At 37.6% G+C, this 144,179-nt stretch overlaps 2 protein-coding genes across 2 annotated transcripts; one reads left to right on the top strand and one right to left on the bottom strand.

Annotated features, from left to right (window-relative positions):
* Positions 1-3,263: 3,263 nt before the first annotated feature.
* Positions 3,264-43,245, bottom strand: CUNH1orf141 (chromosome unknown C1orf141 homolog). Its single transcript, XM_029231087.1, has 7 exons — positions 43,154-43,245; positions 39,555-39,712; positions 24,812-24,924; positions 18,064-18,131; positions 10,681-10,823; positions 5,974-6,127; positions 3,264-4,253 (listed from the first exon to the last, which is right to left on the bottom strand). The coding sequence occupies exons 1-7, from the start codon at positions 43,226-43,228 to the stop codon at positions 3,666-3,668; spliced, it is 1,299 nt and encodes a 432-aa protein (XP_029086920.1). The 5' UTR covers positions 43,229-43,245; the 3' UTR covers positions 3,264-3,665.
* A 40,411-nt stretch (positions 43,246-83,656) lies between these two features.
* Positions 83,657-137,936, top strand: IL23R (interleukin 23 receptor). The gene is made up of 11 exons (XM_029229068.1): positions 83,657-83,721; positions 84,807-84,909; positions 87,822-88,118; positions 94,485-94,608; positions 105,776-105,936; positions 110,017-110,162; positions 115,757-115,913; positions 128,431-128,520; positions 130,838-130,943; positions 133,452-133,542; positions 137,113-137,936. Exons 2-11 carry the CDS (start codon positions 84,840-84,842, stop codon positions 137,761-137,763), a joined length of 1,893 nt encoding a protein of 630 aa, XP_029084901.1. The 5' UTR covers positions 83,657-83,721; positions 84,807-84,839; the 3' UTR covers positions 137,764-137,936.
* The last annotated feature ends 6,243 nt before the right edge of the window (positions 137,937-144,179 follow it).

The following is a 144,179-nucleotide window of genomic DNA, read 5'->3' as shown; positions in this document are numbered from 1 at the left end:
CATAAGGTCCTTCTTTGTCTTATTTATTGTTTCTAATCCTAAATTTTAACATCTGATATTAATAATGCCACTCCAATCTCTTTATGTTTCATTAGTCTGATATCTCCATCTTCACTCCTTTATTTTCAAGCTTTCTTTATTGTTTTAACGATATTTCTTATAAACAGTATACAGTCATCCGTTTGTATCAACAGGGGATTGGCTCCAAGGCCCCCCGACAGATACCAAAATCCATCATGCTCAAGTTCCTTATATAAAATGGAGTAGTATTTGTATAAAACCTATACACATCCTCCCATATACTTTAAATAATCTCTAGATCACTTATAATCCCTAATACAATGTAAATGCTGTGTAAATATTTATAAATACAGTGTAAACGTAACTAGTTGCTGGTGCTAGGCAAATTCAAGTATTGGTTTTTGGTATTTTCCAGGATTTTTTTTTTTTTGGACTACTTTCTATCTGTGGTTGGTTGAATCCACAGATGTAGAACTCATGGATACAGAGAGCTGATTGTATAGTTAAGTGTTATTTTTAACTCAGTCTGAGAGTCTCTGTTTCTCAAAGAGAAAATTCAACCAGTTCAAATGTAGTATGACAGATACTTGATATCAATGTTTTTATGATATTATGTTTGTTCTTTCTCATTTTCCATACATTTTTAAATTAATTCCATTTCTCCTTATTTTGGAAGTCTTCTTATATTTTCTATTCAGGTAACAGTTAACTCTTCTATCAATTCAGATTACAATTGAGAGTAATACATACAACCAGTGTTTTATAAAAAATAGTGTAATGAGTGTGTGTGGGGAGGTGTCTGTGCTGCACTTGAATCAACTTAAGTGCTTTTATTATTTTTCTTGTCAAATTATCCCTGTCTCCTCTAGCATCTTTAACTGTTCTATTTATTTAATAGCTGATTGCTGAATGAGCTGGACTTGGCAGGATGAGCAAACAGGAAAAAACTTTATTTTTTCAGATTTTTTTCTGACTGTTAATCCTACAAAATTACTATGTTTGCTTATTCCTCCCCATCCCTAGGTGAAACCTCTGGCAAGCCTCATAATTTTGCCCTTTTCTCTATTACATCCTGCCTGGCTGGCCACCGTCTACTTGCTGTGCCCCTTTAGATAGCTTGTTGTTTTTCTTAGTTGGCTCAGGGAAGCTCAGGTCTGTTTTTTGCAATATCTAGTGACCACAGTTGTGTAAACGGTAGAAGGTAAAATCCTGCCCATTATGGACTGGTACTATAAAAGCAAGCAGAACACGACCTCTGTTGAGGCATCTGAAAGAAAATTCATGGACCTCTGACTTCCCAGTTTTTTCATAGGTTTACAGTTTCCTTGTTGGTCTCCTGGGGACCAATGAGACCAGGAACACTTACTTACACAGGACCAAAGACAACCCTTCCCTGGGTAATCCACAGATCCCAAATGCTAGCTAGTCCCTGGATACAGCACAACTTCCATTATTACCTTCTAACTCAGAGACTGGTTTCTAGGGCCATGTTCAGATCTCAGCATCAGAATAGAAACCATGTCTAATCTTGCACCCCACGTCTTGCAGATGCCAGCATCTATTTGGCTGAGGAGATAATAGATTAAATCTGAGAATGGAAGAGAAAGGTGCTGAGTTCATGTCACCATCTTCCCAGAATCCACTGCTCCCTGCTGTCCAGCTATGTCAATGGCCAATCTCAGCCAAATGGAATTTTTAAGTTGATTTAGTGCCTTTCTAAAGGATAAAACTCACAAGCTCCAGCAGAAACTTCCAAAAATAACATACAAAATCCTCAGTTCTAATTTGAGTCTACTTTGGGCTGAAGTCTGGACACTGACTGTAGCTAGGTTTAGCATTTAATTTAGAAAAGATGGTAGTAAGACACTTTGGGGAACATCTTTTAAGATGTTATGCTTACACTAAGAGCAGGAGAAAGGATGGGAATAAAAAGGGAAATTTAAATGAATGCTTACCATACTCAAGATACTCCACACTGTTGTTTTAATCTTAAAAATGATAATACAGTAAAATAAGGTACTGTTGTCCTCATCTTAAGGCAGGGATACAGAAAAGTGAGACTCAGATAGTTTACATTATTTGCCCAAGTTTACTCATAACTGCCCAAACCCAGGGCCTACACCTGTTTCTCTTGTACTGAATATCAGGAAACCCTACCGTCATTACTCGGGCTATTATTAGGTATATTTTCTCTTTCTTGTCATTTTTATTGTTAGTGGTTAAGAAGAGTCTGTGTTTTCTCTTCTGAGCCAGCAGGGTAGTTAGGGAAACTATTTTGCTTTGCAGTGAGCAGGGGAGGAGTGAATATGGGGGTGGGGTAGAGGTAGGGGGAGAGTGGATAAGAGCAAGCAAAGAGAGCAAGAGGGTCAATCCCTGTTTTCTGGAAAGAAAGAAAGAGGACTTCATGACTTTGAGTTTCTGCAGCTGCTGCTTCTCCTCCCCAACCAGTAACAAAAAGAAAGGTAAAGAGCCAGGGAAAGCCTGTATGTTTCCACCCTACTACTTCCTACATACCTGAACCCACCACCTTATCTTGAACCCTTTTTCTCTTGCTCTTCCCTCATTTACAAAGTCTCCAGTTACACTATCTTTCCTTCATCTCCATTTCCTCTACTTGTCATCCTATTTGAGAGCCAAAATCTGCCTCTACTGTGAAAAGATGTCCAAGAGTAACACTGATGACGCACAATAAAGAAAACCTCCAGTCAGTGGAAACAGAGAAGCCTGAACAAGTTTACCTCCTTACCCTGGAAAGTTTCCAAAAGACCTCCAAAACCTTCCTTTAACTGAAATGCTTCTAATTAACCTACTTCTCCTCAAGGACTAACAGTTAAGATTTTTTTTTTTCAAAGTCCTTAAACTAGCGGATTGCCAATGAACTCTTCAAATGCAACTTGTTTCTAAGGTGAATTCCGTCTTTATAGTGTTTGGGTTCACGAGAAATTAATGAGTAGATAAAATAGCAATATAATAATATATTTAGAACTTTTAATCCTTTAAGGATTTGCTGCCAAAATTATTTATCTTATTAAAGATAAATTATTCTTTTAAATTATTTAGCAATTCAGAAAAAAGTCAAAGTTATACTTGGTAAAGGCATTATGTAGTAAAGAAGTTCCAACGTTTGCTAACAAAAAGGTATTTGAAATTTTACGAAGTCTTTTAATTGCATGAATTGCTAATGTAATACTAGTTTCTAATGATTATCCAAAATGCTGCTACGACGATTAATTCCACATGCATCAAGTTAATGGTATATTTGTCTTGTTTGATATCCAATTATGGAGCAAGGTTATTGATGTTATTTGGCTTCCGTTATTTGGCAAATTTCCAGAGTCAGTCTGTGCCATTCTTGGTCCTGAATCTATTTTACTGTAGGAATGCTGATGATTGAGGGATCTAATTGAGATCAGAGAAATTCCTGAACTAGTTCCTCTTGTTGATCATTATTTCCTAATTTTGTCCTCTTATTTACTAAAAATAGTATACCACTGTTGGTTGGTAATTCCAATTTCTATGCTTTGTTTTCTTCTACCATCCACTAGAACATTACCATTTAGACAAGGATTTCTTCTGTGATCTTGGAACTTTATTTGCTTCCTGTTACCCAAATTTTGCTGTATAAACAATATTTTATGAGGTGCTTAACTTTTACTTGAAAAGTTTAACAAATCATCCAATGCTGTTACATTATTTATTTTATGGACTTTGAGTATATTTTTTGAAGGCTTTGAGCAATATTTGACAGGCGAGGCACTCAATTTGCTCATTGTTTTTACTGTAGAAAACATTTTTTCAAATTTGCCAGTTTTAGCACTCATTTCTTGAATAACAGTTTTATCAAGGAAACCCACAGATTTTTTTGTTAGGCTGGAAAAAGTCTGTGAAAAGTTATAGAGTTTATTCCAAGATACGTTTTCAAATGTCTGCTTGCTAGTTTTCTTCCTTAGTTTATCATCTACAACTCTATGGCTTACTTCAAAAGATACTGCTTGTATAGCTTTCTTCTGTGTTGTAGGCAGAGTTCTTTTGGGTTTGGAAGGAGTAGTAGATTGACCTCTAGCTACAGATTTGAGCATTTCACAATTTCTTTCTAAAACAATATTTGATCTTTTATATGGGTAACCATTCCCACTTTCCATAGAATGGGGAGGAAGCCTGTTTTTTGTCAAAAGTAACATTTGTACATATCCAGTCTCATGGAAAATTATGGGATTTGTATCATTTTCTTCCTGTGGATTAAAGAAGAGCGTATTCGTCATCAGTCTATTGAGGCAAGAAGGCTATAATTTTTAAAACATGAAAATAAAATCGTAAGGTATTCTAGAAATGACTACATAGAGGTTTTTAATATAAACAATAATGGTATTTAAACATATAAAAAAGATGTCCTTGTATGTGACACACTTCTTTCTCTTGACACTCTGTTCAGATGTTAGGAGTAAAATCTGAACTTTTGGCCTCCTAAAACCCTTTTTGAAATAGAGTGAGATATAAAGTCTTTATGTTTGGTGTTGTCACTGGGAAATACGATAGTTGGTGGGATGGAACATTGTTCTGTCATTTCTTAGGTTTCCATGTCCAGAAATAAGCAGCATACCAAAAAATGGATTGAGTCAAAAATCAAAAGAAATATAACTGATTATAAGCCAAAATTACAGTCTGAGTATCCTAATAAGTTCAGACAGTGGAAAATTTTCTTTAAAATAATTATATTCATTACTACACCCCAACATTTAGCACAATACTTAGCCCAATAAAAAGTGCTCAATATATATCTGTGGAATAAAATAGCCGAAGTAATAGATAGACTTAAAAATAGATTACTTTTATCACAGTAGCAGCAAAATCTGTATGTATGAGCTACTCACTGAACTCTTTTCCACATTTCCATTGTAAGGAAAAAAGATTAACTCCACAGAAACTCATCAAATATGAGTAGAACTAGTATTTAGTTTGTAAACTTTAAGTCAATGATTGCTACTTTTCTTTTAGAAATATAATTAATGAAGTAAGAAATTAGGATCATCTCATTGTATATTAGTGTCCTTAGTGTGAAAGGCATATTAATGCATATGATCACTGAAAAAATGACAAAAGATCTAGTTTTGCAATCCACTGGTGGTGCCCATGTTACCTATTTAGTGATAGTAGTAGAGGTCTGTCAAATTTTTGGTCTGTCTAATCAATACCTTAGGGAATTTTCCACCTTCCGAGTCAAAGTACACTTAGGTAGAGGCAAAAACTCGCTTTATCAGCCTCGCTTGAGGTTAGGGCGTAGGTGTGTGACCTAGGCTCTGCCACTCAGACACACCTAAGACACTCTTCAGTTCAGAAAAAGCAAGCATTTTGAAAAGTAGGCATTGTGAAAACTATTCTAGCGAGGATGGTGGAAGATATGTCTAGCAGAAGGGCAGCACCGGCAAAGATCTTAGAAACAGTGCCCCCTGCCCAGAGTCAGAGTTGTAAACTTTTATCTGTGACAACAGCATGGGCCCCAATGGAGCAACCTGGGGCTGTAACAGGGTTAGTCCTGATTGGAGAGCTTTCAAGCCAGATTGTCTCTCCAGCATCCTAGAGACTCTGAGCTACCAGATGGCCTTTAATAAATGTATCTTCTGGTTGAAATAGTTAAAATAGATTGATAGAAAAGTGAAACATAATCCAGTCATTAAAAAAAATACCATCTTTATATTTCTTTTATAATCAAGAAAATTTGATAAATCGTTCTTTATAAAGAAAAACACAAAATTTTCAGCTGGTGCAGAGGAATCCCCAGATTTGGGGTGGAGGTTCTAAAAAGAACACTAAGAATTTGTGTTGTTGTCACTTCAGAATATGAAGCCAAGAGGGAAGGAGAATTTATCAAAGATTCTGGGCACTGGAGTATGACATTCCCACAAGGAGTAATAATACACATTTTTACTGAACAGTAGTAGATGTTTTTGTTACCGTGTAAGAAGTTGCTGTCTTTGCTGGACTAATGTTGATTATCTTGGCATTTGACTTTTTCAGTTCATCCTCAAAGCACAAGGGGAGCAAGCTTTTCTTTCTTACTGAGTACTCATTTAGCTGATCATTTCGGATGGATTTATTGTCTTTTGTACTAAAATCATTCATCTCTGGAGGAGATTTTATTCTGAAAATGAACACAAGTTCAGCATAAATGTTTATAGGGCTGATTTCAGCTTGTCTGTTCTTGTCTGCCTTTCCCATTCCTCAACGTCATTACTGCTATAGAACAAATGTATGGACACCAAGGGGGGAAAGCGGGGGCGTGGGGTGGGTGGGATGAATTGGGATTGACATATATACACTAATATGTATAAAATAGACAACTAATAAGAACCTGCTGTATAGCACAGGGAACTCCACTTCACTGTACAGTAGAAACTAACACAACATTGTAAAACAGCTATACCCCAATTAAAAAATATCACTACTGCTAACATCTCCCTCAAACCCTCTGCCATACTTTCAACCTGACAAGACCATCCTTTCCTGCTTGGTTTGTGGGGGAAAATAGCAAAAGCAGGGGTGGAAGCAAGACCGTAGTATGTGTGCCTCTTTGGTTTTTGAGTGGAGAGGAAGTATATTATGTAGGTTGAGGAGAACAACAAAGGAAGAGAGATATATTTGCCACATCCTTTGTTGAGATTCTGGGATGAAAGTGCTTTGCAGGGCAGCTTCCTGCCAACACAGGGCGACCCTAGCTTTGCTATCAGGATGAAATGGTGTGGTTAGGCAGAGAGAGGATATAGTTTTCATTCCAGATCTCCCTTGGTCCACATGTGACATGGACACTGAGATTAGGCTTGCAACAAGCTTGTCATTGCAGGGGTGCAGTGACCCATAGCAAAGGCTTGACTTGGGTGAGGTATAAATAGACAGTCTAAGAAGAGATGAAGACATGACAAGAACTAAATGAGTTCTACCACACTAGTGATAGTTGAGAGTGGACCCTATCCAGGTTCAGAGAGAATAGACTATGTGCTCATGAAGCACAAATGTCAGTAGCCACAGAACATCTAGGAATGAGGTCAGCAGTACAAGGGCACTGACCAAGATCCCTGGCCAAGTATCTTTTCCTCAATGTCACAAAGTCCAGTGAGCCCCTCACTCATATACTAAGATACCATGGTAGAAAGAAACAGAAAGACTGTGTTAAACCTAAAGAGGCTGTGCATTTTTACTCCAAACAAAAGTTTAAAACACAATGGATTAATATGAATTTTTTTCATTACACAGGGTTTGAGGATCTCATGAGAAGTATCAGAACTATATAAAAATAAAAAGCTACTTTTTTTTCACATCCATGTTGTAGTGTAATTAAATTTGTATCTACTATAAAAATGCAATTGTATTCTCTCCATTCATTTTTCATTGTCTTCCTCTCCATTTGACTGTGAACTTGCAGCAGATAGAGCATGTGCTCAAGGTCTGAATGTGACCTTGTGTCACATGTGTATGACCTTGTCTGAATGTGAATGTGACTAGCTGAGCAGTTTTAGAACGGTCATTGGATTGTAGTATGGGCCTAGATGGCCATGATAAGCCAGAATAAATTCATTCTGGTCTACAAGAAATAAAAGGCAGAACTCTTCTTCTTAGAAACATCTTTGAACAAAATAAAATAAAAAATTTTAAATAAATTACCTTTTATTAACTTAATCTTCTAAGTGACCAACCAAATCAAATGATCCCCTAGGTTTTTTTTTTCAGTTTGAGCTGAAATTATAAAAGATTTTCACAAAAGACACATATATATTATGGTATTTAGAAAATACTTTGTATAAAATATTTTTCAATGTAAAATAACATGGAAAGTACTTGGTATTGTGCTTGATCTGTAGTAGCTATTCAGTAAAAACTTCTCTTTTTTTTTTTGCAGTACGCGGGCCTCTCACTGTTGTGGCCTCTCCCATTGTGGAGCACAGGCTCAGCAGCCATGGCTCACAGGCCTAGTTGCTCCGCGGCATGTGGGATCCTCCCAGACCGGGACACGAACCCATGTCCCCTGCATCGTCAGGCGGACTCTCAGCCACTGCATCACCAGGGAAGCCCAGTAAAAACTTCTTAAGTGAACAAGATAGAACTGGAAAAGACTGAGATCAAGGATCTAATGTTTGGCTAACATAAAACTGGTCTTGGGGGATTTTTGTTGAAGAAAGGCATTCCCAAATTTGCAAATCTCTCTAAAATGTAAAGTCATTATTAGCCAGTAGGAAGCCTCAGATGGTTAAACACTTGGTATGGACAGAGGTCAGTTAGCACATGCCAAACAGACTTTGCCACCTGGCATGAATAAAGTGTCCAGGGCAGAACTCTTCCAAATATGCCTGCTGGCCACTCCAGCATTTCTCTACTTTCTTAAACATGTTCCCAGACACACATGCTGTTGGCAATAAATTCAGTTTTTTTCTTACCCTCAAGTAGTTTGTATCCTAGTGCAATGTTTCCCAACCTTTTCCACATAATGACAGACATATTAGTTTTATAGTCTTTGTTCAGTACACTGAGATAAACACTTGAGAACACTGGTAGCCTGGCTACCATGGGGCCAACTCCACAGTTTTGAAAGCTGAAGGATCAACATTTCAGCACACCTATAACCCTCTCTGAGCACAAAATTACCACAGTTTATTGGTTAGGAAGCTCTGTTCTAGAGAGAGGAAATAGTCAAAAAACCAACCAACCAACCAACAAAACATATATATAAAATAATTTCAACTACTTGTAAGTAGTACAGAAAAATATAAACATAATACTTCATCTAAGGTGGCTATGGGAGACCTCTCTCAGAAGGGGATATTTGAGTTGAAATCTGAGAAAGGGAAGGAGACGGCCAGGTGAAGAGCTGGGGGAATAGCAAGTGTAAAGGTCTGAGTATGAAACCAGCTTGGAATGCTCACTGGAAGGCCAGTGTTGCTGGAGTGCAGTGATGAGGAGAGTGGAGGAAGATGAGATGAGACAGGTGTCAGGGGCCAAAACATGTAAGGGCCCATGTAGAACAGCCCGCCACTGCTATCAAGGAACATTTCAGAGAAGATGTGACATCTGAGTAGAACTTAAAGGATAATGCGGTAAACAGAGGGTTGCCTACTTAAGAGTCTTTTTTCCCCCTTTTTTGCTAACAGAACTCCGATCCTATTCATTTTTCTCCAAGCAACCCTGTCCTCCAAGGGAGGCTGAGCGCCTTCCTAAATCAAGGGAATGAACCTGGAATAATCTAAGCCTGTGCTTTTCAAAATGTGAGCTACAACCCATCAATTTAGACAATAAATCAATTTAGCATCTCCTGACCAACATTTTAAAAAGTAGAATAGAATGGAGTGTATCACATAGATCCTTAGTAACAGTTGTTCAAAACACTAAAATACTGCAATCAATTTCAACTAACAGAAAGACAAATAATTAGGGGTCTATGAATCTGAATCTTCTCCTCCACAGATAGATAGATTGATAGATACATATAGATATTGATATAGATATCAATCATTGTGATATAAAAAGTATTTCATACTGTGGGTTGTGTTAAAAGCTGATAATGATTTACTGGTTTTTACATATGAGTGTATGAAGCTATTCTAGCCAAAGAGACACCAGGGGAGGTCTGCTGCAGGGCTTTGAGGAGCATTTTCCTCATTCTTACAAAAGGGTCAAAGAGGGACTTCCCTGGTGGTCCAGTGATAAAGAATCTGCCTCACAATGTAGGGGACGCAGGTTCCATCCCTCATCAGGGAACTAAGATCCCACATGCCACGGTGCAACTAAGCCCGTGTGCCACAGCTACTGAGCTTGCACACCTTGACTAGAGCCCGTGTGCTGCAAACTACAGAGCCCTTGAGCCCTGGAGCCTGTGCACCACAACTAGAGAGAGAAAACCCGCACGCCACAACTAAAGTCCACGCACCACAAGGAAGAGCCTGCATGCCGCAACGAAAGATCCCACATGCCTCAATGAAGATCCTGCATTCCAACTAAGACCCCACGCAGCCAAAAGTAATAAAATAAATCTTTAAAAGAAAAAAAGGGTCAAAGAGCTTTTCTCCTTTTCAGTGGGTGCTGTTACCAGTTATCTTCAATAGTGGTCACCATCTTGTACAGCAAGGCTAGGAGGACAAGCTAGTTGCTGAGACAGTAGAGGCAAGTTGAGGAAAGATGGAGAAGATGGATATTTGATGGCATCATTAAACCCTTGAATTAACCTAGAGCTGCCTTATTGATGGACTTCTTGTTATTTGAGATTATAAATATCTTTTTTGTCTAAATCATATGTAGTTAGTTTTCTTTTAATTGCAGCTAAAAGTGTCCCAACTATTCAAGATGAATAGGAATCTATCAGGAGAAGTATGTTCTGAGCATAAAGAACAGAGTGGGTCAATCACACAGTAGTTGGAACAGACTGTTTGCTGTGATTAGACTCAGTATAAGCAAAGGACAGAATAGACGACTGGAAAGATGTTATATGCCATACTAAGGAATCTAAGCTTTACCATTTTTGTTATAGAGTCTTCAGATGTTATTAAGTAGTGAAATAATGTGGTAATATGATTAGATACTGATATTCCTTGGCTAAAGATTTTCTTAATGCCTATATCTTAAAGTTAGATGCAGTTAATTTTCAGTTACGTCAATATAAACACACAATGTGTATACCTGTAAATAGAGTCTTTTTCATTCTTATAAGCATTAGACTGAATGCTGGGTACAGGAGAAAAGATTGTAGAACCCAATGTTCTTCTACATTGTTGTTGTCTGTGCTGTGAATACAGTTCATGGAAGGGCTTAGCATGTTCTTCCTAAACATAAAGAAAAGGGGAAACTATCTTAGAAATTATTTTTTCCATGTCTATATTGTAAATAATTTATATTTGATTATTCATATTTGGAATAGCTAATTATGATAACTAACAGCTGACTAGATCTTTAAATAATTTCAAATATAATGATTATTTAATCCTCAAAAAAAAAAGCCCTATGAAATAGATGTTATTACCACTTCTTAGATGAGGGAACAAATCTACAGAAATTTAAAAATTTGCCTATGCTCACACTTTTTACTAACTTTTATTTTCTTTGTCTCTAAAACTTAGCCATTATTTTCATATAAAATGTATTTCTCCAAATGCAGAGAAAGTCTAAAGTTTAAGTACTGAGAAAAAAAAACCCTCTTGGTTTAAACAGAAACTTTACTGTCTCATACACAGAGCAGGTACAGCAGAATAGTTCTGAGTAAAGGGGGAGAAACTGGAAAAAAGTGATCCAGCTTTACCTAGTGTCTCAGATTGTCTCTGTATATTTCTATTTAAATATAATTATTTAGATACCCAAAATAAACATGCATATGTAAGTATAAACTGTGTAACTTGTGACTGTCCATCAACCAACCAAACAAATATTTGTTTAGTACCTACAATTTTTTTTCACACTAGGCACAGAATATATTTCATTCTGGAAAATATGAGATAAAAATTTTAAATATGACAAAAATCCAGGCCATAAAGAATTCACATTCTAAATATATATGATTAGCATACATGAGTCATTGGCAAATAATGTAATAAGATAATATCACTAAGAACCAAACCAATCAACACAATCTTTAAATGGGGAGGAGTTTAGAAGAGAGGGCTGGAATAGACAGGAAACATTTCATCAGTGAGGAAGAACTTAATGCTGGGATTTGGAGATAAGAACATATCAGGAGAGGCCAACAACATACGTCCAGGGTATTCATAAGACAATCAACAGCATATTCAAAGTCAGGTGGGGCAGGGGAGCATTTATCATTTGTAGTGTACAAAGGGTAAGTTTCAATAGTCAAGAAGGATGGTTGTGAGAGGGATAGACTATCGATGTCTTCAGAGTCAAACAGATAAACTTTAACCTAAAGAAAATGGCCAAAATTGACTTGAGAAGTAGAAAATTTGAGCATACCAATAATTCTTAAAAGAAATGTAAAGAAGTTTCAAATAACTACCTTTAAAAAAGTAACCCAGCCCAAATAGATTTATACATAGGTTCTTTCAAATTTTTATGCAACAAACAATTCTTATGCAATATAATGTCAGTTAAATTAAAAAATAAATAACAACAAAGACTTTTCAGTTCTTTTCATAGCTGACATAGTCTTGACACCAAAGTCTGAAAAGATAATGCACCAGAAGAAGCCTACAAGCTAATTTCACATATGACTTCAGGTGATTTCACAAATTCAAAATAAAATACTACTCAACACTGTACTAATGGAACAATTTGTAATGGCCAAACAAAATTATCAAGAAATTAAAAGCTCCTGGGCTTCTCTGGTGGCGCAGTGGTTGAGAGTCTGCCTGCTGATGCAGGGGACATGGGTTCGTGCCCCGGTCCGGGAAGATCCCACATGCCGCAGAGCGGCTGGGCCCGTGAGCCACGGCCGCTGAGCCTGCGAGTCCGGAGCCTGTGCTCCGCAACGGGAGAGGCCACAACAGTGAGAGGCCCGCATACCGCAAAACAAAATAAAAGAAATTAAAAGCTCCTAATAGTTCTAAGTTATTATAATTTATGTCCCAATAGATCAAAGGAGAAAAATAATGTAATTATTTTAATAGCTGTAATATTTAAAATACATTTGATAAATTCAGTAACCATCATTGATAAGAACTGTAATAAAACTAAAGAGAATACTTTCTTAATATGATAAAGAATATCTTAGCAAAATTTAAAAAATTATACCCATATAAAACCAATAACTAATATGGTTAATGACAATACACTAGTCTGTGGCATGACAATAGTGACACCTATCATCACTATTATTTATAGATGTTTAGGAAATATTGAGCAATGCAGTAGGAAAAAATAAAGGAAGTAGTAAAAACTCTGGAAAATTCTTATTCAATATGGCTGAGTAAGCCTCTATCAGAGCCACTCTCTCTCAGATAAAAACTATAAACTCTAGACAAAATACTCTAGAAAACACACACACATACACACACACACAAGTTGCCTGAAGGTCCTGGAGAATGAACAAAAGCAGGTGACAGAGAAAAAGCATTGAAACTTGGAATTACTGACTTCCGTAGAGTGAAGTTTCTATTTTTATGGCTTTTAGTTTGAAGGCAGGCCAAAGTATAGGACATCTAAATCTCTGATAGAAAACTTAAGTTCTTCCTGGCCAGAAGAACCAGAGGAAAAAGTTCAGGCTGACCAAAACTTCTGGGAAATGAGAAAGGAATGATAGAAAGACGAGTGCCAAAGATGATAGCCCCATCTTTTATGTATAAACCCTGTCCAAGTCTCTTGCTGACCCATGAACGATGCATGTTTAGGGAAAACTGCAAGCAGTGCGGCTAAGGATATAACAACTGAACTGAAATTTGAGCTGCTGCTATAGAGACAGAGTATATTTTGAGCCCAACCAAGTTAGCTGACTGCTAAAACAGTAACATTATTACTCTTTGTTGGAATATAACAGACTCTGGAGTCTCCACATTATAACAGTTGTGGTGTCCAGGATAAATCCAACTTAACATACAAAGACCAGGAAAATGAAACCTAGTCTCAACAGAGAAGGCTATCAATCAAAACCAACCTTGAAATGACCCAGATGTTGGAATTATCAGATTTTATGGCTGCTATTATAATTATGCTAAATGAAAAAAGTAAAATATGTTCGCAGTGAATGAAAAAAAAGGAAATCTTAGAGAAATAGAAACTATTTTAAAAAATGGAAATTCTAGAACCGAAAATATATAATATCTGAAGTAAAAAAACTCACTGGTTGACTTTAAAACAGAATGGAGACATCAGAGCAAAGAGTCAGGGAACTTTAATACAGACCAATAGAAGTTACCCAATATGAAAAAAGAGAGGAGAATTTTTTTTTTTAGAGGGATTCAGAGGCATATGTGTCCCTGTGAGAAAACAATAATGAAAAGTCTGGGCCTGCTCACCTACCCTGTGATCTCAGGCCACAAGTCTCTGGACAGGAGGCTGGCTGCTGTAGGAACTCAATAAATACTTGCTGAACTCACAAAAGAAAAGTCTGATATATGTGTAACAAGAATCCCAGAAGGACAGGAAAGGTAGAATGGGGTAGAAAAATATTTAAATAAATAGTGGTGAGATGAAATATGATCTTAGTTTGATGAAAGACATAAATTTATAAATTCCAGAAGCTTAATGAACCCTAAGCAGGATAATTAAGAAGAACATCATGCTTAAGCACATAATCAAACTGCTGAAAACCAAGTATGAGGAAAACATCTTTAAGCACCCAGAGAAAAACAAGTTATACACACAGGGGAACAATTCAAAATACCCCTGACTTCTCATCAGAAACTATGGCGGTCAGAACTGTGAGGGCCAGTAGATATTGGAACATCATCAATATGCTAAGAGAAAAAACAATTATCAGCCAAAATTTTGTGTCAAGTAAAAATTTCCTTCAGAATATCCTTAAGACACTTTCAGGTAAAAGAAAACAGAGAATTTGTTGCCAGCAGACCTTCACTACAAAATATACTTAAGGGAGTTCTTCAGGATAAAGGGAAATGATACCAGATGGAAATATATCTTCAGGAAGTACTAAAGAGCATCAGATCTGGTTGTATTTGGTTGTTTTTTTACTCTGTTAATTTCTTTGAAACATATAGGAGTGTTGAAAGCAAAAATTATAATATTGTCTTATGGGGTTTATAGTAATACATGAAAACTATATTATGAAAGACAGGGTTAGTAAATGGATTTATACAATTTAAAGGCTTCTAAATCTTTATGTGAAATAGTACAATTTTACTCTAAGTAGGCTTTGAAAAGTTGATGATGTATATTTTAATCCCTAAAGATACCACTAAAAAATCCAAACACAAAGAGGTACAGCTAAAAGTCAATAAATTAAAATGAAATATTAAAAAATATTCAAATTATCCAAAAGAAGGCAGGAAAAGAAGAATGCATATATATGCATATATGTGCATTTGAACAGTGCTTGGCACACTCACGTACTACATAGATGTTTGCTATTATTATCATTCACCACAAGAAAAAAGAAAGGCAACTAGGAACTCCAGAAAAAGTACACAAGACAGTCAAGATCTAAATATAAAGGAAATTAATATATGGCATTATTTTTTAGTAACTGATGGAGAATAAGAAAAGAGAGCCTATTGTTTTTACACTGCACCCCTTGAGAAGAAACATACTCCTAGCACACTACTTTGTTCTACAATAAACAATTATTTACAAAAATGTAACAATATAAATGCTGTTTAAAGCGTTTTTAGCTTTAGAATTAATCTACAGACAAAACATAAAGGCTTAATCAGAGTTTCAAAGTGAGTATAATCATTGACCTCAAAAGTGTAAAAATAAAGATATACTTGACCTAGGGAAGAAGATGTGGAGGAAAGGCTAAGACTGCTAAGATCTTTCATCTTATGTAAAGAGGAATCAGGAGTTAGTGATTAAAGTTGATAGGAAAGAAAAAAGTATTTAGATATATTATTTCAAAGTTAAAACAGAAGAAGCAGAAAAGTAACTATCAAAGATACAGAAGAGGGGGCTTCCACTTCCCTGGTGGCACAGCGGTTGAGAGTCGCCTGCCGATGCTAGGGGACACGGGTTCGTGCCTCGGTCCGGGAGGATCCCACATGCCGCGGAGCGGCTGGGCCCGTGAGCCATGGCCGCTGAGCCTGTGGGTTCGGAGCCTGTGCGTCCGGAGCCTGTGCTCCGCAACCGGAGAGGCCACAACAGTGAGAAGCCCGCGTACAGCCAAAATAAAAAAAAAAGATACAGAAGAGGAAAGAGGGAGAGAGGTGAGATGTAGTGTAAATAAACTAATTCAAATCTTTGTTTTTGATTATGCAGTAGATAATGCTTAAAGTTGATAAGTAAAAAATTAGCAGTAGAAGCTCATTCTTTAGAATTATAGAGTTAATCATAAGAGGAATTGAAACCCCAAAAGGTTAAACATGGTTGCTTCTGCAAAGAGGAAATTAGAACCGGAAGAACGGGTGCAAGGGCTTTGTGCTCTTATTAGCCTTTCTGTATTATTTAATTTAAAAAGGCATATGTATATTTTAATTTGTTTTTTAAAAATTAAAATGTTTTATATAAGATACTAGTAAATTTATTATGATGAGTAATCTTATGATGAAGTTACAATATATTTATATTTCTTGGGAGATTTTTATTAAACACAAACCTGTATAAAACATGTAGATGAGGATAAAACTAATAAGCCAGACAGTGTATTTTGTCAATATTTTTAAAAAGTATAAAAGGTATAAATTTGCAATAAAATGATAACATGTTATTAATTATGGTGCAAAGTATGTATTTCTTCATGTTTCATTCTCCAGATTAGCAATAAACAGGGTTAATAATAAGTAAATTAAGTGAGAGAGTGTCATGGACTTACAAGTACTACCAAACGTAAAATAGATAGCTAGTGGGAAGCAGCCGCATAGCACAGGGAGATCAGCTTGGTGCTTTGTGATCACCTAGAGGGGCGGGATAGGGAGGGTGGGAGGGAGCCGCAAGAGGGAGGAGATATGAGGATATATGTATATGTATAGCTGATTCACTTTGTTCTAAACCAGAAACTAACACACCACTGTAAAACAATTATACTCCAATAAAGATGTTAAAAAAGAAAGAAAGAAAGAGCCTGCTGAGAAGAGGGGAACGAGGTCCAGCACTTCAGCTGCCAGCTTGCCACAGAGTGGGAAACCAAGGCAGGAAACCATTGTTGAGAGATGGGGACTGAGCCATGATGGCATCATATCAGCCCCTGGATCCAGGTGTGCCTGAAGCTAGACAGCCCTGGACATTTCATGTACATGAGCCAATAAATTGCCTTTTGTGTTTAAAAAATAAATAAATAAATATAATAAGAAGAAGAAGTAAATTAACACCTAAGAGACTCTCTTAAATGACTTCCCTTTGCTGATTCTCTGTATTAATTTCTCTCTCTAGTCTCCTAGATAAAACCTCCTGAATAATATCCAGGCATGCTCAATGGTCAAGACTGGTTGGTCACTTTTCAGGATGCCCATGTACCTCTGCTCAGGTTGTTAGCAAGAGTCAATAGTTCTGGTGCTACAGACATAGAGAACAGACTTGGGGTTGCCAAGAGAGAGAGGTGTGGGGGAGGGATGGATTAGGAGTTTAGGATTAGCAGATGCAAACTATTATATGTAGAATGGATAAACAACAAGGTCCTACTGCATAGTACTGAGAACTATATTCAATATCCTGTGATAAACCATAATGCAAAAAATATGAAAGAATGTATATATATGTATAACTGAATCATTTTGCTATACAGCAGAAATTAACACAACATTGTAAATCAACTATACTTCGATAAAATAAATTTTAAAAAAATGTTCCCAATAGTATTGGTGCTAAACCTGTTATAATCATTGTTATTGTAATTACGTGAGTTAAATAACTATAACAAAAATGGTCTTGGGGCTTCCCTGGTGGCGCAGTGGTTGAGAGTCCGCCTGCCGATGCAGGGAACACGGGTTCGTGCCCCGGTCCGGGAAGATCCCATGTGCCGCGGAGCGGCTGGGCCCGTGAGCCATGGCCGCTGAGCCTGAGCGTCCGGAGCCTGTGCTCCGCAACGGGAGAAGCCACAACAGTGAGAGGCCCGCGTACCGCAAAAAAAAAAAAAAAGGTCTTGGCTACACATCAAAAGATTAACAAATGGATGTATATTTTTATATTCTAAATTAAAATAAAATATTTAAATTATGCACATATAATTTTCTATGAGGCCCTGTCTTAACTGACTTTATGATAACTGCTAGTACTTCTCACATTCAATAAATAATTTCTACTGTATTGCCTGTCCAACAGATAACATATTATTTTCTCTATTATTGCCATATATAAAGTTTTGCATAATATCAGAGGTGAAATCACTTTAAAATTTTATGCTTGTGAATCCTAAAATTCATTTGAATTTGGGATTTGTAGAAAAATATATAAAACTATTAGGGATAATCTGAATTTCTATTAAATAATTGTAACCATGCAAATTAAACCTACCTCAGTTATATCCTTAAGACAATGAAAAGATCTAATAGATCTTGACTTTAGATATTCTTCTACTGGCTCTAAAGAAACAAATCCAAACATAAATGATATTTCTATACTGTTAGACTACTTCTAATTTAACTCAACAAACCATTTTCTCTACTTATAAACTTTTTAGAAAGGTAGTTTGTTAGAGCTAAATATATTCTAGAATAATTTGCTTTTAAAAAGAATTTCTATTAACAGAATATAACATTCAATTACTATTGTAAAATAAAGCTGTATTTTCTTAGAAAAAAATGATTTCTAAATAAAACAGAATCATACTTGATAGTCAAATAAATCTTCTCATTAATTCCTTGGAAAAGAGAAAGATTCCCCTTAACCTGAATCCCCCATCTCCAATTATGAGTTTTACTAATTTGGATTATGATTTAATGGATTTTTTTTTTAAGTAGGTATAATGTAGGGTCAAGCATGCAGACTTTGGATGTAGGTAGCCTGGGACCAAAATCTACTTTTCTGTTTGTGAGTTATGTAGCTTTAGGAAAATCATTTAACCACTCTGAGCTTTAGTTTCTCCATCTGTTAAGTGGAAATAATAGTACTTATGTAACAGGGATGCTGTGAGGATTAAATGAGATAATAGATGTAACAAACTTACATCTGGTATTCCTTCAATCAACAGTTATTTGTTGATCACCTGCAATGTGCCAGGCCAGTGCCTGGTGTTGGACCCTGGAATTGTGATTTCTGCCCAGTGATGCACACATTTTATTGGATAGTACAGAAAAGAATTAAGTAAAGAAACAAAGGAGTGAACAATTATAAATTGAGATGCCGTGACAGACATAGACAGATTTTGGTGAGGGACAGCATGAGAGGGAGGTATAATTTAGACAGGGTAGTTGCTAGGGATTGAATGTTTGTGTCTCTCACACAATTCATATGTTGAAGCTCTAATTTTCAATGCGGTGGTTTTGGGAGTTGGGCTTTGGGGAGATAATTGGGTTTAGATGAGGTGATAAGGGTAGAATTTCCATGATGAGAATAATGCTCTCTCTGCCATGTGAGAATAAAGTAAGAAGGTGGCTGTCTGCAAACCAAGAAGACTCTCAACAGAACCTGATCCTACTGATCTCAGACTTCCAGCCTCCAGAACTGTGAGAAATAAATATTTGTTGTTTAAGCCACCCAGTTTATAGTACTTTGTTATAGCAGCCTGAATAAAGGAGAAATTGGGACTGAGAGGTGGGGTGCTGCTGTAACAAATAACTAAAAATATAAAAGAACTTTTGGAGCTGGGTAGTGGGTAGAGGCCAAAAGATTTGTGAGGTGCATGCTAGAAAAAGCTAATATGGCCATGAAGAGATTTTAAAGGCAATTCTGGTGAGAACTCAGAAAGAAAGAGGAGAGCCATTGAGGAAGCTTCCATTTTCACTGAGAATACATGAATAACCATATGCAGAAATGTTGGTAGAAATACGGATGGTAAAGGCCATTCTGATGAGGTCTCAGACAGAAATGGGGAACATGCTATTGGACAATGGAGCAAAGGTGATCCTTGTTATAAAGTGGCAAAGAGCTTGGCTGACTTGTGTTTGTGTTCTGGTTTTTTGTGGAAGGTAGAACTTGTGAGTGATGAAATTGGATAGTTAGCTGAGATTTCTAAGCAAAGTGTTAAAGAAGAGGCTTGATTTCTCCTGACTGCTTGTAGTAAAATGTAAGACGAGATAAATGAATTGAAGACAAAATTGTTAAGCAAAATGGAACCAGAACTTAAGAATTTAGAAAATTCTCATATTACAAAAACTGAGAAAGCACGTTCAAAAGAGAACACTAAGGCTGTGGTGCAATGACCATTTGATAAGGAGATAAGGAGATTGGTATGGGTGTGAAACATGGACCTAATCAGCCATCCCAGCAGAGACACTGCCAGTTTGAAGTGAAGGGGATAGAGACAGGATAAAATGAAGGAAGGCTGTCGGACTTCTTGGGTTTTACAGGATAGGACCACAGAGTTATGCATTGCAAATGTGCTATTCCTCAAGAAAAGGGAAGAATGACCATGAAGGTGACTCAAAGATCATCAGGCCTGCCTCAGTTTCAAAATCACAGGCCACTGCCTCAGTTTCTGCCTATGGAGCCCTTGGGGGTGGGCCAACACTCTCACTAGATAGTCCTGGGGATGAAATCCTGGCCTAGCAGAGTCCCAGTGGGGAAGTGGGGGAGATGTGACCCCCCACTCAGCAGAGTTGTGAGAGCAGGACCTCTGTCCCAGTGGGTCAGGAAGGCAGAGCATCAAGCCAAAGAGGATTATCCTTGAGCCTTAAGAGCTCATGAAGTTTGTCTTAGTAGGTTTTAAACTTCCTTGGGACCCATTACTCTATTCTTCTTTCCTATTTCTCTCTTTTGGAATGAGAATGTCTAAACTATTCCTGTCCCAACTGTATTTTGGAAGCACATAATTTGTTTGATTCCACAGGTTCAAGCTGGAGAGGAATTTTGCCTCAGGATCAATCATACCTTGAGTCTCACCATAGCTGATTTAGACGATATTTAGGTGAGACTTTGGACTTTAGTAATAACATAAAACTCAGTACGGCAGGAAAATAATTAACATGTTCTAGGATTCCTTTATTGTCCAGAAGGAGGATAACAATATATTTTGAAAGGATGAATATTGTAATTTCTAGGGTAATCATTTAAAGAATAGAAACAGAATGCATGACTACCAAATTAGTAAAGGGGAAAAGTTTAAATTTTAAAAACTCAGTCCTAAATAAGACATAAGAGGACAGAAGAAGAAACACAGAATCAACAGGAGAGAAAGAACAAAATAAGATGGCAGATTTAAATCCAAAGATATAAGTAGTTACATTAAGTATAAATGGACTAAATGCTCCATTTCAAAGACAAAGATTACAGAGTAGATTTTAAAATCTAACAATTTGATGTTTACAAGAGATAAGACTCTTATGTAAGAGATCATAATGTTACAGAAATGTGGCAACAAGATGATGGAAAAAGATATACCATGTAAATGTTAGCCAAAAGAAAGCTGGGGTAACTACAGTAATATTGGATAATAAAACAATCACTTTGTAATTAAAAAGGGTTCAATTCACTAGAAATATATAATAATTCTAAAATTTTATGCCTAAACTATATTAAAGATCTGTAAAGCAAAATTTGATAACTCTACAAGGAAAAAATAAATGAGTCTGAAATTTCTCAGCAATTGACAGAATAAGCAAGCAGAAAAATCAATAAGGATATAGAAGAGCTGAAAAACAATGAAGAAATTTGACCTAAAAGACATATGTAGAACACTGCACCCAACAGCTGCAGAATATACTTTATTTTCAAGCACATACTGAACATTTACAACAATCGACCATATACTGGGTGAAAATACAGGCGTTAACTAATTACATAGGACTGAAACCCTGTGGAATATATCCTCAAACTACAATGTAATTGTGCTAAAAATTTATAACCAAAAGATAATTAGAAAAGCTTCATATATTTTGAATTAAGACATAAACTTCTAAATAACCAATGGGTCAGAAGAAGAAATCATAACGGAAAACAGAAAATAACCACGATACTCTTGAAGAACAAGGTGGGAAGACTTGCTCTACCAGATATCAAGGGTTATTTTAAGCTACAGAAATTAATGTTGTGTGGTATTGATATTGAAATGGATAAATAATATAATGAAACATAATAAGAACTCCAGAACAAAGAGCCCAGAGCATTAGGGAAAGAATAGCCTTTTTAATACCACACTGGGATAGCTGGGTATTCACATGAACAAAAACTAAACTTGACTCTTACCTCACTCAAAATGTAATTCCAGGTAGACTTTAGACCTAAAGGTAAAAAGAAGAGCTAAAATCTTTTGCAAGATAAATAGAAAAAGATATTCATGACCACAGAGTAGGAAAAGATTTCTTAGATATGGTACAAAAAGTACTTATCAAATGAGAAAAGATTTGGTATATTTGACCTTATTAAAGTGGAAGAATTTTTGTTCATCAAAAAGACACCATAAAGAGAGTGAAAAGAAAACCCATAGAAAAGGGGAAGATATTCACAACACGCAAAACCAACAAAGAACAAGTAAAAAGAATATATTTAAAAATAAACAAGAAAAGGATAAAAAACGAATTTTAAAATAAGGTAAAACTTGGATGATTTCCAAAAGTATAAATCCAATTTGTCAATAGTCTATGAAAAAGTTCTCAAACCTATTAGTAATCACAGAAATGCAAATTAAACCATAATGATATACTATTATATACCCAGTAGATTGCTAAAATGGAAAACTGACAATTCCAAGTGTTAGGAAGCAGAACAAAAAGAACCCTCACAAATCTGATGGGAGCATAAATTGGTAAAAACACTTTGGAAAGTTGACATTACCTATTATAGTTGAAGATAAGCATCCCCGGTAATGTAAATGCTGGATATACACTCTCAAGAAACTTTTACACAGATGCAGCAGGATGCCTAAACAAAAATATTCATTTCAGCATTGCAATGACTGACAAACTAAAAACCCCAAATTTCAAGAGTAGTACGGACAAAGTGTGATATATTCATGCAATGGAATACTTAACAGCAATGAAAATGAAGCAACTACACCTCCACAGCACAATATGAGTGAATCTTACAAACAATGCTAAGAAAAAAAAATACAAATGAATGCATATGGCATGATTACATTCACATACAGTAAAAAGCAAGCAAACTAAACAATATTCTTTAGAGATGCAAATAATAGATGGTAAAAATGTAAAGAAAAGTAAGGAAGTGATTACCATAGAAATCAGGACAGTAGTAACTCCCAGGGACAAGGAAGGGAGAGGTGATTTGGGAAAGGTCAAGTGGTGATGTTGGCAATGCTCTATTTCTTGATGTGCAATATGGTTATATAGGTGTTTTTTTAAATAATTGGTTATTATACTGTACATTTTATGCTATATTCACTTTTCATAATGTATGTTATTTCATAATTTTTAATGGTTTAATAAAAAAGGAAAGTGATTATAAAGAGGGCAAGAATGAAGGAAGAAATACCTGTCGGCAAGCTACTATAGTTGACACACAAAGATGATGATGATTTGGATTAGGGTGATGACAGCAGACATGGTGAAAATAGATTAATTCAAGATGAGTTAGAATGAAAAGAGCTTGTTGACATATTGAACTTTGGGGAGGAAGGAAAGGAGAGATCAAGGATTGCTTCTAGGTTTTAGACTTGAGCCAGTTGGCGTAAATTGGTCCAATGTACTGAGAATGGAATGCTGTTGTGGGGAGGGGATGGGAGAGAAAGTTTGAGAGGATGGCTAGGATAGGGAATCATGAGACCAGTTCTGGATATTAGGTTTAAGATGTAATGAGAAGTTTGAGTGGAGATATCAAATAGGTTGTTCAGTGTAGGCACCTGCCCTTCAGAGGATTAGTCTGGATTGAGATATAAATGAAGGATTTAACGGTACCTCTACGGTATTTTAAACCATAGAGATTTAAAATACAGTTGGGTGATCTAATCTGTAAGACTGGATTAGATCACCCAAGGAGAAAGAATGTAGAAGCAGAGGCAGGCTCAGGATTGAGCTCTGAGCAAATACAGTATTTTAAGGATGGAGAAGAGAAATTAAAAAGAGAGACTGAGAAAGGGTGAGATAGCAGAAAAACAGAGTTTTAAGCAGAAGGGAGTGATCAACTAACTATACTGGGACTGAGAGGTGGCAGAAAAATAGCCTTTGGATTTAGCAATATGGAGATCACTGGTACTCTTAATCAGTGTAACTTCAGTAGAATGGTGGAGGCAAGACCAATTTGGAGTAGGTTGAAGTTTAAACAAAAGTTGACAGAGTGGACTTCCCTGGTGGCGCAGTGGTTGAGAGTCCGCCTGCCGATGCAGGGGACGCGGGTTCGTGCCCCGGTCCGGGAAGATCCCACGTGCCGTGGAGCGGCTGGGCCCGTGAGCCATGGCCACTGAGCCTGTTGCATCCGGAGCCTGTGCTCCGCAACGGGAGAGGCCACAACAGTAAGAGGCCCACGTACCGCAAAAAAAAAAAAAAAAAAAAAATGTTGAGGGAGTAGAGACAGTATATGTAAACAAATCTTTTGAGGAATTAGATTACGAAGAGTCACAGAAATGAGGCAATATGGGGCAAGGTGGATTCAAGGAGCCTCAGTCAGGGTTGTTGATGAGCATGACACAATTAGATGGGTTTTTTGATAATGCCAGGGAAAGAAAAACAAAGACAACATAAAACACTCAAATTTTCTGAGGATCTATAACGCTGTTTCCTAGCTCACAGATTCCTGAAATTTCTAGGAAAGTGAGTTCCTTTACAGTCCCTATAAAGTAAATTTCTACTAAGTAAGATGTACAAGCTTGAGTGATTTTTTTAAAACAATTACAAGAAAACTCAGGATTGAGCTGAAAGGAAATCCAGAGATTTTCTTTCCAGAAAAGTAAACATAAAAATATATTCTTAATTTGTGAATTGTACAAATGTCTATTCTGACATTTATCATCTCTTTCTCTTAGGAAATTCTTCTTTATAGCTCACTGACATCTTTCACACTTCAGTTATAACCCATAGGCTTTCAAGCAAATGCTTTCAACAGAAACATCAAATTATAAGAACTTATAAGACAAACATTAATAAATAATAAAGTATTTAATAAAACAACTTCATTAATACATCAAAACAGAGATAAATACACAAAGCATTACCTATTGACTTGATTTCTTGAATTTTTATTTTTGTTGGTACAAAGTGTGGTCTTAAATTTGACTTTTCAAAATCACTCTTTTTAGGTTCAGGCATATTTTTGAAGGAGACATATCTGAAAGAAATAAAATTAATCTAAATTAAAATAATCAGAATATTTACAAAACTAATCTAAAAAATAAATGTGGAGAAATGTGGTCAAGTCCCAGTTATACAGATTTGAATGTTATTGTTTTAATATATTATAGTACAAAGTGTAAAAGATTGGAACTGATTAAGCAGGAGCTAAAAATATTAGTGGTAATCACTGGAAACAGAGAGAGAAAAGTGCTGTTGTCATAGAATTGAGGGCACTCAGGAAACTACTGTTCACAAGCTAATTAACCCTTTTAGAAAAATACATTGGAAATTTGTTAAATGAGATACTGGGGACATTGCCAAGCCTAGTCATAGTGGCGGTTTATGCAGTTAGGGTCAGCTCAGATTCCAGAACAGTGTACTAGGTAGGATCACAGAATCCATTTACTGTAAACAGAAATCTTTCTCCACTAAATTCTTTAACTGACTATTGAGGGTATGTAATTATAATAATTATATAATTTATGATATTTCTGACCTCTAAATGCTATGACTCAGATCTCAGACACTCACCTTTAGTTTATGTCATCCAGTCTCCCACCTTTTATTATCTATAGGTTGATGTCTTCCAGATTTATAGTACAGACCCCAAACTCTTCTCTGAGCTCCAGATTTATATATCCAACAGCTACATGATTTCTGCAGTTAGATATATCATGGGAATTTCAAACATATTCAAAACCAAATGTTTGCTTCCACTTCCTTTCCAATCTGTTCCTTCCCCAGGTTTTCTCATTTCCATTCAGCCAGAGGCTTAGGCCAAAAACTCTGCAATCATCTTTGACTTTTCTTTCTCTCGTTCCCCATTCCCGATATCTCAGCACATCTCATTGGACCTTTCTTTGAAATACATTCCAAATCCAACCACGTCCTTCCTCATCACATCTACCCTAGTCCAAGACCCCTTCATCTCTCATCTGAACTACTTCTCTACATCCCTCGTCTTCTTCTATCTGCTCTCTCTGCTATCACTCTTGTGCCCAGCAGTATTTTCCCAATGCAACCATGGTGGCACCTGTAAAATATAAATGAGACTGTCATTTCCCTCCAACCGTTTCCTGTCACACTGAAATGAAATTCACAATTCTCATTGTAAGACAGAAACTTTCCTCCCAATTCTTGTATTTCCAAGTAGAGGAGCTTCCATTGAATGCCCCTCCAGGCCTCTCTCTGTGCATCCCTTTACCCCTCTCCCCCACATGGAAGCAGAGTGAGTTTTTTGGCTGTTTGGCTTAAGGAAAGGAACTTATGCTCCCACGTAAGTACCTTGGCCCTTGCTCTCCCCTCTGACTGTAATATTCTTCCCCTAGGTATTGCAAGGTTTACTCACTTAAATCATAAGAGATGTATTTCATAAGTCTTTACTCAAATTTCCATCTCTCCAGAAAGGTCTTTTTGTGCCCCCTCTCATCTAATATAGTAAATTATGGGAATCAATCTTAATTCTGTTAATTTACTATATTTTTCTTCATAGCATTTATCACTAGTGAATGTATATTATACATTCATTTGCTTGTTTATTTGTTATCTGTCTCTCCACCTTATCCTAGAATGCAAATTGAGGGCAGGGTCTTTGTTTTAGTCACTGTTGTATTCCTAGCACCTAGAACAGTGACTGGCACATAGTACACGTACAATAAATATTTGTTGAATGTATGAATTGTTTTGGTAAATTTTGATTGAACTCTCTTATAATCTTACAATTTCCAATGAGTTTTCAGTTTATTCTCTTTAGGTTTTTCAATAAACAATCATTTAATCTTCATAAAATAATTTATCTGTTCCTTTCAAAACATTTAAATTTGTATATTATGTTGTTATTTAATATCATTGGCAAGTACTTCCAGAATAGTTTGTTATACTAGTGAGAACGGGCATCCCTCTGTTTCTAATTTAAATGGGAATGTGTCAAAGATTCCACCCTAATGTTGTTGGCTAAATAGTCTTGTTAAGGAGGTGATTTTTTTATCCTTGTCTTACTAAGGTATTTTTTCAAATACACTTGCAGAATATATAGAGATGTTCAGATATGGATTTCCTTACAGTGAACCAAAGAGCATGGGCTTTGAGGTTAGACCATACTTTGCAACTAAACTCTATGTAAACTTCTGCAGAATATTGAGTTTCTCTGAATCTCAGTCCCTCATATGCCAACTGAGGGCAATATTTACCTCTTGGGGTTGTTATAAGAATTATTTACATTAGATAGGCACCCGCCGCTCACTGCAGCCACGGGGTGACGCCTTTTGCCCCAGGGATCTCCCCACTACCCCGCGCCTTGGGACCTCCTGTTGAAGGCATGGGCGTTATCAAGACCCAGCGGAAGCCAGAGGAAGGGAGGAGAGAGAAGGTGATAAATTCCAGAATCACTCATTCATCCCCACGCGGCAATTCCGGGGAAAACCTATGCGTGGTAGTGGATGTGGCTTTTTTTTCCTTTTCCTGCCCCCTCTCAGCCCTAATCCCCACCGTCTGTTCGCTACCACAGATAGAACCCTCTGTTGGATGAAATAAAATCAAACACTGGGCCTTCAAATAACAAACAAACAAAAAACATTAGATAATAGTGAAATGTAATAAAATAATTAGGAGGTGATGAGTTTTATCTTTTTTAGTATGTCACTGAATTTTTAGCTTACATATTTAATTTAAATAATGACTGTGTTTCATAACCATCTAACAAAATCCCTGAAGATTCAACAATCAGCTCTAACAAATTGTTGGGAGCTGGCTCTAGCACACCAATGATCCCATACCAGAAGAAAAAAAAAATTAAAAGAGGGAAGAAGAGGAGGCGCGCTAGAGGAAGACCACACCCATCTCCCACTTACAGGTCAGGACAGGAAGAATCAAATTGCTGGCCATACCCCTTTTCATTTCAGGTCACTAAACTGGCTGATATGGGGGAAGGGGAAACCTCAACTAATACGTGGGATCAAAATACTAAACTGGTCAGACTTTTAATAACCAAAAATGATCAGAGTGAAATTGGAGAAATAAATATAAAACTGCTTTATGTTTTATGTTCCCAAGTTGAGAAAGGCAGTGAAACAGTTAAGCTAATATTTTTATTTTAGATTTTTAAAAAATCTATATTTATAAGCGAGATACTGCAATGGTTTTATATTCTTGTGGTCAGACTTGAGGTTCAAAGCTATCTTTATAAAAAGAATTGGAACTATTCCATCTCTATGCTCAGAAACCATTTAAATACTTCTTTGAAACGTTGGAGTCACCCTGACACAGCTTCAAGACGCTGCATTTTTTTTGTTTTTTCTTAATAAATTATTTTATTTCATTTATTTTTGGCTGTGTTGGGTCTTCGTTGCTGCGCACGGGCTTTCTCTAGTTGTGGTGAGCGGGAGTTACTCTTCGTTGCGGTGTGCAGGCATCTCATTGCAGTGGCTTCTCTTGTTGTGGAGCACGGGCTCTAGGCACGTGGGCTTTAGTAGTTGTGGAACGTGGGCTCAGTAGTTGTGGCTCGTGGGCTCTAGAGCGCAGGCTCAGTAGTTGGTGGCACACGGGCTTAGTTGCTCCGTGGCATGTGGGATCTTCCTGGACCAGGGCTTGAACCCGTGTCCCCTGCATTGGCAGGCAGATTCTTAACCACTGCACCACCAGGGAAATCCAAGACACTGCTTTTGTAAAAGGCAGTTCTTTGACAATTTCTCAAAATTTTCTAGTTATTGATTTAGTTACATTTTCTTTTTCTTCTTGATTCTATTTTCACCATTCATATTTTCCCAGATTATCCACTAACAGACTCATGTTTCAAAGCAGCTCAGTTATATGAAGTACTCATTATAATTATTTTAATTTCTTCTACGTCCATCGTCATAGCTCCTTTCTCATTACTAATATTGTGCCTTTATGTTGTCTGTTTCTTCTCTTCAATTTCTTAAATTATGGTCATTTTAACATTCTTTGGGGAGGTCTTAAACATGCTAATTTTGCAACATATTCTTAAAGATTCAGTGTGCTTATGAGAGGAAAGCCAAAGTCTGGTGGAAGTACTGGGAGATGACAGCTTTTTTTTTTTTTACATCTTTATTGAAGTATAATTGCTTTACAGTGGTGTGTTGGTTTCTGCTTTATAACAAAGTGAATCAGCTATACATATACATATATCCCTATATCTCCTCAATCTTGCATCTCCCTCCCATCCTCTCTATCCCACTCCTCTAGGTGGTCACAAAGCACCAAGCTGATCCCCTGTGCTATGCAGCTGCTTCCCACTAGCTTTCTATTTTATATTTGATAGTGTATATATGTCCATGCCACTCTCACTTCATCCCAGCTTACCCTTCCCCCTCCCTGTGTACTCAAGTCCATTCTCTACGTCTGCGTCTTTATACCTGTTCTGCCCCTAGGCTCTTCAGAACCTTTTTTTTTTCTTTAGAATCCATATATATGTGTTAGCATATGGCATTTGTTTTTCCCTTTATGACTTACTTCACACTGTGACAGTCTCTACGTCCATCAACCTCACTACAAATAACTCAATTTCATTTCTTTTTACGGCTGAGTAGTAGTCCATTGTATATATGTGCCACATCTTCTTTATCCATTCATCTGTTGATGGACACTTAGGTTGCTTCCATGTCCTGCCTATTGTAAATAGAGCTGCAATGAACATTGTGGTACATGACTCTTTTTGAATTATGGTTTTCTCTGGGTATATGCTTAGTAGAGGGGTTGCTGGGTGGTTTGGTAGTTCTATTTTTAGTTTTTTAAGGAACCTGCATACTGTTCTCCATAGTGGCTGGATCAATTTACATTCCCACCAACAGTGCAGGAGGGTTCCCTTTTCTCCACACCCTCTCCAGCATTTATTGTTTGTAGATTTTTTGATGATGGCCATTCTGACTGATGTGAGGTTATACCTCATTGTAGTTTTGATTTGCATTTCTCTGATGATTAGTGATATTGAGCATCCTTTCATGCATTTGTTGGCAATCTGTATATCTTCTTTGGAGAAATGTCTATTTAGGTCATCTGCCCATTTTTGGATTGGGTTGTTTGTTTTTTTGATATTGAGCTGCATGAGCTGCTTGTAAAATTTAGAGATTAATCCTTTGTCAGCTGCTTCATTTGCAAATATTTTCTCCCATTCTGAGGGTTGTCTTTTCATCTTGTTTATGGTTTCCTTTGCTGTGCAAAAGCTTTGAAGTTTCACTAGGTCCCATTTGTTTATTTTTGTTTTTATTTCCATTTCTCTAGGAGGTGGGTCAAAAAGGATCTTGCTGTGATTTATGTCATAGACTGTTCTGCCTACATTTTCCTCTAAGAGTTTTATAGTGTCTGGCCTTACATTTAGGCCTTTAATCCATTTTGAGTTTATTTTTGTGTATGGTGTTAGGGAGGTTTCTAACTTCATTCTTTTTTTTTTTAATTTTAATTTATTTTTGGCTGCATTGGGTCTTTGTTGCTGCGTGCAGGCTTTCTCCAGTTGCCGCGAGCGGGGCTACTCTTTGTTGTGTCGCACGGGCTTCTCATCGCACTGGCTTCTCTTGTTGTGGAGCATGGGCTCTAGGCGTGAGGACTTCAGTAGCTGTGGCTTGTGGGCTCTAGAGAGCAGGCTCAGTAGTTGTGGCACACGGGCTTAGTTGCTCCGCGGCATGTGGGATCTTCCTAGACCAGGGATCTAACCCGTGTCCCCTGCGTTGGCAGGCAGACTCTCAACCACTGTGCCACCAGGGAAGTCCCTAACTTCATTCTTTTACATGTAGCTGTCCAGTTTTCCCAGAAAAGAGGCTGTCTTTTCTCCATTGTATATTCTCGCCTGCTTTATCAAAAGTAAGGTGACCATATGTGTGTGGGTTTAATCTCTGGGCTTTCTATCCTATTCCATTGATCTATTTTCCTTTTTTTGTGCCAGTACCATACTGTCTTGATTCCTGTAGCTTTGTAGTATAGTTTGAAGTCCAGGAGCCTGATTCTTCCAGCTCTGTTTTTCTTTCTCAAGACTGCTTTGGCTATTCAGAGTCTTTTGTGTTTCCATACAAATTGTGAAATTTTTTTGTTCTATTTCTGTGAAAAATGCCACTGGTAGTTTGATAGGGATTGCATTGAATCTGTAAATTGCTTTGGGTAGTAATTTTCACAATATTGATTCTTCCAATCCAACAACATGGTATATCTCTCCATCTGTTTGTATCATCTTTAATTCCTTTCATCAGTATCTTATAGTTTACTGCATACAGGTCTTTTGTCTCCTTAGGTAGGTTTATTCCTGGTATTTTATTCTTTTTGTTGCAATGGTAAATGGGAGTGTTTCCTTAATTTCTCTTTTAGATTTTTCATCATTAGTATATAGGAATGCAAGAGAATTCTGTGCAATAATTTTGTATCCTGCTACTTTGCCACATTCATTGATTAGCTCTAGTAGTTTTCTGGTAGCATCTTTAGGGTTCTCTATGTATAGTATCATGTCATCTGCAAACGGTGACAGCTTTACTTCTTTTCTGATTTGGATTCCTTTTATTTCTTTTCCTTGTCTGATTGCTATGGCTAAAACTTCCAAAACTATGTTGAATAATAGTGGTGAGAGTGGGCAACCTTGTCTTGTTCCTGATCTTAGAGGAAATGGTTTCAGTTTTTCACCATTGAGAATGATGTTGGCTGTGGGTTTGTCGTATATGGCCTTTATTATGTTGAGGTAAGTTCCCTCTATGCCTACTTTCTGGGGGGTTTTATCATAAATTGGTGTTGAATTTTGTCAAAAGCTTTTTCTGCATCCATTGTGAGGATCATATGGTTTTTCTCCTTCGATTTGTTAAGATGGTGTATCACATTGGTTGATTTGCATATATTGAAGAATCCTTGCATTCCTGGGATAAACCCTACTTGGTCATGGTGTATGATCCTTTTAATGTGCTGTTGGGTTCTGTTTGCTAGTATTTTGTTGAGGATTTTTGCATCTATGTTCATCAGTGATATTGGCCTGTAGTTTTCTTTCTTTGTGACATCTTTGTCTGGTTTTGGTATCAGGGTGATGGTGGCCTGGTAGAATGAGTTGGGGAGTGTTCCTCCCTCTACTATATTTTGAAAGACTTTAAGAAGGATAGGTGTTATCTCTTCTCTAAATGTTTGGTAGAATTCGCCTGTGAAGCCTTCTTGCCCTTGGCTTTTTTTTGTTGGAAGATTTTTAATCGCAGTCTCAATTTCATTACTTGTGACTGGTCTGTTTATATTTTCTATTTCTTCCTGGTTCAGTCTGTTTATATTTTCTATTTCTTCCTGGTTCAGTCTCGGAAGTTTGTACTTTTCTAAGAATTTGTCCATTTCTTCCAGGTTGTCCATTTTATTGGCATATAGTTGCTTGCAGTAATCTCTCATGATCCTTTGTATTTCTGCAGTGTCAGTTGTTTCTTCTCCTTTTTCATTTCTAATTCTGTTGTTTTGAGTCTTCTCCCTTTTTTTCTTGATGAGTCTGGCTAATGGTTTATCAATTTTGTTTATCTTCTCAAAGAACCAGCTTTTAGTTTTATTGATCTTTCCTATTGTTTCCTTCATTTCTTTTTCATTTATTTCTAATCTGATCTTTATGATTTCTTTCCTTCTGTTAACTTTGGGGTTTTTTGTTCTTCTTTGTCTAATTGCTTTAGGTGTAAGGTTAAGTTGTTTATTTGAGATGTTTCTTGTTTCTTGAGGTAGGATTGTATTGCTATAAACTTCCTTATTAGAACTGCTTTTGCTGCATCCCATAGGTTTTGGGTCGTCATGTTTTTATTGTCATTTGTTTCTAGGTATTTTTTGATTTCCTCTTTGATGTCTTCAGTGATCTCTTGGTTATTAAGTAGTGTATTATTTAGCCTCCATGTATTTGTATTTTTTACAGATTTTTTTCCTGTAATTGATATCTAATCTCATAGCATTGTGGGATCTTCACGGACCGGGGCACGAACCCGTGTCCCCTGCATCGGCAGGCGGACTCTCAACCACTGAGCCACCAGGGAAGCCCAGCACTGGGTTTTCATAGAATATGAGGAATGGAACTGGAGTTATAAATTTGGTAGGTTAGTTCACTAGCATAAATTTATAAATCTGTTTTTTGTAAGTTGTATTGGTTTGGGGCTGCTCGAATGTTTAAAAATTCATCCTTTTCCCTCTCCCACTTTTTTTGTCTTATAGTTAGAAAAATTCCCTGTGAAATTATATCCTGTTGCAGTTGACTTAAAGGGAATACAAGTAAAGGCCTTGATTTGTGCTGCATGGGCTGGAATTAAAGGAAGGCTGCTGCATGTGTCTGGGATGGACCATTGAAGTGGCACTGGCAAAGGAAGAAACCCAGAGAAAAGTACAGCTCAGATGGGAGGATGGGGGTAGAGCTAAAGCTGTCTCTTCCCAACTTGAAATCTCTTATGGACCACTTACATGGTAATTCTTTGGAATGTTCTATGTTTTTATAGAACAGCCACTTTGAGATGGAAGTCCAGAATTTCATTCAGACACCATGGGAAAATTTCAAATGCATTTTTGTGTAATAAAGATACCCAGTTTGGATCTTTATTTTATTCATATTTAATTTAAATTTGGATAAAAATATTTCTCCAAGTCCATCAGAAAGAATAAATAAGTAGTTTACATTCTAAAGTCTTTCATGTCCAAACACTTGTCTTTCTTTTGTTCTCAAATATAAATGATGATTCATCCAAATAGCAGATTCCTGGATTGCCATTTTGTTAGAAGTTGAAAATGGTTTACTATTTTCTAGTCTCAGAGATGCAGATGAGACATATGAAACTGATTTGCTATCCTTTCCTTTGTAATTAACCGCTTTTTTCCTGTGCCTTTGGAATTGGGTAATTTCACCATAAGTCTAGCACTTAGTAACACTTTTGATTTGAAGATTCAAGTCTGTCTTAAACAAAGGGCACTTTTTTCTTATATTTCTTTGATTATTTCCTCACCATCTGTTTCTTACTCTCCTGCTTTATGTATTAAATATATATTTTCATACTGAGTATCCTGAATGTATCTACATGTCTCTTTTCTAACTGATTTCCATTTTTTGGTGTTTTTATAAGATTGTGCCTTTATTTGATCTTCTAGATTACCAATTCAGTCTTCATCTGTATTCTATTTTTAATTTCCCTACTCAGTTTTTGATTCAAAAATGTCTATTTTTTTTAAATACCCTTTTCTCCTGTTTACTGTCCTTAAGAGAGATATTTTCTAAAGTTCTCTTCTGTTTCCTCCCATAAGTCTGCCTCGTTAGGAGTCAGGTACCTGTTCTGATTGTTTGGCTTCATCTCCATCCTTCATGTGAGTCCCCTTAAATGACCTGTGGTTTCTCTTTACTCATTTCAGTGAGTGTGGGTTCCTGCAGCACCTATGAAGGTCAGGCTATTTGGGACTCAGGTAGTATCAGGCGGTGAGAGAAGATTCTTTTGCAGTGATCAGTGGTAAACAAGCTGTCATGAGAGGGTCTCACATGGCAGCTGAGGGAGTGAGAAATGAAGAGGCCTCCAGAAATGGTTCTCAAACCTCTAGTTGTATATTAGAACCATCCGGGGCGCTCTGAAAAAGCACCTATGCCCAGACTCTTCCCTACTAGTTAAATCACAATCTCTAGGGCAGGGCTCAGTGCATTTTCCAAATACCCTGAAGTGAGCAGCCACCGCTGAGAAGCTTTGTGGGAGAGTCTCAGGTTTCTCCAGGTATGAGCAATAAGTGGGAGCCTTCTTCCAGCTGCAGGGAAGAGGAAGCATCCAGCCCAGAAGTGAAGCTCTCTCCACAGACAGCTGGAGGAGGCAAGGCTGTTACCTGCCCAGAATCCTCGTGGGGCCTTTAAGGAGCCTGTGCCCAGGTAAGGGAGAAGTTGTGTGGGTAGCAGCAAGCAAGGCATGAATCTCTGTTTTCACTTACTTAAATGCCTCCTTCTCCTTCCTGCTCCCGTCCCTCTCCAACCCACCTACCTATTATGTCACACTTTACCTAGGATTTTATCGTTGAAATGATTGCCATATGTAAACATGGTTCGTGTATCTCATTACTATCTTATTTATTTATTTATTTTTGGCTGTGTTGGGTGTTTGTTGCTGCACGCGGGCTTTCTCTAGTTGCAGCGAGCGGGGTCTACCCTTCGTTGCGGTGTGCGGGCTTCTCATGTGGAATTTGACCAATTAAATTTCACTGTAGGCTGTTACCATATTCTCTATATTTCATTATCTTTCCTGTATGCAAGTTTATCCTTCTGTCGTAAAAATACTTCTGAAAGGAATATTATTTTGAATTTATTTTTAGGAAAATAATTCTTCTAATGAGAAGCCCCTATTAATCTAAATCTGTCTACTTACTCCTAAATTGTTTCCTAGTTCTTACCACTTAGTAAATGGTAAAGTTGCCATTTTCATCTGATAATCCAGTACTGAATGCTTAGGTACTGAAGAACTCACTTTGTTTCTCTTTAAACATTTCTTATGTTCCAGGTAATTTTCTAAAATGAGTATGGCTCTTCTCTTTTTTTTTTTCGGTACGCGGGCCTCTCACTGTTGTGGCCTCTCCCGTTGCGGAGCACAGGCTCCGGACGCGCAGGCTCAGCAGCCACGGCTCACGGGCCCAGCCGCTCCGCGGCATGTGGGATCTTCCCGAACCGGGGTACAAACCCATGTCCCCTGCATCGGCAGGCAGACCCTCAACCACTGCGCCACCAGGGAAGCCCGAGTATGGCTCTTCTGTAAAAGGTCCAATTATGAAAAGTTTCAAAGAAGAGTAGATTTGGTGTTTATTGACAAATCTTAAAGACTATATACAAATGAAAGGCAAAAGACTGAGATTTTTGAATGATTATAAAACTCTCTCTGTATCAGGAAAGTAATCTTAGGAAGGTCCTTCCAGCAAATTCTGGGTATTTGTGGCCATCAACTTTATCAGTTCTCTTTTATCTGAGAAAAATGCAGAAATGCTGAGATAACAGTTACATGGAAAAGATGTCTCTGGGATTAACTGAAAAAGAAGCCCTATGCATTTTAATGGTTTTCAATCCTAGCTTTATGTAAGAATCATCTGGGAAAATCTTTAAAATAGTAATGCCTGGGACCTACTCCAAACTAATTAAAGTTGAATCCAATTACTTTAAAGCTTCCCAGGTAATACTAACATGCAGGTGGGTTGAAAACCACTGCTCTGAAAACAAAGCTCAGCTACAAATCAGGTAGCACCAGGTTGAGCGTTGCTATGATATTAAGCAAGCCAAGGAGAAACATGGAACCGATGTCAGTGTTGGGCAGCATGGTTATAGTGGGACACAGCTAGAGGAGGGACTCATCCAGCTAGAGGATAATGACCCTGGACCATCAGTGTCAGCATCACCTGGAAACTTACTAGACATGCAAATTATTAGGCCCCAGCCCAGACCTACAGAATCAAAAACTCTGTCAGTGGGGGCCCCCAATCTGTGTTTTAACTAGTCCTCCATGTTTGAGAACCACTGGGCTAGAGCAGGGTTTCTCCATCATTACTGTCCATGGGAATCACCTGGGGGATCTTGTTAACTGCAGCTGTCATCTGGGATGGGGTCAGAGACTCTGCATTTCAAACAAGCTGCCAGGTGATGCCAATGCTGCTGGATGGAAGACAACACTTTGAATAGCAAGAGACCAGAGATCAAAAATGAAAGAGGCATGCAGTTACCAGGAGTTACTATGGTACTGGTGGTGGTAGTTATGATGTAAGGTTTAGGCTGAGCTGAAAGCTGTGTGACTCAGATCTGACATCTTGGCTCAGTGTAGGAGTGAGGTTTGTGAGCACCGGTGGAGGCTGGTATCCTGTTATAATTAACGTAACTGATAAGACCAGGAGCTGCATCTCAAGATTGGGAGGAATTAAATCTGTGCAATATAGCCAGTGCAATCAGCATATCATTGTTGATATGGGGAAACTTACCGCCTTGTGCTCTGTTATTTAAGTAATCGTTCCGCTATGGCTTAAAAAGGACTCACCGCAAGATGACTGGCTTCCTAGAACAGGCAGTTTCTGGAGATACTATAAATTCTAATAAAAGGTTTGGTTCTCTGAGGAGCCCCCATAATTTTTAATGACCTCTTTTGCTATTTAATGATATTTCTAAAATCCAAATCTGAGTATGCACTGCCCTGTTTAAACCCTGCAGCAGTTCCTCACTGAAGGAGATTGGCCAGAGTGCTTTACCTGGCTCATAAGGCCTTGGTGATCTGGCCTTTATTTACCCCTTTAGCCTCATTTCTTACCAATCCATCTCCAGTCTCTACCCCATATCCCTTTCAAGTCTAGCAACACTGAACTACTTTTTGGTTCCTCAAATGAGCTGGGCTTTCCTTTGCCTCTGGCTGACCCTTTGTTCATGTTATTGCCTTGGCCTGGAATCAATTTCTCTTAAATCTTGTTGCGTCTTCACTAACTCTCTGGGTCTCACCTGAGGGGCCACCTCCTCTAGGAAACTTGCAGATCCTCACGTTAGGAATCTCTCTGTGGCAACTGGTGTTTGCCCGTTCGCTTATCTGAATCTCCATTGAAGAGATAATATTTCACTCTTGCTGTCACATGCCTAGAGTATAGTAGTCACTCAGTAAACACTTGTAGAATAAAATCAATAAATTAAAATTACAGTCATATGGGATAGCAGAGCTACTATTAATGAAAATTAAAATGAAGTTGTCTGTAAGAATTCTTTATTTGAACTTGGTTTAGGGCCAATCATTCAAGCATGAGTGACAGTACAAAATTGCCAAAAAGCTACTTGAAGAGAGGCAACTGTTAGAAGTGGTCTTAAAAGCGAAACTCGGAGCCTAGATATGCTGCCAGTTGGACTTATCTGTATGTACTAGATCCTCTTAATTTCTTCAACCAAATTTTCTTTCTTTTCGCCTAGGTTACACCCTAATTCTTGTGTAAATTCTTGACATTTTCCTGTACTTGTGTGTGTGTGTGTGTGTGTGTGTGTGTGTGTGTGTGATAGTTTTGGTCCTCTGAGCACCGAGCAAGCAAAATTTACTTGGTCTTTGAATGTTGAAACTATGTGCCTGTTTGTCTTTATTTTGGACTCTGATTTCAAACTTCAACTCAGCCATACTTAACTCAAAAGGAACATTACTCAGCTATTGATATCCTCACTAAAGACAGGATCAATGATGCCTTTATAAACTACTTATAAACTACAGAAAGGAAAGGGAAAGCAACAGTATCATCCTGGAAAATACTGTCATAAAACACACTGCACGTTATCTTTAAATGTGTCTAATGGGTCATTAGCCATATATTATGTTATCACATAATGGTATACATATATATAAATTCAAAAATATAAATATATACAAATATAAAATATATATAATTACAATTATATAATACATAATATATAATAAGACATTATTTTTCCCTTCTCTACATGCCCAACTTCCATGTTATGCAACTTTTTCTATGTATTATTAAAATATTTTATTTTAACATGGATAGTTCTATAAATGATTTCAAAGTAAAAGTATTGGCTTTTATCGGCTGTACATAAAAACAAAGTAGTAGTGAAAGAAGTTTGTGATAAAGCTGAATTACATAAACCACTAATATTTATTTGTGTTAGGAACAAACTCCTTTTTCTTATGGCTGCACAATGGAAACATGTGCTGACATCCTGGTAAATCATAAACAACAAAAATCTGAGTAAACTGTATTTTGAGTCCAAATGATCTTGTTTTACTTTAGATTAAGACATATTTGTCCAATTGTCTTCTAGACACCATCACCTGGATGCCCCACAGGCATCTAAAACTTAACATATCCAAAATAAAGCTCAGCATTTCTCACTCTAATCTCCTAGCCACTCCAATCTGCTTTTCATGCTATGGTCTCCACCTCAGTACAAAACACCAAAGTACATCTAGTCACCAAGACCAAAAGCTGGAAATCATTCTGTTGAATGTGGTAGTGGTAAGAGCATAGGCTCGGAAATCAGACTGCTATGTCTAAATCCAGCTTCCGTCATGTGTTAGCTTTGTGACTTTGGGCAAGTTATTTTACCTCATCAAGACTTGGGTTTGGCATCTGTAAAACTGCACTTAATACAATGATTTACTACAGAATAAATGAGGTAAGAACACACTACCACCTATGTCCAACTGATCTGAAGTCCTATTGATTCTGCACCTGGGTATTTCTTTTGTCTGGGCTCTCCTCCACATTTCTGATGCCTAGAAAATTATATAGCATTACATACATACACAATGCCAGTCAAAGACCAATTATTACATAGTCAGGCTACCCCTTGTAAGTACACAGAGAAACTGCCTTACTTAGTTTTCTAGGCCTACTTTTTTTTGCAGTATATTGGTTAAAGTTTGAAGTAAATCCTGAGATTAATTTGGGGCGATATAGTAAAGTTCAAGAAGTCTTTCTTTAAAAATCTGGAATTATAATTACTATATAAAATTATCATCTGCAATAGTGAAATATTATAATAAATATTTTATAAACTAGGAATATTCAGAACGCTAATCTAGCATATTGTAACTCATAACCATTATGAAATATACAAAGCTTACATTTAGTATAGATTGCATAATCTAAGACAAATATAAAATCATGCTTTAAAAGTTCAAAGTGAAAGTTTGAGGTAGTTATGATGATTACCTTTTTGTTTTTTTAATGCCATATGATCTGTCTTTTGTGATCTTTGATTCTGCCTCAGATATGGAGGTAGCAATATCCTTTTCAAATTCCAACTGAAAATCAAATGTCAGGGGTATCACTGAAATCTTTTTCTTTACTTCACTCTGAAGGCAGTTTTTCTGCAGCAAATCCAAAACATAACTCAGTGAAAAAGGGAGCACTTTTCATATAAGGCAAATCCGGTATGGAAAGGACAAAATTAATCTCACTTCATACATACACACACTCACACACAGAATTTATGTGGCAGGCAACAATGGGAAAATAATGCAGACTGAAAATTGGAGGCCTTGTGTACCAACTCTTTTTCTATCTATGAAATGAGGGTGTTGGACTAGATGATCATGAAGGCTCCCTCCAAAATCCAAAGTCCAGAATTTAAGAACGACCTATATATTTAGCAAAGACAATATTGATACATAGAGTTATTGGAACTATAGCTGGCAGCTCTCTCCAACCTGCTCTTCTCCCTGGAGCCACACACATGGTGGAACATGAGCCAGAAATAGAGTTAAGAAAGCAATCGAAAGAGAACTTTGTTCAAATATTTATACAGATGGACTGAAGAGGGAAAAGCGTAAAGCTAAAGAGTGAGTTAAGGAGCCGAAAATCTTCTTTAAAACATTCTCTCAGAGCACAGCACAGAGGCATAAAGAGATAAAAACTTGAAAAAGAAGTCAAAGGATATGGGAACTTCTGCTCCTGCCAGTGAGGGATCAAGTGCTACAGGAATTGTCCTTCTGCTATACACAAGTAGTAAAACCAGCCAAAGTATGTGAAAACAACTACAATCAGGCATTAGGAAACAGGCAGAGCAGGACCATGATCCCTGAAGAAAGGGAAACAAATTAGGTAAACCCTACAATAGCCTAGCTTACTTACTGGAGGCAGTTTCTGGACTGACGCACAAGGAGGGGGAACTTAAACCAAAGCTTGTGGCTCTGACCTTGTTGAGTTGGAGAGACAGACCCTGCACCAGCAATCACACTCTTGGGCATTCACCCCAGAGAAATGAAAACTTACGTTCATACAAAAACCTGTACACAAATATTCATAGCAGTTTTACTTCATCTTATTTTTTTAGCAGCTTCATTTTTAAAAGCAAAATATTGAAAACAACCCAAATGTCCTTCAGTGGGTGAGCAGTTGAAACTCTGTACATCCATATAATGGAATATTACTCAGCAATAAAATTTATATGTTATTTATCATATAAAAGCTATTGCTTCATGCAAAAACTTAGATGGACCTCAGGGGCATAGTGAAATATTCAATCTCAAAATTTTACACACTGAATAATTCCATTTATATACCATTGTCAAAATTACAAAATTATAGATATGGAGAACAGATTAGTCCTTGCTGGGGTTAGAGACAGAGAATTGAGGTGAGGGCATGGATACAAATATAAAGAAGTAACATGAGAGAGTACTTTTATAGGATGGAAGTGTCCTGTGTCTTGATTGTGGTGATTTCTGTAAATCTGTAGTGGGATAAAATTGCATAAAACTACAGACCCAAACGAATGAAGGTTAAAAAATGGTGACAACTCAATAAAGTCTGTAGTCTAGTTAACAGTAATACACCCATGTCAATGTTGGATGTAACTCATACTGGTTTTGCTATTGAACTACAACTCTGTAAGATGTCACTGATAGGGTCAACTGGGTGAAAGGTACGTGGAACTCTTTGTACTATTTCTGCAACTTCCTGTGAGTCTATGATTATTTCAAAATAAATGTTTTTAAAAGATTAAAAAACAATTACCAAAGTGATTTATATACTGTATTTCATTTTTTTGTCAATAGAAAAAAATAGATAATCCACCTTCATAAATGTATATGTATATATGTACATGTATATTTATATTATGGATATTTGTAAGTAAAGATAAATGTATGTATACATACAGATATTCATACTTGTATATCTTTGTAAGAGTACAAAAGATGTGGATGAATAAACCTCAACTGCTAAAATGTGTCTGTCTCAGAGGAAAGGATTAGAGGGAAGAGGCCAAAGACTCTTAATATTTCTTTATATAACTTTCCTTTTGTATAACTTTCTTTATACATATATATATGTTGCTTGTTTCCAAAAGTATAATTTGAAAATTAAGAAAAGGTTTTAAAAATGATTATATATACTTTCAGAAGAATCTCCAGAGAATTTTCTATCAGTAACACATGAATAGTAACACAAAATGAGAAAATATGTGGAAATGCTTTGCCCAAACGAAGCTCCCAGGAAAAGTAAGAATTATTATTACTAATTATAACTTAAAATTTTATGTAAAAGGGAATTTCGTGACAAATTTAATAGATTTATCTCTGATTGTATTTTTTAAAGTATATTACAATTCATTTTAAACAAACAAAAAAAAAGCAATAAACTTTGGGGTATCATCAAAGTCTAAAAGGTTTGCTTTAGTCAAGTTACCCCTGGCTTGCTATTCAAAATTTTGATAGCTATAACAGAATTAATTTATTCCATTTTTCAGTATTCCTTTATTTTCTGAATGAAAGGAGATAATTATGAAAAATTAAAAAGAAACCAAATTATTATTCAAACACCAACGTTTTCATTTTCAAATTGCACATATGTTCATTCACTTAAGAGTTCCTCTCTGTGATGTCTTCCTTGATTTCTCAGACTCTATTGTTCCTTATATATGCCTCATTTATTCACATTGTTATATTATTTTACAAGCCTTTTTGCAACCAAATTAAATTGCTCACATATGGTAAAAAATATGGTGTTTCAGAACTGTATTCTTTATTAATATTTTATATTGGATTTTATAAGAGACTCACCCTTTTTAGTTTAATTATTTTCTATGAACTTTATTTCTAATTTGGTAGCTATACCAAATATTTTCTTCCTTTTAATGAACCAGCTAAACAAGTCTTTATGTTTAACAGGTTAGTAACAACTATAGGAATAGTCACATTTACTATTCGACTGCTTAGGATTCTTTTCTTTTAAATTTACTTATTTTATTTATTTATTTTTGGCTGCATTGGGTCTTTGTTGCTGCGCGCGGGCTTTCTCTAGTTGTGGCAAGCGGGGGCTACTCTTGGTTGCAGTGTGCAGGCTTCTCACTGCGGTGGCTTCTCTTGTTGTGGAGCATGGGCTCTAGGCACACAGGCTTCAGTAGTTGTGGTTCGTGGGCTCTAGAGCACAGGCTCAGTAGTTGTGACGCATGGGCTTAGTTGCTCACCGGCACATGGGATCTTCCCGGACCAGGGCTCAAACCCATGTCCCCTACATGGCAGGCGGATTCTTAACCACTGCACCACCAGGGAAACCCAGGATTTTTTTTTTTAAGCAGGTTAGATACATCACAACCAAATACAGCAGCTAGCTAAAAGTTACCTTGTATGTTTAATTAATTCTTTATAGTATTACATAGATGACTCTTTCAACTAATATAATTATTTGTTTTTTACAAATTGGTTTGTAGCCTCATACTAATGCATCATTAACTAAGAAGTAAAAATCGTTCACATTTGAAATAACCTTTTAATGGAAAATTGAATTTTAGCCTATATTTTACAAACCTTTGCTCTTATGGCCAAGAGTGTCTTTGCTTGCTCATCCAGAATATCTAACTTCTCTAAGATTTTTTTTGCCATTGTCAGTCAGTAAATTCCTATTTTAAAAGGAGGGGAAAAAAATAATAAATCTCCAAAGCAATTAAATTTAAACATATAATCAATTATTTAGGCATAAATTAAGAGATCCACTTTTACAATACTGTTTTAGGTAAAGAAAAGAACTGTACAGATCATGGAATAAACCACAGAATTGTAGAGGTACCCAAGTTTTTTAGATAGAAGCTCATATGATCAGAATTCCCGGAAGCATGTGGGCCCCAGGAATTTTTAAATGTATGATAAAGGTGAGTTGGAGAAAGTTCAAGATTACTGTATGAGAACCAGATGTGACTCATACCTGAAGCAAGGGCATGCAGCTTGATTTATACCTATTTTCTTTTTGTCATGATTTAATTTTAATGAAAGTAAATAAGAAGAGCTCACATTTACAGAGTTAATTACATTCAAATTAAATTGGTCAATGGGGGCTTCCCTGGTGGCGCAGTGGTTGAGAGTCTGCCTGCTGATGCAGGGGACATGGGTTCATGCCCCGGTCCGGGAGGATCCCACATGCCGCGGAGCGGCTGGGCCCGTGAGCCATGGCCGCTGAGCCTGCGCGTCCGGAGCCTGTGCTCCACAACGGGAGAGGCCACAACAGTGAGAGGCCTGCGTACCGAAAATAAATAAGTAAAATAAATTGGTCAATGATCCAAAACTGTTAATACAGCACTTAGAAGACAATCAGTCACACAGAAGGAGCAGCAACCAAACTGGTGAGGTTCTGTTGCCACAATAGTTCTTATTTTCCAGTTAATTAATTTGCTGAAAATTTCATCTGGGGTCAGATGGTCCACATTAGTTTTGGGGACCTGAGTGTTAGACATCAGGACTTGGTCTAATTTATTTCCACTTTCAGATGAGAAAATTAAAAGCCACAGAATACCTTACAATGCAATACAAATAGCTAGGGGCAGAGTGGAGGCAAGGATCAGGAATATTAACCCAAATCTCCCTCTATTTTATTTATTTTAAAAGTTTGAGTAGACATTTATGCATTTGATATATTTTTGCTCTGTGAATTGAATGGGCTCCAGCGGCATTTAAATGTAAAAGTTCACAGAAAACATTGAATTCATTAATATTTCTAATAAATATCAATGTCAACACTAAGGTTCTTTCTAGCCCAAAAAAATTTTATGCGATGTCTCCCATATTGTATATTATTCAATCAATATCACACAGACACAGTAAAGCATGAAAAGACAAGAATTAAGAATCCTATGTCAAAAGCTCATATTATTTTGTACTTGGTTTCTTTTAGCTCTCTTTTCTACTTTCATTCCTTTACTACCTATTGCCCTGGGAGTGAATTCCTGGTGCTCTGCTAGTGTCTTTCCATCCCAGAATGCCCTCTGACATTTTGCTACATCTAAATACTTCACCTCTGTCCCATGATGTAATCCAATGTGACAAAGGGCTTTTGTGGGCTATGAGGCTGCGGGCAGATAGCCTGCCTTGTTGTGAACCACATAACCTTGGGTTGCAGGTTGGAAAGGAGAGAGGCAGGGTAAGGGTGTTAGCACAGTGTGAATGCCTCAGACTCTCTGGGTCTCCTGCAGGAGAGGAGGGGAGAGATTTTGGAAGAGAATAGAGATTATCTGGACACTATATACTGTCTTTTCAGATTCAGGAACCACCCCTCTTATATATCCTAAAAACAACTTCAGGAATTTTAGTTTCTGTGTTTCCCTTAAACATAATATGACTTCAAGTATGGGGAAGGATGCTATATTTCTCACCAAAATTTTATTGGAGACAAAGGTTTCTATTTCTAAATGAAAGAGAGAGGTAAATAACTAGAGGAACCGGCATATTGAAATGAACACATTTCCAAGTTTGGGGAAGGTAAAAATTACATGAGGGAACTGAGACATGCTACTTACTGTGAGAGGGATGGAAAGCAGGTCCTTTTAAAGGGTAAAGTGTCTTATGCATCTTACTTTTAGAGTCCCTCATCTTTAACATCACATCAGAATTTTAAGCTATACCACATCATCCCATTTTTTACACACACACACGCACACAGAGCTGCAATTTGAAAGAATTTTTCGTTTTGATTTAAAATTATTTTGCTATGAGTAAGTTATTTAGCTATGATATGATTTCTGGCAAATCACTGTGCATATCATGAGTTTCTTTGAAGTGAAGAATATGGAATTTGACACTTAATGAAACCGACGGAATGATATTAGTTTCAGTTTTGCAGTTTTATTTTCATATTTTGGAACCAATACTTCCTTTTTCAGTTTGCAAATGCTTTCATAGGTCTTTGGCAATGTGCCAATGGTTCCCAGTGGAGGAAGGGCACTGGGAGAAAGTGGAGGTGAGACTAACACTACAGACTAACTTGCTTGCTTTCATCATTATACCAAGGGTTCCGAGGACCTAGCTGTGTCTCTTCAAGTAAATGCTGAGAGCAAAGGAACATCAGGTCCAATATGACGATGCATCCCAACTGCTTTTGCATGAAGTAAAAACTAATCTTTTGATGCAAAATGCATCTACTGTATTAAACGTTCCTCAATTTGACCTTCTGTATTTCAGTCCTTTCTTTTTTTTGCGGTACGTGGGCCTCTCACTGTTGTGGCCTCTCCCGTTGCGGAGCACAGGCTCTGGAGGCGCAGGCTCAGCGGCCATGGCTCACGGGCCCGGCCACTCCGCGGCATGTGGGATCTTCCCGGACCGGGGCACGAACCCGTGTCCCCTGCATCGGCAGGCGGACTCTCAACCACTGCGCCACCAGGGAAGCCCCCCAGGATCTATTTTTTAAAGCCATTCTGATGCAGCCATTCCCCAAACCAGAATTTTGTCACCACTCTCCTGGAAAACTCCCTCCCATCCTTTCCCTAAGTATACAACAGTCACTTTCTCTTGTATATGCTACATCCTACATATTTTTTTAGTTTTTTTCCTCTTATCCATTCACATTGCTATTGCCTCAGTTTAAGATTCCATAACTTGTTGTCTGGATTATTGTAGTAGTTTCAAAATATGTCTGTACATTTGTTCCATCCTATCCATTTTATTCTTCACTATTGCCTGAATTATTTTTTCAAGAAAAATACAATCACATGCCTCCCTGACTGCAGCTTCAATGACTCCCTATAGCTTTCAGGACAAAGGTCAAGCTCCTTGATTTATCATGCAAGGCTCATGGTTTGGCCTCTGACTAAGCCTTTAACCTCACCTGCCTCTCCCTCACATATACTTGATATTCCAGTCCTAATGAACAACTTGCAATTCTTGAATGTGTTGTATTTTCCTTTACTTGTTGCTTTGTCTTTGCTGTTCCCTCTGCCTACAATGCTGTTATCCATTACAATGGATACAATGCTGTTAACACCTCAGCTGGGAGGCTTTCCCTGATACACTGTGATTTAGATGTCCAATGTCTGTGTTCACAGGATAGCCTATGTATACTGCTATCCTAGTACTTAATCACACTTTATTAAAGCATTTGATATACTTGATTCCCCCCTATACTGTTTCTTGAAGGCAGGAACCATGTCTAATTCATCTTTGCATCCCTAATACCTAACAAACTGAATAAATGAATCAACCATCAGCCATAGAGGAAATGGAAAACAGTAAATGCTACACTTGCTTTCATCCTGCATTTACATTTCTGAGTATACATAAATCCTTGACAGAGTCCTCTTGAGGTTCTTCTAGATCAAGCCATAGCATTAAAAAGCACTGCTTTCTCTCCCACCTTCAAACTTAGAAAGGCAGTATAGTATACTGGTTAAGAACATGGACTCTAAAATCAGACTGCCTGCGTTTGAATCCTTGGCTCTGCTACTTAGCAGCTGTATGACTGTGGGCTAATTGCCTAACTTTCTGTGTTGTCCCATCCATAAAATGGGAATAATAGGAGGACCTACTTCATGGGGTTATGATGTTTAATTGAGTGAATGCAAGTGACACATTAAGTGCTTGATAAGAAAAGAATATAAGTAATGATACACTTACCAGTTAGGGTTAAGATGTGTGAGATTACGTATAAATTCTGCAAAATGCATGTTCCTCATGTGCATATCATTTTGGTTTTTTCTGCATACCTGCCACTATGCAATCACCAATGGTTTCCATACGTCTTATGGCCTACTTGCTTCCTTCACAGTATATTTCTTCAATTATACCTGTACTAAATGCTTGGAACTTGGGAAACAATAAGTATTCAGCAAGTCAGTATCTTCTATTTTAATCCAGAAATTCAGTGTCTTCTGTACCATGTCATCTATTATCTTCTTTCCTTTCCTTCTCTAATTTTCTCATAGTTTTACTTCTCAGGTTTTTATTAAATTCTTATTCGGAGTTCAGTGAACAGAAACTAAAACTCATTGTCCCATAAAGTGTTACTGTAGGCCTTGAATATATAGTAACTGTTTAGGGCCACTACTTTGATAAGCATTACTATGCCGCCATACTGGAGACTCATCAAAAAACAAAATTAGTTTGTGTTCAAGTAAATAGGTCTAATCATCCCCCTTTCAACTGATATATTAACTAGGGGTGAAAGAGATGATCTCACTTCTTAAATATGTATCGATATATCTGAAGCATTCTTATATATACTTACGGTTGCTGGGAAATCCTCCCTTCTGGAATAGAGAGTTCTTATGTGGTCACAGAAACCTAACCCATAGAATCTTGGGGTTAAAATGGGTCAATAGTCTTTCACATAATTCCATGAACAGTGAGGCAACATTGACCCCAAATGGACAAGACCTTTCTGATCCTTGCTTTTATTTTCATTGTCATGTCTTCCTTCAGACCTTCAGGTGTTCATTTTCCCTCCTCTCAGTTACTACGCTTCTAATCTCCCTAATTTGCTAGCCCCTAACTTTCCTCCTCAATATCCCTCAAATATTGGTCTTTCAAAATGCCATCAGAGCTGTCTTTATTAAACAGGACACCGATCAGGTCCAGCTCCAGCCCACAAACCTCGGCTTGCTCCCCATTACCTGCAGAATAACACGCAAACTCTGCAGATGACATACGAGACAGTTCAAGAAAACAGTCCAGGACCTGGCTCGGTCTACCTTTCCAGTTAATCTCCCACCATAACCCATCTTCTTCTGCCATGTGCTACTACTCCTATTCCCCAGACACATCCTGCCCCTTTCCAAGCACATCCTTCACTCCTGTTTTTCCTTCCACTTGTTCTTTCCTCATGTCTTCCAGTCAAAAGCCTATTCTTTCCCAACTCCTAATGTAAAGGCAACCTCTTCTGTGAGACTTTGCTTGACATTCTTTCATTCTTTGTCCCGGTGACAGTTTCATTTTCTTGTGTGCTATTATACTCTGTCCTTCATTATAGAACTTGGCACATTGTGCTATAGAGATTTACCATTTGACAATTGACAATGGTAAGTTCTTTCTCACTGTGTTAAAAGCTCATTTAAAGCAAGAATTGATTTACCTACCTTTGAATCTCAGCACCAGGCAAAGAATTTTACACCTAACTGGGATCTGAAAATTATAATTTAGTTTGGAGATGTCTCTGAATGAAACGGTTTAGGAGGAATAATCCCAATTTATCTGTAATGGATGATATTAATTCATGATGATTTACTGGGGATGAAATATGAAGTTGAGTGAATTATAAAATTTGGTTCTTGCCAAATCTAAACTCAGTAAAATTATTTTCAAAGGAAACTTGGATTTATGTTCTTAATTACTGGCTCAGTAATGACAGTTTTTTGAAAAAGAATACAATGAAATAGAGAACTTGCCAACTAGAGCAGAATAAAATCCCCAGTCACTCTCATAGTAAATCATCCACAGGCCTCACTGCAAAGACTTGGCTACATCAACAAATTTCAAGGTTGCAAGGCCAACATTATAAGCACATTAGAGACTGAGTTGTTACTAAAAATAACAATACCAAACTAAAAGTTACTTTTAAGAGCATTAATTCATTTTAACAGTTAGCACTTTGAAAAAAAAAGTCAAAAACCAAACAAACAAAGAGCCCAACGTTGCCAACATAACCGGCTCTGCTAAGAAGACTTCTTCAGCAAGTTGCAAATGTCTCCTATTAAAGGAAGAATTTAGGAAAACTGAAAGTGGCTCTAAACTCACAAACTAAAGAGCAGGACTGAGCAACTGTCTAGAAAATGGGGAGGCTCAAATTAAAATTTACTCCATTATCTGGCTTTATCAGTTCAAATGTTTACTCCTTGCAGGCAAGGCCTCTGTCTTATACTTGTACCTGACACAGTCCACTAAACACTGTATTGAACACATAGTAAGCACTCTGTTAAATGATTACTTTTTGCTCAATAATGAGATAACTGGCTGAATTTCTTTACCTCACATTCCAAGTACACATACAAGGGAATTCTTTTTTTACTCTAAAATGTTGATAAATGACTCATATTATAGGCTGACTTATGTCACCCCCAAATTTGTATGTTGAAGCCCTAATTCCAATATCTCAGAATGTGGATGTATTTGGAGGGAGGGCCTTTATTTTAAAGAGGTAATTAAGTTAAAATGAGGTCATTAGAGTGGGCCTTGATCCACTATGACTAGTGTCATATAGGAAGAGAAGATTAAGACATAGACAATATGCACAAAGGAAAGACCATGTGAGGACACAGGGAAAAGGCATCCATCTGCAAGCCAAGGAGAGAGGCCTAAGAAGAAACCAACTCTGCAGACACCTTGGTTTTGAACTTCTAGCCTCCAGAATTATGAGGAATAAATTACTGTTGTTTAAGTCATACCGTCTGTGGTATGGTGTATGGCAGCCCCAGAAAACTAATACAGCCCACAAATCACGAGAACTAATTTAAAAACTCATTATTAGAAGAATTAATTATTAAACCTGGCCTACGTACATAGATCCACACCGTATAATTTCTTGTCCCCTTTTTGTTATAAGAGAGCGGGAGAGGAAATTGCCTCATCTTTTTCAAACATTACTAAAATTTGCCGGTCAACCAATTTGAGGTTGGATGGTAAAATTCTAATGGCAAATATCAAAAATGTTTTAAAAGTATGATGTATATGTTCTGGGGAGTATTACTGTGGGCAAACAATGAGATAACGATTGGAAGAATCCATTGGCAAATTCGAAATCCCACCACAATTATTGCAGGAGTGATCAACTCCAGCCAGACCGGTCCAGGCCCATTCTGTCTGTTTTGGGAAGTTTGAAGTGCACCAATTATGCAGCCCAGAGTCGGCTTGCACCACATGCCCGCCCTCCAGTTCTGCTTCCCCAGGGAGCCTCCACCGCAGGAACTGCCGGCGGGGCACAGGGGCACAGGTGCACGTGGAAAACAAGGGTACTGCACACTCTATGCCTATGATCCTTAAATAGGAAGCCAAAATATCAAAGATGTTTTGATTGAGGAAGCTCCTTAAAATTAAGTATAGAAGAAGCAAAGGTCTTTTCAAGGAACCTGGGAAAAGCCCCTGAGGCCGGCCTCCCACCTGCAGCCCACACTCACCTGAGAAAGCGTGGTGAGAGCAAGCCCACAACCCAGCGTGATGGTGACGCCTCTCACTCAATCCCTCCCCAGTCAGATCTCACTGGAGAAATTACCACGACCAGGGCAGGAAGGGTCTAAGACTTAATAAAACTATGCATTTCTTTATTTTTTTAATTAATTAATTAATTTTATTTATTTTTGGCTGCATTGGGTCTTTGTTGCTGCACGCAGGCTTTTCTCTGGTTGCGGCGAGTGGGGGCTACTCTTTGTTGCGGTGCACGAGCTTCTCATTGCGGTGGCTTCTCTTGTTGGGAGCACGGGCTCTAGGCGCGCGGGCTTCAGTAGCTGTGGCTCACGGGCTCTAGAGCACAGGCTCAGTAGTTGTGGCACACCGGCCTAGCTGCTCTGCGGCATGTGGGATCCTCCTGGGCCAGGGCTTGAGCCCGTGTCTCCTGCATTGGCAGGCAGATTCCCAACCACTGAACCACCTGGGAAGCCCCAAAACTATGAATTTCTTATTTTGCCTTCCATCTCCATACAAATTTTAATTTCCAGCCTTCCAGAGCCTCTACCTCCCCAGATGGCATCTACTTCTTTCTTTTCTCTTCTGGCTCTGGTAGCTCTTTTCTGCCTGCTTTAGCCCCTTGGCAATGCGTCCTGTGTCCACAGAAACAGTTTCCTGAGCTTTCCCTACCTTGAAAAGTTCTTGAGAGCAGAGTTCTCTCTCCTCCAAGGGGTTTTCGACCCCACACTTCTGTCACTAAAAACCAAAATGACTCACCAAACCCTTACGGATATAAAAACTATTATGCTGAAGACTGGAAGGAGAGAGAGGTTAAGGAAAGAAGAAAATCAAGTAAAAAGAACTGGGGAGCAGTGACTTTGCTTCTCTTTATTTCCTTCTTCCTTTTGTACTTTCTTGGAAACGCAGAATTTCAAAAAGAAGCTTAAAGCTTCCTCCATGCAGTTTGCAGCTCTGAATGGAAGCTGACAATCTATTTTTGAATACCTGATGAAAGACTGCTTTCATGACTTATGACATTAAACAAACAAACAAAAGAAAACCGATTCTTATTCCTGAGGCCAAGAAACCACCCGTGTGATTGGTAAGATCACCCTTGTATTTTACAAGTTGTATAGCAGGTTTGGCCACACACACACACACACACACACACACACACACCCTATACCATTCATACACACCACAGAATAATAATCTAAAATTGGCTGACTTGGGTTTCCCTGGTGGCGCAGTGGTTGAGAGTCTGCCTGCCGATGCAGGGGACACGGGTTCGTGCCCCGGTCCGGGAAGATCCCACATGCCGCGGAGCGGCTGGGCCCGTGAGCCATGGCTGCTGCGCCTGCGCGTCCGGAGCCTGTGCTCTGCAACAGGAGAGGCCACAACAGTGAGAGGCCTGTGTACTGCAAAAATAAAATAAAATAAAATAAAAATGACTGACTTGAAAACATTCTTGATTTGCTCAAGAATGGTGGAGCATTTCTACAACGATGATTAATTTTTTAGTCAAGAGTTATATTGATAACTATTTCAGGAATGTGCCTTAACTGATGCAAATCAAAATAGAAGTAAAAGCTTTAGAAAACAGCATTAATCATTACAAGTCCACGCTAGTGGCAATGACAGAACTTTGCAAAAAAAGTAGTTTTAACTATGTAGTAATAAAAATTGAGTTAGAACTTGTTATTCATAGCCAATGTATGAAAAAATTGGAATCAATTTATTTAAATATAAGATTTTCAATGATAAAAGTATAAGGTAGTTTAATTCTATCATATTTTTAAAACCATATCCATTCAAGTACAATGATTTGTATGGAATTGGTAAATAGAATCTAGTGGACATTTGACTAATATTATTATAATGCTTTCACCTCAAATTTGCACAAAGGTGAAATTAGCTTCTTAAATAAAGGAGAATTGAGTTCAGAATTGTTAGCCACTTACCAATTTTTAGTCAATAAGATTTGTAAAACATGAATCTTATATAAAATTCTTAGAATATTATCATTATATGAGTTAATATTTATGGAACACAACAATGTGCCAGACACTAGACTAGAAATTTTTAATAACATCTCTCATTCAATGCTTCATCTTTCATTAATCCTGAATCTTTAATTACTATGTATGAGAATGGTATTATCTTCAATTTTAGAAATGATCAAATGCAAAGAAATTATGTGATTTGCCCAATATTATACAATGATTAAGCATTAATATAACATAAAATATTTTCTCTTTAAAAAAAACATTTGATAAAATGTACGCCAGAAACAATTTAAATGGATTCTTTCCTAACTTCCTTAATTGCTCTCAGTTAAATTCAACAGGTATTTACTGAATGAGCTCATGAACCTATTATAGACAAATATTGTGTAAAGGAGTCTAATGAATGCTTTATTTTAAAAGAATACAATGTCTTAAAGCATAAACAAACAACACTATCTTAAAACATAAACTGTATTCTACCAATATAAGAAAGCAAAGAAAGTAGTATCCGCAGACTTTTTCCTCCTGCAAGGTGTTTAGGCCAACCACAGAGTTAGAGGGCATCTTCCCTAAGACCACTCACTTCTGACACCAAGTTTGAACTCTCAGGTTCAATAATTAGCTAGAAGGACTCACAGAACTCACTGAAAGCCATTATACTCAAGATTAGGGTTTATTACAGGGAAAGGATACAGGTTAAAATCAACCAAGGAAAAAAACACATAGGGAAGAGTCCAGGAGAAGTGCCAAATGCAGAGCTTCCTTTGTCCTTTTCCTGGGGTCAGGGACAGCTTACTCTCCCAGTATCGATGTATGACAATGCATAAGGAGCATGGCCAACCAGGGAAGCTCACCTGAGTTTTGTGCCCAGAGTTTTTATTGGAGGTTCATCATATAGGCGTGACTGACTGATTAATTGCCCACATGGTTAATCTCAGTCTCCAGGTTGACTGATCCAAAGCCCCCACTTTAAGTCACATTGTTGGTCTTTCTGGAGTGGTCATTCCCCACCCCTAAGACTATGCGGGAGGAGCCAGCCCTCCACCCTAAATCACATTGTTGGACTATCCAGTGTGACCCAAGGCCCCCAGGCAAACAAAGACACTCTATCAGATACAACACTCCTAGGACCCAGAGATTACCTCACAGAAGCCAAGGGCAAAGTCCAGAGCATCTTTTTGGGCAAGAGATTCTTTATTATATATTCTTTACTACATACTGACTATATCTTGTTCAGAAAATATCCAGATTTTTATGTAGCCATTCAGAAATGGTGAAATCCTGTATTTCCCCACCTTCTGTCCTCTCTAGAAAAGGGAGCATTTCTTTTCTTGCCCCACACAAACCATGAGGCCTGGGAGAAGTGTCATTATTCTTCAACTTTCCTATTGTCCCTTTCATACCTCTATTTTTCTTCTTCCTTAGGAAAGGCTTCCTTTTTTGAGGCTTGTGCCAACCATCTCTCCGCACCTACTTATTAACAAATTCCCAGCCATTTCTCACTTTTCTGGATTTGGGACCTTTCTCAGTCTCTATATTAAATTTATGAAGTCAATAGTTTCACCTCAACACTCATTAACCTCCCAGACTAAAGCTATCTTTACTTCATTGTCCACGAAAACTGAAACTCTGAAATCTTGAGCTCCAATAGATCATCTTAGATCACAAACTCTCCTCCCTTTAGCCTATCACCTCTCTTACTTCTAGATAATGGGCTCTTTGGCCCCTTAGTGACCCCTTAATTCCATCTCTCTTATTTGAAAATCCAATGGACATCTTTCAGACCCTATGCTATTTGACCTCTATTCTGAATTTGACACTGTTGATTTCTGGCTCCTTGAAATGTTCCTTGGCTTCAAGGGATGCTACTCTCTCCTCCTACTTCTCCTGCCTACTTCTCCTGCCTTACTGAGAATATTCTTATTATTCTCCTTTATGGACTCCTATTCCTCTGCTCACTCCTCAAATATTATTCTACGCTGAGATTCTTTCCTGTTATTATCTTCCTTCGTTCTGAAACAGGAGGGAAGGGAACAGGGCGCAACCTTTAAAAGAATGACATAGCTGTTGAGGATACAACATAACTGGTTAGAACCCATTTGCCCCAAGAGGGCAGATGATTTGACTTCCAGTAGGTGTCTGGGCCTCATTATGCACTCATTGTAATACATCAGCTAAATGACATACCCACCGGCGCCAAGACAGTTCTGAGGCTGACGATAAGAGGCCAAAAAGAGAGCGATGGCCCAATTCCTGGAAATCCCCAGCCCTTCCCTAAAATACTTGGAACAGTTCTTCCACTTGGTAGCCCGTGAAATTACCCAGCCCATAAAAACTAACCACCCCATATCTCGGGGCTGCTCTCACCTTTTGAGACAGACTACATTTTGTCTATGGAATGTGTATCTTTCTAAATAAATCCACTTCTTACCTATCAATTTGCCTCTTGCTGAATTCCTCCTGCACTGAGACATAAAGAACCTGAGCTTCACTAAGTCCTGAGACCAGGTGTCCGATCTCAATTAAAAGACAGCAGGTTCGAGTCCCAGCCCGTGGGTTCAAGTTCCAATCTGAGTTTTGGCTGAGTAAAAGTCTCAGCCCGTGGGTTCAAGTCTTAGAGTTTTGGCTAAGAGTCTCAGCCCAGGGGTTCAAGTACCAATCTGAGTTTTGGCTGGGTTCAAGTCCCATCTGAGGTGTGTGGTTTCCGTTCCCTTCTTGGCCTTGACATTGCCCTCAGAACACAGTCCAAATTACACAGCAAAGAACATGGATATGGAAATTTCTACCATCTGAGTCCAGTTTATGTTGAACTGAGTTCTGATTTTTTTTTTAAAATCTCAGCCAATCCCTGGTACACAAAATGACAGCCTTATCTGTTCATGTAAATTTTTCAGATGTTTCAGGTTTTCATATCTTTGTGCCTTTGTTTATGCTGCTCCCTCAGTACAAACACTTCAGAGGAACTTAATCCCAAAGCTCCAAGGGGAGAACATGTTGTCTATGCTATGCCAATGAGACCACTGACTGTACCCCCTGACCACAGTGATTGACTCAGGGAGAGGCACATGACTCATGTGAGGCCAGTTAGGGCCCTGGGTCAAGCTACCAAGGAAGTTAGAACTACTGCCAGACTTTTTCATGATAAAATAAATTCTCTTTGTGCACAAACCAGTTTGGATTTATTTTTTCTCTTCCTATAAAAGGAAATCTAAAAACTGACACTATGCTCAACAAATATTTGTCAAATGAATGGAAACCGTAAAATAGGTAGATTAATGATCTCATAGGGCTGGTCTGAGAATTAAACGATTTACCAATCTGAAGCACCAAGCCCAGTGCCTAACAAAAGCAGATTCTCAAAACTTTCATTATGTTTCTGTGCCCCTAGCCCTCCTCCCTATCTCCACGACGTCCACACAGTACAATTCAAAACTGCCACCTGAACTTGATTTTATAGTACCAAGAAAGCACATATTCTCAAATATTTAAATTATTAAATCCTAGAGTTTTCCCTCATAAATCCTCTCCTCCTGTTTAAGACCACAACTTTAAACATATTCCTTTGTATAGTATCTTAAAATGTTTTGCTTGCTTTACATGCAAAAACACAATATTTAAAGTAAAGGATTATAAAATCTCGCTTCATAAATATTTAAAATTTCTGCATGTCAATAAACATCAAAACATGTTAAAGTTGGAAAACTACCCAACATGTGTAAACAAAAAGTATCTCAAAAAATCTTAGGAATCATTAAGAAGAGGACAAACACAATAATGGGAAAAAAATGTGTGTTGAATATAAACAGTCTACTTGCAAAAGAATACCTACAAATGACCATTAATTATATTTTTAATTATCAACAAAATATTCAAAGCCATATGCATTAAACCTACAAAATATAACTTTTTCCCTATCCTATCGGCAATCTGGGGAAAGAAACAGAAATATGCACACCTGTGCTGTACCAGTGGAAGTATGAATTGTTAGAATGGTGATTTACAATTTGTAGGAAATCTTTCAAAATATATGTAAACTTTGGCCCAGCAATTCCATTTTCAAGAATTTATATTTAGAAATTAATCACAGAAATGCACAAACAATTAGGCACAATGCTGTTAGTTTAACATTTTTTATAATGGTGTGAAAAATAAAAAATAGGATACTAGCATCTAGTTATTATTTATTGAATTCTCAATTACTAAATGTATTATGTATCAAGCACTATACTGAATTTCACATATATTGTCTCATTTATTCTTCATTTTATAGATTACAAGTTGGATTCAGAGACTTTAAGTATCTCGGTTAAGATCATAAAGCTAGTAAGTGGCAGATTCAGAATTTAAACCCAGTTATATCTGTTTCCAAAGCCTATAATCTTTACTACTATTTTCAGATTTTCTTGTCAAGCTTTTGTCCAGCCATAGGATGTTACATATGATGCAACTATTGAAAGCGATGTAAAGGAATACTTAATGACATAGGAAACTGTTCATGATGTTGTGTTAGTTGAAAAACAATCAGATTATAGGACTTTACATATTTACATTTAGAATTATTATTACTTTTTTAACAAAGTATGGGTCTATGTTCACAGAAAAGATCTGCAATAAAACACTCTTAAAAGATGGTTATCTTAGGGTGGTAAAACTATTGGAATTTTTTTGCTACTTTGTACTCTTTTCCATTTTCTAAATGCACAAAAGACTAATGCATAGTAGAGACTACATATGAATATGTATTATATTTGCACCCAAGTTACTAAAATACTTCAATATGGCCCCCAATGTTTTTTCTTCTTGTGAAATTTGAAAACGCAAGAGGCTCTTTGAAAAAAGTTTGAAATGTCTTTCCATTTGGCATTCAAAAAAGTTTGAATAAAAGTACATAAAGCTAAAGATTTAAAAAATAATAATTTAATGATTTCAAAAGTAAGGGATAAACCAATGAAAAATAGAAAAGCTGAGTGTAGGACTTCCCTGGTGGCGCTGTGGTTAAGAATCCACCTGCCAATGCAGGGGACATGGGTTCGAGCCCTGGTCTGGGAAGATCCCACATGCTGCGGAGCAACTAAGCCCGTGTGCCACAACTACTAAGCCTGCGCTCTAGAGCCTGAGAGCCACAGCTACTGAGCCTGCGTGCCACAACTACTGAAGCCCATGTGCCTAGAACCAGTGCTAGGCAGCGAGAACCTACTGCAATGAGAGGCCTGTGCACTGCAATGAAGATTAGCCCCCGCTTGCCACAACTAGAAAAAGCCCGCGTGCAGCAACGAAGACCCAATGCAGCCAAATAAATAACTAAATACATTAAAAAAAAAAAAAAAGCTGAGTGTAGACAAGAGGAAAATTGCTGATAATTTGAGAGCAATCCCCTTTAAAATGCTTCTATTGTCTGTTCCAGGCTATGGCACTTTTACCTGAGGGAGGGGTCAAGACACTTTTGTGTGAGTAAGAGCTGGAGCCCCTCCAATTGGCCTGCTCTCAAAGATGTTTTACAAATACAATACAGCAATCTGCTTTGATCCTAAGGCAGGAAAAATCTGAAATGGTCAAGACACTTTAACTCTGACATCAACACTCCGAAATATATATTGTATCCTAGAGTGGAAATAATAGATTATTTGCTCCCATGACTTACAACATCAGATGTAAACATTTTTATTGTTCAAAACTAGTGAGGGTACACTCAACTGAATTAAAACAATCTCTTATGCTGAGGTGAACTCAGAATTCCTGCTTAGATGAACTTGGTGTTGGGAATCTTATTATAATTCCAAAATCAGTTTTTCAACTTTTCTACAACTGTGATGGAAAACCAGTTTAACATGATTTTTATTTTATTTTCTTAAAAAATTTTTTAAAATTTATTTATTTAGTGTTTTTGGCTGTGTCGAGTCTTCGTTGCAGCACGCGGGATCTTTCATTGCAGCGCTTGGGCTTCTCTCTATTTGTGGTGTGCAGGCTCCAGAGCACATGGACTCTGCAGTTGCAGCACGTGGGCTTAGTTGTCCCACAGCATGTGGGATCTTAGTTCCCCGACCAGGGATTGAACCTGCATCCCCGCACTGGAAGGCAGATTCTTAACCACTGGACCACCAGGGAAGTCCCGAACACACATCCATAGTGCCTGGACAGGGACATGAACCCTAGGCTGTGATTTTTAAATATGTGTTTTATTAGAAATATTTTGTAGGGAATTCTGTCACTTTTTGGGAAAATTTTAGGAAATCTGTCTTATTACTTTAAACTGTTCAAAAATACTCTAAAACTAAATTGGAAAAATATTATTATTATAGTCCTAGTAGACCAGTGACAAACCAGGCAAAGATAAACTGAGGCAGGGAAGGTAGGAGAAAGATAAAAAGGACAGAGAGAGAAATAAGAATAAACTGAATAGGAGGGAAGAGTATTAAAGAGCAAATAAATAATTTATGTCTAAATAAGGAAAAATAATCATGACGGTTTTATGGTACAAATAAGAATATGCCCTAGATAGCTCTTTTGTTATTTTCTTCTTTTTGGTACTATTTAGAGAAAGAAGGTAATACTTTAAGGGAAAGAAGTTAAGGAGAAAGGAACTAAGACACATGTGCGAGGTATTTTGCTAGATGTTTTATCTATTTATTTCATTAAAAAATGAACCACTTTTTTTCAGTTATATATATATATATTTTCCAGATTATTTTCCATTATAGTTTATTACAAACAATTGAATATAGTTCCATGTGTTATACAGTAGGTCCTTGTTGTTTATCTATTTTATATATAGTAGTGTGTATCTGTTAATCCCAAACTTCTAATTTATCTCCCCTTCCCTTTCCCCTCTGGTAACCATAAGTTTGTTTTCTATGTCTGTGAGTCTGTTTCTGTTTTGTAAATAAATTCATTTGTATTATTTTTTAGATTCCACATATAAGTGATATCATATAACATTTGTCTTTCTCTGTCTGACTTGCTTCACGTGATATGTCCATCCATGTCGCTGCAAATGGCAATATTAAGAATGAACAACTTTTGGGACTTCCCTGGTGGTCCAGTGGTTAAGAATCTGCCTTGCAATGCACGGGACTTGGGTTTGATCCTTGGTCAGGGAACTAAGGTCACACATGCCACAGGGCAACTAAGCCTGCATGCTCTAGAGCCTGCGCGCCACAACTAGAGACAAGCCTGTGCGCTGCAACTACTGAGCTCGGGTACTCTGGAGCCCGTGCGCCACAACTAGAGAGAAGCCCGTGTGCTGCAACTACTGAGCCCACGTGCTCTGGAGCCCGTGTGCCACAACTAGAGAGCCTGCGCACCACAATGAAGAGCCCACACACCGCAACCAAAGATCCCACGTGCCACAATGAAGATCCTGCATGCTGCAGCTAAGACCCAACACAGCCAAATAAATAAATAAAATAAAAATAAAATACATTAAAAAAAAGGGTCCACTTTTAATTGGACCCTGTATTTAGGGCATAACCTCATTTAGTCCTCCCCACAAGCTTAAGAGGTAGGTATTATTATCGCCACTTCATAGATGAGAAAGCTGACACTTGGACAGGTTAAGTAATTTGACAAAGCTACTTAGGTAGAAAGAGGTAAACTTTTTTTTTTCTTTCAAAGCCAAGGAGCTTTCTACTCCACCTCACAGCAAAACAAAATCAAAGGCTATACATGTGCTTCAAAGGCAAAACCTAAGCAGAGTGAATATCCTATCTGTGACACAAGACAAATTTTACAGACTAATAGATATGCAATCTTTAGATTGTTTGGCAATGAATAGCATGACGAAGTGCTGGGAAGGATTTTTGCTTTAAAAGTAAAATTAAAGGTGAATTGTTGTCTTATTTGGGTTCTCCCAAAAGCAGACCAAGCGAAAACAAGGATTTGGTATAAGGACTTTATTTAGGAGGCGATCCCACGAAGTGTGATGAAGAAGTGAAACAAGGAAAGGAAAGAAGAAAAGTCAATGCTTTAATGAATGGGTTACTGCTGTGGGCAACTGGGGCTCAGTTTCCCTGGATAATTCTGAGAGTTGATGGAATTGATGTAGAACTGACGACATAATTGTCCCTACGATGGGTGAGGAAGCTAGGGTTTATCCACAACACTCATCCCTCACTGACTGATGGTTATTCTGAGCCATTATATTCCTGGCACGTCGACCCTGCCCCACAAACGGGCTGAGCTCACTCCTGAGGCCAGAGAAAGTCTCTAGGCAGAAAGACACAGATGCTTGAGGTGAGATGCCCTTGGCAATATAAAGCAATTCTTCTTGAAGCTGCAAGTGACATCAAGAGTGAATTGAGGGGCTTGCCTGGTGGCGCAGTGGTTAAGAATCCGCCTGCCAATGCAGGGCACACGGGTTCAAGCCCTGGTCCGGGAAGATACCACATGCCGCGGAGCAACTAAGCCCGTGCACCACAACTACTGAGCCTGCGCTCTAGAGCCCGCGAGCCACAACTACTGAAGCGCATGTGCCTAGAGCCCATGCTCCGCAACAAGAAATACCGCAATGAGAAGCCCGTGCACTGCAACTACCAAAGCCCATGCACCTAGAGCCTATGCTCCGCAAGGAAGAGCAGCACCCCCACTCGCCGCAACTAGAGAAAGGCCGCGCACAGCAACGAAGACCCAACGCAGCCAGAAATAAGTAAATAAATAAAAAAAAATTTTTAAAAAAGGAGTGAATTGAGGGGATTCAAGGAGGACATCAACAGAGTCCAGTAAATAACTGTGTGTGTGTGTGTGTGTGTGTGTGTGTGTGTGTGTAATTTTAGTAGAATAAAATGCAGTTACAGAAGTAGGTTCAAAGAATAAAATGAAGAGAAAAACAATATTCTCTTATTTCACACACTCTTCTACCACTTGATGGCAGTATACAAAAGTTTAGATGATTGAAACTAAAAAAATAGTAGTAATGACTTGAAATGACACTAAATATCTCATGATAATGGCTGTAAAACAATTTCCCCAAAATGTGTCATTTTCCAGTTGGAGATTAAGCTACTCTTACTATATTGTAGGTTTTTCAGAAAAATTCTTTCTCCAATGTGTCCCTTCTCCCCCAGCCCCTGCCTGTTTTTATACTATTATAATAGTCATGAAATTACCATTATAATGCAGTGAAACTATTGAATTAATGCTTAAGCCACTTTCTTACTTTGTATGTCTCTTTACTTTTTGCTGCTACTGAGGCCTGATTTGTCTCCTTACATTGGCATTCCTTACAGAAAGAGGAAGATTTTCCTTTCAGTAAGAGAGGAGTTGTCTTTCTTATCAAAATGCTGACAAGAAAATCATCATAAAAGCTGATAACTATGACCATAGGTTTACGACCTAGGTTTATCTTTCCAGCCCATTTCTCTCTGAAGCTCCATTCATTTTGTGATGGCCTGTTTAACATGTCCACTGGAGGTCCCACAAGCACTGAAAATTCAACATGTCTACTTGTTAATTTATGTCCTTCCTAAATTTGTTCCATCCCGCACCCTTTTGCCCTTTGACTTGGTCACTGACAATGAAATATTGGAGTCATTTTAATGTGAATAATAATAATTAAAATGATTAATTGAGTTCTGAGTCTTTTATATACATTACCTTATTTAATGCTCAAAACAAGGCTATGAGGTAAGTACTATTGTTAAAACCATTTTACAAATGAGGAAACAGACTTGCCCACAGTTACATGGCTAGTAAGTAGAGGAACTGAGATGTAAACTTGGTGTTTTCAGAGTCCATACTGCTAACCCACACTTAACAGGAGCAGCACCAAATATCCATGTGTCTAAACATTTTCTCACCTCCCTTGCAACTAGGTTGGGATCATCTATCTAGTTCTGGCCAATGAAATGGGAATGGAAGTGATGTGTGTCTCTTCCAGGCCAAGGCACTTAAAGAAGTTGTATTCCCCTCAATCCCTTTTTCCCTCAGTTGTGGCAACCTTAGAAGCCATGAATTCCAGATGGCATAGTTACAAGCTGGAGGAGACGCCATATGGTTAAGGAAAAATACCTTTGTGGTAAGTCCCGGAGATTTCAGTTTGTTGTGATTACTGTGTATGCTAGCCTATCCTGACTGATACAAGCAACGTGCCAATAAATTCCTCCTTCTTCACTATCCACTTCAGATAGATCAATTACCAAATCTTTTCATTCCTCCTTAATTCTTCTTCCTCTCTTAAGTCCTCATTATTTCTCTAATTGGGACAGCTCCTAAATCCTTCTATATAACTCATCTTCCTGCCTCCATCCTCAACCATCTCCAATCCATACCCCACTGTGCAGCTAGAATGACCCTTCTAAAATAATATTATATTAATGTCCTGTTCTTACTTAACATTTTTAAACAGCTTCCCATTCCCCAGCAGATAACAGCCAGTCTTCTCAGCATGGGCCACAAGATCCTTGACAAGCTTGATAACACCCACGTCACAGGCCACTCCCCTCAACCTCATGTTCATTTCATTCAGGTCCCCCAATTCCCCTTATTCTGCTTTCTAACATGCTGCTCCTTTTGGGAATGCCTCTCCTATGCATCTTTTGAAATTCAACTTAGTTGTTGCCTTTCAGGAAGAAATCTTCCCTGACACTTTATTCCATCTCCTCTTTTCTGTGCTCCCATGGCCTCCCTCTCTTCTAGCCCTTATGCCATTGCATTGTAGCTCTTTTTTCCTATATCTGTGTTCATTTCACTAGCTATCATACTCATGTTAATATCTTCACTACCATGCATGCACAGTGTCTGGCACTATTGGATAATTAAATATTTGCTGAATGAATTAATAAATACATGAATGAATGAATAATATTTTTAGCTGTAATGTGTTTCCTAGATAAACTGCAGACAACACAAGATCACTAAAATAGTAGCAAAATTGCATTCTCTTGCTGTGGTAGCTAGTTTGCCAGGATGGCCCCCAGTAAACCACGTCTCCCAGTATTCACACCCTTATGTAAACAATTCCCACATTGAGTCTGAACTGGCTCTGTAATTAGTTTTAATCAATGGAACGTGGAAGAACGGATGTTGTGCAACTTCTAAGGTTGGGCTTAAAATATCTGCAGGTTCCAATTTTTCTGATTGGGATATATTCCCTTTTGGAAACCAACTAACGTGCTGCGGTTAGTCCAAACCATGGCAATGACACAGGGAGGAACACTGAGGCAGTCTGGTCAGCAGTCCCAGCTGATTTCCCAGAGGGCAGCCAGCACAAGCTGCCAGCCATGTAAATGAGCCCTCTTGGATGTTCCAGACTAGTTGAGCCACAGACAACTGCACCTCCAGTCAACATCATGTGGGACAGAAGAACCTTTCAGCTTAGCCCAGTCATCTCCTTCTCTCCTATTCTGGCTTCATGTGATCATGTCTCCTACGTGTGTAATGACAAAAGTGACAATCCTGCTGTCTTCTAAGTCTTTGCCACAGTTACCAGTGCCTGCCAATGTCTCTGCTAACGTTGCCGGCACTCGACATTGACAGTGCAGATGTCTACACCGGGCTGCAGTCTCAGGTCACTACATAAGTTGTTGTCATGGATACTGCTGACCTCTTGCACTTCACTATCCCACAGAGATCATTGTGAAAAAGCCCTTCAGATCTGATCACATTTTTATTGCGTCCCTTTCACTCTAGGACTCAGGCATGAATCCGTGGGGGATGGGCCACTAGATAATCTGAGTGATAGACAGACAGAAATAGTGCCACATTCATAATCATTTCTCCTCCTTTATCCTGGCCCACTGTCCTTAAGCCATACTTTTGTGCCATGATATTCCCTTCCCTTGGATTAAAATTTCTCCAACGAGGCACCAAGTCCTTCATGTATACAGATACTAGGATGTGAACCCCACCAGACCTTCAGACATGACCAGAGAAGACTGAAACCAAGAGGCTCAACATGCCCAGATTATAGTTGAATTATGACTGGGGATATTTATTCATTCATATGTTTAAGTGCAGAATATCTCTCCTCTTCCCACTTTCATTTGCTAACAGCTACCCTTCTTCTTGGGGAAACTGTCCTTCCCCCTTTCCAATTATTTTTTATAATTAATTAATTGTTGGCTGTGTTGGGTCTTCGTTGCTGTGTGTGGGCTTTCTCTAGTTGTGGTGAGCGGGAGCTACTCTTCGTTGCAGTGCGCGGGCTTCTCATTGCTGTGGCTTCTCTTGTTGCGGAGCACAGGCTCTAGGTGCAGGCTCAGTAGTTGTGGCACGCGGGCTTAGTTGCTCCATGGCATGTGGGATCTTCCCGCATCAGGGCTCGAACCCATGTCCCCTGCATTAGCAGGTGGATTCTTAACCACTGTGCCACCAGGGAACTCCCTCCAATTAGTTTTGGTTGGACTGTCAACTACAGTACATCACTCCACCTGGCCTATAGGAATGAGAACATGACCTTGTTCTGGTCAATCATAGTACCCCATCTCTCTAGGAAAAGGGATTATTCTAAAGGATAAGTACAGGCCCCAAGACAGGGCAGAGTTCTTCTCTGAGATTTTTTTCAGGAAAAGACTCCTTTCTTGAGGCACAAAGTAAGAAAGCTGTAGTCCTGGGCTTCTATGTGAAAGATATTTTGAGAAAATAAAGCCTAGAAGAATTAAGCAGATGAGAGACGAATGGTATGAAAGAGAGTTAAGTCCTAGTTATGTCAAGTTGGAAGTTTCTCTCCCTGAGATACCTGAAGTTACCTGTTCCCCACAGAAATTCCATCAATTCTATAATGGGCCGCATGCTTTTCCCATTAATTCCCATTTTTTTTACTTAAGTAGTTTGAGTTGGATTTCTAGCAGTTACAGTTTAAAAAATTCTGACTATTGCAAATACAAGCACACCAAAATGATAAAAATATTTTTTCTTGTTTTTAATTTATCTGCCTTATATTCATAATGGGAAAATGACTTACAGTAAAAAGAGCTGAAGTTGCAGTATATTTAAAGAGTTACCTAATAAGAAATCAATGTGCTATAGTATATAATTTGTAGTTGCCACAATCTGATGAGCTTAACAAATTGTTTAAGAAATGAAAATTAGATTTTCAGAGTTTTTTGTAATGGGAAAAATTTATGGAAAAATGTGTGCTTCATTGGAGTAAAATGACAATCTTAAAAGTTACTCAGCTTTACCGTTTTCTCTTGCAACTCCAATTTGAAAACTTGGTTGTTTTTTTTTTAAAATTCTCTATAATTTTGCCATCCAGAAAAGAAAAGGTACACGATATAATATGAAGTAATGAAACTCTGAGAACTCTTTACTATTGAATAATACTATGCTCTGGATTAATGAAGTTTTTTGTTGGTTTCTAGCATAAAACATGTACAAATGTTTAATGATAACATATTAAATCATTCTTTTATTTAACAGCTAATTAGTATTAAACTAAGAAGGAAATCCCAGCAAAATATAAAGGTTCTTGTAAACAAGGCTACAGCAAGGACCACTTGTGAAATGCATAAAGTATAAAGGCATCTAAAGAAGACAAATTAATTAATCTTCCAAGATATACTCTGTCAAACAGGAAAGTAGAAAACTGACAACCTAATTTATACTATAAATTGCCTTTTTACAATGTATTTACAGGTGTGAACACTTTGATTTCCCAATACTGTGAAGAAAAGGAGGCACATGGAAGAAACATCCTGAAAGAGAAAGTTGGTTAGCTACTGAAGGTAAAGTTAACAACTCTCCTATGTTAAAAAAACTGAATCACACCTGTAAATTGTGGTTAGTGAAAGATGTGTTAAGCTCCTCAGTGTTTAGACCACTGTACTCTAACAGTTTAACAGGAAGCTACATGTGCTCCACTACTGACTGAGAGGTGAAGCAAAACTCTCACAGTTAGGTTACCAGAAGATTCTCCTGACAGAAATAGTTGACAAAGCAAACAACTACTTTGTTTTCTTTCAGTTGAATTTTGGTTTCAAGTATAGTGCCAATGACTTCAATGTTTTACTTTTTTTCTCCTGTGCAAACTTGTGCTCCGTTTTATTTGAGACTTTTTCCATTCTGTAATAGTATTCGATTTTAGTGTGGAAAGGAACACAGAATTGAACTCAAGACAGGACCCTTGCTTTGTTCCATTTGTTATCACCATACCAAGAAACTAACATTTATTGCATAATTATGTGCCAGACACTGTGATATACATTTATAGATGTGATCTCATTCAATTCTCCCCCAAATCCTATATGGTATGTATTATTACCCATATTTTACAGAGAAGAAAACTAATGGTAAAATGGGCTTGTGACTTGTCTGTCATTCAACTAGGAAGTGGCCGAACTTGAATTTAAACTTAGGTTTCTCTGGCACCAGAATATTTCTCTTTCCCATTATTCCATGTTGGTGCATTTGTTTCACAGACATAAACATTAGAAAGTTTAATAGGCATGACCTACTCTTAAAGAGGCGCCAACTGGAAAAGAGGTTATTAACTTGGAATCCTCAAGGACACTTTCTTTGCAACTTGAGAGAGTTTATGTGCAAAATGACACTGTTTCAGGTTAATAATAGCTTTTATTGCTTCTCCTTTGACATAATAGCTATAAAATTCCTAGTATACTGCTCACAACATTGTAAGGGATAACTGGTCCTCTTCCAATTCTCTCTACTTTAGCATTTGGGGATTGATAAAATCTACTACTTGATATTACTATATTTGTATCTATGTAATAATACTATACAGGACTCCTATTGTCTTGTTTGCCCAACATCCAAATTTCCTCTGGAAACTATTTCTCACATTCACACCTTGTGGTAGATTAAATGATTTAGCCCCATCCTTCTCCCTCCCCTGTTGGTCCAGAGGCAGACTGGGCTACTTAGAGCTCTTCTCAATGTTTTGAACTTGGAGGGAGAACATGCGGGCCCTCTTCCTGGGGCAGAAAGTCTAAGGTATAAAACCTAGGAGTTATCCTCAGCCATTTTGGCCACCCTGTGGAGAAAGCAGATTTGCAGTGAGAAAGATGAGTCGGGAGGTGAAGAGCGACACCTAGGGGCTCTTTAGAGTCCCTGGTTGCAGTTATTAAGGCCTCACTGCATCCTTAACCTTTCTTAGGCTCTCTGAACCAATAAATTTCTCCTTAGTTTGACTAAGCTACTTTGGCTGAGTTTAGTCTCTTGCAATTGAATGAGTATTGACCCATACACATTCTTTCTTTTCCTTTTTTTAAAAATTGTGGTGAAACCGTATTATGTAAAATTTACCATCTTAACCGTTTCTAAGTCTGCAGTACAGTAGTGCGTACTATATGAGCACTGTTGTGCAACAGATCTCTAGAACATTTTGTCTTGTAAAACTGAAACTCTATAACCACTGACCAACAATTCCTCTTCTTCACATCCTTCCTTCCCCTGAAAACTACCATTCTACTTTCTGTTTCTTTGAGTTTAATTACTTTAGATACTTCATATATGTGGAATTATGAGCTATATGTCTTTTTGTGACCAGCTTATCTCACTTATCATAATGTCCTCAAAGTTCATCCACATCATAACATATGACAGAATTTCCTTCTTTTTAGGGATGCGTAATATTCCATTAGATATGTATATACCACATTTTCTTTATCCATTCACCCATCAATGGACATTTAGATTGCTTTCACCTCACGGCTCTTGTGAATAATGCTGCCATGAAGATGGGAAATATGTGCGAATATATACATATTTTCTTAATGGATTCAAACCCATAATTTCTTGTGCAATCTCTGCTTCTCCACTTTGGGAGAAAAAAAATGAAAGAAATATAGATGATAATAACAGTGGTTTGAGGACACTAACACCCACCAGTGAAACATACTCCTGAGCTCTCTCACACCGGGGCCCTTGGCCATATTATACCTTCTACCTGTCAAATCCCATCCTACCCATAGTTCAGGGGCTATCTGAGATGTCATGTCCTCTATGGAGCATCTAAGATGTTCCCAGTGGAGAATCACTTTCTTTAACTCGAACTTCCATAAAGTATTTCTGTCTCTCTGTGCCTCTTATCACACTTTACTTGTGTTACTTTCTATTTTTCTGTTGTAATCCTTCTGAAGAAAAAGGCAGTCTCCTAATCAAATTTGCATTTCCCAAATTACTCTTTCAAGTGTCTTACACATAACTGGCACTCAGTAAATATTTGTGGAATTAAGTGGTCCCTCACCCAAACCCCTGGGTTAAAACTAGATCCCCTCTTTTGTCCAAGTAAACCCATGTTTACTCTAATCCACCTACTTTATGCTGGAGGTTCATATTTCAATCATTTCCCATCATTTGACTGAAATTAAATCCCTAAATTACACTGGGCAAGTGAGTCAGCTAGTTTTTTAAAGGTCAAAATATTTGTTGCCAAAAGGCCAACAGGTTGAATTTGATCATCCTTTAGGTTAAGACGTACTTTAGCTTTAAGATTCTTTAGCTTTGTGATATATACAGTTAATTCTTTTTTCCAATCATAAATAAATGAATTTCCAGGTAACCTTCTTAAGGATAGCTAGAAAATTTGCCTTGGTTTATTTTTCCTTATATCTTTACATAGGAATGTTCTGGGCTCAGTCCTAGGGCTTCTTCCCTTTTCTACCTCTAGTTTATATCTACTTTCTTGGTAATCTCACTCTGCTTGCGGTTTTAAATTCATCTCTGTGCAGAAGACACTCAAATTTTGTATCCCACCTGTATCCCTCCTCTGAAATTCAGACTGATATGACCAACTGCTTATTCAACATCACTGTCTGGATGCATAATAGGCATTCTAAACCTAACATGGTCTAAAATAAATTCCTAATTTGTTTCCCCATTCCTCTGCAAAATATCTTCCTCTTCAAGTTTTACCCCATCTCAGTTAACGGCCACTTTACCCAACCTTTCTAGTTGCTTAGGCGAGAATCCTTGAAGTCAAATCACGGTCACTCCTCTTCTTAAAACACTCCAATAGCTTCTCATCTCAACTGTCAGAAGAGCTGAAGGCCCATGGAGCCTGACACTATTGCCCACCACCCCTTCACTGCAGTTATTTCCCTAACCTCCTTTCCTTCTGATTTTATCTCCCACTTTCATCTCCCCTTGTTTACTAAGCTCCTCCCACACTGGCCTCCTTATCTGTACTCAAATGCAGCCCAGAGCTTCTTTTCTTCCCCTTCCCTGCCCCCCACTGTTCTGCCTGCCTGAAGCACACTTCTTCAAATTAACTCCATGGCCCCTCACTGAGTCTACCAGATCTGTGCTCAGATATTATATTCCAGCAAGAGCTTCTCTGAGCACACTGAACTCTGTCTGTCTTTCCCACTTAATTTCTCTCCAAATGGTACCACCATCTAAAACTATATTTCACTTATTTATTTTACTTACTGTCTGTCTTCTCACATTAGAATCTAAGCTCCATGAGGACTAGATTTTTGTCTGTTTTGTTTACCCCTTTATTCTCAGTGGTGGAATAATTACTGAAACATAGTAAACACTCAGTAAATGTTTCTTGAATAAATGAATGTTCTCAAAGTAGATACATAAGTTCACAACAAATACAGACAGAACAAAATGATGAAGAATAATTTTCTTTCACTCGAATTATACCTTTCAATGAATGTGTCTAGATGGCAAGAATGACTCCATGGTACATTTTACATTGTTAATAAAAAAAACACTCTCATTCAGTTGTTTTTTAAAAATACATATGGGTAGAATGGCAGAGAAAATATGCCAAAGTAAAGCAAAAAAAAAAAAATAAAGGCTCTCTAAAAATTTATTTTGCTACAGAGGATACTCTAAACAAGTTTCCTTAGGGCAGAGTACTTCTGGTGATAAGTGAGTAATTTTAGATGGTACACAGGTAAACATTTTCATTTAATAGCCATGTGATTATTTTAATGTGTGTTAGGAAAAACAAAGCTAGCATATCACAGCTGTGATCTTCTGGATGTGACTTTTTTTTTTTTTTTGCGGTACACGGGCCTCTCACTGTTGTGGCCTCTCCCGTTGCGGAGCGCAGGCTCCGGACGCGCAGGCTCAGCAGCCATGGCTCACGGGCCCAGCCGCTCTGCGGTATGTGGGATCTTCCCAGACCGGGGCACGAACCCATGTCCCCTCAATCGGCAGGCGGACTCTCAACCACTGCGCCGCCAGGGAAGCCCTGGATGTGACTTTTTAAGGTGAGGCTACAACAGGAAGAGCTGTGGTAATTTGCGTATCACACGAATCACAGGAGTGGGACTCAGGCCTACCCATGATCATAGTGAACCTCCTCTTGGAACTGTTCATAGAATGGATAACGGATGATGCTGTTCACTAGTATGTTTTCTTACATACTGAATTTTCAAGCCCATTCCTGCATTCTTTTCAGCATTAAATTGAAATGTCACTTTGAAAAGCTGTTGAATGTTGAGTACTGGAGTATTAAAATGGTTGCCCTAGAAGCATAATCTAGTCACTGTTTGGATGCACCAGCAAAATCCCCCTGAGCACACACATGAAAACTGAAGAGGAGTATTTAAATGATGCTTTTCAAATTGTCAATTGTATAATCCAAAGTTCTCTTAAATTTCAGATTTTTACTTTTCAAAGAGATGAACAGAGGCAATGAAAACCATCGAAGATCATTAGCTTCCATGCGCCCAAGTCCTCACTCTTTCATTTGAGTTGATAGAACTCTAAATTTTTCTGAAGAAAGCCTTCAATCTTCAAAATTGTTTTCATGAATGGATTTAAAAGTAGAATATCTTACTGATATCTCTGCTAATTTGAACAGCTTAAAATCACCCTTACAATGTGAGCTTCCATTATAATTATACATGAAGGCCAAGTGAGTGAGGGGCCTGAAAAATAGAGTGATGAATGTGTCTTGATCATGCTATATTCTATTATTTTTTAACTGAGAAATTCTCTAAAAATATTTTAATATCATGAAACACTTCCTAAATACTTTTTCCCACTGATTGGCAGCGGTAAATGGATAAAGAAAACTCTTTTATTCTATTACTTTCTATTATCTTTAGCAAATGATATAAATTTTCCACCAAAGTCAATAATACTAATAATAAATGATAATAAGTTTCATTGTTAATAATAATTATCTTTATAGCAGTAAACACCTACATTGAGAAAAAAGAAAGATCACAAATAAACAACCTAAATTTACATCTCAAGAAACTAGAAAAAGAAGAAAAAATTAAGCTCAAGGTTAGCAGAAGGAAGGAAATAACAAAGATCAGAGCAGAAATAAATGAAACAGAGACTAGAAAAGCAATAGAAAAGATCAATGAAACTAAGAGCCAATTTGTTGAAAAGGTGAACAAAACTGACAAACCTAGACTAAGAAAAAAAGAGAGCAACTCAAATAAATAAAATCAGAAATGAAAGAAGAGACATTAAAACTGATGCTGAAGAAATATAAAGATCATGGACTACTATGAACAACTATATGCCAACAAATTGGATAACCTAGAATAAACAGATAAATTCCTAGAAACAGATAACCTACCAACATTGAATCATGGAGAAATAGAAAATATGAAGACCTATAACTATTAAGGAGATTGAATCAGTAATCTAAAGTCTCCTAGCAAAGAAAAGTTCAAGACAAGATGGCTTCAATTGGGAATTCTACCAAACATTTTAAGAAGGTTAACACCAATCCTTCTCAAACTTCCAAAAAATTGAAGAGGAAGAAACATTTCCAAACTCATTTTATAAGGTCAGCATTAGCATGATAACAAAGCCAGACAAGACCATAAGAAAAGAAAATTACAGGTCAATATCCCTGATGAACATATATGCACAAATACTCAATAAAATACTAGCAAACTAAATTCAACAGCACATTGAAAAGGTCACACACCATGATCAAGCCATGTTTATCCCTGGGATACAAGGATGGTTCAACATCCATTTATTGATATTCAAATCAATGAATGTGATACACATTAACAGAATGAAGGATAAGAATCATATGATCATCTCAATAGATGCAGAAAGAGCATTTGACAAGAATTCAACATCCTTTCATAGTAAAAACTCTCAATAAATTAGGTATAGAAGGAATGTACCTCAACATAAAAAAGGCCGTATATGACAATCCCACAGATAACATCATCCTGAACAGTGAAAAGCTAAAAGCTTTTCCTCTAAGATCAGGAATAAGACAAGGATGTCCACTCCCATCACTTCTATTCAACATGGTACTGGAAGTCCAAGCCAGAGCAATTAGGCAAGAAAAATAAATCAAAGCTACCCAAACTGAAAAAGAAATTGTCTCTGTTTGCAGATTTTATATAGAGAGTAACCCTAAAGATTCCACCAAAAAGTAACTAGAGTTAACAAACAAATTCAGCACAGTTTCAGGATACAACATCAATATACAAAAACCAGTTGCATTTCTATACACTAACAACAAAATATCTGAAAGTGAAATTAAGAAAACAATCCACTTTAATTGCATCAAAAACAATAAAATATTTAAGAATAAACATAACCAAAGAAGTGAAAGATCTATACACTGAAAACTATAAGTCACTGATGAAAGACACTGAAGAAGATATAAATATGAATGAAAAGATACCCTGATGTTAATCAATGAAGTTAGAACACTCCCTCACAACATACACAAAAATAAACTCAAAATGGCTTAAAGACTTAAATATAAGACATGACACCATAAAACTCCTAGAAGAGAATACAGGCAAAACATTCTCTAACATAAATTGTAGCAACGTGTTCTTAGGTTAGCCTCTGAAAGCAATAGAATAAAAATAAATAAATAAAAAAATGGGACCTAATCAAACTTATAAACTTTTGCACAGAAAAGGAAACCATAAACAAAATGAAAATACAAACTACAGACTTGGAGAAAATATTTGCAAATAATGCGCCCAACAAGGGATTAATTTCCAAAATACACAAACAGCTCATACAACTCAATAACCAAAAAAAACAAACAACCCGATCAAAAAATGGGCAGAAGGCCTAAATAGACATTTCTCCAAAGAAGACATACAGGTGGCCAACAGGCACATGAAAAGTTTCTCAACACTGCTAATTATTAGAGAAATGCAAATCAAAACTACAATGAGGTATCACCTCACACTGGTCAGAAAGGCCACATTAAAAAGCCTACAAATAATAAATGCTGGAGAGTGTGTGGAGAAAAGGGAACTTTCCTACATTGTTGGTGGGAATGTAAATTGGTGCAGCCACTATGGAGAACAGTATGGAGATTCCTTAAAAAACAGAAAAGAGAGCTGCCATATGACCCAGCAATCCCACTCCTGGGCATATATCCAGAGAAAACTATAATTCAAAAAGATACATGCACCCCAATTTTCATAGCAGCACTATTTACAACAGCCACGACATGAAAGCAACCTAAATGTCCACTGACAGAGGAATGCATAGAGAAGATGTGAGATATATATATATATATATATGTCTCACATCTTATATAAAAAAGAATGAAATAATGCCATTTGCAGCAATGTGGATGGACCTAGAGATTATCATACTAAGTGAAGTAAGTCAGACAGAGAAAGACAAATACCATATGATATCAATTATATGTGGAATCTAAAAAAAAACATGATACAAATGAACTTATTTATGAAACAGAAATAGACTAACTGACATAGAAAACAAACTTATGGTTACCAAAGAGTAAAGGGGTAGGGGATAAATTAGAAATTTGGGATTAACATATACACACTATATATAAAATAGATAATCAACAAGGTCCTACTGTATAGCACAGGGAACTATATTCAATATCTTATAATAAACTATAATGGAAAAGAATAGAAAAAAGAATATATTTATATATAATATATATAACAGAATCACTTTACTGTACACCTGAAACTAACACAACATTGTAAATCAACTGTACTTCAATTAAAAAGAAAAGCAAAGCTATCCTGTTTCCTTGGATTGGAAAAATTAATATTGCTAAAACGTTCATACTATCTGAAGCAATCTACAGATTCAATGCAATACCTATCAAAAGTCCAATGGCATTTTTCACAGAAATAGAAAAACAACCCTAGTATTTGTATAGAACCAAAAAAGACCTTGAATAGCCAAAGCAATCTTGAAAAGAAGAACAAAGTGGAAGGCATTACACTTCCTGATTTCAAACTATATTACAAAGCTATAGTAATCAAATCAGTATGGCGCTGGCATAAAAATAGACACACAGACCAATGGAATAGAAGAAAAAGCCCAGAAATAAACTTATGCATATATGATCAATTTTTGACAAAGACACCAAGAACACACAATGGGGAAAGTATAGTCTCTTCAATAAATGGTGCTGAGAAAACTGGATTTCCACATGCAAAAGAATGAAATTAGACCCCTATCTTACATCATTCAAAAAAATTAACTTGAAATTACTTAAAGACTTAAATGTAAGACCTGAACCCATAAAACTCTTGGAAGAAAACACAGAGAAAAAGCTCCTTGACACTGGTCTTGGCAATGATTTTTTGGATATGACACCAAAAGCCCAGACAACAAAAGCAAAAATAAGCAAGTGGGACTACATCAAACTGAAAAGCTTCTGCACAGCAAAGAAAACAATCAACACAAAGGAAAGGCAACCTATGGAATGAGAGAAAATAATTGCAAACTATATATCTGATAAGGGGTTAATATCTAAGATATATAAGGAACATACAACTCAATAGCAGAAAAACAATCTGATTAAAAAATGGGCAGAGGAACTGAATAGACATTTTTCCAAAAAAAGATACACAAATGGCCAACTGGTAACAGAGAAGGTGCTCAACATCACTAATCATGAAGGAAATGCACATCAAAACTACAGTGAGATATTACCTCACACTTGTTAGAAGGACTTCTTTATCAAAAAGACAAGAGATAACAAATGTTGCAGAAGATGTAGAGAAAAGGGAACACTTCTACACTGTTGGTGGGATGTAAAATGGTACAGCCATTATTGGAGATAGTATAGAGGTTCCTTAAAAAACTAAAAATTGAACTACCATATGATCCAACAATCCCACACCAGGGTATATATCTGAAGGAACTGAAATCAGTATCCAAAGAGATATCTGCACACCTATGTTCATTACCTTTATACACAATAAATGCAATAACCAAGCTATGGAAACAACCTAAGTGTCTGACAAGATGAATGGATAAAAAAGATGTGATGTATATATACAATGGAATATTATTCAGCCATGAGATAGAAAGGAATCCTGCCATTTGCAACAACATGTATGAATTTGGAGGACACAAAATGAAATACACAAGACAGAGAAAGACAAATACTATTTGGTATCACTTATATGAAGAATCTAAAAAAAATAAAAAGTGAAACTCATAGAAACAGAGAGTAGAATGGTAGTTCCCAGAGGCTGTGGGGTGGGGGAAATAGGGAGATGTTGATCCAGGGGTGGAAACTTTTATTTATAAGATGAATAAGTTCTGAGGATCTAACATACAGCATGGTGAATATCGTTCATAATACCATATTGTATACTTGCTAAGAGAGTAGATCTGAAGTGTTCTTACAAAAAAAAAAAAAAGAGAGAGAAAGAAAGAAAAAGAGTAACTATGTGAGGTGATGAATGCACTGATTATCTTGATTGTGGTAGTCATTTAACATATGTATACATATACCAAATCATCACATTGTACATTTTAAATATATATTGAATACAATTTTATTTGTCAATTATACCTCAATTTAAAAAATATTTATTATTATTGCATTTCTGGTATGGCCTTCTTTTCTTTGAGTCACTAAAGACTTAAGGTCTCTTTTAAAGAAGATGGTAGAAGAATGAAGGAGAATTTAGTGGGATAAAAACTCTTCCCCCCCCCTCCACTTAGAGTTGAACTTGCATAAATAAATGTGTACACCAGTAGACATATCAACAATTGCCTCCAGCTGCCTCATATTTTAGAATCGACTAGGAAGTAATCTCCTCTTTATATCCTTCCCTTTAAAGACTTCCTGTCCTTAATGTGTTTAGTATTTTTTAAATGTTTTTAAATGATCATATACAATATACTCATCCTAAAAGATAGGAAGTTATAGAAAAGCAAAAGGAAGAAAAAGTAACCATAATTCCATAATCCAAAGAAACCACTATTGATATTTTGGTGTATTTTTTCCACATACGGATTTTGTTTGGCTAGTATAGGTGAGAACTAGTACAGTGGTCTTCCAAATGTTTTCCTTAAATACCCTTAAAATAAACTTTAAAAATTATGTACCCTACTGCATATTTTTAAATTAATGTCTAAAATATTAAACAAAAGTCTAAAAAAGTTTACTTCCTTTTAAATAGAAATTACTGAATGTTTTACAAGATGAAATAAGTGAGACAAGGCTGTTATAGGGACAAATATGCCATGATATAGTTTGATAACAAAACCTTTAAAATTTTACTTGATTTCTTTCAGATTTGCTGTACTTTATTGATAAGGTAGTTACACATGACTTTTATCCAATGTGTCTAGAAAAAATATGACAGTCCATCAAAAATCTCATTTACATTTAAGAGGATAACCATAAGCCCCCCATATTACTTCTGATGCTCAGCATTCAGACTATTCCAAAATGGGCCCAAATATCCCCAAATTGGCTAAAATTCAGAGTACATCAATATGGGCTGAAATACAAGTATTTTAGTAAGCTTCACTTTTCTAAAAAATGTATACAATGCAGGAAAAGATTAGAAGCCTTATGAGTTTAACGCACCTTGATTAGTAATCAGAAGAGTTCTCCCTGCAACTAGTATCTCCATTTCTCTGTTTGCTTGGTACCCTGGAGCTAATTATACCCAGGGTCATGCACAATACTGAGATTTGGGGTGGAGGGATACCATTCTTTAAGAAGCGAAAGAATGACTACTGCGAACCCAGGCTCATTCTCAGAGAAATCAAATGTAGGGAAGTGCACATTAGGAAGTTGAAAATCTGGAAACTGATCTCCTTAGGAGTATGCATGAAGTCTCCAAGAGCTACAGTTGTACACTGAAGGTTTTGAGTTCACCTCCGCTTCTGAGCATTCTTAAGTCTCTAAGAAACTCATAGGAAATAAGATAAAGTTGACCTTTAATGCACACCTCACAGGAAATGGTGATGATTCAGCCAGTGGCACCCACTCCTCCGATAGAACTGAATGAGCCATAAGGTATTTGATACTGAGAAATACTGAGCAGATGCATGTAGGGTACATGTAGGGTCCTTTGGATGAGTCAAAAGATTTATGGTATTTATTTCTCTTCAAAGCGACTACCTAACTCTTTATGAATAATGGGATTATTAATTCAGTAGTTGAGAATATAAATAAAGTGACACCTCTTTTATCTGGCATATTAGAAGAATGAGTTTTTCCAGGTAAAATTATCATCAAGAAAATTATAACTCCAAGGCCATAAAGTTACAAAAGTAATTTCAACATTTTTGACAGAAAGTTTTCTGAAATGAATAATACTGTCTGTTACATTCTTAAGACTGCGGAACTGAAATTGTACTTTTCGTAATTACTCAGTTGTGAGTTTTGAAAAGTAGGGCAGGCCCAGACAGTGAGCTGGGCACTGTTGGTGAAGCAAAGTGATATGGTGTGGTACACACCCATTGGAGGATGATGGGGTAGAAGTAGAGGCAGCTGAAGGAGGAATGCTGGTACCATAAAAAGGCAAAAGATTTACATGATCTGAAGAGAAACCAGAGTTATTTGGTATCATAAAATCTAGTTCAGAGTCACAAGTGTGAGATCAAACTGCAGGGAATAGGTACGAAACCAAGCCTGAGTCACTGACCCAGATCAGGTAAACTTTGCCCTACAGGAGTTGGCATTCAGGGCTGAAGCTTGCAAAAGTGTGAACCTGAGGCTCCTGTATATTCCTCTCTGATCCCCTAATTGTTTTCATATTTTCTATTAGCATTTTTTATTGTAATTTTAAAATACAATTTTGTTTCCTACTTCAGGGTCCTTGAAAGCCATTAACATCCTCTTCCGTAGTCACAACACTTAGCCAGTCTATGCTGGCGCACAGAAGGCACTTAAGGCCCCTTTATCTGGCCTGTAACAATAGAAGGGCAGGGTGACACAGTCAATTATCCAAATAAGTCTTCAATTGCACATGCAAACGTCAGTATATTGAAGAGTGCAAAATGGTTCTTTACTCCAGGCTCAAGCCCCTTATTGCAGTATATACAGAAACCACCTTAAATAGACCTGAGGAGTGGCTCACTGCCCCTGCACAAGTCCATCCACAGTCACAGTGGGCTTTTCTTCTCTCATCCTAAATTTTGGGGGGCCCACCCATGCAGTTGCCTCTCTTTTGAATGTTTAAAGAAGAAATTGGGAGGAGGAAGCCACTTTCCTAGCCAAATGTCTATTAAACAATTAGACTATTATTCTACTATGAATTGGGGAATTGCTTCAAAGCATAGCTCCTGGTTTTTGCCTAGGGAAAAAGAAGCCCTCTGTCTTATCTTTGTGCTGCAGTTTCTAAAGGCCCTTTTCTGTCATCTTGGTTCGATTTGTGACTGCCCAAGGAGGAAGAGTGGATACATGTCTTGCCCTTGGCAGGGAGTGAGGAGGGAATCCAGTCACACTTTAGTCATTGTAGTACAGTAAGCCCTCTCAAATGGGAACACCTGTTTTACATGGTGTAGCAAGAGACTGGGCTGTACCACTGTATCCTAGCTACCAAGAATTGTGCAGATATGTACAAATGTCTGCCCTGAGCATATCCATATATTAGGGGACTTCCTCTGGCCTCTATGGGTAGCCGTTGTCATCTTCTCTCCTGCAAAAAACAATTCATCCAAACACCCATCAGTCTCCCCACCCTTCCATAATATTGATTTCCTTTTTTCCACACAGAATTGCTAGATTACTATGGCACAAAACTTTAAGCCTCCCAAATCAGGTCTACTGAATGGGATTTGCATATTTAGTGGTACCTTTAAAGGGATGGCTTAGGAGCTTTACACATGATTCAGACATTCTCCCCTACTAAAGCCACTTCAAAGAAACGCAGTAATCAAAGTAGAAATAGTGTACCTGCTTTGCAAGCACAAATTCAAGAGTTCCCTAGTCCTCCTCTCTAACCAGATTATCTGCCCTAAGCCAGGCCTATTTAAAAATGTTGGGGCTGCCATATCACTTCCCTATATAGAGGTGGTAGGTTTTCCACCTCTATTCAGAGTCAGGGAGTCACTAAATTCCCATTTCAGGGATCAACAGTCCACTCCTTGTTCTTCTCATTCCCACCCATATAGGGCATCTGAGTTCTGAGGCAAGATAGATCCCTCTAGGTTTCCTCCCCAATGCTAGATGAGTGTTGTTAGGCAACAGTTTAACATTCCAGGTCTTGGTCCAGCTATACTTCTTAAAGTGGAAGATCCTAACCAATCCACTTCAAGGAGCTCCTTCTAGTAGTCAGTTGGTTTATGACAGTGTCGCCACTGGATGGGGAAACTGGAGATATTTTCAATCCACAATAGGCAGGTAAATTTATAGAAAAGCACAATTGCATAAGGACTACAGTTCTAGCTGTTTTCTTCTGTTCTGAAGTTCCCTAAAGTGGATTTTTTTTTAAGTTGGAAAAAAGCTAAATGTTGCATTAAATGTATTTACCCTGTATGTGTTAACTCAAAATATACTTACTAACTTAATATGATATATTTTCAAGATCATGCATTTTACACTCAATCACCCTTTTCATCCCCTCAGCCGACAACCATTCCAAACTTTTACCAAATGCTAGAGAAAAACTTGAAATTGTGTGACTTTTAGAAAATAAACAAGGTTTATTACTTGCAGGCTTGTAAGATGGTGACAAGATATCTTCCAAAATGGAATAATTTTGAAAGTAAAATGGAGTGTTATGTGTAATTACCTTGGGACAAGTTTAAATTGCACTGTCCCGGGATACCCAGATGGCAACCCTGCCTATGGAAAGCAAGCCAAGACAATGGGTTTTGATGCTTTCTGATTAGCAAGTGAAGTCAAACCATTTACATACAAGATTTTATATAGTCGATCCTCATCATTCCAATTCTGTACTTGTGAATTTATTTACTAACTAAAATTGATTTGTAACCCCAAAATCAACACTTGCAGCACTTTGTCAGTCATTTGTTGAGATTTACAGAGTGGCGAAAGATTTGAGTCACACAATGTGCAAGTTCCCAGCTAAGAAACTTGTTTCGGCATGATACTGTAATCAAGTGTCCTTTCTCAAGTCTATTTTATAGCTACATTTTTCACATTCTGTGCTTTTTTTTTTGGTGATTTTTCTGTTTAAGACGGCCCCCAAGTATAGTCCTGTAGTATTGTCTCGTGCTCCTAAGTGTAAGAAGTCTGCAATGTACACTACAAAGAACACCCGTGTTGCATAAACTTTGTTCAGATATGAATTATAGGGCTGTTGGCCCTAAGTTCAACGTTAATGAGTCAACAATATAAACAGAAACACACATAAACAGAAACACACATAAAGCAATATTACGTATTGATCCATTGATAAAATTGTAAGCAGAGACTCACAGGACAAAGAAACAAAAGAAAGAATCACTAAAATAATTAATGAATTGGGCTTAATCAAAATTAAAAACTTCTTGCAAAAGATGTTGGTAAGAAAATGAAAAGATAAGGTACAGACTAGGACAAAATATTTGTGAAACATATGTCTGATAAAGGTCTAGTTTCCAAACCACATATAGAACTCTCAAAACTCAGTAACAAGAAACATAATAAACCAATAAAAATGGACAAAATATTTGAACAGACTGTTCACTAAAAAAGAGATATGCATGGCAAATATCTTTGAAAAGATGGTTAAGAAGTACCACCAGCCCCCATTAAAATAAATAAATGAATCCTGATTTGCACTGAGCTGTCCATCAATCTCATCTCCACTGTCCGAATTCCTGAAAGATTAGATGATGTCCTCTCCTTTATTTTCTATTCTAATTCACTTCAATCTCCTTTTTGCCCCCATTTCTTTTCTGAAACTATTCTCAGGGAAGACAGACTTTTGTTAAATTCAACACTACCTGTTAGTTCCTATCATATTTAATCTCTGACAATTTGACACTTGGTCACACACTTCTCGTATCTCTTCTTCTGTCCTTTGGTCAAGATTTTTGGCTCTGGCCACCTACTCCCTTCCCTTAGCTCCCTGGATGTTCTCTTTGAGTTCTCTTATTCTAATCTTACTTTTAATACTATTGACATGCTGAAATCTTCTAAATTTAGATCTTCAGCTCAAACTTCTCTCTCAAGTTTACCCAAGTCTCCAATATCCTACCAGTCTTCTCTGAACATGCTGTAAGCTCCTCCAAATCACCATGATCAGAACCAAATTCATTACTTCCCCACCCTCACTCCTCCTTTTGTGTGCTCAGTTAATGCTGTTATCTGCTGAGTCAGCAAAAGTAGCCACAGAGTCAATCCTTAAGCTCCCAAATTCTTAGCCCCACACAACTACACAGCTGTTGAATTGGCCTCCACAGAGCTCTCAGGTGTGTTTCCTCCTCTCAGTTCTCACTGCCTTTGCTTTGCCTTAGGCCTTCATCAGACTCTGGTTTTCCATAGCCTCCTAACTGGACTCTCTACCCTCATTCAATTCTCCACACAGTAATTAGAATTATCTTTCTAAAAATCCAACTTGATTATGTATTTCTCTGCCTAACAATCTTTGCTATCTCTGACGCTTTCTGATAAAGGAAGTTGGGGTTTTTTTGTTGTTGTTTTGGTTTTTTTTCAGCTGTGTAGCCTGACAAGCAACGGCCAGGTGGCGATATGCAGCTGGGTGAATGGGAGGACGGACAGGAATACACAGGAATACATAGCCCATTACATTCTGCCACTGACCTAATTTTCCAGCTCAAATCCTTTTCCCTTCAACCTGGAGAAACAACCTGCCAGTCCCAAACAATTTACTTGCACCTTCTGTTCTTGGTATGTGAAATGTTTTCCCATACCCTCTCCTTCACGGTTTAGAAAATTGTTACTGGTGATTAAAACCCAGTGATAGTCAAAGACATTCTTATTCGTGTATTCCAGTGGACCTCAGCCCTGGCTGTTCCTTGTAACTACCAGGAGAGGCTTTTTAAAAATATCGATGCACAAACATCCACTCACAGAAATTCTGATTTCATTGGGTACAATAAATTTGAGCATAGGAATGTTTTAAATATTCCCCCAGAGTATTCTAATGTGCTAGGTGCAAAAGATATAAAAATTGAAAAGACAGTATGGAGTTTCTAACTTCAAGAAATTCACTGTGGAGGAAATTAATAAATTAATTGTCATTTACAATATAAAGGAGTACAAAGAGTGAAAAGATATTCATGTAGAACAAATAAGGAGGCAAGAAAAGGTGTGTCGCAGAAGTCTCCTGGTGATGCTTACTATAAACCAACCAAATAATTTGACAATTATTTTATTTGGTTGTAGGATCCTGCTAAACTTTGAACAATAGTTCAAAGCCACTAATCTGTAATTTTATCATGTAAACAATACAATAAAGCAGATGTTCTGTGATTAATCACCATTATATCTTTAATGCCCCGAACAATACCTGGCACATATTAGATGCTCAAAGATGCTTGTTAAATACATGAATGGTCAACAGTAGTATTTAAACTTTCTTTTCTTAAGAAATGGGTTTATAATGGATATCACTGTTGGTTGCAAATGAAAACTAAGCATCATATCTTTGGTGTCAAAGATTTTGATAGATAAAGCATATATATGTGTTCTACTTCTTGGCTGAGACAGATTATTTTAAATTAAGATGAGGAAAAAAAAGTACTGACAAAGCAGTTCACTTTCAGTAATCTGGGTTTTCCCAAATAGTGACATAAGAGCCAGTCATTTTGAATTGGACGGTTTGAGTTCCTCTTTGAGAATCTGAAATGTAGGTCGGTGCTTTGCTGACATTTCCATTTGCCTCATCACTGAAAACCTGAAGTGATCGTTGACAGGCAGGCAGTGAGGAAAGAAGATGTGACACAGGCGACAGCCTGGCTCTGAAGTGGAATTATGTGCTTCAAACACGTTGAAAGGTAAAGAGACAACGATCATCTAAATACTCAAAAAACAGCTATATTTTCTTTTGGAAATACATGGGCCAAGTTGTCTTCTCTTAAAAGTTCTTGTGGTATTTCATACAGTGGTTACTGATGGAAGTTGAATCTGTAATATTGTCTATCACATCACTTTAAATAATATTATTGCATATGTTCTATCAGGTGAGTAGTTAACTCCTAACTGGGAACATTTTAGGGCTTGTTTCGCCTATTATTTATAAAGTGAAGACCTACTATTGTTAACAAATTATGAAAGGGATCCTTATATTCATAAGTCATGGGGACCCCAGTTTTTAAAAGTGTTATCAGATATCTTGTGCTATTTGATGAGTCATGAGTTTTGTTGTTTTATATGAAAGGCTCAGATTTTACTAAAGAGATAAAAATAACTGAATAATGTTGATTATTGAATAATTTATTCAATAATGTAGGTAACTGATTACCTGAATAATGTAACTCCAGTTGTATACTCATGGCAATATTGTTTGGAATTTCTATAAGGTATTTCTTTTGAACTCTCTACAGATAAAAGGGCTTTCTGTAGATTTAACTGGTGATAGCACATAAGCCTTTGTCTCACTTTCTCTTGCTTCATTTTGAATGCTTTTTTTTCTGAAAGTTCTGACATTTTTGGCTTTTCCTGAGTTTTACTTATCAAAGACTAATATTTCTGGAGCTTGATAGGCATGTAAACCTGGTCAGGAAAAGAACTGAGCATCAGGGGTTAGAGCAGAAAGAGATTTCTGATGAGAGAGACAAGATTAGGAGGAGTTATATTTTATCAAGGGTCAAAATGTCCTACTAAGGTAATTCATAGTGATTTTGGGAGGGTATAAAATTCCATACTTTTGCTTTACTCCTCCACCTGTATTCTACCTCCTCGTGCTCCAGGAACTCCTTTGCCCTGTTTCCTTTACCTCCCCCTTCCTTCCTTCCTTCCTTTTTTTCTTCCTAATTATTCTCATCAAAAGCAACTGTTAGAAAAAATGTTATGCCTTTTAGTATTTTATTGCTATTTTATTAAAATATTACAATTTAAACATTTTTCATATTTTTTCTAGAGGGCGACAAAGAGCTTTTTCCTGCCTTTGGTCATGAATCAGGTCACAATTCAATGGGACGTGGCAATAGCTCTTTACGTATTCTTCAATTGGTGTCATGGAGGTACAGTGTTTTGAGTACCTATTGCTATTTTCTATTCAAATAAAATGTTGAGTGTTTATTATGTTCATGGCATTATGCTAGGATCTCTGAAGAATAAAAACTTATTATATTCAAAAAATTATATGCACATAAAATTATGTGGAATGAAATAAAGTCCAACCTCCCTACTAATTCAGGATTCATTTATCAAGCATCCTAACAGACAGACGTCTAATTCTTATACCAACATTTCCACGAAGGAGCTTATTATTTTGAGTTGGCATATTCTATCTTTGAACACTTTTAGCTTATATGATAACTCATCAAACATTTCAACTTAATTCAATTCCACAAACCATTTATTGACGGTTACCGTGTGTCAGGTGCTGTGCTAAGCCTTGTATTCCTTTGTGCAGTAGTATTATGTGCTATTATTATTCCTATTTTGTAATTCACACAAACATCTGGCATTATGACAAAGGCATACACAGATTTTAGGAGTCCAGGAGGGAGATCATCAGAAGTTCAGGCAGGGCAGCCATCAGCATTTGAGAGTTTCTGCTTAGCATCCTTGGCAGGTGACAGGGATTCATTTACTAGGAGATAAGCAACACCAAGGCAGGGTTCTAGACCTTGAAGGAAGCTTTGCAAATCATGCAAGTTACTCAGAATAGTGACAAAAGCAAAACTGTCTTCTGTAGGTTGGGACACATTATATTAGAGATATAGAAGTAGCCCCACCTTGAGAACTAGAATCCTTTCAGCAGGATATTGGACACTTCCAGAGTCAGACCAACAGCTATCCAAGAAGATTTAGTAAAAATAAGACACCAGCTACTTTTTCCAGCTTCTGGAAATATGCAAATGATAAGTAGGACTTCTGTTTATATATCCAAGTGATTAATATAAAGCATAGAGAAATAAGACAAGCCCGTGTCATGTGGCATTAGAGACCTACCAGCTGTCCATTAAAAATTATTCTATATATTATTGTTCAATCTGCTATGAATATTTTTAATATCATCCAGACTATCTTTTCCACGTTTTCTACTAGAACATTTTACCCCTTTTTAACAGATTTGCTGAATAAAAAATATACTATGTTTAGCATTCCTCTGACCAATCTAAAAAGAAGAAATTAATGTTTTATATGACTTATTTTAACATATTAAAAAGAGAAATTGACAATTTTTCGTATGACTTATTCTTATATAATCCATGTTGATTCCTGCTGATTACTGATTTTTTTCTATGTACTGAAAAATGATCAACTTACTAATTTATTCTTGAATGTTGTGAAGCTCAGCGGCCCAGTGTTTCTGGGGTTCTTCTTTATTCCACTTTTGAAAACCAGGAGAATATTTGTCCAAATCTGAAGTCTTCTGACATTTTTGATATTTTCTGTGTATTCTCAAACACTACTCACAATGGTTTCATGAAAGTATTCACAGATTTTTTAAGGTGCTCAAGATGCAGTTTGTCTGAACTTGAATTGTTGAACTTATTTAAAGCAGTCAGATGCTTTCTTAAAACTTCTTTCCATGTCTTTGCCTTCAATTCCCTATTGATAATGATGGAATTATTTTTAGCATTACCTCAACATTTAAATATTTATAACTTATATGTAAATGTTCATTACATAAATGGCCATATTCAATTATGCTTATATTATAAAAAATTTAACTCTTTTTTAAAAATTCATTAATTAATTAATTAATTTATTTATTTTTGGCTGCATTGGTCGTTGCAGTGTGCGGGCTTCTCATTGTGGTGGCTTCTCTTATTGTGGAGCATGGGCTCTAGGCATGCGGGCTTCAGTAGTTGTGGCACGTGGGCTCAGTAGTTGTGGCTTGTGGGCTCCAGAGCGCAGGCTCAGCAGTTGTGGTGCACGGGCTCAGTTGCTCCGCAGCATGTGGGATCTTCCCAGACCAGGGCTCGAACCCGTGTCCCCTGCATTGGCAGGCGGATTCTTAACCACTGCGCCACCAGGGAAGCCCCCAAAATTTAATTCTTTAAGCTTTGAATTCCAAAGATAAGAACTTTTAAAAATCAAATACTGACCTTTAATTATCACTATTTTGATAAGGTTTTAAGATATTCTGATACAGGTATTTCCAGAAAAAGCCTACAATAAATTTTCCTTGATGTGAATTTAATTTAATTGATATTGCATTGCATTGTCATTCAAGTTTATGAAAATGACTTTATTGTCTTTTGGTTATAAAAATAATATGTTATTATATAATTTTAAAAACACAGAAATATACAATAAAAAATTACTCTAACACACAGAGATTATCATTGTTAATATCTTAGTGTATTTCTTTTTAATTCATTCATCGAGTTATTTTTAACATTGAGCCTCCATTAAATATGTTGTTTTGAAACTTGCTTTTCAACTTAAAAGTGATGAATTTTAAGTGGTTGTCAAGCAATAAATTTTTGCAGTTAGTAATTAGTACTGATTTTACTCATTAAACTCATAGTTTTCTGTTAAAAGTAGCCTTTATCAAGTGAAAGTGAAAATAGCTGGTGAAAGAGTGAAAGATTGAGTAGCTGGTTAATGGGGTTTGGATTCTGCAGTGCCAATTCTTATTCCTAATGTTACCTTTGAAAAATGAGGTAGACTCAAAAAATCTCAGTCCTCACCTTTAAAACAGGAGAGCTAATCATATTTGCTCTTTAGACAGCTAGAGAAACTTAAAGGCTGAAAGCTGACTCTAGTCTTGTGTCATGCTGCCAAACATCAATAGAACACGGTAAAAACACACTTTGATAAACTAAACAAATGATACTCTGAGTCCTAAAACTCTTTTCCAATGGAAATTATTCAGTTAATCGAAAAAAACTTTTAAATGCAATAGCACATTCTTCTGAATCTCTGGTTTTAATGCTTTACATGGAATTTTTAATTTTATCTATTTGTTTTCCAGGAATTACAAATATAAACTGCTCTGGACGCATCTGGGTAGAACCAGCCACAATTTTTAAGATGGGTATGAATATCTCTATATATTGCCAAGCAGCAATTAAGAACTGCCAACCAAGGAAACTTTATTTTTATAAAAATGGCATCAAAGAAAGATTTCAAATCACAAGAATTAATAAAACAACGGCTTGCCTTTGGTATAACAACTTTCAGGAGCCACAAGCCTTTATGTACTGTACTGCTGAATGTCCTGGATATTTTCAAGAGACACTGATATGTGGAAAAGACATTTCTTCTGGATGTAAGTGTTGAGGTGCATTCAAAATCCAAATGAAAGTTAGGCTAACAATTAACTGGTAATTACCAATCTTGTCTAAAAATAGAGGCAAATTAATATAGTTCACTTCTTGTATTAGTTTAATGTAGGAGTTGCAAATTCAAATGTCTCCAGGGGCCAGGCTGGTGAAATGTGTGAGTTAAGGAGGCTGGTGGGATCCGTGCAGAGAGGAAAGCACAGAGATGGTCTACTGGGCTCAGCCACTGCCCAGCTTCAGCATCTATGAGGGTCCAGTATCCCTAGATCTTTGGACACTTCAAAAGAAGACAGAAGTGTAAATTTTCAATGTGAACTCTACAAACTTTAAATGTTTGTATGCCAATGCATTCAAAAAATAATTTTTCAACACTAGTCTGGCCAAACACAGCATATGTGCAGGGCAGCATCCTCAGATTTTCACTGTTGCTCTTCTCATCTGGTTTTTACTTAACATTGTTATCCAAACTATTCAATAATATCAACCTTGAAGCAGATCCCATTGAAAAATTTTGAGGCTAAGATTTAGGAAGGAGAAAAACATTTGCAACATTAGCTTTGTGTCCCTGCTATACTTCTTACCATCTGTGTGACCTTGGGCAAGTTGCTTAACTAGTCTGAGCCTCAATTCCATGTCTGTAAAATGAGGCTAATTATATTGGCTATGGTAAGCATCAAATTTCAATAATTCATTTGAAAGCATATTATACACTTTAAACTACAACATTAATGTGCCTAAACCCTCTTAAATGCATCCTTTTGATAAAACATGGGGAGATTCTGATACAATTCCCTGCACCTAATGTCACTCCCCTAATTGTGAATAATTGTGTTTGTTATTAAAATTATTAAGAAAAAAATTAATTAAGTTAATTTTTTAAATATTTGGTAAGTTCAATTTGTGTTCATGGTATTCTGAAGGTGTTTAAGTTACTACAGTAATATGGGCTGGCTTGTATAATTATACACTTAACTCTTGGTTCTACTATTATGAAGGAAAAATCAGTAAGTTCAGCACGGTTTTAACCCAGAGGTTCATTCCCTACAGCATCTGGGCCCATTTTCAGTGAAAGATAGAGGGCTTTGGGTCTTTGTCATGCTCCCTTTCTCCATACTTTTGAGAATCAGATCTGAGTTCTTCCTCATCTCCAGTCCTCAGCTAGACAGAGCAAGCCCACCTGGCCGCCTCCACCTGCTCCTTGAGGGGATGTCTGAGAAGCAAGAGGTTTCCTTGTTCTCAAGTAAGGCTATCGTCCTGCTGGGCTCCTGATCTCTGTGATTTTCAAGAGAGAAGAGCCATGGGAAGTGGTAGAGGTCAACGAAGGAAGAAAATTAGTAGGTTTTGGAGTCAAAGAAAAAATTTATGCCTTAAAGTAATACTAACATGCTAAACTTGTCCTAAATTGTAGGAATTGAAACCACAAGTAGACATCTTATCTGATGTCTAAGGACTTCTTAGCTTGTCCACATCCTCAGGAAACAGAAATAACCCTTCATGCTTAAATACTTTCCTATTTATTCTTTGGGGGTGTGGTGGGGTGTTGAGAGAATATTTCTTTAGAGGGCAAATGAGTAACTTTCACAGTTGTGTGGAAAGGTTAGTTTTTAATTAAAGCCAGAGTAAGGAAGGAGGCAAAAGAAGTACGCCTCCTTCCCTCTGTTGCAGTTTGGGTGACAGGTTATTGCCAACCGCTCTCCCTGTGTTGCCTGAGGCCCTCTGCCCTCAAACACAACCACCAGGCGATGTTTAGGGCCAGGAAATGGCCTTTTCTCCCCTTCTAGGACAACATATTAGAAGCACTTATACTTTTTGCTGATGGCTGCTTAGAAAGAACATCATCCTTTCCACTTATTTACTTTGTGAGTTGGAACTTCTTACATAGACCTCTGGTTATGAGCGTGAAACTGTAACTGCCATGTAAGGGTGTACTCAAACCCCTGGATTCAAGAACCCCTGTGTTCTCAAGGCTCTGCACTCTTAGCAAACAGAACTTTCTATTTAAGTAGGTCAAGCAAAGGTTTTTGAGGGGTTTTGTGGTATTCTAGAAATCACATTGCTTTCACTGGATCACTTTGATTACAGGATATTCATCCTGTGAGCTTTATTGTGTCAACTTATCATCACTGTTCTGAACAAAATGATTATGTGTATTTTTTTAAACTGGAGACAAATCATAAAAGACAAAGAGAAGATAAATGAGTTGTTGCTGTTCCTAAAAAGATATCTAAACATATTAAAAAGGTTCTGTACCTTAATGTGTAATTTGTGAAATACAAACTATTATTATCACAGTTTTCATTTTTAGCCATAATCTTAAAAACTTCCTAGATTCTTATCTGTGATTAAATGCATGCATATTATGAAAAGTATTCTATTAGAGTCACACCATTCACGGGATAAAATACTATAAGATGTCTTTATTCATTTAAAAACACCAGATTAAACTATTCATGAAAGTCATATATCCACATAATCATTTATTTAAAAGTTTAAATATCTTTGACTTAAATTTTAACCATCTTTGATCTCTACTTGTCATCAGTGCCTAGAAGGCACTGAATATTCGTCTTTAACATTGCTACTAAGTCTCATTAGTGACACAATAGGCTGGTCTGCGTGCTCCTTAGGTAAGGAATTATGGAGTGATCTTTGCCAGAAGTATTGACTTTCTTTTAATTTTAAATTCTTCTCATTGTCATTTTATTAATCAAGCCCATCAAGTCATGAAATAAACTTTACTAAGTGGTTGGTATGCGCCAAAAATGTGTTAAACGATAGAAATTCAGAGAAGAGGGGATCACAGACAGTGCCTTCAAGAAGCTCTCAGTAGAAAATGATACTTGGCTAAACTTTGAATTAACAAGAAATCTGGCCTGTGAATAGTGAGGGACCCAATGGTAGGGGAGAGGTGCAATTAGTAGGAGAGAGCAGAGTGTTTTCTGCTATCTGGCTGTACAGAAGGTTTTTATCCATAGACATTTAATAACCTGGCAATGAGATCTAAAAACAATTCGGTCTTATTCTTATAACCATATTCACATTCCCTTCTTTACATAGCTTCACATTAACAAATAGTGTGTATATTTGCATGTGTGTATATAATCTATTTGATCTTTTGCAAAGTTAATTAGTTACCAGACACTTCAGAGAGAATGCTGTGGCATAACATAGCCCAAAAGACTGACAGCTGTCTTTTAGGATGGCCAAATCAGTGATACTCTGTCTGAAACCAGAGGGAAAAAATAACTTCAGCACAGATCACTGAGGGACCCCAACTCAATCAATATCCAAAATTATTTAAATTTATGTTTCCACTGCTACCTCCTTCAAGGCTCAAAGAAAACTTAAAAGATTTCTTTTATCCTACTTGGAGTCCAGTTTCTCCCCATTGTAACTTGATACTACAACTACACATTTTAGTGTGTTCTTACTGTTTGAAAACACGTTTTTTTTTGTTTTTTTTTCTGAGAACGCCAAGTTAAAGTTTTATTTTTATTTAACATCTTTATCGGAGTATAATTGCTTTACAATGGTGTGTTAGTTTCTGTTTTATAACAAAGTAAATCAGCTATACATATATCCCCATATCTCCTCGAAAATATGTTTTTTAATTGTAAAATCAAATTGCATTCATGTAGAAAGTTTTTAAAATTTTGGACTAACAAAAAAGAAATACTTATCATTTCTATAATCCCATAATCTCATTACTAACAGACTCCCTCTTTAATAATTTGGAATATGCCTTTCAAGTTTCAGTATTTTTCTCTCTCTCCCCTTCTCTATCTCTCTGTTTGTCTCTCAAATGAGACTACTATACTATACTATTTTTTTCACCTTATCATATGGCCGGTACTTACTTAATTAAACATATTTCTAGTGCCTTCCAAAGGCCATATACTTAAACTGTCTTCTATAACTTTGTTTTTGGATGTATTTTAGGAGTGCATTTTGGGTTGTTAAGGTGGTCTCCAATTCTTTCATTATTAGGAACAACACTTTAAGAGGCAAACCCTTTTTAGCCAAATATTTTTGTATATCTATGAACATTTTAATATGGTTGCATTCCTAGATTTAAAATTGCTGGGTCGCAAGATATTACTCCCACTTTTAAAGATTGTGATATGTAAAGTGCTCTCCATAAAGGTTGTATCAATTTGCATTCCCACCAGCAGTGTGTTAGAGGATTTCCCTGAGTTCATTCCAATACTGTGGATTAACATTTTTCAAAATCCTTGCCAATTTGATAGCTCTAAATGACATCTATTATTGGTTTAATTTGCAATGAGGATAAATTTTTCATATATTTATTTCTTCTTTTATAAGTAGTATTCTTGGTAGATGATTTACAGGTGAAGTGCAAGAACATACTTGTATTTAAGATAAAGCTTTGGGTATAACTTCAGGTGCATAAATGTCTGCATTTTTATTCTTTCTGAGCCCCCATCCTTTCCTTTTTTTTTTAATGGGAAAGAATTATCATTTTCTTTTTTTTTTTCCTTTTTTTTTGGGTGCACAGTGAGGCATGTGGGATCTTAGCTCCCCGAGCAGGGATCAAACCCACGCCCCCTGAAGTGCAAGTGTGGAGTCTTAACCACTGGACTGCCAGGGAAATCCCTCTTGTCATTTTTTGAGTAGTCAAGTTTCCCAGGCAGTATTGCAAATGTAGGCACAAGCTGAGAGAGCCACACCTGAAAAGTGAGCATATGCTACACACTCAGTATTTCCATACTTCTTTTTTTATCTTGATTCTTGGTAATTTATTATTGGATGATGCATCTGAAATTCCAGATGCAGTTCTACAGTTGCTGGGGTTTCACAGGCTTCAGAGGCTCCAAGGGCTCAAACAATGTCATTAGAACTCTCTCATCTTTTCTCATTTCTTGGGTTTTGTTTTCCCCTGTGTTGGCTTCATTCTTAAATAGACTGTTTCACTATGACAGCAAAATGGCCATCAACAACTCACAGCTCACATGTTACTCAGAGATAGCAGTTTCAGTGGGGGAGAAGCACCTCTTTTACAATGGCTCCAGAAGAAGATCCTTGGATAACTCTGATTGGTTCATCTTGAGTCATGTGTTCATTCCCAAGGGAAATACTCTGATTAGTTAGCCTAGGTCAAGGGTACACTTCTGTGTGATTGACAGCCCTTGGCATAGGGGTGGAGGTTGGGAGTGAGGGAGATGTCAATTCTCAAAGGGAAAGATGGTAGCAGACAAAAACTAACAATATTCCCCATAACAGGGCCACTCGGAGAAAGAGTTGAGGGCATGGGAGAAGGGAAAAAGAGAGAGAAACTAGAAATAGAATTCTATGAATGCCAAAAATTTTTAATCTTTTTTTATTGTAGTAAAATGTACCATTTTAACTATTCTTAAGTGCACAGTTCTGTGGCGTTAAGCATATTGTACATTCACATCACTGTGTAACCATCACCACCATCCATTCCCAGAACTTTTTTCATCTTGCAAACCCAAAACTCTGTACCCATTGAACAACAACTCCCCATCTCCCCCATCTCCCCAGACACCATCATTCTACTTTCAGTCTCTGTGTGTTTGACTGTTCTAGATACCTCCTATAAGTGGAATCATATAGTGTTTGCACTTCCATGTCTGGCTTATTTTATTTAGCGTAATGTCCTCAAGGTTCATCAATGTTGTAGCATGTCAGAATTCCCTTTCTTTTAAAGGCTCAGTAATACTCCATTGTATGTATGAACACCAAACTTTTAAAGTGGGTAGTGGAATAGGTGCTGGAGAAGTAGATAGTTGCCAGAGCAGAAGAAAAACACCATGGAGAACCCTTTCACAAGAGCCAAAAGGCAGAGAGGTTTCAATGTGGGAGTGACCAAAATAGCAAATGCTGCAGAGGTCAAGCTCAATGATGACTTCACAGAAATCATGGGATTTGTGGATTAGAAAGTCACGATGACCTTAACAACAGTGGTTCTGGTGGAATTGCAGGTCTGAATCTTGATTGTTTGGGGTTCAAGAGTAAATGGGGGTTGAGGAAAAAGACCAGTATAATGGACTTAAAAAAAAAAAAAAGCTATTATGAAAAGGAGAAAGATACGTTGGCAGCTGAGGGGAGACAATTTGGAGAGGAATTTTCTTTTTGGATGGGAGGAACTTGATCACCTTAGTATCCCAAAGGAGGGGAGAATATAGTAAAATATATGGAGGAAAGCAGCAATGTTTGAGGGCAAAGTGGGTTGCAAGGTGAGCTGGTAGGGATGGAATGGGGGAGGTGCTGTGTACCAATTGGCCTGGTTTTCCAAATAAAATGGAAAGTTTATCAAGTAACTATAAAAAACTTTATGTTTCTATGCTCCTAAGTGATATATTTTGTTGCAGATCCACCAGATGTCCCTGACAAAGTAACCTGTGTCATTTATGAATATTCAGGCAACATGACTTGTACCTGGAACCCTGGGAAGCCCACCTACATAGACACCAAGTATGTGGTGTACGTGCAGAGGTAGGTTCCCTCCTAACAGTCTAACCTGAGCGATTCCACTCCAGTCCAGCCCATGCTGTGCCTCCAGCAGAGATCCAAGAAATCAACTTTAAATATTAAATGCATCCTTTTTATCACCAACTCCCTAATAATGATCAAGGAAGCTACCAAAACGCTTTTCAGGCCATTAATATTTTCACTCTGTGGGACAATGTGTTCCATAATCTTTCTACTCTTTTTACTCATTGGAGGTAATTGGGGCCAAGGGCCTAATGGGATACAGCACAGCACAATTTTAAAAGGATCTTTGCTCAAATCCCAGCTCCATCCTCCTTCTAGGGTTTAGGTAATTTTAATCTCTCCAAATTGCCATTTCTTTATCTTTAAAATGGTTTTAAAAATAAAACCTAATGCACAGGGTAATTTTAATTATTTAAGTGGAATTTGGCTTTTTAAGTGTGTATCACTGTGCCAGGTCCATAGTCAGCACTACATTCATGGAAACTGTTAGTTATTAATAATGACCCCCAAATCTTAAATTTGGTGTCTGTGTAGGCTGACCATCTTCCCTGGTTTGCCTGAGACTAAGGGAGCTATCAGGACACAGGACTTTCAATTTTAAAACTGAAAGTAATAATTGAATGAAAGTAATAATTTTCTAATTGGAGTTGAGGAGGGCTTTGTGGAAATGCTCTTTGGTTACGTTCTAACAATAACCAGACTTCAGGAGCCAGACAACCATGCAGCCAAAATCTCTTAAGTTTTATGCTTAAGGACAAATAATTGATCATAAGAGTTATATTACTTCATACTAAATTAAATTGGGAGAAATGTATCTTTAGTTTCTGCTATTCAGAAACTGCAAAATAGGAAAAGGTTGATGTGAAAAAAATCTTTTCCTTCTTGAATGTACATAGTTCAAATGTTTCACTGTTAGAGCAGTTCCTCAGAGCTACTGAGGCTGTCTCCTGGGCTATAGTCCTCAGTTTGCCTTGAATAAAACTCTCTTCTATCCCTTAAAAAAAAAATGTTTCACTGTTACATCTAAACTATATCCACATATGTCAGTCTGTGTTGGACTCCTTTGCTAGTGTTAAAGATGGAAATAATACCATTAATTTGGGGGGAAAAATTGTGGGCAAACTGGGCTACATTGGTCACCCTATCCTTGTTTTGTTTCATTTATTTTTTTTTTAAAAGAATGTCTTTAGTTTTGTACAATTGATCCTTGAAAAACGCAGGGGTTGGGGTGCTGACCCCTTTGTGTAACTTCGTGTAACTTTTGACTCTCCCCAAACTTAGCTACTAATAGTCAACTAATAGTTGACCAGAAACCTTACTGATAACATAAACAGTTGATTGACATATTTTGTATGTTATATGTATTATATACTGTATTCTTACAATAAAGTAAGCTAGAGAAAAGAATATGTTATTAAGAAAATCATAAGGAAGAGAAAATACGTTTATAATACTGTACTGTATTTCTTGATACTGTAAGTTAATGTTGTCTGTTTACAAGATTAATCATCTCTTACTACTGATATCAAAAATGAAAAGATCATGTGAAAAAGAAATTCATGTTTATTTACAGGTGTCACAATTCATGCATTGATAGGGAAGAAGCAGCAATATGATTGCTTTATAATAGCCTAGCCTATACACTAATGAATGAATCATTATAAATTTTTTATGGCATACAATATTGCAGTCATATTCATAATACAGCATTGGAAACTTTGTTACATTTTTTAAAAAACCACTTACCTGTGATGATAGGCTGATACGCAGTTTCTCTGATTAGGAAAAACAGGCGTACTATATGGTAATGTAATTCTTTGTAAGCAAAGTTATAGAACAGTAAGAAAGTAACACATCATTAATTTTATATTAAATATCACTTTATGCCTATGTAAGGATAGACAAGTATCTACTAACATCTACAAATATTTTATGCATTTATGACATACCTAAGTTTTTCTTAATTTTTTGATATCTCTATGCAGTTCATCTGTGAGTTTTTTCAAATTGTCGCAAATCTCCTAAAATTTTTCCAATATATTTATTGAAAATAAACCACCTATAAGTGGACCTGCACAGTTCAAACCCATGTTGTTCAAGGGTCAACTGTATTTGAAGTACACGTTTTCTCTAGTGATTCTCAAAAGTTTCACAAACTACTTTTTCTTTTATACTTAAATATATATATATATATATATTTATTGGACTCCTACTGTTTGCCAAGCACTGGGCCAAAAGCTTTATATGTGCTACCTCATTTAATCCCCTATACAACCTTGTGTGGTACATATGATTATTTTTCCGATTTTTGTAGACAGGTGACTGAGGCTTAGCTAGGTTAGGTGATGCATCCAGGGCCACGCAGCTATGAGAGGGAAAGGTGGGATTTGAATCTGGGGTGACCTGACTGCTTTCTTCCTAGTTTAGTCTTTTCTGCTGAAGTGGTGTGGGAACCCAGATCACAGGGTATATTTGAGAGATGCTCTCCAGGTCTCATCATTATGGGAAAGAATAACCTTCCAATCTTACTCTCTCTCTCCAATCTGTTAGGTACTCAGAATAACTTTGATTAAGTGAAACATAAAAAGTAACACCTCTGTGTTCAAGACATTTTGGGTAAAAACTAGACAGATTTTATGAATACATTGCTAAGCCTGGGGTTACTGGCTACATGTCATGGGCAAGAAGCTCACATCTTTCACTAAGTAGCGGTATGGTCAGGTAGCAAAGGGATGATGGAAACACTGAGATCAGTGACGGGTTGTGTTGTCAAATATATAATATACTAAACACTGCGCTCCATACTTCATGTGCCTTACATCTTCAATCCTCAGCTTAACCTTGAGCAGTAACTATTAGAATTGTCCCCTTTACAGAGCTTATGTTACTTCCCCTTAGACATAAGGGAGCCAGAATTCTAACAGGTGTCCAAGACTTAACCAATCCTCCTTGCCTCTGGGATAAAGTAGTCCCCTCGAGATGAAAAGAGTCCATGAGGACAAGAATCTCATTGCAAAGGCAACTTTAGGAATGTGAAAATGAGGGCAATATGGGAGCAAACACCACAGTTTAAGCTCAAAGAAAAGTTAGATAGTGCCAGATTGACAGAGAATGCCTAGGTTTTGCTATCTCCTGCAACTTATACTATCTCATGGACTCACTGATCTTGATTAGTTGGTTAATTCTTTTTCTTTTAATATAACAGCTTTACGAGTATAATTCACATACCATACAATTCACCTTATTTAAAGTGTACAATTCAATGATTTTAGTATATTCAAAGAGTTGTACAACCATCACCACAATATTAGCACGTTTTCTTCATGCCAGAAAGAAACCCCATCTTCATTAGCAGTTACTCCCCATCTCCCCCCAACCCTCCCAGCCCTAGGCATCCTCTGTGCATTTGCCTACTCGGGACATCTTATATAAAAGGAATTATACAATTTGTGGTCTTTCATGACTAGCTTCTTTCACTTAGTGTAAGGTTTTCAAGGTTCATCCACGGTGTAGCATGTATCAGTACTTCATTCCTTTTTATGGCTGACTAAAGTTCCATTATTGTATGAATATATCACATGTATCCATTCATTAGTTGATGGACATTTGGGTGGTTTCCATTTTGGGGGCTACTATGGATAATGCTCTACTAACATTCATGTACAAAATTATGTATAGACATATGTTTTCATTTCGCTTGAGCATATATTGATACTTAGGAATAGAATTGCTAGGTCATATGGTAACTCAGTTTAAACTTCTGAGGAACTGCCATACTGCTTTTTTTAATTGAAGTATAGTTGATTTACAATATTATGTTAGTTTCAGGTGTACAACATAATGATTCAATATTGTTATAGGTCATATTCCCTTTAAAGTTATTGCAAAATAATGGCTGTGTTTCCCAGTGCTGTACAATATATTTTTGTTCCTTATTTATTTTATAAATAATAGTTTGTATCTCCTAATCTCATACACCTATCTTGCCCCCACACACACACTAGTAACCACTAGTTTGTTTTCTATATCTGTGAGTCTGTTTCTGTTTTGTTACATACATCTGTTTTATTTTTTAGATTCCACATATAAGTGATAACAGAGTATTTGTCTTTCTCTGTCTGACTTATTTCACTAAGCATAATACTCTCTAGGCCCATCCATGTTGTTACAAATGGCATAGTTTCATTCTTTTTTGTGTCTGAGTAATATTCCATTGTATATATATATATATATATATATATACCACATCTTCTTTGTCCATTCATCTGTTGATGGATACTTAGGTTGCTTCCATATCTTGGCTATTGTAAATAATGCTGTTATGAACATTGGGATGCATGTCTCTTTTTGAATTAGTGTTTTCATTTTCTTCCAATATATACTCAGCAGTGGAATTGATGGATCATATGGTAGTTCTATTTTTAGTTTTTTGAGGAACCTCCATACTATTCTCCATAGTGGCCGCACCAATTTTCAATCCCATCAACAGTGTACTAGAGTTTCCTTTTCTCCACATCCCTGCCAACATTTGTTATTTGTAGACTTTTGATAATAACCATTCTGACACGTGTGAGGTGGTATCTCATTGTTTTGTCCTGTTTTGTTTTGGCCATGCCGCACATCTTGTGGGATCTTAGTTCCCCGACAGGGACTGAACCCAGGCCCTTGGCAATGAGAGCGCATAGTCCTAACAACTGGACCGCCAGGGCCCCTCTCATTGTTGTTTTAATTTGCATTTCTCTAATGATCAGCAATGTTGAGCATCTTTTCATGTGCCTGTTGGCTACCCCTAATTTCCTATTTAGTATCATAAAAATGTTCTCCTAATATTTTATAAGATTATTATATATCTCTTTTAAAAGCTATTAATGCATTAACAATTATATCTGTCTAAATTATTTACACGTGGTTTTTGAGGGACACATCTTCTTTATCAAGTGAGGAATACTTGCAGTAGTTATGAATACTGAAATTGTTCTCAGTACTCAAAAAGTCACTTTGGAAATCTTAAGAATAGATTTATTAAAGAGCAAACTGTCAGAAATATCCATTGGAAAGAGTACAGGCTTTAGAATTTTATGTTTGAATTCCAGTTCTGAGGCTTATCATTTAGATGTCTTTTACGGTACAAATATCTGAAAACCCAAGTGCAGTGACTTAAACAGACAAGGCCATAGTGGTAGGTAGTACGGAGCTAGCATGTTAATTCAATGATACCCCAAGGAACCAGGCTCTTTCCACTTTTCTCCTCCGCAGCCTTTAGTGTGTTGGCCTTAATCCTCAGATGCTACACAACCAGGCTTCTCATCCAAGTTTCAGGAAGGAAAGAGGTGAAGGGAAAAGGATATTCTCCCATGGAATTCCACTTGCATCTCATTGGCCAGAGTTGAGTTACATGTCTACTCTGTCAGGATGGCAACCTCAGAGAGGGGTGTTATGGGTGGAGTTCAGTACTGTCATCTAATAGTATCTGCCACAATTGCTAGCTGAGGGATCTTGGTAAATTTGTTTAGCTTTGCTAAGCCTCAGCCTCCTAAGAAATGAGTATAAGTAATACCATACTGAGTGTTATAAAACTTACAAGAAAGCAAATTATAAGAAAAGGCTCACAAATAGGAAATGCTTAGAAACTGACAAAAAGGTGATGTTAGAATATTAGAACATTAGGGTGAAACTCAAGGCTGGCTCTCTAGACTTGTCTGATTTGTTCCAAAATCAAAACCTGACTGATCTGGGAGACAAGATTAATGTAAAGCCATAAGAAATGATCACTTACAGGATATTATAAACAATAACTTTATTTACATTATTTTCAAGTAACAGTAATTTTGGACAGATGACTATCTAGAAAGATTGTTAAATGTGCTCTAATAAGACTAATTTTCTAACTGTTGTACATATGTCAGTAGTAAAGTCACTCATTTATTCAAACTAGAAATGTAAACCCAATGTGGGCAAGAATTTTTGTTTGTTTTGTTCATTGCTATATTGCTTGAGCCCAGGATGAGGCCTGGCGCATAGTAAGCGCTCAATAAACACTCGTTGAGTGATTATTCTGATAACTAGAAATAAACATTTCCTGCATCCTCCCTTCACAATCTAGTTAACTAATAATACTACAAGGTCCTATATATTAAAAAAACTTTTCTTACTGTCTTTTCTGAAACCAAGAGCAAATTATAGCCAAACTCAGGCAAACCTAACCCAAATTCTGACTTGACTGAGTCCAGATTAATGGAATTTTATCATTTTTTTAAAAACTTTATCATAGGTTATCATAAAAGATGTGAAGGGTTACCATAAAAACAAATGTTCTCCTCTAGCAAATTCAAAGAATGAGCTCCTATAAGCACAGACAAATTGGAAAAGAAAATAAACATCTGTTTGTCTTACAATTAATTAAAAATGCACCCACGAGTTGAGAAAAATTAGAGAAATCCATTTTTTTCTAACTTATGGTTAAGAAGGCCTGTCCCCCTAGGAAAAAGGTGAGTTATAATGAATTTTGTGGTTGAAGTGGTATCAGATTTAAAAAGCCTTTTCTAGATCCTGGGTTCTCAGGGTATTTTCCACTTGGGCAGATAGGTAGAGATCAGCATTTGCAAGGTTTCACTTCCAACTCATGTGGTTCCGTTTTCCAGTAAAATCACATATAGAGAGAGGCATTTCACCTCAGCCCACCCACTTGTTTCCACAGTGGCAGAAAGATGGCATTCCCTCTATGGCAGCATAGGGGCCATCAGGGCCTCTGTCTGGTGTTGGATTGAAGTTGTAAAGTAGAGGAATTGTGTCTGTGTTGCTGCTTTCTCCCCAGAACCTTTGTGGTGACCCCACCAGCAGAGCTGCATGTCCATTCACATACACTCCTCAACCCCTTTGTATTTTGCTATGTACCAGTGGGTGGTGATAGAAAAAAAAATGAATCTCTGCTAATAAATATCTACTTACTGTTGTCCCATTACGCTCAACAGCTTCATGTAAATACGTTCTTTCTTTACCTTGGATACTCTTGCAATGTCTGGCACAGTACCTTGTTGAATGAAAATAAATAACTTGTTGAATGAAAATAAGTGCATGATGGCCCTTCATTCTATTTTATTCAAGTCAATTTAACAAATATTTATTTAGTATTTCATGTCTTCTTGGAACTATGTTAAATGCTAGAAAAAATTTTAAAATACGCAACATGTCAGTGCATGACAAGTTTATAAACTGTTTAGAACAGCACCAATGGTAGAATTTTCAGGTACTATGAAAGACCAATAGGGTCTTTTAATTTTTTTTTTTTGTTTTAGATATTGTATAATTCTTATTATGTAACTGCTACACTTCCACTTTTATTTATTTATTTATTTATCTTTTGGCTGTGTTGGGTCTTCGTTTCTGTGTGAGGGCTTTCTCCAGCTGTGGTGAGCGGGGGCCACTCTTCATTGCGGTGCGCGGGCCTCTTACGGTCGCGGCCTCTCCCGTTCCGGAGCACAGGCTCCAGACGCGCAGGCTCAGTAGTTGTGGCTCACAGGCCCAGTTGCTCCGCGACATGTGGGATCTTCCCAGACCAGGGCTCGAACCCGTGTTCCCTGCATTGGCAGGCAGATTCTTAACCACTGTGCCACCAGGGAAGCCCAGGGTCTTGTAGTTTTAATGAGACCCCTAAAAACAACTGCCTACTCTTCCAGTTCATAAGGCCTGCTTGTTTTTGCCACATCTTCCTCTCCATATGCATATTCATTATAACCAGAGTTCTTAGATATAATTCCAAATATATTTGAGGCTGTGATGTTATATTTCTACTGAGTTCAATAACCAGTTCATATGTTAAAATCCATCTCCTCACCGATTCTGCACCAGTGCTTGGAGAGCTAATTGTGGCTGGGAACAAACACAAACTTACTGACTGATATTACTTTATATTCATGACCACTCACCACACCTGGACCCAGGTAGCCACCCAGTAGTCCTACTACACTTCACTGGTCAAGTCACTCCCCCACTAACCGGGTAATTATTTCATTACTCTTTCTTTCATCTCTGGTCTCTAACATCTTCTCCCCTTCCTCACTCTATTGATGACCTGCTTTCTATTTCACTGAGAAAATAGGAGTAATGAGAAATACCACAGCCTCCCTCATCTGCTGACACACTGACATCTGTACCCACATACTTGGTCTTCCCTTCTAGTATGGTGGATGAACTACCATTGCCCTGATGCCAGCTCTCCACTGTGTACTAGATCTTACCCTGCCTGCCTACTAGAGGACATTGCTCCAACAATACTCCTTTCTTCTGTATCATCACCTTTTTTATCTTTACTGGATCTCCTCATCAGCTTTCAAAGATGCTGTAGCATCTGCTCTCTTGAAAATACAACCCTCCCTTGGTCCTTGCCTTCCACTGATCTATTTCTCTGCTCCTTCTACGGCAAACTCCTCAAAAGAGTTGTTTGTACTTTCTGCCTCTACTTCCTCTCTTTTCATCGTCTCTTTAATCTAGTCAAGTTTTTGCCCTTCACCTCCAGGTCTTAGCAGTGTCACTAATGACTTCCCCATTGCCAGATGCAATGGTTTATTCTCAGTCCCCACCCTCCTTATCAGGAGGATTTACCATCAGGAACATTTAACTTAGCTTTTTACTTCCTTCTTTTGGCTTCCAGGACAGCACTCCCTTTTGGTTCTCCTCCTACCTTCCTGTATGCTTTTTCTCAGTTCCCCTTTATTCCAGTAAAGTAATGGTGACCCAGAGCTCTATCCTAGGACCTCTTATTATCTCTATCTACATTCATTACCTAAAAGATCTCACCCAAATTTATGGTGTAAAACTCCCTAATCTATATCTCCAGTCCAGATATCTCTCCTGCAATGCAGCCATCATTTATCTAACATCTTACTCAGTATTTCCTCTTAGATGTCCAAAACGTATTTTCAAGCTAACACTTTCAAAACCAAATACCCAGTTTCCTTTCCCCAGACTCGCATTCCCTATCTCAGTAAGTGGTAACACCATCCTTTGCAGTATTCAGGTTAAAATCATTGGAGTCCTCCTGGATTCCTCTCTAACACGCCCCCCATTCAACTGATCAGCAAAACCTACTGGATATGTCTTTAAAAAACTGACTTCTCACTGCCTGGTCCAAGCCATATCATCTCTCACCTGCATTAGTAAACTGGTGCTCTACCCTTCACCTTTGCCCTGCTACAGTCTATTATTCACAAGTAGTCAGAGTAATCCTTTTCACATGCACATCAGATGTCACTCCTCTGCTCAAAATCTCCCATTTCACTCAGAGATCAAAGGCAGCATCCTTCCATGGCCTTATGTGACCTTACAATGCCTTCTAAATCTCCCACTCCTCTAGGACTCTCTGATATCATCTCATCCCTTTCCATCCCTCAGTCTACCAAGCCTCAATGACCTCCTTACTGTTCTTGAACAGGACAGGCAAGGTCCTGCCTCAGGGCCTTTGCATATCACCTAGAATGCTCCAAAGAGCCACAAGACCTGATTCTTTACTGCTCTAGTGTTACCTTCTCAGATGCTCAGATCTTCCCAATCTCCCTAAAAAAAAAAAAAAAAAAATACCCCCACACCTACTCCTAGCGTTTCCTAACCTCCTTCTTTTCTCTTCTGAATGTTTATCACCACAAGACATATTATATATGCATTTGTTTCCACCAGAATGTGTGCTCCACAAAGGTTGGGACTTTACCTGTTTTGTTCACTGTGGTAGCCCCAGTGACTAAAGTAGTGCTTGGAACATAGTGGGTGTTAAATAAATATTTTTTGAATGAATGATTAAATTAAAAAGTACTGTTCACCATTATCACCACAAATCAGCAGTGTTTATTAAAAATCTATTAACTACAACTAGGATTAGGTGCAATGGAAACTTCAGAAAAATATAAATCATGCTGACTCCTTCAACAAATAATCTGTTATGTATTAGTTAGCACAAGAAAAAAAGAAATAGAAGTAAGAAATTTAAAAAACTTTGTAACAGGGCTTCCCTGCTGGCGCAGTGGTTGAGAGTCCTCCTGCCGATGCAGGGGACACGGGTTCGTGCCCCGGTCCGAGAGGATCCCACGTTCTGTGGAGCGGCTGGGCCTGTGACCCATGGCCGCTGAGCCTGCGCATCCAGATCCTGTGCTCCGCAACGGGAGAGGCCACAACAGTGAGAGGCCCGCGACCGCAAGAAAAAAAAAAGAAAAAAAAGAAACAAACAAAAAAAACCTTTGTAACATACAGTTGTATGCAAAAATTGTCCTAAAGTATATAGTCAGTCATTACAATTAGATTCTTCATCTAAAATAGTGCTTTGTGGTCTAGGTGCTGATATGAGGGGTAGACTTTAAAAGAAGAATTAAATTGCCTAGTAGCTATGGTTAATGTCGGTTTGAGAATACATTTCCATTTTGACTTGTGGTCTCAATATGTGTGATAAAAGAATTAGCCACAAACCAATTAGCAACATGTATGTGGTTTTCTCTAACTGGAAAATATTCAAAGATGCCCTACTTACTACTTACACATAGTTGCCATTCTCTTATTTTCACATTTGAATACTTATTTACCATGAAGTTAGCATTCCTTATTACAAAGCCCTTGCATGGAACCCCTGTGCAATGCTCCTTCTCAGAGGGAGCTCATTTACTTCAAGCCATGTCCACAGCTGCCCTTCCCAAAGAGGTACAGTAGGCATAGTACCCAGGGCTAGCCATACTTTCAGGAGTCTACAGGATGTTTAATTGCATTTAAAATCACAGGAAAAAATGAACCATTAGGTCAAAGAAAATAGTTTAATATGTGATATTAATATAGTTGCTTTTATATCAGCAGTTGTGAAACATAATCTATATGAATATGTGTGTGTGTGTGTGTGTGTGTGTGTATATATATATATAAACATAAACATACCTACACACATATAAACTTTTTTATGTTAATGGGAGAAGGGGTCTATGAAGGCAAAAGTGCTTAGGGCCCATGAAAGTCATACTGTGGCCCTGGATGGTCTTGACTTTGTTTTAAAAAATTCTAAAAGTGAAACCAATTCTGATTCACTTTTAAGTAAAAGGTTGCCTTCTGAAAGCTAGCTAAAAAGATAGCATCAAAAAAATTGAGGAATAATTCATTCAAACCAACATAACTGGTGATCATAATCTTTTTTTTTAAGTTTAGAGACAGAAGAAGAGCAAGAGTATCTCACTTCAAGTTATGTTAACATCTCCACTGATTCATTGCAAGGTGGCAAGAAGTATTTGGTTTGGGTCCAAGCTTCAAATGTACTGGGCACAGAGAAGTCAAAACAAGTGCAAATTCACCTGGACGATATAGGTAAAGAAAAAGAAATTCTGTAATGGCTTTACGAATAAACAACTAATTTGTTCTGACCTAATCAAATGAAGTTGAGATTTGAAAAGAGTTTCCCTAAAGTTCCTGAAGATCATGATACAGACAACAAGAATTACCCATAAGTCACTGCCTGAGACAAGCCAAAGATAAGTAAGGCTGCCATTGTGTTGTATATTCTTCCAGTCTTATTTCTACATGGGGTATGTCTTTTCACAATATTTACTGAGAACTTCTTATGTTTAACCATTGTTCTAAGGGCTAGGGAGAATGAGATAGACAAGGAAGATACTTCCTGTCCTAAATATCTTGCAATCTACCAGGGAAGAGGGAAAGAAATAAGGATTATAATAAAGTGTGATGAGTCTTATGTTGTGAGAAGTACAGCATACTAAAGCATTCTACTGTATATGCTATTTTGGAAGTTATGTTTTTGTTTGATTTTGTTTGAAAAGTTCTGCAAAAAACAGAAAATTGTGGAGAATTATGTAGACATCTCTATGTACACCAGCCAGATTCAACAAAAGTTAACATTTTTTGCTTCAGGTATTTTAGAACTTGCCTTTAAAAAATAATAATATAGAATACATATTTCTATTAATTTAATCTATAATCTTATTTTTAATTAATATCTTTAATTAGTCCCTTATTATTGTTCTCAATTTTTCGCCATCATAAACTACACTGCCATGGACAAACTTTTGGCTGAATTTTTGCATAGTAGTTGTTTTTTTCCTTAAGATAACTTCCAAAAAGTGATTGCCCTTGAGCCTTTTACAACTATATCGTAGTCCTAAAGCCAGAGTACAGCCAAAGAGCACCAAGTGTGAATCACCTTCTCTCTGGAGATCCTAGTGCCAATTATTCTTGTTTTTATTATTAAAGATGATTTCAGTAGCTAACATTTATGGCACACTTTCTTCAGTGCTAACTGCTTTTACATACATTATGTTATTTAACCCTCACAACTGTCCTGTTTTGTAGAAGAGATTATAATTTACACATGAGGAAACCAAGGCTAGGTGGCATTAGAAGTTGAGTTTGCAGAGCTAGGAAGCCTCTAGTTCTAGTATCCTCAACTCCTATCCTCAGTCTTTATTTAAAGCACACTGCAAAATGTGCAGTTATTTATTTTAATAGAAAGACAACTTTCCTGCTGATTAATGTTCTAGGGGATGTGACACCTCTTGGGGCACAACACGGGTATCCTTTGGGGACTACTGGGGTCTTTTATTGGAACTAATATTTCAACATCTCAACTAAACTGAACTATCTCAACTAATAAGATTGGTTTAAAAATCTGTCCTTATGCTATGAATATTGGCTTTGAAAACAAACACTGCTGACTATGGTGGTGAATAGTAACTCCATTGTACTGTATATTCTTGGACTTATAGTTCTCCACATTTTTGTAAGTTTACATTTTGAGGTAGGATATAGCCATAACTTGCCCTTATCTTAAAACAGGTTCCCCTCAATGGATTAATGATGTTTAAAGGCTATTGTGTTCAGTATCATTTTGGCAGTATCATTTTTAGGAACTAGATTATTACTATTAGTCTTACTGCTATTATTACCATTGTTATCTTATTATGATCTTAGTGTCATTGCATCCATTTATTGAACACCTATAGTGTTCCAGACAATTAACATGCAAATCACATTTAATTCTGAAAACAATCATGCATGGTACCACTGTGCCCATTTTACAGACGAAGAAAGAGATAAAATAATTTGCTCAAAGCACATAGCTAGGAAGGAGGAGAGCCAGATGTCATCTCAGACTTGCCGACTTGCTGTAGTTAACCAGCACCCCACCTCCCATAAAGGGAAAAATCTCATCTGTCTGTCACCTCCAAATCTGCTTTTCACACTGAACCAGGGAGCCTCTTGTTTAGAGTTACTCCACCTCCTTCTCTTCCTCCTTTCTCAGTATCCCCAAATGCACTCTTAGAAACTCAGGTTGAAAAGCACAGGTTGACAGTGTAGGAGGCTACTCCCAACAGAGCCCCTAGGTTATTAACGGATGAACTATATTCATTTGTGGCCCTTTAAGGATGAGACATTGCAAGTTAGATATATGAACTGTTCTATGAAACTGAAGACAGGGAACTCTCCTGGGAGCAATTTCCACATAACGGCTATGGGGTTGGTCTTTAATTAAGTTAGGAAGATATGCTGAAAGGCAGGGCTGAATTAAGAGTGCAGTAACACTGCCAAAATGACATGTGAGAGGAATGCTTAAACTTCTCTTATAGAGAAATAAGTTTCAATACGGAAAATGCAGTGCCTTCCGGCTGCCATTTTGAACATTAGTTCTCCCCACTGAATAATTATAAGTAAATACATGCTGTTAGAAAGACACCAAAGAACTACAATATGGTTCTTTATTTCAATATAAGTGGAAACTAAAGATATGGCATCTACGATGGAATTGACGGTTTTTTTAAAAAATGTAAGATCTAATGGGAATGTATGAAACCAAAGCAATGAGAGCAAAAATTCAACATTCTGAGTCTTGTGTAACAAACTAATGTTCAAGTACATATTACATAACATGTTTTTATTTGAAAAATATAAGCTCATTCAAACCTAAACCGTCAGATCTCTATTGCACCTATCTGCTCTGTGCTAAGACTCTATCTTAAACCCAACTTACGTTTCTCATAGGACTAAGCAGACTTTTGCTTCCTCCCCAGAATATCTCTTTCTGCAAAAGGGTCTCGGAATGCTTGTGTTGTTACGTCTGTGGCAGGTCACACTCAGAGGTGGGAGACAGGAGGGGGTAGGTAATTTGTAGCCTTGAGGGTGCTTAAATGGTCCCAAGTGGTTTCAGAGCCCTGGAGATCCACTTCCCTGACTCTAGAAATCTCTGAATTCTGATTCTCATTACAAGAAGCTTAAACTAGCAAAAGGAAACCACCTATGGAATTCAGATGATAAAACTTCAGTATGGTAAGCTCTTTAATTAGATTAATCCTGCTACTACTACTTATGTTCTATACTGGGTTTAGCCCAAGGATTTTATTTTAGGTCAGTGCTACTAGAAAGCAAATCTTTAATTTTTATATTTTTCTACAAATCATATATCTGTGCACATAATTTTAGATAATATTATTCACTGAAAATAAAACAAATTTCCCCAAGAATACTTTATAAACTTAGAATAAACAAAAAGGAAACTAAGTCATAGAGAATATTAAGCTGTAATAATGGCCTCTAAAAACACACATACAGGTCCTTGAGTTCTTTGTTAAGTAATACATCTAACAAAGCTATAGGCTCTCACTGCTCTACTATGCGTATAGGAGAAACGGGAAATGCCCATGATTTTATCCTGTTCAGACAGAACGAATTTACAAGAATGTACACAGTTCAGAAATACAGAGCTTCCAGTTACACCATTACACCTAGTACAAAAAATAACTAGTAAGATAACCAGTCAGTTTCCTTTTGAAAATCATAATCACAGAACACAGCAATAATCTGTAAAGTCTAAGAGTCTTGTGAGACTCCTTGTTCAAATCATACTTTCAAGTACAGATTTATTTTAATAGATAACAAAAGTTAGCAACAAATATAAATATTCATACAAGTTTCCCTATGACACAAGAGAACAAAAATATTATTGTGAACGATCTTAATTTTACATCTTACCAAATTAGATTCTCTGAACTAAATTTAGGATGCAAAACATCATTTCTCCCTAAACGGATGCGGGAAAGAAGAGATATCTTCTTTACCTCCTTTTTACATTCTTTTGTTAATAGGCCAGGCTTCAGAATTTCATTAGTTTGGAATACAGGGGAGTATGAGGTGGGAAAGGACAAGACAGAGCTCCATTTAACAGATATGGAGAATGGGTGGAACAGAATTTTACTTAAGAACAGCAGTTTTCTCCTACATAATAGATTAGAAAACAAGAAAAATTTCATGTTAATTAGATCATGAGATTTTTTTTTTTTGGTACTTTGCGTTTTAACATTCTAAATATTGATGAAAAAATATTGATTTCTCCCTAGGCAAGTTTTAAGCTGCTGGATTTCTGTTTTTGTTTTTCTTTAGTGATACCTTCTGCATCCATTATTTCCAGGGCTGAGGATATAAATACTACAGTGCCCAAAACCATAATCCACTGGAATAGTCAAACATCAATTGAAAAGGTTTCCTGTGAAATGAGATACAAGGCTACAACAAACCAAACTTGGAACGTAAGCTAACTTTCACTATTCTTTTGCATGTAAGTGAGTGAAAGAAAAGCCAGCCAATAGTCAGTGACCACAGTGGATGTATAATGATCTGTTTTACATGTTTTTATCTGATTGTTCATGTAATATTCAAACCACTCTACTTTTAATAATGATGCTTCCAAATAGAGAGGTGTTTCCTGAAAAGGTCTCTTGCCTTTTGTAAACTGCTAAACAGACAAATGTCCAACTAGGACGGATTCATCTCTTTAGCTCCTTGTAATTCACTGTCTCTTAGGGTGAAATTTATATCAGTGATTATGAATATAAAATGTAAGTATTCTATGCTGAAATTTAACAGCCACCCAGGGAAATAAAATCTGTTCAAAGAACTTCAGATTTATGGGTGTCTCTTTTTAAATGAAAAATGTGCAATCCAAAATGTAAAATTTGTTACTATATTAGTCTTAGATGAGCATAAGGTAAAAAGTGAATGTCTAGGCAAACTAATCATCCTTAAATAACAATGGTAAGTTAGTAAGCGTCTTAGGAGAGGCATAGGTACAAGGTTCATTAATAAAATCGCATCACATGACAGCACCTGTGAACATTATAATAAAAACTCACTAATTTGAACTACAGGGTAACACTAGCCTGGCTGAAGAAAAAGTACCAATTTTAGTGTATTTGAAAACAAATGCCATTTTATTATTTTTAAGTACAATAAACTGGCATTTAGTCAAAATAATTAAGGAATGGAGTTTATGGCTTTGCTTAATTAATAGTTACATGTCATGTATGAATTTACCAGTTTTCAGAGAGTTAAGTGAAATGATATGTATTTATTCTCTGGTGATTAGCATGGCTCCAAAGTTTTCATCATTCTGAACATGAACGATATTGGCTTTGCTAGAACAATATGTTTAAAGAGTGTCAAGAAAATGAGGGTAAAACTATACTGATTTCATGACATACTCTAAAGACTGCTCTTTAAAAAGAAATCCCGGATGCCAAGTTGTTTATTTACCCTTGTTAATGTACATGAGAAATGTGATCTTTTAGTTGTTTAGATTACACTTGGATGCAAGTCCATGTTCTGCAACATTTGGTCAGTAACCAAATGAAGATCCTGCTGGACTCGTTGACTAAATAACTGTGGCATTTGTGTGCACAGCAACCCCATGCTTGAAGCCTAGGACGAGCAAGATTAAAAACTTCACAGCCAATCTTTTGCCTACGTGGAATTTAGGTAAATTTGAAAACAACCCAAATGAAACTCTCATCCTAGATTCTGAGTGGATGAGGCTTTACTCTAATAAGACACCTGGGTAGTGTCAGGGTCATAGGATGATATTGAGAAGACGAAATTTCTTTATTTGGCATAATAAGCTATAAGAATGTTTAGAAAATAGAAAGGAGTTACAGTATCAGTATCCATGAATAGATTTTCAGAAACCAACTGTTTTCCTGTTGAAATTCTTGTTCTCTGCTCCCCTTGGTGGTGCTACCTATGCCACTGTGAGACTTGGTAACTCAGAGGTAAATCTGAGTTCCCTTTTCAAAACCTTCTCTTTATCAGAAGCAGGCAAATGGAGGAGCTGAAAGAATATTTGTTACCTCATTTCATCTTCATCACAATCTTTTATGATAGGTAGTATCAGCTCCATCATCGAAATGAGGACATAGGGCTTGAAAAGAGCTTAAGCCAGGTTCTCCAAGCTTACAGAGTTAGTAACTTAGTGCCTCTTACAGACCCTACATCACTTTGGGTACCCCAAAAATGTTGGGAAAATGAAGGAACCAGTTTCAATTCAATATGTGTATCCTAACCCTTTTACCATGATTCCTCCAAATGTAATTACTCACACAGATGACCCAAGTCCAGTTGGTAACAGCCAGAATGATGCTTTGTTTTTTACAGTTGTTACCCGTCAGTTTCATCTGGATCATGCATAAAATGTTGTCTTTACCTCCTTGTAAGGAGATAGAAAGCGAGAGTCATAAAGATTGGGCAGACACAAAGGACTACGGATTTGTTCTTCCACCTCAGCTCTGCCTGCATCAGATAACTGATGGAAGGAAGCTCTTCACTTCAAAGTGGCAGACAGCTATGCAGAAAGCCTTGTGGCTAAGCACATAGGCTCTGGAGTTCAAAGCCTGGCTCTACCACTTTCTGGTTGTGCAGCCTTGGGCAAGTTCCCTAGCTTCTCTGGGCCTCATTATTACCACACCTAAAGGAGGGATAAGATAAGCACCTACCTCATATGGTTTGGGGGATGATCAAATGATGGAAGAAGCTAGCCCAGAGCCTGGAATAGAGTTAATGTTCAGTAAATGCTGGCTGTTACTGTTCCTCTTCATCTTAACCTCCAGGAGAGCCATGCAGCAGGTGTGGTTGAGCCAAGGATGCCCACCTGAAAATCAAAATCAGTGCATTGAGGGTGTTTTCAGCTGTTTTTAGCTAAGCTGCATATAAATTACGAGGTATCAGCCAGTCCTTCAGGTGAACCTGCAAGGCTGGCACCATGGGGAGAATATCTACTTGTTGGTTATCTTCATGGACTGTCTCCCTACCTCCCTGGCATCCTTGCCCACTTCTGTGTACCTTATCTCAGGAACATTTGCCATGTTGTTTGTATTTACCTGTTTACATGTGTATTTTCCCATCCTTTAACTACGAGTCCCTGGAAGACAGGACTGTTCCATAATCATTTTTGTATTTCCATTGCTATTTATAATGTCTGGTTCACACAGATAATATTTTGACACATTAGCTATTAGTATTATTATTATTTGCCTTTAATGGTGCCAACAGCAGTGATAGTAAAGTAGGGAAATCTTGACTAGAAGTTCAACTGAATGGATTAATATTGACTCGAGTCTCTGATTAAGCTAGACCAGGGTATTGGCAAACTTTTTATTCAAGGGCCAAATAGTAAACAATTTAGGCTTTGCAGGCCATAAGATCTCTGTCCCAACTATTCAACTCTGCATTTGTAGCATAAAAGTAGCCATAGACAATATGTAAATGAATGGACATTGCTGTGTTCCAGTAAAATTTTACTTTTGGACACTGAAATTTGAATTTTATATCATTTCCATGCATCATTGAAAGAGTCTTCTTTGGATTTTCTTTCAACAATTTAAAAAATGTAAAAAGTCTTCTTAGCTCATGGGCTGCACAAAACCAAGCATTCACTTTTTTCCTGGAATGGCTAATAGAACAGCAGGCAGACAGCCAAGGTTCAAATCCTTGGCCTTTGCATTTCAAAAGTATAAATGCTAGTATAGGACAGAAGACTTGTAAGAAAATGTGATTAGTCATGACTGGCTTTCTCAATCCCCATCCCCCTTCCCTCTCACACCAAAGACTAGATAAAGATTCCTGAGCAGAGAGAGGGGGAAATGGGTGAGGGGAAGAGGTTGGTAAGGGGGAAGAACAAAAAGAGTTTAGACTTGGGTGGTTACTGAGCAGGACCCCTCATCTGGGCCATGCCCCAGGTTGGGAGTCAGAGGAAGCTGGGATTATAGAACTCTGAATAGGTTGAGATTCTCCCCTTCACCCAAGGATGCTCCCAGAAATTTAGGTGTAACCCTAAGAAAAGCGGTACCTCAAAATGATGGAGATTAAGTTTCCAGGCCTCACGTCTTCAGAATTGAGGCTCTAAAAAGAAAGTAGCTGCTATAAAAATAAAATTATATTTCTGGCCCTTGAGGTCATACCCTCTGCATAGGAACACAGTTAGGTCCAGCTCTCTCAATGTCTATTGTAGCCTCTGAAAGTATCATTTTGAAGGTACCATCTTCAGCTTGCAAGGCCCTAAGCAGGCACCTGGTTGGCCTCTTAGTAGAAGCAACTGTTAACAGTTCCATAAACTTCTTCTTTCTATTTTAGAACTCTGGCTGTACTTTAGGGTATTTCTCTTCTTAGAGGACTTATCTATAAACATAATGGCAAGAGACATATTGGAGAACAGCAACTCCTCACCAAAAGAAGCTCATATGAAGCAGGGTGCATATGGAAGTCAAACTTTTGGCACTAATAAAAACTCTCCTAGCACAGGGAGATCAGCTCGGTGCTTTGTGACCACCTAGAGGGGTTGGATAGGGAGGGTGGGAGGGAGGGAGACGCAAGAGGGAAGAGATATGGGAACATATGTATATGTATAACTGATTGACTTTGTTATAAAGCAGAAACTAACACACCATTGTAAAGCAATTATACTCCAATAAAGATGTTAAAAAAAAAAATTTCTCCTGGATCCCAGTAGACTCTAGGGGCCTTTGGTCATATTTAGAAGAGCAGAAAATTTCAAGGGCCGTGGGTAGAAATGTGGCTTACGGAAACTCTGAATGATATCTTTCAGGAAACGTGATATCCCAAAACAGATATGTTTATGATTTTTACATTTTCAATGCATTGAAAGTTTTAAAGATTTATGTTAACACTGGGTTTTAACATTAGAATCTCTAAATGACGTGTATACCTTGTTGTGTGTGTGTGTGTGTGTGTGTGTGTGTGTGTTTTAATCGTGATAGTTTTAACTTTCTCTTTCATGGTGACTGTTTTCTCCCAGTTGCTGAATAAATGCATTTCTAGACTTTTTTTTTTTTTTTTTTTTTCGATACGCGGGCATCTCACCGCCGTGGCCTCTCCCGTTGCGGAGCACAGGCTCCGGACGCGTAGGCTCAGCGGCCATGGCTCACGGGCCCAGCCGCTCCGCGGCATGTGGGATCTTCCCGGACCGGGACACGAACCCGTGTCCCCTGCATCGGCAGGCGGACTCTCAACCACTGCGCCACCAGGGAAGCCCTAGGCTTTTTTTATGTTTACGTTTCAATTGTGCTTCACTTTTTTCCATAGATCCACTATTACAACACACTAAGGTGCTGCGTAAATGCCTTGGTTTTTCTCTCCCATCTGAACCAGCTTGTCTGGGGGTCCTTTTTCATTATATTTTATAGCAGGTTGTAGTCCCAGAAAAATGATTTTTAAGTTTATCCCTCAGCTATTTTCTTGCTTATCTTCCATTGGATTTTCACGCTTCAACAGTCTTAAATGTTTTGTTTTGTTTTCTCATATATATATATATATGAGAAAGGATATATATATCCTTGTAGAATGCATAGATCTGCAATAAGGACCAATTTAACAGCTTAGTTTGTAGGTAATTTTTTCCAAAAGTCATCATTCACAAGTGAAATTATTTCATCATTCAGGAAGAATTATTGATCTAAATATGCAACTGCAGAGAAAGAGAGAGAGAGGAGGGAAGACTGAATTCAAACAATTGCTATTATGTCCCCCTTTCTCCCACCCTATTAAAATCTGCTGTTCCAAAATTAAGGATATATTACATTTTGGAATTTCTTGATATTTAAAAGCTTGAAAGAATTGTCAAACACTAAGCAACATGTATTTCACTTTTAAGGTTAAATAACATGTATTTGATTATTTTGGCCATCTTTTATACAAAGTAGCCTATTCCTCTCTGTTTTCCCAGGGTCCTGGAACATAATATGTGTCCCATACATTTCTGCTAAATGGAATAATTGTTTTAAAAGCACAGTGCATCATTTCTTTATGGTATTTCACTATGGTTATTCATCCATTTTAGGTTAAAGAATTTGACACCAATTTTACATACGCGCAACAGTCAGAATTCTACTTGCAGCCAAACACTAAGTATGTATTTCAAGTAAGATGTCAAGAAAAAGCTAAAAGGTACTGGCAGCCCTGGAGTTCACCCTTTTTTCATAAAACTCCTGAAATAGGTGAGTGTATTTATATATTTAATCTCTTAGGCTTCTCTTTTGACTTCTGTCTCTTTTCTAAGTATATATTTGTTTCTCCTTAATGTCTATCAAAATCAACAAAACTATTCTAGGGCAGGTGATAACATTTAAATTGTCATTTTTTCCTTTGATTTTGTTAAGGCTGACTACAATTTATGTAATGGTTCTCAAACATTTCAGGGCATAAAAACCAATAAAAACCACCTGGGGGTGCTTGTTTAGTATGCATGGGATTACGTAATTCTCTTCTCAATAAAATCTAGCTGAGCTATTATCTTTAGGTATTTTCCTGCTCTTAATATTATTCGTTTAATTTTCTAGTCATTTACACATCGTTCAATAAAATCTTAGCCAAATAGACTCAATTGTAAGCAAATAATAAAATAAATCTATAGTAATTTTCATAATACTCCATAGTGGCCCCATTATCCTGAAGATGTCTCCCTACTGTAGGTAGTTTATACACTAGATTAAAATTTTTTTTTCAGAACTGAAGTACTTAATTGTAATCACAGCATTGTTAATATCATTCTTACTATAATACAACATCTTGGAATTGTGTTTTATGTTTTCAAAACACTTTGACATACATTATAAATATTGATGGACACCAAATAAGCAGAAGGTGCCAAGAGCCAGACAAGCTAAGAAGTTCTTTTGGTGCCCCCTACTGCCAAAATCTCAGAAACACATTATTAAGGGAACCATTTACAATACTGGTTATCAGTTCTCTTTTTTTAAAGTGATTTTTTAATTTAAGGTATTCTGTTTTAAGTTGATATTGTTAAAATTCTTAGGACTTTAGATGCCATTTTAGAATAGTCAGAATTTAGTTGATAATCTATTTTAATGAAATCTAAAATTGTTTAGCAAGATTATTCAAATTGATAATTAACATTTACTTACCACTTACAACGTACCACTATATATAAGCTTGTTTGACCTTTACATTAGTCATATTTGGTAGTGTAATTGGCATCATTTTACAAATGAGGAAACTGAAGCATGATTTGCCTCAAGCATGATTTGCTTTAACAGCAGTTAAAGGAGAACACGAGTTTTCTTACTCACCACCAGCCCTCAGTAATCTCATCAATTTCTTTCTTTAACCAATTACAGTTGACCCTTTAACAACATGGGTTTGAACTCTGCGGATTCACTTATACACAGATTTTTGTCAATAAATGCTACAGTACTACACAGTCTGTGGTTGGTTGAATCCACGGGTGCAAAACTGGGATGCAGTGGAACCAAGAATACTGAAGGCCAACTATAAATTATACGGGGATTTTTGGCTGTGTGGAGGGTCAGCACCCCAACCTTTGTGTTGTTCAAGGGTCAACTATACATCAAAGTGGAGGAACAGTTTACTAAAATATCCTACAGGTTAAGTACAGTCAGCTCTCCATATTCATGGGTTCCACATCCACAGATTCAACCAACCATAGATAGAAAATATTTGGGGAAAAAAAGCCTGGAAAGTTCCAAAAGCAAAGCTTGAATTTGCCTCACACCAGCAACTATTTCCATAGCATGTACATTGTATTTACAACTATTTACATAGCATTTACATTGTATTGGGCATTATAAATAATCTAGAGATGATTTAAAGTATACGGAAGGATGTGCATAGGTTATGGGAACATACTACTCCATTTTAATTAAGGGGCTCGAGCTTCCTCAGAGTTTTGTATCCACGGTGTGGGGGGCGGGGGCGGTCCTAGAATTTATCCCCCATAGATACCAAAGGACTACTGTATAGGACCACAAATGTTCTCCTTTAAAAGTAAAGGCCGTAAACCTCACATAGAAGGAACAGGAATATCAGCTACCCCGCAACAATTCTAAATGTAAAGTCTTTGTTTCCTAAGGGGGAGAAAACCACTTAAGAGGCAAAAATGCCAGTTAAGATGAAATATCCCTGAAAACTTGCATCTATCCATGTTTAACATGTTAGCTAAGAGGAACCATAAACTATTCTCTTGGTACAAATTCCTTTCTAAGACACATTAAAGAAGAAACAGGGAAAGTGTGTTAGGGAAAGTGCTAGTATTAAATCTTTTCAAAAACTTATCTCTTTTTATCTATTTGTAAAAGCAATGTAAGTCGGTTGTAATACGCAACCTAGAAATAAGTGTTGTTTACATTTTAATGGATTTAATACTAGTTTTTTCCTATGCACATATTTTTAAATGGTTGATGCTGTGGTATATGTACTGTTTTATATCCTGATTTTCTTACTTAATCTACCTTGTTGAATTTAAAAACCTATTAATGGGTGCATTCCAGTTTATGGATGTAGTATAATTTAATCATTTCTCTATTTAAACAATATCTAGGTTATTGCATTTTTTCCGTTATCAATAAACTTCTTTGAATAGCTTTGTATATGAACTCTCCTTACGTCTTTAGGTCTTTTTGGATCAAGAGTTAAGCACATTTTAAGATGTTTGATGCAAGTTGCCAAACTGCTTTTCAGTAAATCTTTAATATCAATTTCTTTTTAAAAAGGTATCCATGAAAAGACAGTAATTCATTTAAGTTGTTCATGAAGTATTCATGTATCCTCTACCATGCACCAGACACTTGCTAGGTACTTGCAGAACCTCAGTGAGCAAAGGAGACAAAGATCCCTTAATTCTAGAGAAGACAGTCAATACAAAAGTATAATAAAAAGTATATAACATTATAAATATAGAAATCAAGCAGTAAGAATCAAACCTCACAACTGAAGTTTGAATTGTTTCATAACCAACTTGTTTAATAATGGGTTTTTTTTGGCTAAACTTTCCCAGTCATTAAGGTTTATTTATTTATGAAGAAACACAGCCCAGGCAATACTTCACCCTCCATGCGGGAATTTCCTGTTTTTGTTCTCTAAAATTCTCCTATGTGTATCACTAAATTGATTCATCCTGAAACAATGTGTTTCCAAAACTATGCCCAGATGGCACAGCAGGACAAACCATGAAGTAGGTATGGCTTTTCCTGCAGGCCCCTAGCATTCTTCTGTATCACCTTCCCTCTGGACAGCGCCTTTCCTTGGTCTTCAAAAACCTGGTCTCCAAAAGAAACCAAAGGAACTCAATTATAATAAGGGTTAAATGACGTATTATCTTTTCCTTCCTTAGAGTGTTTAGACTTCAATGGAAAACAAAGCCTTACACAGTAGTCCCCCCTTAACAGTTGGGAGATATATTCCAACCCCCCAGTGGATGCCTGAAACCACGGATAGTATCGAACCTTATATACGTTATGTTTTTTTTCCAGTACATACACTTATGATAAAGTTTAATTTCTAAACTAGGCACAGCAAGAGATTAACAACAATAGCTAGTGATAAAATAGAACAGCTATAACAATATACTATAGTAAAAGTTATGTGAACGTAGTCTCTTTCAAAATATCTTGTGGAAATTTAATGCCTTTTGCATCTTAACTAAGCACTCATCACACTCTATAGCTGTAACTTTTGCAGTTTCAGGTATGACAGCAAAACTAGCACAAATTTCTTTTTCCCTCTTCACAACTTCAAGGATAGAAGATTCATTCTCACCGTACAAGTTAGCAACCTCAGCATAGGATTATTTTTCCTTCCTTAATAAGTTGAGAACTTGCATCTTTTCACTTAAAGGAAGCACTTTACGGCTTCTCTTTGGCATATCCAAATTGCCAGCATCACTGCACTTGTACTTTGGGCCATTATTACGTAAAATAAGGGTCACTTGAACACAAGCACCATGATAACCAAGACGGTGTTCTGATAACCAAGATAGCTACTAAGTGACTAACAGGCCAGATCCGTGGATGATTCCCATCTGGGGTGGGACAGAGCTAGACAACGTGAGATTTCATCACACTACTCAGAATGGTATGCAATTTAAAACTTAAGAATTGTTTATTTCTGGAATTTTCCATTTAATATTTTGGGGCCCAGTTGACCAAGGTAACAACCCAAGGAAAGCAACACGTTGGATAAGGGGGGACTCCTGTACTAAAAAAGAAAAAGAAAAAAATCAACCTTAGTTGATTACTTCCTCTTGGGCTTTAACAATCACATAGGAGAAATTTCTCTAGATTACAGACTTTTTCTATACTGGTATAATAACAAGAGGCTAATTCAGTGACTGAATCCAGGTGACTTCAGGATAATAAATAATATAGTAACATTTACTGGATGCTTATTGTGTGTTGGGCACTGCGATAAGGATTTTACTCATCACTGCAGCCCTATAAAACTGTTATTCCAGCTGTGCAGATGAAGAGATGAGGCTCAGGGAGGTTAAGCAGTTGGCTGAACATTATAGCGCTGGTAAATGGTAGGGCCAGGGCATAGCTCAGGCTGTAGGATTCCAGCACTCACCCTGTAGCTCTGCTGGTCTCCTTCCTAAGAGACCTAGGAGGGTCCCATGTCAACCTTCCCTGGGCCACCTAACCATATTCTCCTCTACACATTAGCTAATATGCCAACATAACTTCATTATTTTAATGTAATGCTTGTTATGAAATGCAAATAAATGAGAGAAGAGGGAACTGTAAGATGCTATCAACTATTTCTCCTTTGGCAATGAATACAAGATGTGGAAGCACGTTTGGGTTAAAGTGATGAGAATGAAACAATGGAAACCTTGGGATAGGATAGTGCAGTCTGAGATGAGGACAAAGTATACATGGGAAAGGTGACCTTGCCCAAGACAAGGCACCACAGAGAAATGCATAGTGTGTTTTTCCAGCTGGCCCTGGCTCAGGAAAATGTCCTGAAAGCAATGTTTCTCAGAGCGGGATCTGTGGACCATCTACATTAGAAATGCTTGCTACTAGTTTAAAATACAGATGCCTCAGCCTCTAGTCAAGTGATACTTCTGCAGCGAAGTGTAAAAACCAGTGTTCTGGAAGTTGGACACACCCTTTAAGAGGGAGAAGTGTCATGAAGGGTGTGGGTAGGAAATGTGGACAGAAAGGGGGAGAACAGAGTGCCCAAGCCATTGCCTTGGTAAGAGTGGTTCTGGGGGCCAGAAAAGGGTGGGCGCATGAGAGTCTCAGGCCACTCTCTCTAGTACTGTCCGGCTCCCTCTCTATTCCTTTTCCTCCTGCCCACCGCTTTCTCAGTCACTGGGCACCCCAAGTCTCTTGGCAGCCCAGGATCCCAAGAAGCACGGGATGCAGGACCTAGGCTCCAGTAAACCATGACATCCCACATTACCCCCACTGCCTACACCCTCCCCTGCCTCTGGGTGTGAGGTTTCAGCAGAGGCTCTGAAAACCTTCAGGGGCTGCTGAAATGGCAGCTTCTAGACCACCAACCTGGATAGTCGCTGTACAAATTTCTGGGGTCTTTAAGCAGTACAGAAAGAGCCCCAAAGGGGAAAAGATGGTTTGTCAGCATAAAAAACCAACACTGAAAATGTGACCATGAATTCCCTACTACCAATGTGAGAAGAGGTCTTCCAGGCAGGAATGTTTTTCAATTCTGCATTGTAATACAGATCCCTTTGTAATGAAGAAAAGGTAGAGCCTTCTCTAATCCCTTTAAAGACAAGTCAGAAGCCTGAGGGAAGGGCAGTCACATTTCATAATGACTAATTAACTTGCTTGAATTGCAACTTGCAGTAGAAAAGTTTCCCAGAGAATTCATATTCTGTTGTTGTTTTTTTTTGACAATTCTCCAGAGGAAGGCAAGTATAAGCAAGATATTAAACCACATCGTACTTTGTTCTCACAAAATACTGTTTGTTGTTGCATTACCAGTGACTCAAAGATTCTCATTAATTTTCCAGGACTTTTAGTGGCTTTTTAGCTACTAAAACAAATGTTGTATCAATGGAACCAAATATAGGTGGTATTAAATATAATGCAAATTAGAAGTGGCACACAGACACAGAATGTACTCTTGCAAAAATTCTGTTATTTGTAACTACAGATTTCTGATTCATTCATATTGAGATGGATTATAAATTTGTAGATTTGTGGTTACTAAACTGGGTTAAACATATACACAATATTCCTTGAAATACTAATCATTTTAGACCCTTCATCTGGATTTATTTAATCTTTGGGTCCTGTCCCTAATAAACCACCAGGGTTTTGTAGAATAAAAAGCAATTCATAAGAGTTTCACAATTTCTCTGAGGTTTGCAATCCGGTAATAGAGAATAAAGATTATGCTTTTTCATGAGGAAGTAATAATCTCCTGTATTAGTTTCCTATTGCTTCTGTAAAATGTTAGCATAAATTCAGTAACTTAATACAAAGGTATTATCTAGTAGTTATGGAGGTGAGAAATCCAAAATAAATATCACTGGGCCAAAATCAAGGCATCGGCAGGACTGTGTTCCTTCCGGAAGCTCTAGGAGTCAGTTTCAGTGCGCTTTCCAGACTCTAGAGGCTGCCTGCATTTCTTGGCTTGTAGCCTCATCCTTCATCTTCAAAGCCAGAAGTATAGCATCTGCCAATCTCTTTCTCTGACTCTGACCCCCCTGCCTCCTTCTTATAAAGACCCTTGAAATTTCGTCCCTGTAATTTAGGATAATCTCTCCATCTCAAATCCCTTTTGCCATATAAGGTAATCTATACACAAATTCCAGGGATTAGAGCATGGTCATCTTTGTGGGGTCATTATTGTCCTACCATGTCTCCTCACCTAACCACCCACTACCAACAATTGCAATTTTTACCAACTACACAAGTTTTCACTGCGATTAGGTGCAAGCAAAAGAAATAAAATCTGGTTCTCTTAAGCAGAAAGAGAATTATGGGAAAGATAGCTGGAAAGTAGTAGAAAGGCTGGCAAAATGATCACGGACAGGATCCAAGGGCTGCAGGAACTAGAACCACAGCCAAAATCGCAGCCTAGGAAGAATCTGGTGAGAACTCGCAGCTGGCACTGTGGTCACTGCCACTGCCTGCCCTGTGCCCTGGACACTCCATTGGTGCTGCTGTTACCAGACCCTGGGTATAGCTGCTGCACCCATATTGGATTCTAAGCGATTTCCTGGAGCTGTGTGTCCTGTGCGAGGTGGGGAGGAGGGCATCTGATGAGCTAGGCTCAGGTCATCTGCTTGCAGCTACTTGCTGGCTGTGGGGAGAGGGGGCCTCTGCTCCATTGAGGCTACCACAGTGGGAAGCCCTACTGGCCTCCTGCCTACCCTAGGATGCCCACAGAGTAAGTCCTGGTGCTGGGCAACTGGAAAATGGCAAATGTCCACTAGACTGTTCAGACCAGGAACAGGAACACGCTGGCTTGACAGCAAGGTTGCACCTCTGAAGAATCCGAAACCACTGGGTAAAACTTGGAAGCTGCCTATTCTTGCACATAGAATTTTGCTACACTTTGACATCAGACCCTCACCTCTGTGTGGTCCATGTCACTCAAGAAAATGTCTAGGTGGCTGCTGCTTTTTACCTTTTCCTTCTCTTATTCTTTCTCTTTAACAATATGATTGCCATATACATATTTCTTACCTTCTTTACTCTCTATGTACCAAGTACTTACAGCCTAGGAATATAAGCATGAAGACGGTCCCTTGAATATGCCTAGGCACGACCTCCCATCATTAATATACAAGGATAACACAGTAACTCATGAAATGATTCATTGTTTGACTTGTTTTTCGAGGTGTGATAAAGAGTTTGTTCTGATGTATAGTTTTCTCTGCCCTGGGCTTCTGCTGCCTATTTGATAGGTCTGGCCACTGTCTTTTGCTTTGCCATCTGACATGGACTGGGGTCCAATCTTCACTCTTGGCCCAATAATGTTGAATTCCAACCACAGAGCTAAGTTGGCCTAGGGAGATAGCATGTAAATGCTGTGAATAGCTAAGATTATTAGAAGAAGAAGAATAGAAAGAAATCAAAAGGAGATGTTTATGTTTTAAGAAAAACAAGATGGAAAAAAAACCCTTCACTAACTTGAAAAACACACCTATAATATGGCTCTTCTTTCTTAAATATCTAGAAACTTCTGAAAGAGAAAGATCTAGAAAGGTCCCTGTGTCGGCTCTGGTCAAACCTCTAAGAAGCAGGCCTTGATTACTGTGGCTCTGACACCAAGACTGGCAAGGACAAAACTAAACAAAGGAGCATTATAAATGTCCATACCCTTTGGCCCACTAATTCCACTTATAGAAATCTAGCCTTAGGAAATAAGCAGAGCTATGGAAAGGAGTCTTATGTACAATGATATTTATTTAAAAGCTAATTATAAAAGTAAGAATTTGGTAACAATCTAAAAGTCCAATCATAGCAATAGCTAACGCTTATTAAGCTTTTAATTTGTATAAGGCATGGTACTAAGTGCTTTGTATGAACTATGTCATCAAACCTCATGAATGAAGCGTTGTTATTACCCAATTTTACAAATGAAGATACTGAGTCACAAAGCAGTTAAGCAACTTGCCCAGGGCCAAGCAACTCCAAGTGATAGAGCCGGGATTTGAACTGAGTTTCATCTGAATCCAAAGCTGGTATTTGAAATCAGCAAGCTATACACTTTTTTAATGGAGGATGATTGAATAAACACAGTACAAACATCATGAAATATTAAATTGCCATTAGTATAATGATTTTGAACAATTTTTAAGAAAATTTAAAAATGTTCATGATATAATATTAAATTTTAAAATCCCAGACACAACATTTAGTAAAGAGCATGATCTCAACTAGGGTACAGATATACACAAAAGACTGTTAACAAATGTAAAAATATGATTGTTTCTAGTTTGTGAACAAATGTAAAATTGTATTTTCTTTTTCATACTCTTCTATACTTTTCAAGCATCCTACAGTTAGCAAGTATTGCTTGTATAAAAGGGAAATAGTTGGTGTTCAGAAGAAGATAACTCTAGGCTGGAAGAGTCTGAGAATCAGTGCTCAATGGGTTAGCCCAACCATCGTCCATTGTGGTGGGTTCTGAGCTCTACAAGGCCAGGCAGCTCTAACACACTGGCCAGCCCCCAGGGAGCAATGGCTAAGTCTCAGCATGGGAGCACTGCTTGCAAGGCTGACTCAGCTGCTCCATCTGGAGCCATCCTGCTACAAAAGTGAGATTATTAATTAATGGAGCAGAGACCAGCACAAATTACATGCCAGAACCAGGTAGGAATTTTCACTCTTGGACCTCTACCTAGGTGACTTTGGACAAGTCATTTATCCTTTTTATGCCTTTGTTTCCTCATCCATAAAATGAGGACAATAGTACTATCTACCTGATTGGGTTGTTGTAAGGATTAAATGAAAGAAAGCATGTAAAGTCTAGTACAGTATCTGGAACATAATTAGTACTCGATAAATCATCACTTTAAAAGAATAACAAAACACACTTTGCCCCATGGTAGACGTAGCGGGAAAGGCTGAGGAGGCTGTTTTGACATTATCCCTAAGAAACAGATGGAATACATTATTGCTAAAACTAACTCCTTCTGAGTGGATTTGATTAAATTAAGCTCGTATTGGGTAGGCCAAAGAATGTAGTTATGCTTCTAGTTTTGTCCAAGAACAAGAAACTGCATCTTTTTTTAAAACCATTCTAAACTCCCTATAAACATACTGCCTTCTGTTAAGACTAACTCTAGTGTCCAATGTCAGTGTGTATAAGTTATATAAAAATTCTTACCAAATTAGAGACGATTTGGGGTTTCTGAGTACACTCAAATATATGCTGTGAGAGTAATAAAGCGTAATTTAATATTCCGCTGCAGGGACAGAACTGTCTCTTTACAGACATAACGCTGAAGATATTAAATAAATTACAAAAATACCATGAGATTTTTTTTCTAGCATTTTAGGCAATACACTGATGATTAGAGTTGATATAAACAATGTTTTTCAGTCATGGCAGGTGAATTAAGGAGATGTATTAGAGTTTTTTTCCCTCTCTCTTTTATTTTTCTTATTAAAATTATTTTTTCCTATTATAGTTACTGCTTTTATAATGAAAAATATTAAGTATGATTTAAGAAGAAATGACCTAGCCACTTGGTGGCAGTATGTCATGAAGATAATAGTCTATATGGCTTCATTTCAGGCCTTCGCTTAAAAATTTTGTCATTGACATATATACACTACCATGTATAAAATAGGTAACTAATGAGAACCTACTGTGTAGCACAGGGAACTCTACTCAATGATCTATGGTGACCTAAATGGCGAGGAAATCTAAAAAGAGTGGATATAGGTACAGCGTATATACATATAACTGATTCACTTTGCTGTATAGCAGAAACTAACACAACATTGTAAAGCAACTATACTCCGATAAACATTAATAAAAAAAATTTGTCATTGGCTTGATCTCTTCTCTGACAGTTTTGTTTATAAATTGTCTTACTTCAGATATCTGATTCTTTGTGAAATTACCCTCTTACAATTAAGCATCTCTTTTAACTGACTTTAATTTAATCTAATTTAAATTAATACACCTGGTTGATTTGAAACTATGATAACAAAAAGACTCTAAAGGAAGATTATGTTTATTCTCTATTAGGGCTAATAAAGCCCTAGTCAGATATGAAAATTATTTTTATGTGATGCAAATTAATAACTGACGTTTCATGCCAAATAATCACCTGTAGTTTATACAACAGAATTATATTAACCGGTATTAAAAGCCAACAGCACCATATATATTTTTAAATAAAAATGCTAACTTTAAAGTAATAAAAGTGAAAACAAAAATAATCCAGCAACATATGCTATAAACCCATGATTTTGCAAAATTGAAAGTTGTGTTACATTTTAATGTAATATTTTTCTTAAAATTTTAAACTAATGTAGATGCAGACTCCTGCTTGGGCTCCCTGAGAATGAACATAAGCCTGTAAAATACTAATTTAGATGAATAAACCTGGCTGTTGACCACTGGGGATGGAACCACATACTTAGGGAAAAAAGAGACATAGTGAAGCACTGAGGAGCCACAAAGAGCTTCTGATTTGTCACAATCCACAGTGAAACATTTCCCTCTTGCTGTGGAGAAGTGAGAATAAAAACACAGGAAAGAACTTTTGGCTTTTCTGATGTTTTCATCTTCTAAAATTCCCTACCCATTGTTCTTAGAAAACTACTCTTCAATCGAGCCTGTGTTTGCACCCAGATCAGCCTTTTTAAAACATTTCCAAAGACCCATAGGAATCTTTTTATCGGAACTCTGTGATATTTTTCTCAAAGAGAGTTGCCCTGGCCACATAGCTTGTTATACAAGCCCATGATATCTCCGTAGCAGTTAAGGACACCTCAAGTTGTGATTTCTCCCTGGCCCCCAAAGTGATTCTTTTAATAGAAGAATTTGAACACTGAAATCAGAATGACTGAATAAATAGGGCTTGAGGCCCTCTTGGAGATCCAGAGCTTAGAACCATTTTCAGGAATATCTTCTGTCAGCTGGGAGAATTGTGTCCTTGAAGTCACCTCTGGAAGCTTTTAATTATCAGGAGGGAGGAGGTGGGTAAGGAAACTCCAGGACTCTTTTTTTTCTTTTATAAATTTATTTATTTTATTTTATTATTATCATTATTATTTTTTTGGCTGCATTGGGTCTTCATTGAGGTGAGGTGTGCGGGCTTCTCATTCGGTGGCTTCTCCTGTTGCAGAGCATGGGCTCTAGGCGCACGGCCTTCAGTAGTTGTGGCACGAGGGCTCAGTAGTTGTGGCTCCCAGGCTCTAGAGCACAGGCTTCAGTAGTTGTGGCACATGGGCTTAGTTGCTCCGCGGCATGTGGGATCTTCCCCGACCAGGGCTTAAACCCGTGTCCCCTGCATTGGCAGGCGGATTCTTAACCACTGAACCACCAGGGAAGCCCATCCAGGACTCTTCTGAGTTCAGGCTGAAAACAAGTTAGCTACCAAGGCAGCTGACCCCACCCTGGTCAGAAGATTTCATTAGCAGTGTTCTAACAGGCTTTACGGGTAGACAGTGCTGGCCAGGATCCTTGCCCGCGGGGAAGGAGCAGAGGGAAGTCATTAATGGCATTCCACCCTTATGTTATAACCTCAAAGTGTCTGCTAATCAAAACTGGGCTTCTTATATGAAGCCAAGAGGCTGTTCACAAACAGCATCTCTAAGACTGTGCAAAGCCAAAAGTGACACATCTTGGAGGCTCTTAAGGAAACCTAAACTTTATTGCATCATCTTTTGGAAGGAATCAAGTAGAGACCAGTTGTGTGTTTTTTTCTGGCTCGGTGAATGAAATAAAGCTCCTTGGAATTTGTTGCCTAGAAGCCTCATGAAATTAGTGGACACACCTTCAAGTCTTACAAACCCTAGGTAGTTTTTATTGTCCTTTGAATGTTTCCTCCTTTAGGATTTACCCAATTTAATAAAAAGAAGAAGACACACACACACACACACACACACACGTTTTTGCTTTTACTCCATCTTTCCAGTCTATTAAAGTTACTGGTTTGCTTTAATCATCTCCAAACAAGTGAAGAAACTCTCTAAGGAAATTGGGTAACCTGAGTGCAAAAAATAAAAAGCTGACACTATTTTCTTTTTGTTTAAGTTCCCCAGGTCACACTGAAATCATTTCAACATGATACTCAGAATTCTGGGCTTCTAATTGCTTCCATCTTTGAAGGACACCTTACTTCTGGTAAGAAAATACTGCTTAGGTTTGTTGAGTAGTCTTTACTAATCATCCATCTGAATGCTCCATACTGAAAAATCATGTGTCAGGCATACGTTTCTTGACAGTAAGATATGCCACATGCTTTCCATAGGAAAATAATCAAACAAAAATCTGCTTTAAATTGAATGTAAGGAGTGGTTTAGGTAGATTTTGCCAGCTTTGCTCTGAGTTAGATACACGTTCAGTTCAATTGCTGCTGGGGCTCAAGACCTCAAAAATTCTTCCTAAAAAATACCATTATTTGAGTGTCTACCATGTGCTAGGAATTTCATATACATCATCTTTTTCAACCTTCAAAATCTTCATCAATCTTCAAAACAACCTGTTGAGGTAAGTGCTATGTATCTATTTTACAGATGGGAAAACTGGAGCTCAGAGAGGTTGAGGAACTTGTTTGGACTAAAATTCAAGTCCAATTTTCAAATCCTGAAGTCTGTGCTCTTTCTCTTATACAAACCAGCTCCCATTTTATTTGTTAGTATGACTTTGTATTTTCCATTGATAAGCATATCTAAATGTTTCAGGCATAAAAAAGATATTAGATCAGGTTGTAGAGCATTTATCTCCTTGCACAGAAATCTGGCAAGAATAGTATAAAAACTTTGGCAGGTAATATTGACATTCTTTGGACTTCTGTTTATTTATTCAAAAAATATTCTATGTTGCCAGGCACATATTTATGTGCCAAGCACTATTCTGAGTACTGGGGAATCAGCAGTGAAAAAGATGAACAAAGGCCCTGTCTTCATGGCGCTTCCATTCCAGATAGACGGGGTGGGGTGGGGGAAACCACAAACAAAAAAAAGGAAAGGAAGGGGGCAGCAAGTGTTATAAAGGAAATGAAGCAATGTAAGGGTACTCTGAATTTGTGTTATGTGAATCAATTACGGGCCAAGTGCTTAGGTTCAGCACAGATCCCTAATTACAAATGCCTGCACAGACCTGCACCTTGATATTTCTGTGGGAATTGTGGAGGCTAGGAACCCATGGCTGCTCTGTGAGATAGGTATTATTTTACAGAAGAGGAAACTTGAGCTTCAGCAAGTACATTATTATGCTCTGATGTTACAGAGCTAATAAGCAGCAGCATCTAGTTCGAACCCAGGTATCTCAGGTTATTCTCTTGGTGACTCTGCTCTACTCCTCAAACCCCTTTACCTGGCCCCATGTTAACTTGGGAAATCCTCATTCTCCTCCAGGACTAATGCACAAGGATATGTGGAAGCCAGTACCTCCCGTTAGTTGCTTGAAATCCTTAGCAATAGTATTGTAGTCCTAGGAAAACACTAATTCCATACCCCACTGGGACTTTGGAGTGAAGTAAGCCACACTGGCCCTGGCCCACCAGTGGCTTTAGGAGAGGGGCTGGACAGCGTGGAGACCCCCAAGTGCATGTTAGGTGCCGCTGGGGAATAACTAGGGCAGGGCCAATTCAGTGTCTGACACATGGTAAGTATCCGATAAACGTCTGCCAAAGCTGGGGAGGAAGGAGGATGGAAGGGGCCAATACCCAGCATGGCTCAGAACCAACTCCAGCATGACAAGTCATGTCCAAATTAAAGTTTACATTTGAAAATAGAAAATAGGGTTTTTCATGTACTAGGGAGAAAATAGGATGAGTCTGGTAGGTAACACATGCCGAATATAATAATTATTTAAAGATTACAGGCGATTAATTCCACTTCAAAATTCAAAAAAAGCACTGTTTTTAAAATAAAATGTCAGTGTAAGATATATGGCAATTTGGATTTCTCTCTTATAACAAATATTGTTCTAAGTAGAGTGAAGGTTCTTTTTTAGCAGGAAAAAATTCATGAACAATAAATTTCGAAGAATGGTGACAAGTTGTACATAACTTCTGTCTTGTACAAAAGGTTAAAAAAAAAAAAACAACTCAGTTGTGATTGTGGCCAGCTTTAGACTCTGTCTCAAGCAATTGGGAATTCTCACTCGTGCCGAACAAACCAAGTGATGTTTATCACTAAACTTTTTTTATATAAAATATGCAAGCACAAGCTCAGAAAAATGTCTAATGCTGACCACGTTTGCCAGAGACTCAATTCACTGACATCAGATATATGCAGCCCAATTCCCTCAAACAAAAGGTATTGTGCAGTTTGGAAGGGCAGTCACTTTACAGCCCAAGGTAAAGGTTAATTTTATTTCCCCTTCCTATTTCCTTTGAGATCAATGACCTTCACTTGGAGCAGAGTAGAAGAACAATGATTCTGGCGTCACATAGATGGAAATTATACCTAAAATTATTTTTCTTTCCTCTCAGACAATAGGCAACAAGACATTGGGCTTCTATTAGGAATGGTCTTCTTTGCCGTTATTTTATCAATTCTTTCTTTGATTGGGATATTGAACAGATCGCTCAGAACTGGGTAAGTTTTTGTAGAATTTGTTTTCTCATTTAGACATATATTGGTACCATCAAAATGTAGTCAATTCTATGATTTACTAGAAAAATTCATCAACATTTTTCTTGAGAGAAAGACAAAAGAAACTGTTCAATGAGTACCCACCCATGCCAAACTATTTACAAATGTCATTCATTTAATCCTTGCAAGATCCTGCCAGAAAAGCTCAGTGGCCTATTTTACAGATGACTTACACGAGGCTTAGAGAGGTTAAGTGCTCAACCCAAGGTCACCAAACACTAAGCCAGGAACAGCTGACGTCTCAGCCCATGTTCTGTCTTTCCCTACGCAGCCTTCTCATTGTGCCCTCAAGTCTGTCTACAGTGCCTGAATTCTTCACAGTAGTTTAAGTCGTAACCTACCTCAAGTTCTACCCAAGCAAATCCCCTGAATCAGTGTGAAGAGAAGTGTGGCAATGTGTGAATTCATCACTTTGATACCAATCGTGTTAGTGTTTTAGCATCCAGCCCCAATGCCCATTCCCCTTGGCCTCCTTCAGTCATTTTTTTCCAATATGGTATTAGTATAATAAAGATCAATGCCTAATTATTTTAAAATGAGACTTTGAGGGAAGCAAGGCCTTTGACACCCTAAATTTTACCAGATGCACTGAGTATTTCTAATTGGTTAATAAAGTTGTTTGAGGTGTCAGTCCCCCAGTTCGTCCAGTGACGCACAAATTTAACACATGTGAATGTTCTTTGCCTAATTGGCACTGAGTTTCTATTTCTTGCCATCACTTCCTTCATGAGATAATCCTTCTTTCTTTGAAATTTATAATCAAAATGCAGTAGAGAGATTCAGAATGAGCTATTGTGAATAAGGTACACTAGTGATATATTTTTTAAATTTACATAGGCTTTTTCCTCAAAACCTAAGCTTTTAAATTACACATTAATAAATATATCCCTGGTACCCTTGTGAGGTGAGAAAACTAATATGGAACTTTATTTCAGGTTGTTTTAAAATATACTTGATTATAAAACCCTTTGAAATATCTTAATGTTCCAAGTTGTAGTGCATAAGCATATTAATATTTGTGTTATTATCCAAAGATGGCCTAGAGAGTGCAAAATTTTAAATAACATTAAGTTTGTTACGAACTAAAAATTAACTTCCTACTGGTAACGATAAATAAGAAAATAAAACAATTCTTTGCTAATTTAATTATTTAAATAAGCATTCTTTTTAAAAAGATAAAACTAGAGATAATTCCAATATTACTATTTTACATATGAGCAGATACTGTTTTTACTATAACTTTACATTATTTATAAAAGCCTTATTTCAGAAACAGAACTGGAAAATGGAGAGCAAAACAATTTTTAATATAATGAGAACAAGAGTGGTATCTATCTATCTATATATATACACACACACACATATATATTTTTCTCACTGTATCAGTATGCTGTATAAAAACTTTTCTTCAATAGCATGAACTTACTAATTTGGTCTCATTTTAGGTATACAAAGGGAGTGTGAATTATTTAAAAAACTGAACCATAAAACATTGTATAAATATGTGTAAAGAAATTATTTTTTACCCTACAGTTCAAGGTCAAACTGGGCAAGCAAATTCCATGCAGCTAATTTGGTTGTTACTTAGTAAAAGTTCTTAGAGAAGCTGCATAAACAGATATGAGTCTGATCTGTTGTGCTGCATTGTTAACACATAATAACGTGCCAGAGATCAGTGTAGTCTCTTCGAAGCTCCCGGGACAGCCTTTTTGCTCAAATCAATTTTTACGTAAATGCAGAAAGTGCTTTCAACACAGTGGCAGTGCCAAGGGGTAGCTTAGGAGGAAAAGTGAGGTGTTCACAGCTTCTCACTCTTCCTTCCACCACCCGATCCCAGAGATCCGTAATAAGCACACAGCCTAAGTAAAAACTGGTGTCCTCACCATTCCACACAACTGCAAGCCAACTTCCCAGGACTCCTGCTCCAACTACATAAGGAAAGTCTGGAGCCACCATTATCATCTCAACCTTATTTAGAATCATTACAATTAGAGGAGCTCAAATATTATAGTTTTATTATATGACATTCTCTTCTTTAATATTTCTCTGTGGTTATGGTCCCCTTGGAAAGTTTTACAAAATATCCCTTAGGTTTTACAAACTTTTCCACACCGACATCTCCGCTTATAATGGTTTGCCATATTTAACATGTGTATAGTTTCACTTCCTGGGTGGTTCTCCCATTTATCTTGAATCTAGTGTGAATGTTTTGTAATGTTCCGGCTTATTAGAGACAGGCAGAGCAATAGAGAGAAGAGGAAAATCTGAAAAGATATTGAATCAACTTCCCACATAACTTTTTAAAGTAAGAGATGGAAATCTTAGTTTCTGCATCGGAAAGTTTGGTTTTAATTATGCATTCCATTCTAGTTGATTTCCTAATCTCCTAGATGATTGCCTGCACCAATCCTCAAGTAAGATGCTTATTCTTAGTCATTTTTTGTTTTTTAGAATTAAAAGAAGAATCTTATTGCTAATACCGAAGTGGCTTTATGAAGATATTCCTAATATAGAAAATAGCAATGTTGTGAAAATGCTACAGGTAACCAAACACCATCAAATACAAACTAAATGGCAGCTGAAACCAAGAGTGCAGTCCAATAATTAAAGTAGAATTTCCATTCAAATAAAGAAATATGTGTGCATATTTGCACAACTGTATGGCTTATATAGAGATAAAATTATACATATTTCAAATCATACTTAAGAGAGATGAGAGAATGGACTAAGGGAAGAAAAGAGAGATGAAAGAGAGAAGCAATGCCATTCAAAAGAGAAGAGTGAATGGAAGATTGTAAGCCAGGTGCCAGAGCCACTTACTTGGTGGCCAAGCAGTTGGAAGGTGTCTTCAGGGACAAAAGGAAGAGGGAAGAAAATGTCAATAGATCGAGCCTCAGAGACACAAAGGGGCTTCTGTTTTACATGAGACTGGAGAAGCAGGTGGAGCCCAGGGAGGACACCACTTTGCTCCTGAGACCCAGTGGAATTAGAGAAGATGAATGTGAGGGGACTATGGCAGATGGCGTCACCAGGGGTGGGCCAGGTATCCAGTTTAGCAAAGAATAGAAGGGTGCCCCAGGAAGACCCTGAGGCTGTAGGGGACTTTGCCAGTCATGGAGGAGCTGCTGCTGATTATGGAAGAGGGGAAGTAATCTGCTATGTGTGCTCCTACACTTTCTGGCTCTCCAGCCTGGCTGTCAAGGGGTTCAAAACTCAGTTGATGGGACAGACACATCATTCAAGCATTGCAATGCAGTGACGTAGTACAGTAACAGAGATGAGACCAAACATGATGAGAGTATAGAGGAAACATATTAAAAGACAGGAAGGAGTTGCTCAGGAGAAACGGAAGACATTCAAAATAGACAGGCTACATGAGCAAAGGCACAGAGGTGAGAAGAGCATGTTGGGTGTTGCTTTGTGGAAACACTTGATGTGAAGAGTGACTGGAATAATGTGGGAATGCAGAGAGGGATCAGATCACAGGAGACCTTATTATGGAACTCAGACTTCATTCTGCCAATCAATAGTTTTCAAACTTGAAAAAAAGTTATTTTTAGCCTAGGAACCCTTTGTTCAAATGATGTGAGGAAGACAAGTATTTGTAAAACAAGAAAAAGTGGCTCTTTTTGGAGATCTAGTGAGCCCGTTAACCAACTCCTTCCCTAGCCCCAGGTGAGTCCCTAAGGCAACAGTTCTCAGCCTTGGTTGCATGCTAGAATCCTGATTCCCAGGCCACAACCCAGGGTCTTTGGGGGAGGGAGGGCAGGGGGAGACCCAGGCCTCAGCATTTTCCAAAGCTTCCCAAGTGATTCCACTACACAGCCATGGTGAGCACACTGTTAAGGGGTTGCAAACTATTGCTAAAGCCAGTGAGGAGTCAGTGAGGGTGTGCCCATTGGAATAGGAACGGTCCTAGGAAAGAGGCAGAATGGGAAGGTAGAGAAATGAGCATCGTGAGTTGTGGGCCAAGTGTCGAGAAGCAAGGGTGCTTGGTGCTGACTTTGTAGAGGGTCTGTAACATAAGAAGTGGAATGCATCTGTGGAATGTGACAAGGAGCAGGTCACTGGTAATCCCGGCCCAGGGGTTCAGTTAGAAGTGAATGGAAGGGGACTGAGAGTGGAGACATCTTTTGAGGAGTGTAGTCTAGAAGGGAAGTAAGAAAGGGGCTATGCTGACACATGATCAAATACTCTCAATACTGATGCAACGAATGTATTAACAGTAGCTCCAGAGCAGTATGGACTCAGAAGCGTGTTTGTACTAAATTGAATGGGCTTGAGAGGACTAGTATGGGGGGGAGGGGCGGGGGAGGGAGGGGACTCATCAAGCACGACTATGAAGGGATGTGGAGGAAAGTCTCACCTGGAGCAAGAGGAGGGATCCTTGTCTCTGGATCCTTGAAGGAGAGAAAGGGTGTGGACGTGGTTGATTTTGAAGGAGGTAATGTTGCCTACACAGTGGACGGGTGGTCTGGAATAACTGAACCCACATATAGAATAAAGTACATAGTTAACAGCTGACTGAAGGACAAGTACATAGTCACCAAACTACAACTAATAAATACTGTGGTCTTGATATACATTCCACTTAGTCGTTCTGTCTTGCTCCCCCACTAGTTATCCTAGGGAACTGGGGACACTCTGTGATTCAGAGCATTGTCCCTGCCCTCGTTGTGATCAGATCCTCCTCTTCCTTTACTGTCCTCACACTGGAATAGTCCCTGTTGCTCTTCTATGTCCTTCACTATGGTCTGACTCCCATCCACTTCTCCACTCAGCTGCCAGCCTGAAGAGGGGAAAACACCGCCTTCCTCTCAGTTTACTATAGCAACTCTAGCTCCTTTGACTGCATCTGACCCATGACTACATGTCTGCCCTTCCCAACCCAAACGTGGCAAGTGCCTTGGGGAGGCAGAGTCGATGAAAATTTGAACGACCCTTCATGCTGCTTTATTCAAGGTCTTCGTCTTTGTCAAACTTCCTTCCCATTCTGGGCTCCTGGAATTAGAAATGAACCTTAGGGTTTCCTTCAGATGAGGCTTTGTTTTCTGCCCAAAAACTAAGGGGTAGTGTTCTAGTCAGTTCAGGCTACTCCAACAGAATACCATAGACAGGGTGGCTTAAATGACAAACATCTATTTCCTACAGTCCTGGAGGCTGGGAGGTCCAAGATCAAGACACCAGCAGATCTGGTTCCTGGTGACAGCTCTCTTGCAGATGGCTGCTTTCTGGTTGTGTCCTCACATGGCAGACAGAGAGATCAGCTCTCTCGTGTCTTTTCTTATGAGAACGCTAATCCTATTCATGAAGGCTCCACTCCCATGACCTAACTACCTCCCAAAGGCCCCACCTCCTAATACCATCACATTGGGGGTTAGGGCTTCAACATATGAATTTTGGAGGGACTCAAACATTCAGTCCATAGCAAGTGGCTATAATTTTGTAATTGTGTTGGGTGGGAGTTATTTGCCCTGGGAAGCCAGCCATCAGCTGGAAGGCTTCGAGTCCTTTTCTTACCAGAAGAGTCATCAGGCTTTTATACAAAGAAAAACTTTCTTCACCCAACCTCCTGACTGATCATCACAGACATGTCTGAATTGTGAGCAGCTAGCTGCACACCTTTAGAACCACAGCACAAAGCATTTACTACAACTTTATTCTCAAATGGAAGCAAAATAGGATTCTCCATGCACTATCCCCCACCGCCAACTTTCTTTTATTTAAGCAACAAAGTATTTTCTTGTAGAAAGGAACTATAATATTAAGAAATAGTCCAAAATTTTAAAAGGCCCTGAAATAATTTGCAAGTGAATATGAAATAGGCTTCTTTCTCTTTAAAATTTTTAAATAAAGGCATGTGCTTAAAGCATGGACTATTTTTATTACTCCCTTCCTTCAGTCTCCTCCTGGGAGAATTTAACAAACATTTGGAATGGAGCAGGGTTAACAAAAGACAAAAGGAGGAAATCATATGGGAAGCGAAACAATATGAAGAAAAATGAGGGGGAGAGGAAAGTTGAGGGAAAGCAAAACTCCAGTCCTTACTCAATTATCCAGTTGGCTCCTTTAAACTTCTTTTGTAAAATAAAACAATGTCTTTTCTTTCTAGGAAAAAAGTGAATTTATGAATAATAATTCCAGAGAACAGGTCCTATATGTTGATCCAGTGATTACGGAGATAGAAATCTTTCTCCCAGAAGAAAAACCCATGGACTACAAAAGGGAAAAGAGCACAGGATCCGTGGAGACAAACGACAGCCTGCAGAAGTCACTACTCACCAACACTACAATTGTATATATTCCTGATCTCAACACTGGGTATAAACCCCAGATTTCAAATTTTCTCACTGGGGGAAACCATCTCAGCAATAATGATGAAACAGCTTCCTCAACTCTGGAGCCACCAGCTGATTGCTTAAACCTGGGAAAGAATGCCAGGTTTAAAAAATATCCTAATTTTTCTTTCTCTGTCTCAAGTATGAATTCGCTAAGCAACACACTATTTCTTGAAGAATTAAGCCTCATTTTAAATCAAGGAGAATGCAGTCCTCCAGACATGCAAAACCCTGTAGAAGGGGAAGCCACCATGCTTTTGGAAAATGCATCACCAAATGAAAATATTCCAGAACAGACCCTGCTGCCTGATGAATTCGTGACCTGTTTGGGGAGCATGAACGAGGCGTTACCATCTATAAATTCTTATTTTCCACAAAATATTTTGGAAAGCCACTTCAATAGGATTTCACTCTTAGAAAAGTAGAGCTGTGTAGTCCAAAGCTGCCTTGCAATTTGAAGATGGCTCTCTCCCACAACACAAATTTAATTCTGCCCTATTTTTTTTAATTGGAGAATTAAGATCTAAACATAGAATATAATTCATGGCCACAAAAGCAGCAACAATATTAGGGATGCCTCCTATATTTTAGAAGATGTATCAACTATATCTTTTTAAATTTTCATTACAAGGCACAAAACAGATCTCTCTTTTGTATGAAGGATAAATAATGCAAAATATGTGGTAGTGAAATAAATGCTGAAAATCGTTCTTTGAAATCGAGATATTAGTATTTGCTTACAAGAGGAAAAGCAAGTTTAATTTTCATTTTATTACTTAGTGTTCTCTCGAGTAGATAAAAATACAGCCCACAGACAACAGAATAGGTAAGGGATGGAAACAGAGGAACAATTAATTGCATGTTTACTGTGTTGGGTTTTTGCCCTACTACTTTGTATTCAGATGTTAAGAATTTGATCTTCCTTATTTTGATTTTGGACTGAGAGAGTTGTAAAACAGTGATGTGTGGAAATCATGAGATAGCTGTCTTCATTCCAGTTCAGAGTGATGGCATTGTTCTCCTGTGGTGTAGTTGGTGTATTAATTACACTGTAGTAGATTTATTGAGGTAGAAGATCAACAAGGTGTAATTATTTCTTTTGTATTAGATATGTGTCACAAAATTATTGTTAAACCAGGTATTTTTCCAAATCTAGGATGGCAATACTTGCCACACCTATCACTGCCCCATATCCTATGTCTCCTGTAAACATCACCAACTCATCACCTCATGCCTTTCTGCTGAGCCCTAAGGTGGCCTCAGAATCCTCGCAACACAGTGCTCCTCATGGCCACAGTCAATAAGGGCTGGGACTGGAGATGAACTCTATCTGCCAACCAGGTCAATATTGGAAGTGGGTGATCTTAAAAATATAAAATGCATATTTTAATTGAGAAATGGTACCCAACAGACATCTCTATTATGATTAATTTTTACATCAGGGGGACTTTTTTCTAATGATCAGAACAATTTGAAAATTGAATAGATTACCCATTGAATTTCTCTTCTTCTTCTAACAGTTGTCAGCAATAATTTATATTCAGATTAAATAGTTTTATTTTAGCAAACAAAGCAGTTAATCAAAAAAGGACCAGTTGTTAGCACATGAGCAAGCTATTTTGTTTTGTTTTGGCTTTTGAAAAAAAGAAAAACCACAAAAGCAGTTTTGTTGTCATTAAATGTCCCCATGGGGCTTCCCTGGTGGCGTAGTGGTTGAGAGTCCGCCTGCCAATGCAGGGGACGCGGGAAGATCCCACATGCCGCAGAGCCGCTGGGCCCGTGAGCCATGGCCGCTGAGCCTGCGCGTCCGGAGCCTGTGCTCCGCAACGGGAGAGGCCACAACAGTGAGAGGCCCGCGTACTGCAAAAAAAAAAAAATGTCCCCATGAGGAGGATGACCACACATCCTGGTTTGTCCTGGTTTTTGTCTGTTGTCCCAGTGTTAATTATGGCCAGTGTGCCTTTTCCCTCTCAGAAGCATCCCTTTGGATGATAAATCATTTGGTCACTCTATCTATGAAGACTGTTTAATGTCCAACATATAAATAATTTATCACAATTCATCTCTTTTTTTGCCTTGATGGTCCTCTTTATTTTATATCATTTAATAAAGCCATTGTGCTCCAAAATGAACATACTATTGGTGTAAAAAATATATCTCCTGCTGTGAAATTCTATTCTGTTTACCCTAAAATATGTATATATTTGTTGTACTTCACATATTCTGAAAGGTGTATATTTTAAATCACTAATGAAATGCTAACATTAAATATCTTGACTTGTAAATGATCATATGCCTTTGTGTTATTCCTTATCCAATGGGAGAATATAATGAAGCAAAGAGGCGGGTAGTATTTGAGATAGAAATAACAAAAGACCAAGATGAATCTTTGATGTTTACCAATCTGCTGAAGACATCTGTTAACAAGTGAAAAATATTTTCATAGTGTATTTCAGTATAACTGTAACCTGCCACACATCAAAAAAGCTTTTGTCAGGCTTATAGGATTGCAGCATTATTTGATCTTCTGTGTGTGCTTTCAATGCAGTCAGTGCTTCCTTTAGAACATCTCCTTCTTGTCCCCCTGGAGCAGAAAGGGGGCTGCTTTCTCTTCCTATAGTGTCCTTCTCACACCCACAACATGTTAAGAATGGAGGAGACACTTCTAGTTCCATCCACGCCATTGGCCCTTGTTGGTCCCAATGGACTAAAATTTGAGGCTATACCTATAAACAAAGCAGTATGCTTGCCATTGCCCCAACTCAGAGAAAATTTCAACTGCTTCATCACAATGCAACCTTGGTAAACGGCAAAGGGTTTTCTTTCTATGATTCTTTTTTTTAAATAAAGTTATTTATTTTATTTATTTATTTTTGGCTGCATTGGGTCTTCGCTGCTGTGCGTGGGCTTTCTCTAGTTGCTGTGAGCGGGGGCTACTCTTTGTTGTGGTGCGCCTCATCATCGTGGCTGCTCTTGTTGCAGAGCATGGGCTCTAGGCACATAGGCTTCAGTAGTTGTGGCACGTGGGCTCAGTAGTTGTGGCACGTGGGCTCTAGAGCACAGACTCAGTAGTTGTGGTGAACGGACTTAGTTGCTCCACAGCACCAGGGCTCAAAGCCATGTTCCCTGCATTGACAGGTGGATTCTTAACCACTACGCCACCAGAGAAGCCCATCTTTCTGTGATTCTTATTCAACAAGTATTCACTGAAGTGTTGAATGCCCCTACTATGTGTAAAGGCACTTTGAACCAATATAGATGTTAACAAAACCAGCCAAGTCCCTGCAGCCTTAGAGCTTATATTCTAAAAGCAAGAAGCAGATAGCACATGGAACCAAATCACTGCCCTTCAGGGAGCTTTCGGTGGGGAAGAGGGTGAGGATAGGAGATGGAGAGAGGCAGAAAAAATAAAGAATAAAAATGCCAGATAATGAGTGCCATGTAGAGAGGTAAAATGGGATAATGTGATAGAGAAGGACTTGGTGGCCACTTTGTGCTGGGCAGTCAGGGAAGGTCTTTCCCAGGAGGGGACGTTGCAATCTGAATCACAGGTAGGAGCTGCATGTGAGAATCAGCTTGCCACTGATAAGTCCCTTTTATAGAAGAATTGTCCAGAGCTAATGTCTCTACTTCTTTCCCTCCTGGACAAGTTGCCCCTAACCCCAGGCCTCTGCCACCTTTCCCTTCCTCAGTCAGAATTTTCTGTAGCTTTAGGGGACAACTTTGTATCTTTTCATCTTTCCATCTAGCCCTTGGGCTTATTATTAACTTTCTTTCTCTGAGTCTCACAATCTAAGTTGCTGCTTCCTAAATGAATGTGTCATACTTATTGGAGTGGGTTACGGAGAAAGAGGAAGAGAGAGAAAAAGCCCCTCAAGATACCATCGAGAGGAAAGAAGGGGAGAGAAATACAAAGAAAGAAAGGTAGATTAGTATGCAATGATGCTGAAGCAAAATGGAACACCTTGGTTCTGGACAATACTGAAGCTGATTAAGGGACATCCAATTTCCTCCTGTTCTTGAATCTTCTTTGCTCCCTACCTCTCTTTTCTTACACAGAAGCAATATAGGGAGGAAAAATTGAATTACAATTTGGGGGTATCTCCTTGGTTTGTGTGTGTGTTTTATCCTTTTTTAAATTAGGAATTTGTTTTTGCCAGAGTTAGAAATAATATTGATGCTATAAGAGGGCTTTAGAGTTTTAGCATGCAGTTTTTGGGTAACATGGGTTGTTGTTTGGCCCTCCTGGTTCAGTCAGAAGGTGTTCCCAGCTTCTTTTCTTTCCTTCTATTTTCAGTCCCTTTGACATAGAGGCAGAAGATGACTATGGCATAGGGCAGAGGTTTTCAAAAATAAATTTTAGCAGCTGATCCCCTTTCTCCAAATGAAATCTGTTGCAGAAGCCCCAAACAAAAAACAAGTGAAAGCAAATATTCTGTTGAAACAGAGGGTGATGTTCATGCTTGTCCCCGCTACCCCTCCTCTGTAGCTGCTGCTGAAGGAGCCTATCCATCCATGCATAGGCTTGCATATGAAAATCCAAGGCTGGGGAATTTCTAGTCCACACCTGGGTGATCCGGGTCCTAGCCCAGCCTTGAGAAGCCTGTACCTCAGGATTGAACAAAACTCCCCATCTCAGCCACAAGGTTGCCTACCAGGCAAAGAGGACCAGAATTCCCTCGAACCTCCCTACGCTCTGAATGACTTTGTAAAAAGCTTTCTCTCAGAGACTACTAATAGAGGTGGTACTATATGCAATAATTAACTTGTTTCTTTCCAATTACTTCATCATAAATGTCTGGGTTTTGTTCAAGTTTATGTTCTTTCTGTGATTACTAAGAATAAAATATTGTGTTGTGAATATAATTAGATTTTATAAACCCAAAGACTGCCAAATTGTGCTGCAGTTTATCTCTTTATGAAGTAATCATACCAATTACAGGGAGATGATGTTTTTAATGGAAAACATTACCCACTTGGCAGACACTATTGATTTAAGATAAAAGAAGTGATTAAAAACAATTTATGGATCTCTCTTGGGTAAAAGCATGAAACCAATAAAAAATAATTGGATTCTGATTCATGGAGTGGATTGTGTGCAACTTTCTTGGACGCTATCATTAAGGCAATATTACAAGGATATCTAACAAAGGTCTGATAGAATGTTATTATGTCTCTTTCCTACTGCTAAGATTATCACCATTAAATCCCAATTAATGTTTCATGTTAGGACTACCCTAGCCACTTTGCTAATTTCACTTTTGAATTTAATTTAGGATAAATAATCTGCATCTTTTATATACAGAATTTCCATCGATTTTCTGAAGATGCATTTCCTTTATGTTTATGGTCAGGAAAACAACTTATTATCTAATTCTCATAATTAGCATTTAGCAACAAATTAAGAACTTATTCTTAAATGGTCCCTTTTTGTTTGGGGTAGGAAGAGGATTCACACACTAAGCAAGTGTTGCAGAAACACAGTTCTTGAGATCACTGGTTCAAAAATTCAAGCAAAACAAAATGCAGTTTCTAACCATAAAGGCATACCTATAATTAGTGACTTTGTCAGAGCACAGGAAGGAAATCATAAATAGTCAAACACTGGAACCCAAGTGTGAGATGCGGAAGTCCATAAACCTGACTGTTTCTTTCTGTTCACATCCTGCCTGAGAATTTTATTAGAAGTGAGTGAGAAAGAAAGAGTACAGTAGTAAAATATATATATAGTTTTAAGCTATACAGTTATACATGAAAGAAACAAATCTAAGCAATACCAATGTAAATGGAATGAAAAGTGACAGTGCCTTTTCCCACCCCTGCTTCCCATGTGTCATCCCCATCATCAAAAATAGTGACTCTCAACAAGTTAATGGTGTTCTTTCCAATATGTTTTCTACCTAAGTGGTTAACATATAGTATTATTCTGTGACTTTTTATTTTCACCTATCAATGTATCTTGGAAATTTTTACGTCATTATATTTAACCTTATCTTACTCCTTTAAACAGTTGCACAGTATTCCATAGAATAAACGTGTTTTAGTATATTTACCTATTCTCCTGTTACCGGACATTTAGATTGTTTCCAATTTTTCACTAGTATACCCATTCCTGTAATGAATCCTCTTATATATGTCTGTACACACATATGTGAGTCTGGGGGAAGGGATAGATACTTAAATAGAGACAGCAAGAATGGGAATATGAGGTACCTGAGAGGAGAGGCAGGAAGTGTCACTAGACTTGTGGACTGAAGAGGAAGAAAAAGGACTAGAAAAGTTGAAAAGCATGCATTTTAGGTAGTGCAGGCTGCTCATGTCCACCTAGTAAACAACACCAACCCTAAACTCTCATCATACTCCTGCTGTTTTCTTTTCAGTGTTCAGGATTTCATGGTAAACATGCAAAATTTGATATTCATTGGATACTGGCTGATGTGATGCTTATTTAAAACCTCTTCTCATCTGGATTTAAACAAAGTTCAGCACTCATTTTACTTTGGTATTCAACGTAGAATATTATTTTAGTAGCTAAAATTGAAAATCACTTGTATTTCATTAAATGAGATTAGGATTTTAAGAAGCTGCCAGCTGCCAAGTGTTTGCAGGTTCATTTTTCCTTTTTTAGTATTCATTGCACATTCCACCCAGCATGCTACTTCGGAGATTCCACTTGATTGAAGAGAGGCAGCATATGTAGAACCTTGTGAGGGATGGGGAAGGAGCTCGCTAAAGCCCAAAGTAACGCAGAAAAGCAATTCGAATGCAACAAACAAACCAACCCAGAAACACTTTGGAAAAATGCTAGATGTTGGTTTCAGCCTATCCTCATAACGTTAAT

The sequence above is a fragment of the Monodon monoceros genome, unplaced genomic scaffold, assembly GCF_005190385.1.
Source record: "Monodon monoceros isolate NGI ecotype Baffin Bay Population unplaced genomic scaffold, NGI_Narwhal_1 Super_Scaffold_18, whole genome shotgun sequence".
Classification (NCBI taxonomy): Eukaryota; Metazoa; Chordata; class Mammalia; order Artiodactyla; family Monodontidae; genus Monodon; species Monodon monoceros.
The sequence above is the reverse complement of the archived record's forward strand: the minus strand, read 5'-3'. Positions and strand labels throughout refer to the sequence as shown.

Bases quoted from the DNA above. Each gene is read 5' to 3' on its own strand.
- CUNH1orf141 (XM_029231087.1), bottom strand. From the start codon at position 43,228: ATGGCAAAAAAAATCTTAGAGAAGTTAGATATTCTGGATGAGCAAGCA. The intron at 6,128-10,680 runs GTATACACATTG...GAATGATTTTAG, and splicing joins GAAAAAGACTCTATTTACAG to TACAAAAGACAATAAATCCA. The intron at 4,254-5,973 runs GTAACAAAAACA...TTTAATCCACAG, and splicing joins AGACAGCAACTTCTTACACG to GAAGAAAATGATACAAATCC.
- IL23R (XM_029229068.1), top strand. From the start codon at position 84,840: ATGAATCAGGTCACAATTCAATGGGACGTGGCAATAGCTCTTTACGTA. The intron at 105,937-110,016 runs GTAAAGAAAAAG...GTTTTTCTTTAG, and splicing joins AATTCACCTGGACGATATAG to TGATACCTTCTGCATCCATT. The intron at 133,543-137,112 runs GTAACCAAACAC...TTTTCTTTCTAG, and splicing joins ATGTTGTGAAAATGCTACAG to GAAAAAAGTGAATTTATGAA.